General features: G+C 35.3%; 8 protein-coding genes, 1 long non-coding RNA gene and 1 pseudogene across 13 annotated transcripts; 7 read left to right on the top strand and 3 right to left on the bottom strand.

Annotated features, from left to right (window-relative positions):
- Positions 1 to 3,961: 3,961 nt before the first annotated feature.
- LOC124447323 (dolichyl-diphosphooligosaccharide--protein glycosyltransferase subunit 1-like) lies at positions 3,962 to 14,225 on the top strand. The gene is made up of 10 exons (XM_046998226.1): positions 3,962 to 4,304; positions 4,893 to 4,954; positions 7,795 to 8,146; positions 8,724 to 8,819; positions 9,199 to 9,454; positions 9,731 to 9,830; positions 9,954 to 10,092; positions 10,569 to 10,688; positions 13,284 to 13,529; positions 13,961 to 14,225. Exons 1-10 carry the CDS (start codon positions 4,056 to 4,058, stop codon positions 14,141 to 14,143), a joined length of 1,803 nt encoding a protein of 600 aa, XP_046854182.1. The 5' UTR covers positions 3,962 to 4,055; the 3' UTR covers positions 14,144 to 14,225.
- A 6,455-nt stretch (positions 14,226 to 20,680) lies between these two features.
- Positions 20,681 to 23,989, top strand: LOC124447327. The gene is made up of 2 exons (XM_046998233.1): positions 20,681 to 21,594; positions 23,769 to 23,989. The coding sequence occupies exons 1-2, from the start codon at positions 20,792 to 20,794 to the stop codon at positions 23,803 to 23,805; spliced, it is 840 nt and encodes a 279-aa protein (XP_046854189.1). The 5' UTR covers positions 20,681 to 20,791; the 3' UTR covers positions 23,806 to 23,989.
- A 5,330-nt stretch (positions 23,990 to 29,319) lies between these two features.
- Positions 29,320 to 30,320, bottom strand: LOC124447321. The gene is made up of 2 exons (XM_046998224.1): positions 30,286 to 30,320; positions 29,320 to 30,155 (listed from the first exon to the last, which is right to left on the bottom strand). The coding sequence occupies exon 2, from the start codon at positions 30,151 to 30,153 to the stop codon at positions 29,320 to 29,322; it is 834 nt and encodes a 277-aa protein (XP_046854180.1). The 5' UTR covers positions 30,154 to 30,155; positions 30,286 to 30,320.
- Positions 30,249 to 31,386, bottom strand: LOC124447320. The gene is made up of 3 exons (XM_046998223.1): positions 30,614 to 31,386; positions 30,419 to 30,490; positions 30,249 to 30,321 (listed from the first exon to the last, which is right to left on the bottom strand). The coding sequence occupies exons 1-3, from the start codon at positions 31,384 to 31,386 to the stop codon at positions 30,249 to 30,251; spliced, it is 918 nt and encodes a 305-aa protein (XP_046854179.1).
- A 13,636-nt stretch (positions 31,387 to 45,022) lies between these two features.
- On the top strand, positions 45,023 to 55,625 carry LOC124447326 (G-protein coupled receptor 1-like). Its single transcript, XM_046998232.1, has 14 exons — positions 45,023 to 45,170; positions 46,705 to 46,757; positions 47,172 to 47,226; positions 47,372 to 47,428; positions 47,628 to 47,688; positions 48,238 to 48,325; positions 49,278 to 49,367; positions 49,989 to 50,036; positions 50,276 to 50,354; positions 50,579 to 50,626; positions 52,347 to 52,429; positions 52,862 to 52,935; positions 53,602 to 53,672; positions 55,040 to 55,625. Exons 1-14 carry the CDS (start codon positions 45,123 to 45,125, stop codon positions 55,241 to 55,243), a joined length of 1,059 nt encoding a protein of 352 aa, XP_046854188.1. The 5' UTR covers positions 45,023 to 45,122; the 3' UTR covers positions 55,244 to 55,625.
- A 902-nt stretch (positions 55,626 to 56,527) lies between these two features.
- LOC124447324 (G-protein coupled receptor 1-like) lies at positions 56,528 to 71,424 on the top strand. Of its 5 annotated transcripts, none has more exons than XM_046998230.1 (15): positions 56,528 to 56,687; positions 58,860 to 58,912; positions 63,240 to 63,294; positions 63,566 to 63,622; positions 63,833 to 63,893; positions 64,517 to 64,604; positions 65,178 to 65,267; positions 65,957 to 66,004; positions 66,200 to 66,278; positions 66,494 to 66,541; positions 67,250 to 67,332; positions 69,487 to 69,560; positions 70,184 to 70,254; positions 70,608 to 70,663; positions 71,335 to 71,424. In XM_046998230.1, exons 1-15 carry the CDS (start codon positions 56,589 to 56,591, stop codon positions 71,357 to 71,359), a joined length of 987 nt encoding a protein of 328 aa, XP_046854186.1. In that variant the 5' UTR covers positions 56,528 to 56,588; the 3' UTR covers positions 71,360 to 71,424. The 5 variants fall into 5 exon arrangements, with proteins under 5 accessions (XP_046854186.1, XP_046854184.1, XP_046854183.1 ...); XM_046998231.1 differs by lacking the exons at positions 56,528 to 56,687; positions 70,608 to 70,663; positions 71,335 to 71,424 and adding exons at positions 56,845 to 56,988; positions 57,093 to 57,165; positions 70,703 to 71,166; XM_046998228.1 differs by lacking the exons at positions 70,608 to 70,663; positions 71,335 to 71,424 and adding an exon at positions 70,703 to 71,166 and having other exon boundaries at positions 65,957 to 65,995.
- Positions 71,425 to 77,303: 5,879 nt separating this feature from the next.
- Positions 77,304 to 94,181, top strand: LOC124447322. The gene is made up of 12 exons (XM_046998225.1): positions 77,304 to 77,379; positions 78,022 to 78,186; positions 78,292 to 81,076; positions 82,498 to 82,584; positions 84,485 to 84,549; positions 84,741 to 84,827; positions 88,469 to 88,561; positions 89,198 to 89,282; positions 89,689 to 89,798; positions 90,109 to 90,156; positions 92,574 to 92,690; positions 93,264 to 94,181. The coding sequence occupies exons 2-12, from the start codon at positions 78,080 to 78,082 to the stop codon at positions 93,364 to 93,366; spliced, it is 3,687 nt and encodes a 1,228-aa protein (XP_046854181.1). The 5' UTR covers positions 77,304 to 77,379; positions 78,022 to 78,079; the 3' UTR covers positions 93,367 to 94,181.
- Positions 94,182 to 95,754: 1,573 nt separating this feature from the next.
- On the bottom strand, positions 95,755 to 97,065 carry LOC124446329. The gene is made up of 2 exons (XR_006948400.1): positions 96,512 to 97,065; positions 95,755 to 96,437 (listed from the first exon to the last, which is right to left on the bottom strand). It is a non-coding gene; the product is annotated as an uncharacterized LOC124446329 (long non-coding RNA).
- Positions 97,066 to 98,863: 1,798 nt separating this feature from the next.
- On the top strand, positions 98,864 to 115,851 carry LOC124446143 (annotated as a pseudogene).
- A 10,272-nt stretch (positions 115,852 to 126,123) lies between these two features.
- Positions 126,124 to 127,168, top strand: LOC124447047. Its single transcript, XM_046997950.1, has 2 exons — positions 126,124 to 126,441; positions 126,783 to 127,168. Exons 1-2 carry the CDS (start codon positions 126,213 to 126,215, stop codon positions 127,070 to 127,072), a joined length of 519 nt encoding a protein of 172 aa, XP_046853906.1. The 5' UTR covers positions 126,124 to 126,212; the 3' UTR covers positions 127,073 to 127,168.
- The last annotated feature ends 17,011 nt before the right edge of the window (positions 127,169 to 144,179 follow it).

Here is a 144,179-nt window from a genome sequence, read left to right as displayed (position 1 = left end):
TCTTCTGATTTTTTTAAATTCACTCCTTGAATTTCATCTACTTCTTCGCAATTTTACCCCCCTCGTGCAACCGGGAATCTCCATTTTATTCTTATCCAATAACAATTACTGAAACCTTAAGTTTCACATCAATGAATGCTAAAGATATTATGGAGTTATTAAAAGTTGTAATTAATTTTCGGAAAAGACTATGAGTAAAATGATTAGGCGTAAGCCTACAGCACAGGAGAGCTATCAGCTGAGCGAAAAGTTGCTTGTAGCTCAAGTGATAGCTCACTGTGTGCTGAGGAGTTTTACTGAATTTTAAGGCTCGTGCTACCTTTTCTCGCATATCAAGCATGTTTCATTTATTTGGCCACGCGAGGCAAAAAACTCACTGTTTCCACAGCTACAAGGACTTTGGTGTTGTTCCGGCCTGACTTAGAATTAAGCCCCGTTAATAAACAAAATACGATGACGTATTAACAGGATAAATACGGCAAACCTGACATTTACTCCTCACTTTTCTCTAAAGATGACCACCGCTAAGGTTGTTGAAATGTCAGTCAACATCAACACCAACTGTCCTCCTCAGGACTTTACTTACCAGGACGATCTACATCTGCAAACATGTAACGATACTACCGGGTTCGAACTATTCACTTTAAAGCGAAATATAGTTGGTACACAGACAAAACTAAAAACAAAAAAATACATATCCGCAGAGCTTTGGTTAATCACATATTATGTTATATAACCTGGATGTGTCAATATTTCAGGTTTTATAGTTTCCCTATAAGTGACAGTAAATGACAGTAACTGACAGTAAATGACGGTAAATGACAGTAGATGACAGTAAGTAACAGTAGAGGACGGTAAGTAACAGGACAAACAGTAAAGGACAGTAATGACAGTAGATGACGGTAAATAAGTAGGAGTAACAGTAGATGACGTAAATGACAGTGATGATAAATGACAGTAAATGGAAGTAAAGATAACAATGACGAAATAAATGATAAAAGTAGATGACGATAATAAAATGACAGTAGATGACAATGACGGTAAATAGCAGTAGATGATGGTAAGTGACAGTACATGACGATAAATGACAGTAGATGACGGTAAATAGCAGTAGATGATGGTAAGTGACTGTAGATGACGATCAATGACAGTAATTGACGGTAAATTACAGTAAATGACGGCAAGTCACTGCAGATGATTGTAAGTGACAGTAGATTACGGCAAATGACTGTAGAGACGGTAAATGACTTTAGATAATGGTAATTGGCAGTAGATGATGGTAAGTGACAATAGATGACGGTAATTGACTAGAGATGATGGTAAGTGACAGTAGATAACGGTAAATATTATTAGAATACCTTTAGTAACAGCAGACTACGGTACTTAAAGGTACAAACAAAACAACCAACGAAAAACTACTTTGAAAATTTTATTTCAATTTAAAAGGAAAAGATATTAAAACGCAAAGGCAAACGTCGCTCAATTGTTCATTGCTCACGGTATCGATGGACATACTGGATGAAAGTCAATCTAGAGTTAAAGACAACAATCAAATGTTCAAAATAAAGTAATGAATCTAACGTAGAAGAGTTTAAACATTTTCTATTGTTATAAGTCAAAACATATATATCAACATATAACTGAAAATAAGCGTTTGAAAGGAAGGAAGATGTAGCGAGTTTTTATTATATTGGTTAGCTGTCGTTATTTTAATTACTCAACTAATGTTGTTAACAATTCTACTAATTTGGTTCCTCACTTGAGCGTAAAATTCATCTCCCTCTTTATTTATTCCCAACTAATCAGTAAATTAAAAAGTCACCACCAGAAAGCGTTTATTGGTTCGATATTTACTGTTGTAAAAATCAAAACAGTCATTTTATTTGTATTGAAATTTTAATTGAAAATGTTTTTATGCACTTTCTAAAAAGGTTATTTGTTCAATGGAAATATTTTGCCGAATGCGTTGCATGAATTAGTATGCTTTAGCAGTTTAGATGCTAACCTATTTAGCCAGCTCCCTTCTCAATTGCTTTAAATAATCCATCATAATCCCCAAATTAAAAGGTAGCAAATTTATGAATATCTCTTGCATTTTATTTATTCAACTTACTTTAGAGAAAAATATCAAACTTTGCTTGGATATTCCTTAAAGCGTTGTGCTATAGTTTGTATTAAGAAATGTATAAGCAGCAAAAAATTGCCATGATTAGCTAAATGCACCATTGTTGAAAAATTCTAAGACAACGTATGATCATGCAGAAGCTGTTTTTGCCCTTTAAAAAGATATGCTGCTCGAATAGCCTTCACAATTATCTTGGTTTATCGGATTGACATGATTGTTTTGACATCATGCCAAACAATGAATCAACACTTTCAATTTTATCAATAATACCTCCAAGGAAAATCTATGTTGTAACATCTGTTTTATATGTTTCTTGATTTGTTAAAAATATAAAACCAAAGAATCACATTGACAAAATACACTGTGCGTATAATTAGCATACACCTGCATGCAGGACAACTAATTAAATGAAGATATTTTTCGGATTATTCGAAATAAGGGGGTGTTAACATGAATCCGGAATGACTTTCGATCCTGATCGAAACGTAATGTTAATCCGTGTTTACATGGGAAACCAACACAAGGATTGACATTTCGCAGAATTTTGAAATTTGAAGATTGCGAACATAAACATTATAGCAACAATTTTTTTCTGTTGCTCCTGCGTTAATACAGCTTAACACTTGCATGAAACTAATTGTTGTTTTTCTTCGCACTCATTTTAGCCCGTTTAGCCGCCTTATTTGCTCACGAGCTTAAATTTCCCATAAGACACTATGCATGGCGCATGCGTGCTTCGTCATTAATCACAATCTCATTCCAGAATGAAATTCAATTCGCGTTTACATGAGATTAAAACTAAATTTCAATCCAGAATGAAATTTTGATCCGGAATGAAAATAGGAATGAACTCGATCCCGATCAAGTTGTGACTCATTCCCCGGATTCTTGTAAACATACAATAGAATTTCTTTTGAAATGGAACGAGTTCATTCAGGATCGAAAGTCATTCCGGATTCATGTAAACACTACCTAAGTTCCACATCGGAGAGGTGAACATTCATTGAAAAGAAATAAAGCGAACATCGCGCTTACGTGATCTATAGGATTGAAGAAATGCTATTGGCTAACTTAATCACGTGATAAAATGTGATTGGCTCACAAAATAAACTAGCAATGGCTGATCAATTTTGTTAAAATTTCGCTATCGAAGAGGAAGTACAAATTAATGTTTGAAAACTGGGTTTTTTCTTTTCTTTCTGTTCAAATACGTTAACTGCCTAAACTAGGTCTTTGTGAATATCTTTATTTTCCAATTCAGGGAGGTATTGCGATAAATTTTCAAATATATCCGCCATCAGTTTGTTTTCACAAACGTCTGTGACGTCAATTCTGTGCGTATGTCGTCTTATAGATCATAGCTCTCTACCAATAAATTGCTCAAATTCTTCTGGTTATTATAATATTGTATAATTGTTAAATAAAATTAACACACTTTTACAAAGTAGGATTTAGATGGTTTGTTTCAGATATGTCATCCGATATTAATTCTGTATTTTTATGAACAAAATATGTATATGGTTAATTTTTCTTTACCCCACACACATTTTTTGTTTTTAAGTTTTAACAACACCCCCCACCCCCCATTACATTAATGCTCATTTTTTAAATTACTCCATTCGCCTCATAGCCCTTTGTAATAAATAATGACCATGATTCATTCTGAACCATTAATATATAAACATTTTCATTTTTCAAATTCTCCGTGTAAAGTAGTCTGCTGTGTCGCCTGTGTGTGCAAGGTGAAATTCAACCATTCAGTTTCCACCAATCATATTTGACCAACGTGTCAATATGCAAGAATTGAATGTGCAGGCTCAGTTGTGTGTGGCTGCAAAGAAATTTCATTGTCCTCTTCGTTCTATGCTTCGAGCCCGCCAGAGTGTAGAATTTTCGGGTCCAATCCATTGAAAATCACGTACATCGCAGTATGGTCTGCGTTTCTTTGCAGCTTTTTCTTATCTTTGTGATTTCCAGTTCTTGTTGTTATGCATCTCAGGCTTCGATCAACGAAAACCTTGTGAATCGAGAAGTAACTCGATCGATTGATATTTCAAGTCAGGTGGCGAAGTGCAATGTTAAAGTAACGCTGGAAAATACTGGCGAAAAGTCGGCAAGCTCATTTCACACAGCTGTAGATGCCGTGCTTGCGGAAAAAATTGGCTACATCGGTGCCTGGGTAAGGATAGAAAAGTTCTAGTTATGGACTTACTATTTTGTACTTTAAATTATTGATGTAGCTTACATATAAATCGCAAGTGGAACATGAGGTTGTGACATCTGAAATCTCCACGTTCCAATTCTACCAATTTAAAGGATAGTAAGAGTTTGTGTTTATGAGTTTATGTTTGTTTATGTATTAAGTCTACGAAAGACATGTGGAGTTATAGAATGCCCTGCAACTAAGCCACATACTTGTCCTAATCCGAACCAAGCCTGATTATTGTTTGCAGGCTTTTTGTGAGGGTATTCTATAATTGTGTGTTGCCAGACATATTGCTTCACACATCATAATCATTGGACTCCAGCTTTGCAACAGATCAGATGATGGAACTTACAATTTGGTTTCCTCAAACTTTGAACTTCTGAAGACTATGTTCTATGTATTTGCAATTGTTGTGTTGTTTGTCAGTAATAATTATTTTGCTCTATCAAGTCTGAAAAAACTTACCATAACTTTGAATCCATGCATAATCTGTTGGAAATTGAACCTTAAGACACAAAAGTGAAAAGACTGGTCTTCATTACTGAACCATTTCTTTGTTAGGTTGGTACAGATGAAAAATCAAAGACTCTTGTCATTAGCGAAGTGAAACAGAATGGAGTGAAGTAAGAGGAGCTTACAATATCTTATGCAGTGTGCGAATTAACAGTGTGCAATGTGCAATTTGCGCATCATTTTAGCTGAAATGAAAACAATTGCACATCACTTTTTTAAACGATGTGCAAAAATCAGCAGTTTTAACGAAAAACACTGTCTTAAATCATATGAATTTGTTCACTTTAAAAATATTAATTTAGCAATTAGCGCTATATAATAATTAACGTAATATTGATTTGATTATGCCTTTAAAGAAACACTTTTGTCAAAAAAATTGCACATCGTTTTTTCTGAACTAATTCGCACACTGATCTTATGATTGCACATTTTATCCCCTTTGCATTTATGCACATAGTAACACATGGATTGGCTGGTATTTTCCCAAAAATTATAAGTGGAGAAATTGTGTTTAGTTGTTTAGCTAAATAGTAGCCCTTTTGGTCCATGCTTGGGTTTCAACAATAATACCTAGGCTGTTGCGATATATCAATATATTCGATAAATATTGAAAATTCAAATATATCAATATTCTATATTCCATTTTTTGTATACCAAGAATATTGAAATTATTGAAAATACTAAAAGGGTAAGTTTTATTGCATAGTTACTGGTAAATTATCAAAAACCAATAATTGTGAGAAAAATCGTGATAGAATTATCACGTGCATGACAACTTACACACACAAACCTGCAGCAGTTAAGTATTGAATTACTGTGCGATGACTCATAAAGATCGAATGTTCTAGTGATGAGCCGATTGAGGAAAAATCACATTTGTCGATCCGATAAATTGATTTAGAGGCATATTGGCCGAATTATCGGTAGGAACCTATGTATAATTGAAAAACAAGAAATTCTCAAATTGTTGACGTTTAAAGGTCTTAAAGGTTGAAGTTTTTAAAACCAGTTTTCAGAGCTCTAACTACATCTATCGCCGATTTACATTAGTAAGATTGGCCAATAACTGATCTGCATGAAAATGGCCGATTATCGGCTTTTACCAATCAATTTCTGATAATCGGCTCATCACTAGAATGTTCACTACTATGCAGTTTTTGTATTGACTATCACAGTTGTTGTTCATTGTAACTGTTTTATCCGCGAAGACATGTCATTTTAAAGAAGTCCTGTTTGGAATTATTTTAAAAAAAGGGAGGATTGCCAAAACAGTCCTTCATGCAATTCCTGTAAGAAAAAAATACAAAGACAGGAAACACATCCTATTTGATGTCCCATCTCAAAACTCACCACAGTTTGATCTACACAACATTGATTACAGCGAGGAAACGAACCTCATCAACAAACCCTTTGTCTACTAATCTTTCCAGATGCTAAGTGTACTTTTTCAAAATTCATAGTGAATAAAATACTTTTATATTCTATTTGTTTTGAGGATGTATTGACTATACTACATTTTTATAAGTTTGCTAATTTGCATAATTCGATATAGTCGATATTTTTGATATCTTTTTCAATATCGATATATTGCAATTTTCCTATATTGCAATTTTCCGATATAGCAACAGCCTATTTTAGTTTTACGTTATCATGCAAATTTTACCTTAAATATCGTATTAATTTGACGTAAACTTTTTTGTACCTGTGTATTTTTATTTGAATTCTCAAAAGTGATGATACGCACTGGGTTATGATCATATTGAACTGATTCCAATGTCTTTTTGTATCTGATTTGATGTAATTCTTCTGTGATGTAACTATGTGCTATTGGATTGTTTTGTGAAGTATTCTCTAAGATTATTTAGTTAGTTTAGAAAATCAAGAATCCTCTTGTGCATTTTTACTCAAATTTATCTGCTTTGGTTTTAAAAAAATGTCTAGAAGCTGTGTTTATTTTTTTGCTAAATAGTAGTCAAATTTTGGTCTAGGCTTTGCTTTCAATAATAAGGCAGCATTTATTTTATCAGAGTCAAAAACATGAAAATTTATCCATTTATAAAGAAGATAGCATGAGAAAATTAAAGCTAGAAATTCTTCATCATGAAATACCTTCATTGTTTGCATGTATACATATGCTTGTAATTCTTTAACTATGTACCTACCATGATGATAAAAAGAAATGAATAAAGTTTAGGTTTGTTTATTTGAACATATATACAAGTTGAAATATTTGTCATTTTTATTGTGGGAAACTCATAAGGTCATTTGGAAGCAACAGCACAGGTTAGGCACATTAACATAACTTTTGTTCCTACGATAAACAAACAACCAGTCACATTACAGATTGTTGAAATTCTTTATATGAATGTTGAACCAATAGAATTTATAATTTCTGTCTCACGCATATTTTTTGATTGCCACCAAAGAAAGTAAAACATTGCATATATGTAAATATTAAATGCAAATGATATTTTCATTTTATATCATCACATCTATATGTAGAGCAATTACACAAAAAAATTTTCGCACATTGTTTCAAAAACCCAATTTGCAAATTTTACAATTCAGACCAAAATGTTGTGCAAATCACACCCTTCAACTTAAACCTTGAAATAGGTACCATGCAAGGTACCTCCCTGCTTTGAAAAGTATCATAAGAAAAAGGTCTGTTAGAATGTCTAAATTAATACTCTTTAAAGCTTTTTGCTATTTAATTCCTTCATTCACCCTGACTGAGACAATTACGAATGAGGGAGGACAACCTTGGGCCCCATGTACAAGATCTTTTAATGTCATATGTATTTATTATCACAGTCTTTGTGTGTTTAAGGTGAAAATAATGTTAAGAGTGTAGTCAATGTAATGTCTTTGGATACAAAGTTTGTGATTTTAATTTCACTATTCAAAGGCATGCAAATATTTTTTTATTATTCTTGTTTTGTCTGTGTAGCTCAAAATTGTTTGAAGTTGGATTAGATGGACCACTTGCAGCTGGAAAGTCAGTGAAAGTGAACATTGAGATGGCGTTTGTTTATGCTTTGAGGCCATTTCCAGAAAAAATTGCACAAAGTGAAAAGCAACTTGTAGTGTTTAATGGAAATCATTATTTCTTTTCACCTTACAAGACTGTCAAGCAAACAACAACAGTGAAATTATCTTCCTCAACTGTCGAATCGTATAGTGAATTGAAACCATCTTCCTTGGAGGACAAAACAATCACTTATGGACCATATGAAAACACAGAGCCATATCAGAGCAGCCAAATGAAAATCCACTATGAAAATAATTCGCCATTTTTGACTGTAAGTTCTTGGGTTCAATGGCCATTTAGAAGTCAATTGAAGTAATATTCTTTTCACGCGCACTTAGTAGTTGAATGCCGTTTTCTACAAAAATTAGAGAACAAATTATGGTTTATTGTCAATTGTTTTCAAAAATTTTTCTTTGGTTTTTCTAATTTTTTTCATTAAAAACGTAGAAAGTTTCTAATGCTGATATCATTTTAGCCGTCTTTTCATGCAAATTTTATTTACCTTAAATTTCATATGTAACTGTCCTAAACTTTTTCATACCTGTGTATTTTTGTTTGAACTCTGAAAAGTGATGATACGCACTGGGTTATGATCGCATTGAGCTGATTCCAATGTCTTGTTGTATCTGATTTGATGAAATTTTACTGTGATGTAGCTACCATTGGATTGTTGTGTGAAGTATTCTATAAGATAATGTAGTTGCTCTGAAAAATCACGAACTTCTTGTGCTTGATTACTTTAATTCGACAGCCATGATTCTACATTTGTATTGTTTTGTTTTTTTTATTTACCGTTCGTTGATCTAAATACATACTATAATACGAGAGAAACACTTTTTATTTTCAAGGTTGTAAATATGGTTCGTTTGATTGAAGTGTCCCACTGGGGAAACATAGCTGTTGAGGAGACCTTTCATGTTAAACATACCGGGGCGGAACTTAAGGTAACTGCAGGATGTTGTCCTCATTGACCATTTACGTCATACAATGCAGCTGACGTAGACATACGTAAGAAGGTAGACATACGTGGTTTGGCCATATTTGTCAGACATATCTTCGCTTGTTCAGAGATTTTGAGAACTACTTTAAAGTATCATTTGAAATATTGCAACAAGCTTCTTTTGAATCATTGAAATGATTAGCTATGTTGATTTTCTTTAACGTGGCTGAGAAAATGTTGGCAGAAGCCGGAAAAAATTATTTGCTCCAAATTCTTGGAAAAATTTCAACATCGGAAGTAGTGTACGGCGCTGTGCTAAGTATCAACTTACTACTATTTTACATACTTTCTTACTGTTTTTGACATGCATTTTTTTTACGTAGGGTACCTTTTCCCGATACGACTATCAAAGAAGCCAGACATTTGCTGTCATCAAATCATTCAAAAGCGTTTTGCCAGCTTCCGCCGCCGACGTATATTACCGCGATGAGATTGGTAACATCTCTACGAGTAATCTTTTAGCTGTCGAGGACTCCGTTGAACTTGAGATAAGACCACGTTTCCCGTTGTTTGGTGGATGGCAAACACGTTATTACATTGGTTATAATGTTCCTAGCTACGAGTACCTCTTCAGTTCAGGTTTGTGTAAACCTTGTTAACTCTTATATGTCAGCACATATCCCACGCAACTGGAAGTGGTAATGAGGTATTTGCCGGTTGTAAGTCTCCCTAAAATTTACTCGATATTTGCATTGCAATAAGTTATCGCTAGGGGGTAAACATGATCTTAGAGATCTTGCTGTGACTGCAAATAAAGATAAATTTGCATTTTAATGCGCCATTTTTAATTTTATTTCAATTTTATTTGACTTATTTTAATATAAATTGGTTGAATGTAAACTTTCTATATTTTAGGAAATGATTACCAATTGCAAATGAGGTTTATCGACCATGTTTATGATGATTTCATTGTTGACCACTTTACACTTAGGATTATTTTACCCGAAGGATCAAAGTACGTGAGAATTTGTCTTTCAATTACTGCATCGTTATGCTTGGGTTGCCTATTCGCAGGTTACCCGGGGCTATACTATCTCATTTTATCTACGTATTAAATATTCCGTTTTATAAATTCTAGGGATTTGGACATGCAGCTTCCTTTCGACGCTATTCGTGGGGACAATGGTCTACATTTTACGTACCTTGATACATTTGGAAGGCCAGTGGTTGTGTACCATAAAAACAACTTGGTCGAGCAGCACATCCAAGAATTTGAGGTTTGTATAAACAACTTCCATGTTACGTCAATAAGTTGGTTTTCTTCGTTCATGTTTGTCGGTTTTTGACTGTAGATTGAGAAATACCCTGTACTAGATGTATAGATTCGCGATGGCTTTTTTTGGAAGTGGTGGGATGCTTTAGTTTGGATTAGATTTCCGTGGCTTCTTGCCGTATCATGTGAGGCTTTTTTGGTAGTGTGCTCAATTCTCCTTAAAACTTTAATCACACTTGTTTTTGCTCAATTGTTTGGTAAATTAGTATTTTGTGGAGAGATTGGCATCTATTCGCGCCTCCCCCCCTAATCCATCCCTTGGCTAGATTCAGGCTTGGTTTTTCCATACTCTGAACTGCGTGGTTAGTTGTGGAACAGTGCCATTTCTTTTTCGCTTGTTTTGTTTTATTGCGATGTTTTGTGTGATTTGGACATGTAGTTATGAGTTTAAAAAAGGAATATTTATATATCTTTGTTTAGCTCAACTATCAATTCAATAAGATTTTACTACTTCAAGAACCATTGTTACTCGTTGGTGCATTGTATCTTATGTTTTTGGCAGTCATTGTTTACGTTCGAATGGACTTCTCCATCACTAAGGTTGGCATAAATTGAAACGATGTTCATATTCTAATGTGATGTAGTCTTATCGTTAAAAAAGTGAAAATTTCTACTCGTCCAGTCCAGCTTGGCATGACAAGAAAAATTTCAAACAATTAACTTTTTTATCTAGCTTTAAATATTTTGGTATACTTTTGAACTCTTCTAATTCCCAGAATTTTTAAAGATGTATACAGGTTTGTTACCTTCGTACTTTGACTCTTAAATGCTTTGGCAAACCCAGTGGCGGATCTAGATTATGTAAAATACATTGTAGAATACACTGCGGCGACTCCTTTTATTTTTAAAATACTATATCAACAGAAATAGAAGTGACTTGGTTATAGAAAATTCTATAGAGCCAAAGCATTGCCAAGTATTGTAAAGTATTTTGAATTGAAATATGTTTTTTTGGAATTTATTCTTAGTAGGTCTAGATCTTCTTCTGTGATTTTAGTTTTGCATTTTATGACATAACGTGTTGCCTGCTCAGTTTAATGAATTAGTTTTTGTTGCTCATAACAATTGATGATGTCGCTTGCAAATGTTGTTTAAATTGTTTATGACATGAAATTTCAACGCAAATTTTTTTAATGCTCTTGATAGAGCATATAAATTGACTTGATAACATATTCAGTTGAATTGACTTACTGTACTTTCTTCAAGAGATATTCCACTTTATTTCTTTATGCAAAAGGATCGTTATGACATCACTGAGCGTAATTACATTCTAAAAATCATCAATTTTTCACATCATTAGAACCTTTTATAAATAAAGCTGCACAATAGTTTAATGAACACAATGTGAAGATGGATATTTGTAAAGATATTTAAATGCTAACTGTCGAGAAAATTAGTTTTCTCTAAAGCCAATTATGCAATGTGATGTCATAGAAGAAAAGTTACGAATCTTCAAAAAGAAATAAATAAGGGAATTTTTTTGAAGAAGTCATTTAGTCGTTTCAAATTGCCTTTAAAATTCAATCAAAAAAATTATGGTAAAATTTGGTGTCATAAACACTTTAACGCGATCTATTATATGGAAAGCGTCACTTCCGGCAAAATGGCACACTTTGATTTGCTCAGAAACATTTTTGCCACTCCATTATTTTCCCGTAATCGACCACGGTCCAAAACCAAATTGTACTGTCAAATGTAAACAAATTCGTAATGCAAACAGCAAAATAAACGAAACGAAAAACCATTTACGAATGTGATTCGAAAGAAAAACACTTGGAAAACAGTTCAACTATCCAGACAATACAATTTGAAACAATTTATTTTTTATGGACGAAAACTAGAAAAGTGTAAGCAAACCCGTAAAAAAACAGCAAGGACGAGAAACAAAGCAAGCTTCGTTTCAGGTCAAATAATAAGCCTTTAATAACTGAGCTCGAGGTCTTTACGGAGAAATATTGGACTTCTGTCTTGTATGAAGTGCCAAATGCGTCAATATTTCAAATCGCACGAAATATCATCAAGCAACTGAAAACTTTGTCATAAGAACAAAAGTCACCTTAATTAAGGGGATTATTTAAAACTTGAAATTTTTAACAAACTTAATGAAATTTTTGCAACAAGTTTGTCATGTCAGCAAAACGTTCTGTCTTTGCTCTTCCTTTCGCTTTTTATAAACAACATGGCTCCCAAAACTAGACAACTTCTTCTGCAAGGTTCACATATTTATTTGAAGATTTCAATCGATTTTTTTATACATAAGACGATTTTACACATTCAGTTTTTCATCGGAGAGTTACCAAGTACATTTTTCTGTTGTATACTGTATATACAGCATTATATGATCCGAACGCTTTGACTACTATCTATCATTCCAGCCCCAGACGATTTGAGACAAGATCTGATTCTTTTCATAGAGAACAAGATACGACTTATTTATCGAAATATATAAGAACCCGGCTCAAAAATAGAAAAAACATGGCAAGAACAAATGAGTCCCATTCCGATAGGGTGGAGTGGGAAGACAAAGGTTGAAAGTGAGAAAGGAACAAATCATTGAAATGAATATAACTGGAACGCTACCTGTCCCTGTGATATCGAAGCCGCTTCTCCCCAGTCTTTACACGCAAAGGAAAGCGTAATAAAGAGCAATAAGTTTATGGAAAGCGTAATAAACAGCAAAAGACAGAACGTTTTGCTTACATGACGAACTTGTTGCAAAAATTTCATCAAGTTTGTTGTTAAAAATTTCATCAAGTTTTCAAGTGAAAATTTCATCAAGTTGGCTGCAAAAAGTTTCATCAAGTTTTAAATAATCACCTTAATTATGGTGACTTTTGTTCTTATAACAAAGTTTTCAGTTGCTTGATGATATTTCGTGCGATTTGAAATATTTGACGCATTTGGAATCTGCTATTCTTGTACAAAAAGACCTCGGTCCGATATTTCCCTGTAAAGACCTTGCGCTCGGTTATTAAGGGCTTTTAAACAGAACGAATATATTTTTGCTTCTTTTCTCGCTGCATTATTATGCGATTGACAGTACAATTGATTGTCTTGAAATAATTCATCAAAACTAGCTCATTGAAAATCTGTACTGTTTTTAGTTTTCTACTTGTTGATGTCTGTCTATTTTAGGATGCGGCTCAGGAAGCTCGGCTTCGCGCTGCTGGTCTTATCGAGGAATTAGTGGGACTTCTCGAGCAGCGCAAACGTTTGTACGATTCATTCAACGATGCAAAGAATAAATACAAAGCCACAAAGGATTCGGCTTCATTTGTCGCTTCGCGAAAATCTCTCGATGGGGAGTATCGTACAGTTAGCCAGAAAATCAGTGAGCGGCAGGCTGCTTTGTCCAGCGATCAACCGGAGAGCGCAGAAAAGGTATAGTTACTTATGATAACTGTGTTAAGGTTGCGTTACTTTTTCAACAAGAACGAAATGCGTCTCTTGTGATGTCCAGTGAGCTACTCGTGAGCACAAGAACTATCTACAATTTGAATAAAGTAACTTAATTATTCAGTAATTTTAAAACAACAAACGTATAAAATACGGTTCAGTTTCTGAGGTAGCTTATTGGAAAACGTACCAATAGTTATAATAATCAATTCATTAGAAGAAAACTTTAGCAACATGGCTTGTATAAGTTTTACTGTCTAAGAATTAACGAAGTGTAACAGCGTGCATTAGCTTTATTTTATTTTTGAGACTTTGCTATTGCAATTTACAGATTTGTTGAATTAGCCATTGTGTACAACCACGTACGTGTTCAGTGGGTGCATTACTGTGATTAAAAAATTTTCTTATTTTCGTAGATGGTTGAACTCCAACGAAAGGAGGTTGAACTTAAACGCCTTATGGACGAGGCCATCATCTTGGCTCAAAAAGTCGTCGATGGAAAGATCAACAAGCAATTGTATATCGAGCAGGACGAGGCAAATGCTGCAAAGCGCGAGAAGCTGTTCATGGATATCGAGAGCATCCAAGAAACACTCTAAGAGAACACTACAAAAGAATTTGGTTGTTTTTTAAACTTGATTTTTAGTGTTGAGCTTTGCAAATTAAAAATGTATGAATGAATTTTGGCTTTTTGTATTTTTCACATTGCCAAAGCCATTCACTCGAGTTAATTTTATTGAATCCAATATGCTTCTGATTGGGGATTTGTGCTTAGTTTACAAGTCTGATGCAAAAATACCATGCTCAGTTTAAGAATTCGAAACGGGAGTTATTGGTGGTCGAATTGAATGGTAGTCGTCTGATGTAAGTGATCTTGCCTGTAGCAAAATACGTCAAATTATCAGTAAAATTCCTAAATTTTTGCAATACAACTGATAAAGATTTCTCCGATGTGCTTGTCTTAGCCAGTTGTGAAATTTTAAATAGCTTCTATAATTGAAAATAAAATAAACCACGAATTACTTCATCGAAATTTATTCCCTACAGAACTGTTTCGTATGGCAGTTATTTAACTTGCCACACTCGTCAGGAGAATAAATATAGCACTATAGCACAACGGAACTTATACACAAAGATGAATAATTAAGTGTTTAGGTGATATAGTATTACATTAATGACGTCATTAATGTCGTCATTAATGTAATACTATATCACCTAAACACTTAATTATTCATCTCTGTGTGCAACACAAAGTTTCTATCACAAAATCCCATTATATATATATAAACCGTACATCCTGTGTCCCAAGTGCAGGAGTCACCATTTTACTATGGTGATAGCCGGGAGGGCACATTGTTATACACTTTGTATATATATATATATATATGAGTAGTTTAGACCCCTAAGTACAACCTACGAGCACAGCCTACGACAAGGCAAACCTAGGAGGCATAGCCTACCGAGGTAGGTTGACAAGATTTCACAATCTGCATCATGCCCTGATTCAGGGACTAAAGCACATGCTTTCCTCTTACGAGTAGATTTTAATGTAGAGGATACTGACGTCTGCTGCATTAACCTGAGTGATTCACTCATTGCAGTCATTGGTTCACTCATTCTACAAAGGGCGGTTGCTACTTTAAATTCTTTGATTTTACTTTCACTTCTTCGATTTCTTCCATTATGTCATCTTGTTCATCGTGTTTAGTAAAACCCAGGAGTGCCTCTTCATCTCCGACATCATCTCTTGTCGTTTACTCTTCACTTGTAGAAGCCATAATTCAAAAAATTTGTAATATAGTGTGGAAAAGAACTTTTTGTAACTGATCGCTGTGAAATCTACGCTGGAACTGATCTTGATATCGCACGCTCTATCTCACATGAAATCCTAGTGACGTAGAACAGTAACGAAATAGAATTGAAGTTTCTAAGTTCCATGTCCTTGGTATAAATAAAGATGACGGATGACTGCAATGTTTCTGTGGAATGTCTCCTATTAGTCTGGGGGCCGTTCTTAAAAAAAACACGTTCGATGGACATTTATAGTAGAAGCAGGAACAAAGCTCAAAATTACCGTCTTGTGATCCTTTTTAAGAATATCGCTGTTTCCAACTCCAAGCATATACGTGTAAAGGAGGTTTTGACTCTGGCATTTGGTATCTTCAACGTTATAACAATGCTGAGTTGAAAAATGTTTTAAAATCCTAGAGAGAAAGCTTTTCAGGCTGTGTAAGTGCAATTATAGCTATTCAGAGTATGAAAGTATTTGTATCTGCTAAATAAAAGTTACAGGTTTTTCACTTTGCTTGACGGATTGATCACGTGATTATAAAAAACTTGCTTAATACTTGCTTTTCTTTGGCAAATTTTACGTTCTGAAAGCAATTCTTAATTTAACATAATCCTATATTACTAACAAAAAGTTCATATGTGCAAGAAAATATGTGTATTTAGACTTTTTTGTGATGGAACTAAGGCCCCGTCCACACGTATCCGTAGTTTTTTAAAAACGGAGGTTTTTTTCTCCGTTTTTGAAAAGATTTGCGTCCACACGTAGCGTATTTGAATCGTTTTCGCCTGTCCACAGGTATACGCAAATACGATTGCAATACGAAAAAAACGGTATGAAAGAGCATGCCTTCCTTGCCTTTTTATTACTCGTTTTAGAACAATTTCCCGTGACTTTGAAATAGAGATCATCCTCATAATATTAATTCGTTTTTTTAATTATTCAACGTGAACATTCAAGATGTTAATTTGTAACTCAATACATGCTATGATGCTTGAAAGAAGCCCGAGTAAAATAGCTATATAATTCTGCATCGCCATGTTGAACAAATGCTTTAAACTTTGAACCTTTGAACCATTCTTTGAACTGATGTTTTGAATTCGGCGCAAAAACGCATGCTCCATCCGGACTCGATAATACGTCATCCCGGTCATCGTATTAAAAAACCTCCGTTTTAACCGTCCACACGTAGTTGTGAAACCGGCGTTTTCAAAAAATTCCACTCTGGAAGCCGTATTAAAAAGCATCGTTTTTGGTAGGCGAAAACGCCGTTTACGTCTGGACGCAAGGACAAAACGTAGAAAAAAACCTCCGTTTTTAAAAAACTCCGGATACGGGTGGACAGGGCCTAAATTTCATGTGCAAGAAACAATGAATTTGAAGAGGTGCCTGTCTGAAGTCGTAAACTACACATATACTCTTATAGCTATTGTGTACTTGACAATACATTCATAAATTGTGGCCAGAGATTTGCAGGCGGAAAGCGAATTTTCAATATGAACATAATAGCCCAACATAAGACTTTTAAAAAAGCCACCACAATAGTAAAATAAAGAAAGATTTATTAATAACGTTTCGTCTTTAACTTAAGACATCTTCAGATTATTTGAGATAAATTATATACATGAGGTTTTAAAATACAAGCCTATATTACAGGGTGTTAAATTACATGTGAGGGGGTTAAGTGAGAATGGCGGTATATTAAAGAAGGTGAAGGGGGATTGAGTTGCCTTGGGTGTTAAGAGAGGGTTTAAGTTTGGATATAAGAAGGCTTTCATGAATCAGAAGGTCAAAATTGTCGGAGGAGGAAGAGAGAATTGAGAAGTCATTAAAATCGGCAGAGTGAGATGTATTTCTTATACGGGAAAGAACTGCAGATGGTGGTGGACATAAGGAAGGTTTCCCTGTTAAGGGAGAGATTCCCAAATGTTCCGATGTTCTGATGTGTAAATGTCGCGTGGTTTGACCCACATACGATGCAGAGCAGCATCGACACTTAAATGAGTATACAACACCAGATCTCGTAAATAACTTTATTTGTAAACGTAGATCGTGCAGGTTGACTGATGTTTCGTCATCAAGGCATGTTTAAGCTTTTAACAATGTATTATCGTGGTGTGAAAGGCTTCTTTCTAGTATTATTCGGTAATGGGCACCATATATTCGGTCGTATTTGGACTTTATACTCTTCCAGTCCTTGCACCCATTCGTACAAAACCTTAATACGCCCAAGAAAAACTCTACTTAGTTATCTGTCGAAAAATCTCTCATTTATTTACGAAATATTTCAATTAGCAATCATTGCTGTTATTACTTGCACGTACAAGTACTGGGGCGAATTAAGAATTTATACGAATCCGGCATCGTGTGAACAGAGTGCGACGACAGACAGCTGCCACTCCTGTAAATTAATTTTATTTTGCATAGAAAATTTAGTTCCATTTCAAATAAAGTTTAAATTCACATTTTTTCTTGTACATTTCAACTTATCGTGAGTAATATAGCGTTATTTTGGACTAAGACTTGCTTTCTGAACGTAAAAATTGGCAAAGTAAAGCAAGTATCAAGCAACTTTTTATAGTCATGTGATCAATCCTTCAAGTGAAAAACCTGTAACTTTCATTTGGAAGATATAAATACTTTCACACTCTGAATAGTTATGATTGCACTTACACCGCCTGAAAACCTTTATTTCCAGGGTTTTAAAATGTTTTTTTTTTAACTCAGCCTTGTTATCACGTTGAGGATACCAAATGCCAGAATGAAAACCTCCTTTACAAGTATAGAAGTTATATTTGGAGCTGAAAACAGTGATATTCTTAAAAAGGATCACAAGACGGTTATTTTAATTTAAGTTTTCTGCTTCTACTATAAATGTCCATGGAACGTACACAACATAGCTATTCTAGGATACTGCCACCTGACTATATAGAATGACGACGTTTTTAAATGACGACCTAAAAGATGACAGACACACAGATAATAAGACGCAGCCTATTTAACTATCAAAATAATAACCTTTTCCTCATCAACTGTATACTTGGTGAGCAAGAAATTTATTGACGACAACATGATTGCAATGTAAAAGCTAACAAAATAAAACAGATGGTTTAATGAAAGTTATTTTTTATGGTTGTCTACTACAGAGTTTGTGATAGTTATGTAAGTGTGCTTTCATGAGTATATGTTAAAATGAGATTATAGGTTATGTAATAGTATGGCCGTTGATATCGATGTATCGTGCTTTCTTTTTCATTCATGAATTTATACATTGTAGTGTACTTTAGTTAGTTCATTAATTTATTTCCAATCCACCTTCCAAGACATCATCTTTGATGCTGGCTCAAATCATAAAGTCAGTATTAAATGCCTTTCCAAAGTTTCCATTACTGTCAATAGCAACTACTCCTCTATGCCCATCCAGTTCATCTTGAAGTAAATTCACAGCCCTATTCGCTGCATCCTTCAAATACATATAAATTTCATGAACTTGGAATTTAATAACAATACTTCCCTACACATGATTGTCGTCAAAATTCACCTCTGACCATTGTCACCCCTATGTGAATGTTATGGCCGGTTGCTAGACCATGCTAGGTTAATACTGTATCTAATGGATGAGTCTCATCCATAGGACAAATCACCGATCCAGTAAACATTCAATTGAATCATAAGATAAAACGTCAAAACTATATATATAATCGACCAAAGCATACCTAAAAATTGTAGCTATCAGATAGTTACACGATATAGGACATGGTTCATAATTGTGTGAAACCCATAAGTTCAAATAATTTACAAATTCTGTAAAAAACTCTTTTTATTAACCTGCTCAACTAGCATTAGCTAATGATGGTTTTGTTTAATCACTGTACAGACTGTACGATACCTTCTTTGTTGAAACGAGATAAAAAATGTCCCACACCTTCTTAAATCTCACTCATGTAAAACCAACTATTCACCCTCTTGCTTCAAAGTCATCGACACTGCCGACATCTCATTCTCCCTTAAAATCAAAGAAGCACTCCACATGAACAAAACTAACCCTGACCTCAATGTTCAAGTTTTTAAATTCAATACAATATTTAGTTTATAATACGCTCGGACGCTCCCCATTAATTTATCTTATTTCCTTATTATTGTTGTAATTTATGTTATAAATCATATTACTTTTATATAAACCTTGTGTTATTTATTATTTCACTTATACTAAAGATGGCGTCATGAGATGTCGAAACAAGTCGATTTTAAAAAACTTGTCGCGTATATTAAATGCGCATTAGCAATATTTCTTTTACGAAATTATGTTTTTGATTATTGTTTTGTTTACACTTTTAGAAACACTTTGCCCATTTTATCTTTAGCTCGTGATTGACACGCAAGGTAGCAACGCACATTTGGAAGCAGTTAAAAGTTAAAGGCAGTAAACTGTAAAATACCTGGAACGCTATCTTTGAAGCCACTCATGGTCAGTAAACTCTTTCTCTCTCTCTCTCTCTCTCTCTCTCTCTCTCTCTCTCTCTCTATCTATATATATATATATATATATATATATATATATTTGAAAATTGGTAACCCAGGCATATTATGATAATGATAAGGATTCTCTGGATTTGTTTTAAATTTTTTTTTATTAAGCTTTCAACTCGGTGCTTCGAGCCTCTTCGTCAGAATGTGACAATATATTATTTACAAAGATTTTTGTAGGCGTTTGGAGCGTCTGATTGGTTGGTTGGTAGTTGAGTTGATATTATTGGATGGTATAAGATGCGTTGTCATGGTTTCGGGTGTATCGATTACGTTAATGAAATTCGAGTGTTTTATTTTAGTCGTTTTTACGTTAATGAAATTCGAGTGTTTTATTTTAGTCGCACAATCAAACGGCCGACGTATGCTCAACAAATAGCACAATCAAACGGCCGACGTATGCTGAACATCCTCATATCTGACGCTCACAACCGCTTACGAATCTACAGACGAAAATGTTCAATAAAAACGAATTATGCCCAACAAATAGCACAATCAAACGGCCGACGTATGCCGAACATCCTCATATCTGACGCTCACAACCGCTTACGAATCTACAGACGAAAATTAAACCAACATCGAGAAACTGTCACGAATCACATCACACAAACAGATGCCAAATCCATTAACGAAACTATCAAAGAAACAACAAACGCGTATCGAACAAAACGACACAACGAAACGACACAACGATTTTTGTAGGCGTTTGGAGCGTCTGATTGGTTGGTTGGTAGTTGAGTTGATATTATTGGATGGTATAAGATGCGTTGTCATGGTTTCGGGTGTATCGATTACGTTAATGAAATTCGAGTGTTTTATTTTAGTCGTTGTGTTATTAGTTTGTTGTTTTGGTTTTGTCTACAGTATCAACTACCAACCACCAATAAAAACGAATTATGCCCAACAAATAGCACAATCAAACGGCCGACGTATGCTGAACATCCTCATATCTGACGCTCACAACCGCTTACGAATCTACAGACGAAAATTAAACCAACATCGAGAAACTGTCACGAATCACATCACACAAACAGATGCCAAATCCATTAACGAAACTATCAAAGAAACAACAAACGCGTATCGAACAAAACGACACAACGAACTCCAACGAAAACTACAAAAATCGAGATCATTTAAGGAAATTAACACCGACACGCATTCATGGGTCAAGAACATATCAAGCAAACCACTCACCGTACAGCAGACTAAAATTTTAAGCAAAGGCTTAAATTACAACATCAAGGACGCCGACAAACTAGACTTCGTTGCCGATCTAGAATCATCACTAAAATTGACCAACTTAAATGATGAAATCAAAGAAGACATTCGCCACAAAGTAACAACAAACCTCTGCCTCAAAAGACCAGTCACGCTTAACAACGAAGAACAAAAAGCTATCAGAAACTTACGAAACGACGAAGACATAGTCATACTACCAGCCGACAAAGGACGCAAAACTGTAATCATGGACAAATCAGACTACATCAACAAAGCGACGACCCTCTTACAAGACACCAACACGTATGAACCTCTACAAACAGACCCCAACAAAACCACTACCAACCGCATCAACAAGAAATTAAAACAACTAAAAGACAAAAAGAAACTTAACGAAACCGTCTACAAAAGAATCCGACCCAACGACTCCTCCACCGCCAAATTCTATGGACTTCCAAAGATTCACAAAGAAAACAACCCGCTACGACCAATTGTATCTCTTCCTGGATCTCCCACGTATGAACTTTCAAAATATCTTTATAACATCCTATATCCATTAGTCAAAAATTCACCTCACACCATCCGAAATGCCACCACTTTCCTCGCCAGTATTGAAAACATTAAACTACGACCAGACGAAATCATGATATCCTACGACGTGACATCACTCTTCACATCCATACCACTGGACATTGCCAAACAAATTACAAACGAACTACTCACAAACGACAAAACTTGGCAAGCTACAACACAACTAGACAAAAAATGACATCCTAGACTTACTCAACCTTTGCCTCGCCACTGAATTCACCTTCCAAAACACATACTACAGACAAATTTCAGGCACACCAATGGGATCACCACTATCCACCTTCCTCGCAGAAGCTGTCATGCAACACCTCGAAACACAATCAGTCACAAACAACACAAACATCAAACTATGGAAAAGATATGTCGACGACATCTTTGCCATAGTCAAGAAAGACAAAACTGAACAAATCCTACACACCATAAACAATACCACAAAGAACATTACCTTTACTAAAGACGAAGAACACGACAAACAACTTACCTTCCTCGACATCCTACTAACGAGAACAGATGACGGTACACTAAACACACAAGTATACCGCAAAAACACACACACAGACCAAATACTCAACTTTAATAGCAATCACCCAACACAACACAAAATTAGTTGCATACGAACTCTCTTTAACAGGATTAAAACACACTGCAATACAGAAGAAGCCAAGAAGAATGAACGCAACTACTTATACTCTACATTCATAAACAACAATTACCCACGAAACTTTATCAACAAAGTATTAAACAAAATACACAACAAACCACAAACTGAAAAACCTAACGAAGATACAGACGAACCAGTAAAAATAGTGACATTACCATATATAAACGGAACATCAGAAATGACATCAAGACTACTCCGACCATTCAAAATAAACATCGCACATAAACCAACACACAAACTCAAATCATACTTCACTAAACATAAAGACCGAACAACGACATTCGACACAACCAACGCGGTCTACATGATACCATGTAAAGATTGCCCCAAACAGTACATAGGACAAACGTCCAAGAAAATTGAAACAAGACTCACTGAACACAAGAATGCCATCAAACGACGCGACCCAAAATCACTACCAGCAGAACATACCTACGATACCAACCACACATTTGACTGGACAAAACACAACTTCTTGGACGCGCACAGACAAAACACGCACGAGAATTCAAAGAGGCATGGTACAGCAAAGACAACAACACAATTAACAGACATATTGACATCCCCATCATCTATTCACAACTAAAGACAAAACCAAAACAACAAACTAATAACACAACGACTAAAATAAAACACTCGAATTTCATTAACGTAATCGATACACCCGAAACCATGACAACGCATCTTATACCATCCAATAATATCAACTCAACTACCAACCAACCAATCAGACGCTCCAAACGCCTACAAAAATCTTTGTAAATAATATATTGTCACATTCTGACGAAGGCTCGAAGCACCGAGTTGAAAGCTTAATAAAAAAATTTAAAACAAATCCAGAGAATCCTTATCATTATCATATATATATATATATATATATATATATATATATGGAATGATAACGACAACACATTTTATAGATATAAAATTGAAGCCTATGTCCTAGTCTCTAGCGCGGTTTGTACGTCAGTTCCAATCCTTCAAAGTCGAATATTCACGCGGTTTGTATGTCAGTTTCATTCCACTGAGTGGCAAACATACACGCCAAAATAAATTTGAATACAAATTGCAAAACCATAAACATATAAACAACATCTCGACAAACAACACACGAGGCCAACTCTTGGCAAAAGGTTATTTTTACAGCTAAAACTTTGCTACAGTGAGTTTGTTGTAAATTACAACTAGTAACGAGGAAAAGCCAACTGAAAATTACACTGTATGCTAAAAAGACAATACAATAGGAAAATATGACAGAAAGTATTCAAGCAAAAATTTTTCCTACATGGGAAGGTAAATTTTCAAACAGTGTCAGAAAGTGTTTGTCTTTTTTTGTCATTTCAGTGGATTTAAAGATCTGTTTTTCCGAAGAAAAAATCAATTTGAATATCCAGTTTCGTAAAAAATATTGAGTCCATCGCATTTTTTCTTTTTACAGAGCGATTGTCATTTTCATCGATTTTGATGGTGCTTGAAATGCTAAATGATTGTCATCTCGATATTAATAATTGAATATTCCTTAAAGACTTTGATATGTTTTAAAGGAAAACCACAGCTTAAGAGCAGATCGACTGTGTATGACAAAAATATATAGAACCTATATTAAAGATGTTTTCATTCTAAATGTAATTTTGTCGAATAAAAATTCATAGCAACAAATCCTTTTAGTTTATTTGAAAACGTAATAATACTTTTGCACTGAGGATGATGTAGAATTAAAATAAATATAATTCAAAAGATTTTCTTCATGAAGATAAAACTGACTAGTAAAATGAAATCAACTGAAGTCAAACTAAAGATCTAGGATCCGAAAAAATACAAATTGTTTATAAACACGCGAGAAACACAAGTGATGACGAATGATGACAACAAATATTTTTTTGGCTTCAATCATTGAGTTCTATAATAACTGGAGCGGCTATCTCAAGTGCGGCCATAGATATCTGATGACGTCAACAAAATGGCGGATTTCGTCCTTTGCCGCTGAGATTTACCGAAATTGACCGCTTTTCCAAAAATTTCACAATTTCCCACTCCCTCCCGAGGAAAGAGTGAGGAAAATGTATGTGTGTATTTGGGATTCGGCAAGCAATTTTTTGATGAAAATCAACGTAAACACCTTAAATTCATAACCGCGAGTCAACTGTGGTTGTCAGTTATCTGCTCCTACGAGGATGCATTTATAACTGTCGACGAAAGAGCTATATTTCGGCTACCATGGCCTACTCAAATTTACAGGGCCTGATATCTTGCCATAGCAAGGCCAAAAATGCAAGGCCATTAAGGCATTCACGATTTCTAAATGATTTCGACTTCTACCACTTATATGCGAAATCGGATTGGAGTATATACTAGAGATCAAGTGTCTCAGAGACAAGCAAGACATTTGCATGCTGAAATTGAAACAAAAACTCGAGTTGAAAGTAGATGCCTTTTAAAAAACGCAGTCTCGGTTAATATAAATAAATTTACATCAATTGCCTTTGGAACGCTTGCTTTGCTTTAGTGCAACAACTCGGTCTTTGACAACAGTCTCTTTTCGCCTTTTCCTCTGATTGTTGAGGAAGACGTTACAAATAATTCTTATTGCCCGGTTATTGGCGATATCTTCGTGCTGCTCGCAGACGAACCCTTCGTTACACAAAACGGTTTTCAAAAGATCCTCCGCAACAAATCGCGATGGCAAGCTAGAGTCTTGAATAATATTTGCTGCTGCATTCAGCAAATCCATGAGCAACAAAATTACACTTAGTAGTTGCTCACAGCAACAAATGCAAAGCTTAATCAGCTTTTTTGCAATGTACCCAGGAACGTTATCAGAAATTTCCTTAGAAGCATCCGTCAAACATGTCCTAGTAGACTCAGATATTATTGGCTGCACGGAGTCTCTAAATTCTGCTACTTTTTCCGGTGATTTTTCATCGGTGACTTTGACCCGATCATCAATATCCAGTCGTTCCTTCACAAGGCTTCTTATTTTTAGAATATTTTCCTTAGAATACCACATCTTTTAAGCCGACCAAAAAACGACCACCACTCATTTGGCGGTACTGACCATACCGTTTTTCCAAAGGATCACTCTGGAAGCGCGAAGTCAGGACATATGAATAACCCTTACTTAAAAGTTCTTCAATTAAAGCAGCATGGCAGCGAAGGGTGCATCGAAGCGCATGACTAGTTTGAGCAGTAAGATTGAATTTGTCGCAATTCGGCAATTTAAGGTTATCCCACTCGTCAATCCAATCTGCAATGGCTCTCAAGAATTTGGGTTTTTTGTCATTGAGAACTGCAGCATTCCCAAGGCGATTAGAGGTGTTAAATCGGGATTTTGAATTTGAAATTGTCCACCAAACATCAACAAGGTGCAGGAAACTTGCAGCGTCGTCGGCTTTGTCAGGAAAATATTCTTGTTCGTCCATCGCGAGCGATGATGACCTTGACCAGTTAACTCAAGTACTAGAAGATTGGGTACGGTGAGTTCTGAGGTGGCTAATGAGCCCAATCTTGGCACGGAATGTTCTTGAACACGAAGGGCAAACCAGAGATGCATCTGATGTTGAAGCACTGGCTGCTCTTGATTTCCGCAGCTCACGTTTCTGTTTGGCGTCCACAGTCCGCCTTTCTTCTGATGCTTGACAGCCCTTAAAGATGAGATCGCGCCAGGTTGATCGGTTCCCTGCAAGTTTGTCCCATGTTGCGGTGTTGATGTTAAAGGACTTCAGTGAGGTCTTTAATGTGTCCTTGAACCGCTTCTTCTGGCCTCCGACTGATCTTTTGCCGTTGGAGAGCTCACCATAAAGCAGTTGCTTAGGTATCCGCTCATCTGGCATGCGAGCAATGTGGCCTGCCCAATGTGGCCTGTTCATACAAGAATGATGAAATGCAAGTAGATATGTTATAGCAAGGCTAAAGCTACGGGTACATTCTGTTTACAATTTCCCGGGTGTAAAACCTTCTCACTAAGTTTAGGCGCTGCCCTTAAATTTGCCTCAAATTTCTGATCTTTCTCGTACACCTCATGAAGTAACCGCCACGAAATCTCTCCTCCGCTTACTGAAATAGGGTCATAAAACCCAGTAAAATTGAAAGTAGGAAAAAGAAACCTTCAGCAAATTATTTCTGATGTTCTTCGCCAGGTGAACAGAGTCGAAAAACAGATAGGACTTCTGACTATTCAGTGTGATATACAGATCATCAACACCGGCGCCACACGCAGAGGGCAATTCCTTGTATGAATTGACGTTCGAAGAATGATCATCCGATACAATTCCTCTGACACGGAATCCATTGTCTTGAAGTAGTTTCAAACAGGCTAAAAGCTCGTCTTTAAACGATTTCCCAGTTATTTGTTTCTCGGGAAGGGCTTTGACAACATATGGAATGTTACTATTTAATCCAACGATCATGAAACATACCACACTTTTATACAGCTCACCTTGTTCATCTGCGCCATATGATTCACCAGCAATGTACTCCTCGCACTTCTGAAGACACATTTCATCCACGATCAGAATCACATCATCAGAAATACTGCCGTTGTCTTTAAGAAGGTTCGCAGCTTTCAATGCATCGATCTTCCCAGCTGTTATTTGCCGGAGGAGGGAAACAGATGGCAATTTAAACTCTTCTTGCAGCAGTTTGTAAGTCTGTAGAGATGTATAACGTAACAAGAGTGCATACCCGAATCATATTTGCTGAATACACAGGGCTCTTCAGATATTTCAACTTCCTTAACTCTTCCAAAACACCGCTACAGGATAAGCTCTTTTGTTCAACATAGGCAGGGAAATCGTGGAGCATACTTTTACTCGTCAATTTACACTGACCTCTACGAAACCACTCGAGTAAAGAAAGCAGGGCACCTCGGTGGTAAAGGCATACGCGCAGATCAACATCCACTCGGATGCAAACTGTAACTTCAGGCACAGATTGTTCATTCTTTTCCATTTTGAAAAAAATGGCATGGTCGTCATGGCGAGAAAACGAAAACTGGTGACCAAGTTCGTGGAGCAGTGAGTCGGTAATGTCACCAAAATCTTTTGATTATGTCAAGGTGCTTGAACTTGTCAAACTCATCTTCCCGAAAAATGCGTTGAGTCGGAGAATTTCGAAGCTTTGGGATTGAAGTTTGCAGTGAGGGACGATCTTTCAGGCTCTCTGGATGGATGGTTGGAATCGGCTTCATTGACTTGATGAGGCGAGGATACTTGGTGTTTCGCTGAATATACTTGTCCACGAAGTGATGTTCGCATATAAACTCGGATTTCAGTTCAGCGGTGTCATGAGCTACTTTGTTCAAGAACAAGTGTAAATTTGAGTAGGCCATGCGGCTACACATGTATGAATGCAGATGTGTGTCGTTGTTTTACCAGCGTCAAACTTGTTTGATCGATTTACGGATTTTCTGTAATTGAGTTTCATATCAAATTTCAAAAAGACTCAAGTCTGCATAGGTTTTTTAAATGAAAACAAACAATATTGTATAGAAATTACTTCAAGTAAACTTTTTGTGATGTTCTGAAGTGCAACTGCATCAAATACTTGTAAAGTTGTAGCACAATTTGATTTTGTTGTATTGATATATGAATTGGGCAAAATGCAAATAATCATCAAAACACTTATGCTTCCAATAATGGAAGCATAATTCAATCAATTGTTTAATTCAATTGTGGTTTTAATACTTCTACCCTTCTTTTTCACTTTGTTTTGTTTTTCCTACATTTGCAAGTGCACAATTTGAATGATTAACACAGTTTTCACCTTAATAATAAATTTCATAAGCAGTTGATAGTGCATTTTGTTCTCTGAGTATCCACATCTGGTGTTTTGTTCATACATGAATGATGAAATGCAAGTAGATATGTTATAGCAAGGCAATAAAACCTAATGAATTAAATACCTTTAGTGTACTTTCATGCTAGAAGCTTAAAAGCTTTTTCGAAATTATCAAGTTATTGCATTATACTACCTCTATATAATCAATCTCATGAAAAGAAATAAGAAGCAAAAAATTGTAGTAAAGCTTTGAAATTCGAAAAATCACGCAAATCATCCAAGTTAGATTGTATGTCTCGCAGTGTTACAGCGACAGCTTGACTAGTAGTTTCCATAGTTCAATTCTTCCGCAAAATAATTAATATCATGAATCACGAAATGATTCGTTATACGTTGAAGTAAAGGTTGAATCAATGAGTTGTTCAACGAGACAGTTACATAAGTAGTGGAAAATTGTAAAATGTATTTGCTGTTGCCATAAAAAGTGACAAAACTGAGAGAATGTTGTAGATTTTAAATATGGCATAAAAACGCATTTCGTGTAAATCTGCAGCTCAACAGTCCGTAGCAAAGGGTCATTTAGAAAACCAGACAATGGGACTTGGATAGTGTCGTTCCATGTCTTTAATGAAGATTATTATACAGTTGAAATTGATTAGCAGAACATTTTATGACTCTTTATGATACTCAATGCATTTAGTTATCAAAAAGCGACCAAATTTGTGTTATTGCAGGAAAAAAATCCTGCCATGTAATAAAATGGACACCCAAATTGTGGAAAATTGTAACTTTGCTTGTTTGATTAGTTCAACTTAACTGTGCGGAATGTTTTGCTGGATTTAAAATGCTGGCATAAATCACATAATCAACTATATATTTAATCAAATATAGATATGAGCGTCAGGGGCGTAACTATACTTGAAGTAATGGGGGGGTGTGGAGAAAATTTGCCCTGCAAAAGGGCGTTGCCCACAAAAACCCCTTAAATCATTATGGCTAGCAAATTATAATCATTTCTATTATTGCATACGTTGTTTATTAGTAAACATTATCGAAGATTAGGTTTCTAACACATACATTATTACAAAACCTGTTTTTAATTTGAAATATAAACCTTAACCGTTTCGGACATAACAGTAAAACAATGTATATTTGTTCTCATATCAAGAGTCTTAAGTGAGAATCATCTCAACGCAGTCTTGAGATGTTGCTTTTTACTTGAATTTTAATCTGAGTTTACGGTTTTTTCTGGCTGCCCAAGATTTTAGTACTACATCCAGATGAATTGTATCTGTTAAATCCTTCTCGCTTGAGAGGACAATGAGTTCTTCCATCCTTTCACCTTTCATTGTTGAACGCAAATAATTCTTGACAATTTTCATTTTGCTGAATGATCTTTCAATATCAGCCACACTTACTGGTGCAGTAAACAGAAGTTTGTAACATTTATAAACGTTTGGGAAAATTTCTTTATTTTTGAAAGCAGTGTTTCCGGCGTCGTGGACTGTCTTACATTCTTTCTCTGTCTCATTTACAAAGTTAACAAAAATCTCAAGTTCTGCATACAGTGACATACAATCTACGCTAATTGATGGAGGAAAAAGTTTGGTGACCTTTTCAACTTGTTCAAAATTTGGTTTAGTCAGTCGAGGCTGAAGGATAACAGCTAAGGGTTTTATTTTTTGCAAACAACTTTTTATGTTATCTCCATATTCTCTGATGAGGGAATCGAGGACCTCAATCATGCATTTTCGATAATTAGTTTTTAGTGACATAATTGCCAAAGTCTCAGGGTTGTCATCCAAACGTCTACTTGATCTTTTATTACTCTTTCTAGCAAACTCTTCCTCGGGATTAGAGCCTAGAGTCTTCGCAAACTCAACACTCGCATCTATTTGGTCATTCAATTCCGATTCATTGTGCCGTATTCTTTCCAGTGATCTAACAGTTTCATCAATCAGTTGAAGACCATCAAGGATATTGAGCTCTGGCTTCTGCATCTGTACTGTCAGGATCTTGGTCTTTCTCATGATAAACCTCATAAACATAACTGCAAAAACAAACTCAAATTTGACCATTTTCTTACAGAGCGAGGTTGCTTTGGTTCTGGTTAATGAGTTGTTGTCAATTTTTGCTATTTCCGCTAAGGCATTTCGTATGGCTTCAAAAGATCTCCATACCGCTTCAATTGATTCACTTCTATACACCCTTCTCGTCTTTGAGAGATTGCGCAATTTAAGAGCATTTTCAATTTTTTCCATATGTTCTTGCAACATAGAATCTCGTTTACAACTTCTGCTGAAAAAAACATACAGCTCTTCGAGCAAGCTATACATCTCAACAAATTTAGAGGCCTTTGAGCAATGCTCATTGAAAGTGTTTGATCTAAAAACATATAATTGAAAAATTATTCAACGCAGAGACTAGTCTTAAAAATATTTAAAAAGATATAGTTAATGCCTAAGTAATTTATACGGCAATGTTTAATGCTGTGCATTTGACACATACCTATGGCCTTGACATGGGATGTATGGAATGTTGCGTCCAACCATTTCCTGCAAATGTTGTTGAACTCCATTAAAAGTCCCAGACATTGAAGCTGTGTAGTCGTAAGACTGATACACTAACCCATTGTGACAAATAGGTAATCGTGATTTAAGGGAATCAAGAATCTCTTTTGCTTGGCCTTCACCTGTTTTATTCCTTGTTTCTTTCATCTCCAGTATTCTCTCGTTGGGCACGTTGTTTTCGTCAACGTAGCGCACTGCCACTACGAGGCGGTCCGCATTTGAAGTGTCAGGAGACGTGTCGGCCATGACTGAGTATATTTCAGATGAAACGATATCTTTTACGATGCGATTCCTTACGTCTTCAGTCAAAAGGCTAATAAACTCATTTTGTGAAATAGGTGATAGGTATTTTACTGAATAAGGTTTCATGTTCTTGTCTGACAGCCATGACTGAAGTCTAGGGTTATGCCTGGCAACAAGATTTGATATTTGGATAAAGTTTCCCTCGTGCTTTTCATTATGCCCTCTGAAAGCTAGCTGTTGTCGTGCCAATGTTCTTGCGATGTCTAAAAGGATCTTTATAGCTTCTTGGTTTCGCAAATTGTTTTCTTCTTCTTGTATTCTTACTTCTCTTAACTTCTTTTCCAACATTACATCGACGTTTTTCATATTGCATGCAAAGTGTGCCAAATCACTCAAAGCAATTTTGTGGGATTCGGAAGAGAAATGCTGTTGCATCTTTCCTTTTTTATCTTTACCCACGCTTCTCATCTTATCCCATGATCGAATTATTTCCACTTAGTAATCAATTAGTTGTTTTCGATGGTATGTCAATTTTTCTACTTCCTGAACACTGCCCTGCCACTTGACGGCAATATGCCTTGCAAAAACACTGTTTTCAGCAATTGGGGGGTGTCACACCCCCCACACCCCCCAACAGTTACGCCCCTGATGAGCGTAAACTATGGAGAGAGCTTTTCTCATCCTATTTTTCTCATCATTTTTGATGAGAAAAATAGGATGAGAAAAACGTCATAAGCAAAGCGCCATAAGCAAAGTGTGTAAAAGGTGTGAAACTAAGACGAATGTAAATCAAATTGATAAAATCTATGACCAATGCTCCACATTACTAATCGAGCGATTAAATTTTTCATAACGTTGGAACAGAAACGTGTGAACTTCATTAATTTAGAAAGATTGTCTCAGCTACAGATCGTGTGGTTGATAAATCCATCGAAAGAGGTTGTGAAAAAAAAATATCAAGAATGAATTTGTTGCACTGTTTGACATGTATATGGAAGGGGACAAGGTAACATTCAAATTACCAATGAATAATTTTGCCCTTTAGTTTCATGTGCTGTCATCACACATAGTTGCACGCAGCACCTTTTCGTAAGCGACGATTATTCAAAAACTTTTAGAAACATAAATTAATTTCACATACATGACAATATCTTTCATTTATTAACGAAAGTTGTTAAATTGAGTTAATAATTCTCTTCAACAACAGATATTTGTTTTGATGTTTTTAAAGGATTTGTCACTTAAACTGTACGATGTCGTTGTCAGATATCTTGAATTAGGCACTTGGCAATTTCTTCGAGATTTTTGAAGAGACTTTCAACTGAAAAAGGTCATGGCACACTGTATGTTAGTTTTTGCAAGGAAAAAAGGAGAAGAAGAGAAAAGAAAGAAAGTCAAATTAATAAGTGACATGATAAATGATCGAAGCCCCTAAAGAGATCATAACATGTCCTCTTGCAGGCTATGGCAATTGAAATAAAGGAGAGAATTTTGATTAGGCTTTACAAGAAAAAGGAATTGGAACAGCTTAGTGTTGTATACGGCATCCAATACATGGATAAGTGGAACAAATACAGACTTGCCAAAGAAGTGTTTCAAAGCATAACCACATGTGGGGAAATGGTATGTATCATCAAAAAAATCCAAAGCGTAATTCAACTCACGAAGGCAGTCGTCAGTAATATGAGATATGTCCTGCTTTGTGGAAAAATCTCTACCATTTTACTTGTTTGGCGGAGTAAACTTATCGTGAAATCTAGCCTTGAAGGATCTTTGTTTTCTAGGGTTTAAAGGTTGTCTTTATATGCCTAGAAAAAAACCGTATTTTTGCCACAAACAACAAAATGGGTTCCATAAAAACAATTCTCCCATGTACATCTTTAATTATTTATACTGTCTTGATTTATATTCTAACCTGCACGAGAAATAACATTCGTTTGTCCCTAACATCATCTGCCAACGCTTCTGAATGAGGCAAGAACGGTTGCCTTTATCCAACAGTAAGCTTCATCCCAGTGAGACCAAAGAATTTGCTTTTCATTTATAACAAGACGTCTTTTTCCTTGTGGTGAGCAATTTTCAACGTTGTTCCTAACCTTCTTGGTGTCGTGCTATATTGAACAAAAAAAAATGAGCTTGATTTGATGTATTATTAAAAACACAATTCAATGTAAATATAGCTCTGCAAATTAAGTATATCTTGCAGTCCAGAAGAAATATCAAATTCATCACTCAATAAGATGAATTTTAGAAGGTGTGTTGCTAGCTCTACAAAAAAATGACCTAAAAGTTAATGTGATTTTATTTAAATCTTAAATTGTCTAAATTAACAGATGTAAACTTTATACATAAACTTTATAATTAAAAAACTTGCGTGTTTTTTTAACAGATTTCATATTTCCCGTTGAATTGTAAAAACTACCAAGAGAGGCTATTCCAGTCAAATGATGACAACCACCTTTGACAAATAAATTTTGAAATAACATTGCCAATCAGATAATGAGCAGTAGATTATACCCTAAATCCTTGAATCAGTTTTGACTTATGTGGTCGAAATAAAATTATTCCTTTCCTTGTTATGGTGGTGAGTTAGAAGTATTAGATTAATTATATTTCTAACCTAGATCTTCATGTTGTCTAAAACCAAGCCACCTCAATAATCTTGTTCCTGTAAATTTTGCCGTCCAGCTTCTTCTTTGCACTACGAAACAGATTCTCAATTCCAACATCGACTTAAGCAATCCAGCGCCTTTTGGCTTTTCAAAATATATCAACAGCAAATCTAACAGTCCTCCCAGTTGTGAAACAATTCAATAGGTAATAATTAGGATAAAAAGTAAAAGCGTTCACAAGACTTTACAACTTTAAAGCCGGTTACAAACCAGCAATTTTTTGTGACAAGTTTTATTTCACAAGTTTTTATTGAAAAATTCACGTCTGTACAGATACAATATTTTCATTGGCAAGCATTGTTATGACAATGATTTGTGGCTCATGTGAACGTGTCAACAAGTTTAAATTGTCAAGTATTTTCTTAGCCGGCGATAAGTTGGTATAGCGTAACGCGCGCAAAAAGGCACCTGTTTTGAAACATAAAAGAAACATAGCGTATGCCGGTTTGTCTAGAGAACAAAAGATGTTAGCTTGTGGAATTGGTATGACCCTGCCAATTCAGTATGAATTTCTGAAGCGGCATATCAATTGAAGGTGGTGGTCCAGACCCTGGGCAACTGAGCGTCATAGAGTATCGCAAGGGTTTGCCAGCAATCTAGTGTCAGAGCTTCGAAAAACGAATGATGGCAGCTTTCACAACTTTTTCCGGTTTGTCGTGATTATCATCGCATTATGTAGAGTGTGTTGTGAATATATTTGTTTTCGCACTTATAAGTGTTTCATTCCTATGCATTTCGCATGTCTGTCTCATAAATTTTAGAATTCGTTCCTCAAGTGTGTGAAGTCATTTATGAAGTTCAGGACACCGGCTACATGCGATTACAAACATCCACAACACAATGGCTGCAATCGGTTTTCGAATTCCAATCTAAATGGCGGTTCCCTCATGATGTAGGGGCAAACGATAGGAAACATATTAGTTTGAAAGCTCCACCTAACACTGGCAGTGAGTTCTTTAATTACAATAAAAATGAACATTGGTCAAAATGCATCTACTTAGGGACACACACATCTTTTGACCCACGTCCAGTACCTTCTGAATACTTTACTTTCCTACCTTTTTCTCTGTATGTTGTTATTAAACTCTGGATTTTGCCTAGACATTGCACAGGGACATTGCTACCGGAGGGTATAGGGGTGCAACACCCCCCAATCAAAAATTAAAACAAAAATCAGGTAAAAAGTCATGTAAAAGTCAGGTAAAAGTCATGTGGTAACGATGCTGATATAAATTATCACTAAAACAAACATTTAGATAATTCCAACTTGAAACTGCTGCGTCGGTTGCCAGTCATGTAATATGTAAGAGTGGGCATAATTTTGATGCCAGTTAAAATTTTAACATTCAAAATGTATTGTAATAATACATTTCAAAGCTATTTATCACTTATGTTCTTACATATTACAAAATCATAGCCAGGCACATGATTTCAGAAATATTAGTGAGCGTCGACCACTGTATGAACATCTAAAATGTTATTTATACTATTTACAATTTTATACCTTTCAAACTCGCAATATCAATGCCAGGAACGCCGTTTCTTAAGATCTCAAGAATCTCTTCATAGTCTATTTTCTTTTTTTTTCCCTATATTCCTCCGACTTAACACTCCACAGACTTTCTCTTTTACTCGAAGCAATTCTAAAAGAGTGGTCGTTGCTTGGTCTGTCCAGTGGTATCATCTGGTAGACTGTAACAACGGGAAACGTTTGCTCAAAATTGAACAAGCCTAAATCGTAACAAATTATGTATATTTTAATCAAAAAGGACTTCTTACATGCTAAATTTGCATTATCTTTTGTCTTGACACCTAACTTCAAATTACCATCAGAAGAAATATCTTATTTCAAGCTACAAATTTGAATGGAGTTGCTACAATTTCTCCTCGCTTGCTTTGAGAGGGAACTTTTTGCTCAAGACATAAAACATTTGTAGCCTTAATTTCATAATTGGTAAATAAATATTTGGCTCATCTCCTGTATGTAATGTGTTTGTAAATATTCAAATGCAACAGTTTCTCCTTTGTCAAACATGGACTTCGTGTCATCACAAATTGTAGCAGTTGCAACGGCTCCACTTGCAAAATGAACAAGATTTCATGTCTTTCGTCAAAAGGGTTGGTCATAGATTTTATCAATTTGATTTACATTCGTCTTAGTTTCACACCTTTCACACACTTTGCTTATGGCGCTTTGCTTATGACGTTTTTCTCATCCTATTTTTCTCTCTTGGTAGTTTTTACAATTCAACGGGAAATATGAAATCTGTTAAAAAAACACGCAAGTTTTTTAATTATAAAGTTTATGTATAAAGTTTACATCTGTTAATTTAGACAATTTAAGATTTAAATAAAATCACATTAACTTTTAGGTCATTTTTTTGTAGAGCTAGCAACACACCTTCTAAAATTCATCTTATTGAGTGATGAATTTGATATTTCTTCTGGACTGCAAGATATACTTAATTTGCAGAGCTATATTTACATTGAATTGTGTTTTTAATAATACATCAAATCAAGCTCATTTTTTTTTGTTCAATATAGCACGACACCAAGAAGGTTAGGAACAACGTTGAAAATTGCTCACCACAAGGAAAAGACGTCTTGTTATAAATGAAAAGCAAATTCTTTGGTCTCACTGGGATGAAGCTTACTGTTGGATAAAGGCAACCGTTCTTGCCTCATTCAGAAGCGTTGGCAGATGATGTTAGGGACAAACGAATGTTATTTCTCGTGCAGGTTAGAATATAAATCAAGACAGTATAAATAATTAAAGATGTACATGGGAGAATTGTTTTTATGGAACCCATTTTGTTGTTTGTGGCAAAAATACGGTTTTTTTCTAGGCATATAAAGACAACCTTTAAACCCTAGAAAACAAAGATCCTTCAAGGCTAGATTTCACGATAAGTTTACTCCGCCAAACAAGTAAAATGGTAGAGATTTTTCCACAAAGCAGGACATATCTCATATTACTGACGACTGCCTTCGTGAGTTGAATTACGCTTTGGATTTTTGATGATACATACCATTTCCCCACATGTGGTTATGCTTTGAAACACTTCTTTGGCAAGTCTGTATTTGTTCCACTTATCCATGTATTGGATGCCGTATACAACACTAAGCTGTTCCAATTCCTTTTTCTTGTAAAGCCTAATCAAAATTCTCTCCTTTATTTCAATTGCCATAGCAAGAGGACATGTTATGATCTCTTTAGGGGCTTCGATCATTTATCATGTCACTTATTAATTTGACTTTCTTTCTTTTCTCTTCTTCTCCTTTTTTCCTTGCAAAAACTAACATACAGTGTGCCATGACCTTTTTCAGTTGAAAGTCTCTTCAAAAATCTCGAAGAAATTGCCAAGTGCCTAATTCAAGATATCTGACAACGACATCGTACAGTTTAAGTGACAAATCCTTTAAAACATCAAAACAAATATCTGTTGTTGAAGAGAATTATTAACTCAATTTAACAACTTTCGTTAATAAATGAAAGATATTGTCATGTATGTGAAATTAATTTATGTTTCTAAAAGTTTTTGAATAATCGTCGCTTACGAAAAGGTGCTGCGTGCAACTATGTGTGATGACAGCACATGAAACTAAAGGGCAAAATTATTCATTGGTAATTTGAATGTTACCTTGTCCCCTTCCATATACATGTCAAACAGTGCAACAAATTCATTCTTGATATTTTTTTTCACAACCTCTTTCGATGGATTTATCAACCACACGATCTGTAGCTGAGACAATCTTTCTAAATTAATGAAGTTCACACGTTTCTGTTCCAACGTTATGAAAAATTTAATCGCTCGATTAGTAATGTGGAGCAGCCCCCTCTCTCTATACTGTCCAGACTCGGTAACATTGAGAATGTTTATCTCAGACATCGTTTTTCCAGAACATCACATGGAGCATGTGCGTACGAGCATCTTCTTATTTGGTAGGGAAACACCCTTCTTTGCCCGATTGTTGCGTGCTCATAGAAAATGAAATAAATAAAAAAATAGACTTGTTTGAGATTAAGTTGTAAAAAGAAATAATTATACACAACAGACTGGAAAGTTTGTATTACGCACCCGACATCTCGGATGCGCAAATATTGAGAAAATACGATATTTTAACAAAAATATTGCAATTTTTTGCTAAAAGTGCAGGTATGCGCGCAAAATTTTTTGGAAAAGTACGTTTTTCTTACGAAAATGTAGTGCAAAATTCGCTTTTCAGGCGCGTAAAAACTGGCAAAAAAGAAAGTCAGGCGCGTAAAAATCTCGGGTGAGCAGTTCCAATGTGCAGGACCAATATGCAATCTTCTTGGAATACCGGCTATTTTAGCATAAGTAACGTCTAGTAGCTAAACTTAAAATCAAACAAGGCGTGTATATAGCATTCAATCGTGTTTCTTGCTCGGATTGGTTGGTGTGGTCATTTATACTCATGTATGATGGAAAGTCAGAAAAATGATCTTCGGTTATCCGATTCTTAGAAATGTCAATGATTTTCACAAATAATTGTATGTTGTAATGACAATAACAAATATACAAATAAACCAGTAAACCCTGTAATATTTCGTCTTTATGCTGCATAATCATCAAAAAGCAAGATAAATATCAACTTTGGAAGTTTATTGATTCAATTTACTTCGGTTAGTCTTTTATTAATTGCGTGAACGACAGATGGTGTTGAACCCAAATGCCCGAACGGCTAAGCTTTGGGGGCTCTTCCCCTTGTGCACCCCTAGCCCGTACGCCCATGATATGTGATATGAAGTGACAACGCTGTTATCAACAAGACCAATTTTCCTAAGTTCATCGTTTAGCTTTTCTCGAACAGTTGTAGATTAAAAGTTCTTATTGTCTATAAAATATCTTCAAGAGCTGGAGAGAGACCTTTTCCTAGTCCATCTACTCTGATTTCTCGAAAGTGAAAGACAAAGTTGACGCATTGGGTATATTTCTGTGGCAAAATTTTTTCCACATCTGTGACAAATATAGTTGATATAAATGAAATACCAGTTGAGCGCCAAGTGTCTTCTGACCGTCGTCTATCTTACTCCATTCACTAAGCTTAAATGCCTTCAACAAATCGCTGCGATAATCGTCTGATTGGAATAAGTTGTGTATTTTTCTTGTCACGAAAATAAATTACTTATTGCTCATTCATGGTAGTTTCCTCTACATTTTCTGCAAAATGCCAGTAAAAAATAATTGCAATACGAGGAAAGATTATGTTCTCCAATATTTCAAATGCTTTCAAATCATCGATGGCATATTTTGTTGCAGAATTAAGTGATGTACAGTAATCTAAGTCATTTTAGTGGTTAGTCCCAAGAAGGTTTCTATGTTTAAGGTAAATGGGGAACGGTTAACTCTGTAATAGAGAACGGTAACAAACAAAGTAAAATATCTTCAGAGTTTCTCAGTAGCGTTATCGTTTTGTTCAAAGCAACAACGAACATTGACATCACGTTCTGCTTCTACAACTTTCTCACCTTGAAATTGATCAGTATTATCATTACAAGAAATGGAGATTATTGCATCGTCTTCAAAACAGCTACTTTCCAAAGAAAGATGTCAGCAACACGAGTTTGATTCAACGGGATCTACGCAGGAATTAAGGAAACTTGCTATAATTCAACCGTTCGTGATATCAAAAACTTACACAGTAACTTGCACATTTTTTTTCTGATTTCAACATCGAAATGGCTACACACGTCTGAACTGGTAAACATTCTTGGAAACAAATAACCACTACAAAATCCAAGGTTGAATTTTGTGACTTGTGTACAGTGATGACATACCATGAATCGGAAAGTGCGCACGGGAGCCTTGAACTTTTCCATCTGCGCCATATTTGCTTCATGTTTTTCGAGTTATGGCGATGGTTCCTACATTCATAGAGTTAGCTAAGAGTTGATGTTTATAATCACGATCTTTGCTGAATTACTTTCCAACAGTATCCCTTGTTTAGCTGGTCGTTTATGTTGTACACAAGCATTATTCTGAGTTTAAGAAAGCTGCTGAGACCACAGTAGTAGACATTCTTCCAAGGGGCACTCAAGTAACAGACAAGGAGACAGTTCAGCGACTCGCATTCTACAGTAAGAATGAACGGACTTTCAACTCCACCATAACTCTGGCAAGCGATAGCAGTTGAAGTTAACAATTTGACAATTTTCACCATTGGCTAATAATGGTTTTCTAATTGCTTTGGCAGTAGTCCTGTTCTGCCAAGAATGCAAATGTAGTGACGTTGTTTTGCTTAGCTCACATTAATTTGCTGTTCTTCAGCTAATTGTAATCAATGATCTCAAAATAAGACTGGATCAAGCATCTAGCACAAAAGTTGAAGACAAAAATAAGGAGCGCCGCCATTACTAAGGGACCAACTTTCGAAAATAAGGAGCAAATATATTGTGGATTTATACAAGAATAATCGAGAATTTTCAACATGTAACTACATGAACATAACTAAGAGATAATCAGTTTAAGAAAGAGCTAACAATACGATGAAATATGATGAAATATGATCAAAATGCAACGATTTTTGTCATCGTTAACTCTACTGTAGTATGGAAAAACAATGGAAAATAGCCCACAACTGCATGAAAATACCTAAAATTGTTGGAATCGTAGTTCAGAACAACAAACTGGTTAAATAATCTTAGTTACGATCATAAACTGATTAATTCTTTAAAATTACAGGCGTTTTTTACGAGTGATTCGTAGTGAAACTTGTATGCGTTTTGTTTTATACGGCCGATTATTCTTTCTGACTCGCTTTACTATGGCCACAAAGCTTGTTTTTCATCTTCTGCGTTATCTTAAAGTATAATTCGGCCATATTTTGCTATGTTTTCCATAGTTTTGTTGAAAAATATTTCGATGAGTTCGTCCCTTACTAACGGCGGCGGCGGCTTCAAAATTTGTTTACTATAAATACAGAGTTGCTTAACTCAGTCTTTTTTCGAGATCAGTGATTCTGACATTGTTCCATCATCAATCTGAGTACGACATTTTGTAAAAAATTCGTAGTCGCAACTACGATGTCTTTTTAAGGAAGGAAAGTAGGTATATTTTTTCATTTTTTAAGAAATTAGTTTGCAGTACTATTTTCGAGCATCCAGGCTTTACTTTAGAACCTTTTTTGAGCGCAAATGTACATTTAAAAGGAATTTCGAGATCGGAATTGAGCTCAGATTAGTGCACCGGATAAAGTCAGAAGTGTAATTTGATATGCATTTTTTCCAATTCTTTTTCTCAGCGTTAAAAAGAATTCTTCATTGAACAAACAACATCTTTTTTGCGTTGCTTCCGTCGAGCAATTCACTCCTCTTTTGGTTCACAGGTCTTCAACTCTTTTTATGTTAACTTTTCATTTATTTTAAAACTTAGAAATGCGAAAGCAGCACTGTATAGTCTGTAGTATTCTGGCAGTCTTGGAATTGATTATTCACATCTTAACTAACGCTAAGTAATTACTGCAAAATAATATCAGTCGATCTTTCCTTTTACCTCATTAGCAGCAATCACTCTTTCATTGCGTTTCAAGTTCTTACTCGTTACAAGATATTTTTATTGCTATGACTAAAAAATGCACCATCCTAAAAACAATTTCATTCCTCATTATGCATGCATGATACGTCATATATTACATTTTGTTTCAAATAAGCGGTCATGAATTACACATCTAGCACATAGCTTCTATGAGTTATATCTTGTACCTTTTTACGTTTACTATTCAATTGCTTTCATGGGCGTACGGGCCAACATTTTTAGGGCGGTGGGAACATTTTCAATTGGATACTGAGTTCATTTACGATTTAAAGTCCGAAATCGATTCCAAGCTTGAATCTGAGCTCGAATCTTTGGCTCGGTAAATAGTGTATCTCTTTTTGCAAGAGTTTTATCAGCAAATATTTTTTTGCATTTCGATCAAGGAACCTACGTAAAACCTTTTACGAGACAATGACTACATGATTTTTTCGGTGTGAACTTCACAGATTTGAATTTATAAAACAGTTTTTGAACAAATAGGTACAAAAAATTAAGTTGCAAAAATAAGAAACATAGACAAGTTAAATTCATTAAAACAAAAGATTATGATCAAAGACGGAAAAGGCACAGAATTCGTTTAGCCACAAAATCCGTTTAGCCGTAAATGAAAACTATAACTGACTTTAATTCTGTAAATCCTGGAGTTTTCCTTTTTTTTGTTAACAAGCACGTTTTTCTACTTTTTTGTTGATTAGCGCATGAAACCCTTGCTTTACTAATGTATTTGCCAAGTAGTTTCCCTGACGAAATGGAAAAGAATGTATTTTTTCTCTGTGGGTTGAAAATTTAAAAATATGGTAACCCTTCATAGAGCTCACAGAGTCTACAAAGTGGAGCAGAGTTTACTTTGATTATTTTGAGGAAGGTGTGATTAGAAAACGTCGCAGCCATATGTATCTGCTGGTAAACAGAGGCTGTTTATTTTATTAACCAATCAAATGTCATTTGTTATTTGCACCTCCCCCCCCCCCGCCTTTTTTATATCTAAGTTTTTCTTAGGTTTTTTCTTTCAAAACTATTTTTGTGCTACATGGATTAAAAATAGGTTAATACAATTAACTAACTTATTAATTTCTGAAATGCTTTTAATGAGATTCGTAGCGAGGTAGTAAACAAAAATACTTACTTACCTGGTTTAAATTAATTAAATGCCTTACTGCAGCATATCTTCTTAAACTTTATCTTTTTTGCGTAAAAAAACACAAGATGGCAGCTGGATTGTTCAGAAGAAGAAATTGACATGGAAATTGGTATCAAATATGAAAAATGCGTAAATAATTCAAATTGTTCACTTGTATCCAGAACAGGTCAGTAGTACTGACACAAGGTTTGAATTGCATAACAATGGTTAAAGAAGTGTTTTACGGATTATTTTTGAAATATTGCATATTATATTCACAAATTAAAATGTATTAATATTTAACTACTATTTGAAATAATATATACTCATTAGCTTTGTCATTAAACAGCAACATACCAACTATTTTTTATTTACAGAAAGTAACGAATCAAAGGATGTGTAGCTTCAAAGGTGCGCCATACTTGTACAAATTGCGTTTGGTAACAGGTTCTTTATAACCATTGTTTCTTTTGAATGTAGGATGATGCCATAATTATGGAAAACTAGGCCACAGGAGCACAAAATGCATAGAAAGAAATGAGAATGAAGGATATAACATTTCTTTCATGAACATAGAAAGAAGCTATGCTGAACTTTTTCATTCTATAAAGAGTTTAATCCAGCAAAAGAGTATGTTTGAATGATACTATTTTGTATAAAGCATGCACTTTCCTGTTTCAAAATATGCAACGGACCTGCAAATATAAAATTGTTATAGAAATAGATTCTTTTGTGTAATTTTGACCGGAAGACGTTGCTACATCTGTAAAAAAACATGGCCATGTTGCTTAACCCTTTCGGGACGGATCGTGCTTTTCCAACACGAATCACCAAACAAATTGTATACAACTTTTTTAAAAAGTCCGTCTGGAAAGGGTTAATATTGTATTTGGCTAGAAAAGCTGTCCCATATATAGATGTTTTTAATCAGTGCCAAAACTGCACAGTAAATTTTTAGGTAATTAATTTTTTAATATATTTGACTTTTTTCTTTATCGATGCAATAAATGGTTTTAAATTTGACTCATTGAGACATTGTAAGAGCAACTCTAGACATCGCAGCATAGAAAGAGAAGAAAAAATTGAAGAGAGCAAAAAGTTCATCAAACTCTGACTTTGTTCACAAACTTCTGGCAACACTGTTGAATCTATATTTTTTTAAATTTTGATTTTTGATATCTGGCTCTATTAAACCAGGCACCTAACTACGGGAGGAAGTGTCCAGGTGGGAGTATCATCGTGAAATAGAGGGATTTTGTTCTTTTATGGCCAAACCAAACACAATGCCTAAATAAAAGTTCAAAACACTGATTGATTTTTGCATATCATACACATATATTCCCTTTTGTTTAAATCACGAGTCACTATTTTTCAAGTTGCAAATTTGAACGGATGTTCTCTGTGAAAAGAATCAAAACGCTTAAACGTCGCCGGTAATCAGCGTGCAAGATTTGCAAAAACGTGTGGGGAATAGGTATTAGCTAGTATAATGTACGTATAGTTAATGAAATTTTAAAATAATTGGCATTTAAAAACCAAAAATTCAAAAAAACTACGATTTGAAGTGCTAAGCCTTCACGTACGCACTACAATGAATTCTTATAACTTTGCTAGCTTCAACAACATATGTGCCATATTTATACCCAACGTGTTGCAATTGCCTTTTAGCTGTATGTTTTACGTGTGCAAACTACTTAAAATGTTTATTATTTGGCAATTTTACTGTCAGATAATCCGTTGCAAGTCTATTTCAGCTTAAATTTGTTTCACTAATTTCAGCAAATTTTCTGCTCTGATGACTTTGGTGATCTTTTCCTAGCTGTTCATTTTTTCTACTGGGTGAATAAAAAAACTGAACAGATAGAAAAACGTCTTAGCTTGAAATAGCTTGCAAACGAAAATAACAAAGCTAAAAACCAATTGGGTTTACATACGGTTAAAATATGGCCACTGTTCTTCAAGCTTAAAAACTTCCGGGAAATTTGGCCAAGCCGTGCACGAATGTTAGGCATCCAAATTGCGGACTACTTTGCATTTTTTTCTTAAAACAGACATCAATTATTCATATCCAATCAGCTCAAATTTATGCATAATTGACGAGGATTATAACAAGATGCCATGTAAACACAAAAAGGTAAGCGTTCGCGTAGGCATCAGCCAAATTTTCTAAAACTTTTTTAGCTTGAGCAACATGTGCCATATTTTAACCCTATCTTCTAATTGCTGTTTAGTGTTTAGCTGCATTATTTTAGAGCGCAAGCTATTTCAAAAGTGCTAGTTATTAACACATTTTTACTCTATGTCATTTTTACTTAATGTCAGATGAGCTAATGGAAGTCTAAATACATATTTCCTCATAAGGTTTTCGCAGATCGTGCGCATTGACGACTTTAGCGGCGACTTCCTAGTAGTTCAGTTTTTTATGCACCCTGTATAGCGGTATATAGCACAAAATATAGTTATTCTACTTGAAATTTTGTTACGCTTGACTCTTGAAAAACTGAATGAGTGATAAATTGCTACCGTTTTCAGCTTAGTGTTCACACCTACCGAAATAATGTTGCTGCTCACCTTTACATCCTAGAAACGTGCCAGTACGAAATGACTAAATTAGCAACATACATTAAAATCAACATACATTAACATCAACATACATTAACATCAACATACATTAACATCAACATACATTAAACATCAACATACCTTAACATCAACATACATTAACATCAACATACATTAACATCAACATACATTAACATCAACATACATTACTTTATAGCTGGAATATATCCGACCGGTTGAAATATGGTTGAAATTTGAAAGTGTTTTCATTGTCATTCATTAGGGTTCATCATAATGACACGACGTAACTGCACTGTATTTCCAAATGATCCAGATTTGTGCGTGAGTATTTTGTATTTTTGTTGTTTTTAATGTAGCAATGATCTAATATTGATGACGTTTTAAATTGAGACTGTATAGCTATAGGCTATAGCAAGTCTAAATTTAGATACGCTCCTTTGATACCATCTTTTTTAATTTTCTTATATCATGAAACATTGTTGTTTAAGATCAGTAATGTTTTGTTAAATTTGATCACCAATAAACCTGAATCATAACGATGTTTTATTCTTTGGTCTAAGACTATTAGACTTATTACTTGCTTACTTGCTTAGTTGAGACTTCCGTCATGTGTATTATAGAATTTCCCAAACTATTCCAATACATCAGAAGAATATAAAATTCAAAATGTTACTGATCAATTTTAATTGTTTGTTTGTTATCATTGTAAAAAAGCATAAGGAAAAAAGTACTTGTAATTTTATTCCCCTCGACCTCATTTTGTCTTGGATTTTATATGACGTTATCATGGATTGGGTATTTTTACAGACTTGGTAAAGCAGACTTTCTGTTTTTTAAAAACTTTGTTGCATCAATCTTTGCCCGTTTGTGGTGGCAAGAAAGAGGCAGCTAAATTTATTGTGTTTTTGGCATTGATTGTCCACCTAGAATATTTGTGAATTTATGAAATCTAAGTAATGTGAAAATGAAATAGAAAATGTACATTAATTAGTGCTTGTATACACTTTCTGGCATTTGTGATGCACATTTCTTTTATGGTAACCAGCTTTATATGGAGCAAAATAATCATGCCTTACCTATGTCAGTTAATGAAATAGGTTGCTTGGGTATTTAACTTTCACCTTGTGTTTTTAAATTGTTTTCCTAATATTCACATGCAAGGAAGCGAGCTCATCATTCAGTAGTCACGGTGTCTACAGGCAATATATGATTTTGAGAACTTTGACATAATTTAGATAGCAAATATAAGAATTTCTAAGCAATGTTCATGCTAAATTTCTGGTGAAGCTACACTTTTTGTACAGCTTTTGCTCAAAACCATATAGTTTCATTAGAAAAATATGACATGAAAGCATGTCACTTAGCTTAATGAAAGTATAATTTTGCGAAATTGTTATTATGCAGGACCATAAACGAAGAGAAATTGTTAGACTGGGGCAAAATTTTTTCCAGATACCGTTAATGTATTTGTAATTGCATTTAGGCCAAACTGTATAAGGTGTTGCTACCTATTCCAAAATGCTCTCAATTGCAAAAGACTTTCAATGACTTTAATATTTTTGAAGGAGCATTGCCAAAAATTTTGGGTGCTGGCAAATTTAGGGTCCTTTTGGGTGGAGATGAGCAGTGAGGAAAGATGCACATTTGACTCCTCTTTGTGGCCATGCTCATATTAAAAAATTTTCCGAAGCATAAAAAGCACATGATAAATGAAAACACAAAATTTATGTGTCTGAGAAAACTTAAGTCATTACTTGAAAGAAATTTTAAAGTTTTAATTATTATTATCTTCTTAAGCGTTCTAATGTTTGTGTTTATATGTTTATGTTTATCCTGTTTATGTTTCAATTCATAGAATATTATTGTTGCAGTCAGGACTTCAGTTGGCATTGTGTCGCTTATAGGCTGGTTAGTGTCAATATTTTATGTTATATTTATTTTAGCAATGAAAGTCCAGGAAAATGCATTGTACACTATACGGTACATATTGATAGAAATTACTACATTTTGCCATGCACTGTGAATTTAGAATCAATTTAGTGTTATTTATACATTTTTTGGCTTGTGATGTTGCAAAACACCCAGATGCATAATGTGAAGTATGCAGGGAATGCTTTCACCAGTCTTTCAAGCAAGTATCCATTTGCCTGTGCTTGCACTTGTACTGCAGTCTACACATGCTCAGGAAAAACATAGAATTGAGTAGACTTTCAATTAATTTCTAAACCAGATTAAGTTTCAGTTTCATGTTCATGTGCCCTGTAAATGGTTTCATGTATTTGCTTACTGTTTTTAAGACAACAAAAATTTATTTTATTTCAGTTTTTTCATCATCGTTGTCATTTGGTTATTCAAAAAGTATCAAATATTCACACAGGTATATCACTTTCCATGAAAAAATATTTCTGAAAAATTGAAGTTTGCCCTCTGTAGTTGTGACATAGAATGTTAATGTTATGTAACTGTAATTGTGTACACTTTTTTAATTCAATTTAAAAGTGGGCATGTTTTTTTCTTTTCAGCGTCTGATTTTGTATCTCAGCATTGCAGCATTCTTAAACAGCATTGCTTATTTAATGGTACGTAAGTGCTCAACCAAATGACTAGCTGTGTAGCCAGCTTGCAAGCTTGAATGGTCATATGATGTAAATATTATGCTAAAACAATAGATTTCTAAGGGAGTAGATAATTCTATTGAATGTACGACGAATCTTGAAGGCTGGCTTTTCCACTTATGTGATTATTTCTTTTTAAATGACTTCATTTGTTTTATTTTAGCCTGGTTTCGTACCTGAAGGACCATTGTGTAATTTTCAAGCCTGGTGGACATCTTTCTTTGGTAATTACTCATTATGCATAAATGAAGATACCTGGAATCGACATTTCAAAAAATAGTCTTGCCAAAATCACTGCGCAAAGATTTCACCCAAAGCTAGCTGTGTTAATTAATTCCAGACGGTTTACCAGCCGATCCCTGGATGCGCATTAAAACGAGAATTTGCTATCATATATTTATGTCAAATTATTACTGCTCATGTTGCAACATGCGTTTATATGTATTGTACCAACGAACAAAAGACTTCATACTTCGAATACATACGTAACAACATGTCCTGTCCTTTGCTTGACGTGTTTGTGATGTTAATGAATTTAACGCTGGTTTTGATGTCATACATTTTACATTGCCTTTTATCAGAACATCATGTGCCCTAAAACAATTGAACGGGTTCTGCCCAAATTAAAGAGATACGTATTTTTAATGTTGTCAATCTTCCCTCAAATTAAGCGTCATGCTAATTATAATTTATAAATAACCTGCTCTTAATTACAAAAATAATCTGAACTTTTTATGTTTAAGTACACATCATGCATGTTATTTCCTTTGTAGCTTGGTCGGTGGTGCTTTGGGCTTGTTGCATTACCTTTAATCTCTATCAAAATGCCATACGGACCATGAGAACAGAAAAATATGAAATGTACGTATGTTTGAAACTATAAAGACAATTTTTGCTCGTTTGAAACTACGTAATTGTCTCTTAAAGTTCAAAAAATTTTGTATCAATCATTAATATCACTTGAAATGTGTTTTCGCGGCCGACCTTTTGTTAAAAAATATTGAAAATACGTCGCTTTATTTGTTTTGAACATTTTTTAAACATTATTTGCAACAACGTGGAACATTTTTTAAACAGAAGATTATTACTTTTTTTCTATCCGAATCGTTTGTTATAACCCTTTATTGCACCTATTTTTTGTGAATTTAGTTTCATTTTTGTTTTGTGAATGTTTTTGCGTCTCCACTACAGCGTGTAGTATGTTAATATTTCATAAATATAAGATTATAACAAGCATGTTACAAGGGGTCTACTTAACAATTAGATAACATATAACCGTTGTCTAAACAGTTATATATTATCTAATTGTTATGTTGAACACGTCTAAAAACTAAAAAAAAGTGGCCACGAGCCGTCGCTTCATCCTGTTATCGAAGGCGAAGTAGCTACAAATCGATGTTTGAAAATCGGGTTTTTTCTTTTGTTTTTGCTCAAATACGTCCACTGCTTTAACTGCTTCAAAACACAATTTTCTGTGACGTCAATTCCGTACGTCTGTCCTCTTATAGATCATAGCTCTCAACCAATGAAATTGCACAAGTTCTTCTGGTTATTATATAAAAATTAATGACATACGTATATGACATCTTATGAAAAACACAGCTATTTTAGAAATATCTTTACTTCAATGCGTATATTACACCATACTCTTGCAAATGTGAACATCGTGTTCGTACTTGTTTGTGGATGTTTGTTATATACATTAACACTAACCACGATTTTTTTTATTTAAAAACGTTTCTCGAATTTTTTTCCTTTATCACTTTGTCATCATTTGTTTTACTCGATCTCAGGAAGTTTTTATTTTATTTAGTATCTACCACGTTATATCTTGGGGAGTGGCACTAGTCGTTGCTTGTATTCCGTTTATTGGAAATCATTATGGACCTGCGGGAGTTTGGTGGTATGTATGAACAATGTGGATATATATTATTTTGCTAGAGAATTTCAAATTAAAAAGAACTGATGACCGAAACTGAATACCAAGAAGCAGTTTTCGAAACTCAATGTGACGCCTCGAAACCCCATGTTTCAATGTATGTTTGTTCGAGTCAGGCGAGTCAATATTTTTATCAGCTAGTGCAACTGATCTTAAAAAATATAAGGCAACTAAATGTGATGATTATCTTTTTTCATCAATAAGTTAGTTTTCACACAATAACACAATAAAACGCGTGTGCTGATTGGTCTATTGCTGTGTTTGCATTAGCCTGTGCTAAACGGATCTGAGCTCAACCATTTAAATTAATCAATCAATGAAAGAGAATTTGCTAATCAATCATGAAAAAATTTGTTTTAAATTTTTTTTTCGCGTTATTGTTATTTTACAAAAGAAATAAAAGATGTTTTCTAATGATCTGCTCTCGAATTCTCCCAAAGGTCTCCTCGGCTTGCATAGGCCTGTGAAACACAGTAACTTAAACATCTTTTATTTCTTGTATAAATTTACTGTTACCAATTCCATTACGTGTGTTTTGTCTCTTGATGAAAAAAGTTGGAATAAAAAATATTTGATTTTTTTTAGTTGGATCGATAAGGAAAGCTCTAACAGTCAAGTTTGGCGGTTCGCAACGTACGTCATGCGATATTACATTCTAACTACATATTTCCCATCATTTTCAACCCAATTTAATGTGCTAGGTGGCACTTTTTTCTTGCAAGATATGATACTTAGGTGAAAACTGCTTGCGTTAACTATTCGCAGTTGTGTTTGAGATTACATTTTTTGTTGTGTTGTTTTAAATGAAGACCAACGTGAAACTCATCCATAAAATTTCATGACAATCTTTAACTATTTTATTTCCGTTGCAGGTGGTTCATACCTTTGTGGTGTATGATAACCTATATGTTTTTAATCTACGTTGTTATCGTGTGGAAACTTCGACGAGTGGTCAGTATAAATACCCAGTTCCAGGAGCTGTTAACTAATATGTGCTTCTGAAGAGCAATTTGCTCTCTTCTTTTTCTCTCCTTTTGATCATGATTCCATCAACTTACTTGCTGCCATTATGATAATTACATACGTAGTAAGATATGCGTCTCATAAAAAAATGGAATACCTCTACTGTTCCTCAGTTCCCCATATTATGATTTTTCACGTTACATTTGTTTTAGGCCGATCGGTATGAAGGAACATATCGTGCAGACCACGAAAGACAAAGAGTAAGTTTTGAGGTTGCTATTCGAGGTTTATAAAAAAGAAGACCTTTAGAAATTAATCTTTTGTGAAATTTCATCACCTAAGCACTATGCTACGCCCACTGGTGCATTTTTGTGCATGTTTTGCTTTTAGAAGCAACAGAAATTATGTCATATCCCAAGAGTAAGAAAGCTTTAGGGCTTGTGGCAAATAACAATAATTTGTGGACGTAACTGACAATAAATACTTTTTGCAACCGTGGGATTGAGCGTAGCGATCGTCATTGAAATCATCACAACACGTCAATTGCTAAAGGTCGTCTTTTACCGATAGACCATGTATACGTCATTATACCACTTTTATGACACACGAGGGTTGCATGTTACGTCACGGCCGCCATGTTGGTGGTCAAATACAAAAGAATATTTTATTTTATGCTATCGTGGGCACCAGCAGTCGTGGGCGAGTCAGAATTTTTATGGATTACACTTGCAGGCTGTTTGCAATCCATGAGTAATATTATATACACTCAGTGTTGTATCAAAACAACAAGTATTATTTTCTGCTTAAAGTGCCTACATCACCCTCAGAGAAATACATTAATCTATAAAGATAGAGTTAACTATTTTAAGAACATTAGCAATATATTTTGTAACACGAAAATTTGATCTTCCTTCAATTTTTGGGCCTTAATATTAGATTTTTTATGTTTGATTGTGAGGTGCTGAGAATTTATCCCTGTATGGGAAAATAAAGAAACGCATTTGAGCAAAAAGAAAAAAACCCGGTTTTCAATCATTGATTTGTACTTCGTCTTCGATAAGAAAATTTCAAAGAAATTGATCAGCCATTCCTTGTTTATTTTGATAGCCAATCACATTTTATCACGTGATTAAGCTAGCCAATAGCATTTCTTCAATCTTATAGATCACGAAAGCATGATAATTGCAAAATCAAGACTTTTCAATGTTCCAAGTGTTGGGGGCCAAAGAAAACAAACTGTTTGACCGTTTAATTTGGGAGTTTTTTTGATTTTTTTATATAAAACAAAGAGATACGGCGGCTTGTAGTCACTTTTTAATTTTTATCACAAATGACGTAATTCCCGTGTACTTATAACTGTATAGACAACGGTTGAGTGTAATCTGTTTGGTAAAGTAACTACAGCAGCGTGTTCTCCAATGTACATTATGTCCGGTGAACTATACCCAGTCACAGCACCTCACAGGAAATCACGAAAAAAGCCAACTTTGAGCACAAAAAGTCAAAGAAGATCTAATTTTCATATTATAAAATATATTGCAAATGTTCTTAAAGTCGTCAACTCTATCTAAATACATTATTTCCTTGAAGATTATTTGGGCACTTTAATTAATTGGGCACCTTGGCGACAACCACGGTTGGTCAAAGGTGCTGTAAATGTTAAATTTTTAATGAAAAAAATTAAGATTCAGAAAACACTCGAAAGTTGCCGGAAAATGTTCGGCATGGCCACCCTTATGGCTTTTAGTATTTTTGCATCAAAATTTCACCGGACAAATCGCCTCGAAAAGACGTTGATTGTATTGAAAAGCTATCTAACTTTGTTGCTATATAACAAATCACTTAATGTGCTTTCTCGTAAAATAGTTTTCGCTGGAGTCTCATGCAATGTTTCCCTCGACGAACATCGATACATTGATATTGCTATTTGTTATGAATCTGCAAAAAATATTGAATTATTGTAATTTTATTTGTCCATAGGAAATGTTGAAAAAAGACATAAAGCTCTTGAGAGCTTATCCTGTAGTGTACATGGTTTTGTCTATCTTTCCCTCAATAAACAGGTTTAGTTTTGTCATATCATAGTTAATATTTTGACTTGCATGCATTTATTTAATTAATACAAGTTATTAGTATATTGAATTCTGTGAATACAATAAATAAACGGCCTCTTGAAAAACAGGTGCCAACGAGCCCTAAAGAGTTACCTTTTTTTATATTTTTAAATAATGATAATAATATTTTTTGGTATATTCGAATCCTTGCTTGATACACATTATTTGAGGGAGAAGCTAAAGAGAGGAAGCTTTTTTGCTTCTTTAATAAGGAGGGTTCATTTAAGTGACGGCCAAAGTGGAAAAAGGAGAAAAGTTATTGTGTTATTAAAGAATAAGCTATTGTGATTCATATAATTGTCAATGATTCTTGTAATACAAACGTAAAATGCCAGTGTGCTGTTGGTATCGCGCTTTAACGTGTTTTGTTACTGCATTTAGGATTCAAAATGCATTTGACGAGAAAAGAATATTCTGGCTTGTTTTATTGCAGACCTTTACAGTTCCTCTATTTGGTACGTTATCAATTTTTCTTATCACTGTTCTTTTGCGATTGTCAACCAAAATTAATTATCTGTTACATCTTATTATTGGTACTGCACTTTTTCTACATGAATGAAAACCAGTGTTTTCTCCTGTTTCGATTATTATGTATAACATTTTCGTTAATTTCTACGTGCATAAATTACTGCATATCATGTTACCAAATGGAAAGTCGTTTCAGTAAATTAATTGCATAAGCGAGTCGATGTGGCCGTCAGGTTTTCCGCCAAGTTGAATCCGATGCAATAAATAAAGAGTATACAATAAATAAAGGTTTCTTATTTGGAAGTTACGTCATCTTGTTTATTTGTTTCTGGCTTTCTGCGTGACGGATTGTCATCGAATACAAAGTATCTCGTGTAACTAATTACTTAAAATTTCTGAGATTTCTGTATTGAGCTCCGAACGAAAGAGATACGACTTTATACCATCGCTTCGACTTTTTGCTTTAGTCGCACGCAAACGATGATTCACAGAATCTGTGTACTAACACTTTTTGAAATGCTTATTAAAACTATGTGTGTGATTTTTTAATTTTTTTTCATGTTATCTTAATTGTGTCATATAGCTACCTATTCCCTCTTATATATGCCAGCGAGTAACAATATCCTGTTGACAATTTGATTTGTATATTTTAGGTGCTATCAGTGCCTTGGTATTCGCATTCGATAGAGAAACCTTGCAATTGTTAAAATGGAGTTCTGTCAAGGTAGAAATATAAACTTTCGTTCTTTTTAATGGGTGTATTTTTTTTCTGCTCCAAACTTATCAGTCGTCTAATCGTTTCGTGTGCAAATGAGCATGCAAAATTAAACGGCATGGTATGACAAAAAAATAGGTACAAAAATAAATTTAGGAGTACTTACAAGAAAATGTACTCGTGTTACTTGTATATTCATTAGTCTTGTTAGTGGTTTGAAAGTCTCTAGATTTCATGAGGAAGAAAGTATGGATGTACATATTGCATAAACCATGGTGTAGCCAGCCTGCTAATTTTTTTTCTGTGTTGTGTTAATATTTCGGTTTTCACTCGCTGAAATTTAAATTATTGAACCAAACGTGCGGTCTGACTCACCGTGAGTGCATGGATCCCACATGTATTTTTTCTGTTGTTTAAACGCAATCTCTTCACATCATTAATTGATCTGAATCTGCGTTTATGAGGAAAAAATAATTGATGGTCATAACTGTGTAAATGTTAGAAAATCCTCATTTTTGACGTTTTGTTGACGTATAAGTGCTTAACAAAATTTTTCGTATTTAACCAATGAACGTGATGTAAGTTTTTCATTTCTTCGAGCATGCGCATTACACTCCAAAACTTGAAAAAATTGTGTAAAACAACTTGGTGGCCCACGAGAGGCATTGGGCATTGTCAATTTCGTGTAATGCAATCAATTTTCTCGATTAATAAAGACGAATACTGTTTAAAGTTTATGACCGGCTATTTTGTTTAGCTTTCGTGTGATTTGAAATATTTTAACGATAAACTATATGAGCCGTCGATAACAGTCATCATTGAACAGCGGTTTTTTCAATCTCGTGGGAAGGTGCACTGTATCTTTAATTATCATGGTATCAATTTGGCTATGGTTTCCATTTTATCATAATAACAATCAAAACTATTTCACCTGTAAGGCTGTCAATCAGAGTAATTTTATGTTTTTCGTCATCATGCTTTGTGTTGAAAGTTGTTGTAACAAGTGGAAATTTTGTCATAAATTAGCAGCAGCGTAACTTCTTTGAGCTTTGAGTGGGCAGAGCCACGGGCACCCAAGCAATCAGCTTGCAGGTGTGCACCAGCCTGAACGGTGTTATTTATGAAAATAAAGATAAAAGTAGGTTTATATTTGGGAAAGTGAAAGCCCTAGATATTTCTAATTTTTCGAATGTTTATGTTGTCAGAGAGGGGGGGGCGCACCCCATTCCGGATGGAACACGGGCAGCTCAGTTCAAACTTACGCCACTGTGCATTAGGCACGATCTTTATGGCTGCCAGCTAGTGTTGCGTGATCACGTGTTAGAGTTCCCACTTAGGTCAACGACGTTTGTTTCTATTTTGAATTATTTTGATAGGATGCGGTGTATCAAAGAATGCACGCGAGGACACGACTTGTCTCAGAGTATACCATTACTCAAACAACTGGCAGTAGTAGTTCTTCATGTTCGACGGGTGATGGCGCTGTAAATTTGTCTGTGAATAAGAACGAGGACGAAGAAATGGCTGCGAGTGCAGATGGAGCACCTATAGTTAATGAAAATTCGAACAATGTTTTCTAACGAACCACTTCGGGTGATATTAGGGTGCTATGATGTGCCCCTTCTTTAGTGCATTTCTTATATGAAATTGCTAGTATTAGCTTTATGTTTTTGACCTTCGTAGGTCATTTTGATATTTTAGGGTAATGGTTTTAACAGTACCACGTAAAAAGCACGTACAGCGAAAACGGAACTTTACTTTTATCATAATAATTTGATAAATGTCTTTTTTTAGAAACGAATCAAAATTAGTGATTTTGAAAGTCGCTCACCAATTCACCTGCACGGCGGTCATTGCTCTGTGCTTTTATTCTTATGAAAACGTTTAATCTCAATATTATTTATTTGACAACTTGCGAAAATGCGCATTAGCAGTAGTTTTATAATACAAATTTGGAAAGTATTGATTGTTTCTTTCTTATGGGACCGAACAGGAAATTTTATGTGAAAAACCTTTGGCAAAACATGGAAACCTTAAGTATTGATAGAAGTGGCAGTGCGGATGTGATGCTTTATTTTGGGCAGAAGGTACAATAGTAAAAGGACCAAAGTGAGCATTGACAACTTTTTAGTGTTTTTTGCTCACTTGTTCCTATAACAATTTGCCGTACTATGGCATTATTGCTTTATCTAAAGCTAAGATAAAGATGTATTAATCCCTTTAGGATTAATATATTATATATATTCTCTGATGATAGCTCTGGAATAAAGTCGAAACACGGTGCCATCCAGTAAACTGCTATAGTGGCGAGAATATATCGTCCATACGCAGTTTAAAAGAGATTTGACTCGTCTCCAATCCCTGTGGGCTTGGTAGCTCAACAGGTAGAGCGGCGGACTAGTATCTCGAAGGTGCGAGTTCAAATCTCGTCCAAGTCACATGTTTTTCATGTGCATATTGACAACCGTGTTAGGATTAATATAAGAAAAAGATGTTGTGGTGTTAAAACTGTTTGAAACATGAAGTAGTATAATTTTTTTGCTCATTTTTGCTCTGATCTTATGAAAAGGACTGGTGAAAAGCTCAACAAAAGTGACCACTCGCCCCGGCGGCTCATGCCAAGTTTTTTGTTCTTATCACAAATTACGTTATCCATGTATCTATAAATATCCGGTAACGTTTAAATGTAATCTTTTTGTCGATTCACTCGATTTAGTTTTCTTGAATCATGCGTGCTGTTGTCGTCTACATATTTTCTTCACACGTGCATATTTTTTATTGCTTGTATATTCCTTTCAAACGTGAGAATAATTCAAAAAATTACTTTATTTGAACGAAAGATGACTTAATGCTAACTATTTTTAGCATCTAGCTCTATGAAATTAGCATACTTAGCTAAATAATTGGAATCATGGAATGTGACTAATGGGTTCAAAACTTGTGGCAAATTCTTTTAATCCATTTAGGTTCTTCATAATGACGCAACGAAATTGCACTGTATTTCCTAATGATCCAGATTTGTGCGTGAGTATTTTGTTATTTGTTTTGTAGCAATGATTTTCGAAATACTTCATAATGACATATTTAATAGAAATTGTATAGCTATAGCAACTGAAAGTTTTGAATTTTTGATACGCTTCCATTGGTATCGTCTTTTTGAATGTCGTATGTCGTAAATCATTGTAGGAAAGACCATTAATGTTTAGCTTGATTTCATCTCTATCGAACGTAAACCAAACCTACTGAAACATCTGCGATTAAATACACCGGATCTGGTAAACTCTACAAATTGACTCATGCCATTCGAGAAGATGAAATGAAAAGAGTATGAAATTTGCAATGTTACTGAACATTTATCGTTTTAATTTGTTGTTGGTCATCATTGCAAATAAATCATAATGAATATTTTACTTTCAATTTTAATCGAAGCGTGCTCCTGTTGCTAAGTATTGGATTTTGTGACTTTATCATGGATTCACTAATTTGCCAGACTTGATAGTTGGTACTGTAGATAGTATGATTTCTTTTTTCTAACACTTTGCTACTAAAACTAAGGCAATATGGCTAACTTGTTTGTTGTGGCAAGAAATAACTAGCTAAACGTATCTGCATGTGTTTTTATCGCGTTGATTCACTTGACTGTTCACGCAGAAAATTTTTGAAATTATCAGGAATTGAAAGTGCAAATGAAATAGATAATGACATGTACATTAGTGCTTGCATGCGCTTTCTGCTGATTTCGGTCAGTTATACCTATGTATATTTCCTTTGGAATAGGGTTATATATTGATCTGCATTATCCTAGGAGCCGATGTAAGGGCATCGGTTGTTGGATTCCCTCAATTCCAAATAGTTCCAATTATTATTTGGCTGGTGTCTTAATTGTAAAACAGTTCTTTGTAGAACTATTAAGTTATTTTGGCCCTCTACCATGGCAATTGCCATTTTTAAAACAATGCTTAGATTTGTCACAACGAAACAGTCTCTATTTTAGCGTATTGTTCCAAATTTAGACAAAATTGCTCCCTTGTCTACTAGATTCAACATGTCAACAGTCTTGTTTAACTTAGACGAAGCAGTGGGTTTCGAAAAATCCCTTTGCATGACGAATGGAATATTGTCCGAACAAAAGCACGGGTCAAATTAGTGACTGAAGCACATATATACAATGTTTTTCTGTGATATTTTGGAATACTTTCTGATTACAAATCGTGCTAGAAGCTGTCCAAGGCGTAGCTTGCTCGATAATTGAAGAAAGGGGAGTATTTGTGTATTGCCCTAGTCCACATATAGTTGCTCATATGTTAGTCAGGGGACTTATTTTAAAAAATAAAACGAATGCCGAATATTGTATAAAAATAACATGGGAATGTAAAATTGTTTTTCAAACATTTTTATTCAAATAACTTTAAAGCATTCTTGGGAATACTTTTACTTCAGCTGCTGCAAGACCTGCATGACTGCTAGACAATTAGGTATTTAATGGTTATTTAGACTGCAAATCTCAGAATTACAAAGCAACATGCAAATATCATTGAAAAGCTAAAGCCTTTGCACAAAATCATTTAGTTAAACTAGAAAAATATTACATAAAAAGGCATGTAATTTAGCTTGATGGCGAAATTCCTTAGCATTCAGGACTGCGAGGACAAAGAATAAAAAATAGTGCCACTCCATAAATTTTTCAGTTGTGCCACGCATACATAATGGCTACCAATCAAATGCTTTTTTGATCAATAGGAACAATCAAATGGCTGACCGCAGCCAGTAATCTAATTGTAAATATACAGCACCAAATTGCATAGCGAGGTACCCCCTTTTGCATATGCATTCCTTATTCTGGGGCCAAGAGAAATTTTGAGTGAAGGGCAAAACTCCATCCAGGGCCATTTTGACGCAGTGTGACGGCATGTGGAAAAAACATAGATTTTTTCACTGACTTCATTAATTTCGAAGGAGCATTGCTCAATTTGTAAGTGCTCTCAAGGGCCACTTTAGGTGCCTTTTGTCCTCTCTCTACGACCCGGCTCACATTAAAAAACCACACATAAAAGTTTTGAAGAATAGAAGAAGTTAAGCTTTTGTACTTAAAAGTAATTGTAGACTTTAATTGTGTTTACTTTCGTAAGTGCACTTCCGTTATGCCTTTTTTATTTTTGCATTTAGTCATTTTTACATTTTCACTTTCTTTCCCAGGACATTATTGTTGCAGTCAGGCAAGCAATGGGCTCTCTTTCGCTTATTGGCTGGTTTGTTTTAATTTATTTCGTGCTTTTAATAATTTTACCAATTAGGACAACAAAAGCTATGCAGTGTACATGTTGAAATAAGTCTTTTTGTGGTGCTGTGAATATATGATTTGATTAAAATTGCAGCCTTGATTAAATTTAAAACACGCTTGAGTGAACTCATTGCTCTTTTTGCATTTTTTTAGCTTGGGAAAATGTAAAACACTCAATGAGCTCAATGAGCTGTGCAGCAAATAAATTCCCCAATCTTTGAATTAAATATGAAACTTTAAGTGTTTACGTACCGAAAATTTTGCTTTTTATACAGTACTATACAGAGTTTTTATAGGTCATGTCTGGTGTTCATCATTATTTCCTCATCTTTTGAATTTTGATGAGTTGCAAACAATTATATTTCATCAAATGTGCAAACAGCTCTAATATGTACCTATACATATATATTTACCATTATATACAGTTGTTTTCTATTTGTACTTACAGCGTCTAATTGGATTAGCGGGTTGTTTAATGTGATCGGATGGTGTGGAATGCGTTGTCATGGGTATTGGTGTATTGTAAATATGTTTGGTGTTAATATTATTGGAGTGTAATATTGTAGTTTTGGTGGTGTTTGTTGTTTTTTTGTCCTTTTTCTTTAGTTGTGAGTGTATGATTGGTATGTCAATGTGTCTGTTTATTGTGTCGTTGTCTTTACTGAACCAAGCTTCTTTAAATTCGCGTGCGTGTTTAGTCTGTGCGCGTCCGAGTACTTTAGTTTCTGTCCAGTCGAATGTGTGGTTGTTTCCGTGGGTATGTTCTGCCGGTAGTGAGTTCGGATCTCGTCGTTTTATGGCGTTTTTGTGTTTTGCGAGTCTTGTTTCGATTTTATTTGATGTTTGTCCTATGTATTGTTTTGAGCAGTTTTTACATGGTATCATGTAGATTGCGTCAGTTGTATCATGAATTGTCGTTTTGTGTTTATGTTTGGTGAAACATGATTTTAGTTTTGTGTAGGTTTGTGGGCGACGTTAATATTTAATTGTCGATGAAGCATGGCAGTCATTTCTGAGGTTCCGTTTATGTATGGTAATGTGATGATTTGTACTGTATCGTCCGCTTTCTTGTTGCTTTTGTCGGTTTGTGTTTTGTTTTGTGTTTTGTTTATAGTTTTGTTTATGAAGTTTCTAGGGTAATTGTTTTTAATAAATGTGGAGTATAAGTAGTTGCGTTCTGTTTTCTTGGCTTCTTCGGTGTTACAATGAGTGTTGATCCTGTTAAAAAGTATTCGAATGCAGCTTAATTTTTGTTGTGTTGGGTGATTGCTGTTGAAATCGAATATTTGGTCTGTGTGGGTGGTTTTGCGGTATACTTGTGTGTTTAGTGTACCGTCATCTGTTCTGGTCAGTATGATGTCAAGGAAAGTAACTTGTTTGTCGTGCTCGTCGTCTTTAGTAATGGTTATGTTCTTTGTGGTATTGTTTTTGGTGTGTAGGATTTGTTCAGTTTTGTTTTTCTTGAATATGGCAAAGATGTCGTCGACATATCTTTTCCATAGTCTGATGTTTGTGTTGTTTGTGATTAATTGTGTTTCGAGGTGTTGCGTGACGGCTTGCGCGAGGGAGGTGGATAGTGCTGACCCCATTGGTGTGCCTGAAATTTGTCTATAGTATGAGTTTTGGAAGGAGAATTTAGTGGGGAGGCAAAGGTTGAGTAAGTCTAGGATGTCATTTTTGTCTAGTTGTGTTGTAGCTTGCCAAGTTTTGTCGTTTGTGAGTAGTTCGTTTGTAATTTGTTTGGCTATGTCTAGTGATATGGATGTGAAAAGTGATATAACGTCGTAGGATATCATGGTTTCGTCTGGTCGTAGTTTAATGTTGTCAATGTTGGCGAGGTTGGTGGGGGCGTTTTTGATGGTGTGAGGGGAATTCTTGACTAGTGGATAGTGAATTAGACGCTCGAAGCGTATACAAATAAAAAACAACTGTATATAACTTCGAAAGCTTAATAAAATAATTTTTACAACAATCCGGAGAAACTTTTATTTTTATATATTAAATGCCTGGATTACCAATTTTCAAACTTATATTTATATAACAACAAAACAAAATACAAACCGACAAAAGCAACAAGAAATCGGACGAAACAGTAAAAATCGTCACATTACCATACGTAAACGGAACATCAGAAATGATTGCCAGACTTCTTCGACCATTTAATATTAACGCCGCCCACAAACCTACACAAAAACTCAAATCATGTTTCACCAAACATAAAGACAAAACAAAAATTCATGATACAACTAACGCGATCTACATGATACTATGTAAAGACTGCTCAAAGCAATACATAGGACAAACATCAAAGAAAATCGAAACAAGACTCACAGAACACAAAAACGCCATAAAACGACGAGATCCGAACTCACTACCAGCAGAACATACTCACGGAAACAACCACACATTCGACTGGACAGAAACTAAAGTACTTGGACACGCACAGACTAAACACGCACGCGAGTTCAAAGAAGCTTGGTACAGTAAAGACAACGACACAATAAACAGACATATCGACATACCCATCATATACTCACAACTAAAGAAAACGGACAAAAAAGCTACAAACAACACCAAAATTACAACATTACACTCTAATAATATTAACACCAATCATATTCACAATACACCAAAACGCATGGCAACGCATTTCACCCCATCCAATCACATTAATCCACCCGCTAATCCAATTAAACGCTCTAAGCGTCTACAAGCCAAAAGAAAGTGTAAATAAAAACTTCCTTATTCTGTTGAAGGCTCGAAGCAACGAGTCGAAAGCTCAATAAAAATCATTTTATACAATCCGGAGATTCTTTTATTTTTATACATTATATATATACATTACAAAGTGTATAACACTGTGCCCTCCTGGCTATCACTATTGTGCAATGGTAACTTCTGCATTTGGGACACAGGATGTACGGTATGCATTGTTTGGATTGCTTGTAGTGTCAGTATAAATCAAAATATTCTGACAAGTTAAAACGAGTTAGAAGATGCCATGAGAAAAGAAACATCTCCATGCACGTACAATGAGACCTCGGTATCTTACAAAATGTTGGGAAAGAAAATACCGGTCAGTGAACAATGGGAAGAAGTGGTGTTTTCGGATTTACTTTTCAGGCAAATACCTGGAAGAAGTAAATTGTTTGAGAACCGCTAACAGCTAGAATGTCTCGTTACCAGTCAGGCATCTTTGGGAAAAAATACTTACAAATTTAGAAAGTAAACTTTGCAGGAACTTATTAGAACTAAAACTTCCATCGTTTAAAACTGGGATGGCTAGATGGCCATAAACATGTATAGCCTGGTCGCATCGATTACTTGTCGTTTTAATTGCTGCTAGGGATGGTAGTATCAATGAAACCTGTAAAATGTCTGAAAATGTTAAGAGCTCTAAAACACAGCGTTTCTACTTTATTATGATCTAAAACTTTTGCTGAATTACTCAATAAATAGTTATGTTGTGCAGGTTTTTTGAATTGACAGCAAACAGTTTCTAAATATCTCTTCTCGTTCCCAAAATATTGAAGTTTATAAAATGTCCAGTTTTTACATCCATGACGTCATTTTGCAATCGCCAAAATCTTCAAATCTTGTAACGTTTTGAGGAAATAAATCAGGCAGATTTACCCTATTAATACTGTTTATAACGAAGGGATCGCTGCTTGGTTGAAATAAAATGTTAATTTTTTATGTATTAATTATTCGTTATCTTGTTTGATTTATTACGATTAAAATCAACCCCATGTTGTTTTACCATTGAAGATTGACTGGGGTTATGTGATCTGCATAACTGTGATTATTTCTATTGATTTTCTAAACTTGTGGTATCACTCTTTCCTTTCTCCACATCTTTGTTGGGGTAGTTATTTTATTTTTTTTTATCATTTTAAATAGTTTTAACAATTTTTGTAAATATCTCTGGGTTATTTGTTATGTAATACAATGTCATTGGTTGTAGAAAACAAGGCATTACAAAACTTCAATATCTTTATGGTAAAAAGAGTTATTCTAGAACTGTTTTAGATCGAGAGTCTGAAGTCTTTTGAAAAGTTTGTTTTGATAAAACTGTAATTTGAAAAGCAAAATTTTCTCTTCATATCATGCTCTTTAAATATTGTGCACGATGCATCGATACACATTTGCCTATGTACATTGCTCGATTATATTGAGTGGATTTGCAATTAGTTTCTTAACCAGATAAGTTTTAGTTTCATTTTCTTTCAACTGAGCACTGTTTTTTTCCATGTATGTCTTGCTGTCTTCAAGACAACAAATTTATTTCGTTTCAGCTTGTTTATCATCGTTGTCATTTGGTTGTTCAAGAAAAATCAAATATTTACTTGGGTAAGGTGTAAGCGATTTGGTCGTAGTTATGCAACATGTTATACTAATATCTGTGTCAAAACCAAAGATTCTAATAAAACATATTTTGTTTTTGTAAAAACAATAAAGTTACATAACCTGTAAAATTCTTAAAATACTTCAATTGTTAGTTTCCCTAATGAAAATATTTCTGAGAAGTTCAAAATTGCATGCTAAATTAACACCCCGTCATCTAATACGAACACAGATTTTCAATTTTAATTGAAAAATACGGTTGTTTTTTTCTTTTCAGCGTCTGATTTTATATCTCAGCATTGCAGCATGCCTAAATAGCATTACTTTTTTAATGGTACGTAACGTGCTTAATCAAGTAACCAGTTGCGTAGTCTGCGAGCAAGTTAGCTTATCAATTTGAATAGTTTGATGTTCACTCACTTCAAAAATAATAGATTTCTAAAGGAATCTAAAACTAGCATAGTAAGACCAAACTTGAAGACTGGCTACGCCACTGCAAGCAAATGTATATTGCTTCATAAATGACTTCAATTTTTTTATCTAGCCTGGTTTCCTATCTGAAGGACCGTTGTGCAATTTTCAAGCCTGGTGGTTAACTTTCTTTAGTAATTAATCATTCATTTTTCATCAAACAACTATTATAAAAAAAAAGCAGCAAATAATGTTCAATGAATATTTAATTAATTAAGTTGACTTAAGGTTTGTTATGATGTGAAATAACTTAACACCGTATTTCATGGCAACAGTAGCTGCGAGGTGGAAAAAGAATATGATAGCGATTTAAGGGTATCAAATTAAAATAAAGCATTTGCAATTTAGATCGAATAGTTCTATGATTTTGATATACTATATATTTACATAAATAACCTGCAAAAATGCATATCTAATATACAGGAGCCGGCTGCTCGAAGCCTGGATAGCGTTATCCATTTGATAGCAAGTTCTTTTAAACTTTTATAAAACCTTTTAAAGAGAAAAAAGTATAAATTCGAACTGAACAATCACTGAAATAAAATATTGTTTCGAAGATTACGAGATTTCTTCGTCGTAAGAAAAATATAAACACCTTTTTTACAAGTTTGAAAATTTTTGCTATCCAATGGATAACGCTATCCAGGCTTCGTGCAACCGGCCCCAGATAAGCTACTCTCAACTATTCAGCTAATTTTAAATTCGCATATTTAACTTATCAGTTTCAACACATCAGTACTTGTTACTTTCTTTCCAGTTTGGGCGGTGGTACTTTGGGCATGTTGCATTACCTTCAATCTTTATCAAAATGCCATACGGACCATGAGAACAGAAAAATATGAAAGGTATGTTTTTTAATAGGAAAAAATTCTTGAATGTTTGAAGTCAAATATCTCTGAAAGTCTATAAAATTTGGTATAGATTCATGTAAATTCTTAGAAGTGTGTTTTCATTGCCGATCTTCTGTTAACAATGTTAATCACCCTCACAAAAACAATATGCAAGTTTTTTAAATATTCATGTTGTTTTTTTGTTTTTAGCCTTATGTGACCTTATTCGTTTACACCACTAAGTATTTTCAATAAATTACACAGAAGAACAGTTTCGAATGAATAACAAAGAAGACAGTTCTGGCAAAAATATGTATTGAGGATAGCTTATTTAAGTATCATTGAGATAGCTAAGTCATGCATTTGAAAGAATTTTCTTTAACATGAAACCCTATAATATCTTAAATTCGTAGGCTATCAAACGAAAACAATATATTATTTATCAATATGTGTTGTTTGTTGATTCCTGCAGTTTGAGCTAACAAAAACCCATTTGCTAGATTTAGAAGAAGTTAAACGTATTTTTTATGCCACCCTTGCGTCACAATTTGTCTAGCTTGATTACAGGAAGTGCTAATTTTATTTTAGGATCTACCACTTCATATCTTGGGGAGTGGCTCTAGTTGCCTCTTGTATTCCTTTCATTGGAAATCATTATGGACCTGCAGATATGTGGTGGTAGGTATGAACATTGTGTATATATATGTATATTATTTTGCGGGAGAATCTTCAACATGACAAGACTGGTATGAAAATTATACTTTCCATTGTCCGAACATATACTTTCCGAAATACTGCACAAAAGGCTCGTCTTAATTTTTACATATGTCTTTCAAAGTTAAATCGAGTGAGGTGTGTCAAGATTTTTATAAGCTAGTGCAATTTTTTTCCATTAAGAAGTAATTTGACGTCCATATCTGCAATGCTTTATATATTAGGAGTTAAATTTACGTCTATATCTGTGATGGTTTACAAAGGATAGGGGAGGGGAGAGGGATAAACTTTGGAAGAAAGGCAAGTTTTGTCTTTCGAAAACCCCACTGAACTAAATTCTTATAGCTTGTAAACAAGAACTCGTTTTGCAGTTATTATCATTTCTACTTAATGTTCATTCGAGCCATGAGAAACATTTGCTTAAAAATTTGATTGAGAAAGCATGAGTGTTGTCATTATACCTAACTTGCAACTTTCAAAAGCTCAATACGCGGACAGAATGAGCTCATTTGACATGTTTTGAAATTAAAATCAATAAAAGGTTAAGTTCGCTGCTCTTGTAAAATTGTCAAAAAGTGTATGTTATTAGGTAATTTCGTATTAACACTCTTTATTGTTAATTTTCTACTTATTGTACGTTTGAAATTTTTTAGCTGGATCCATGGAAAAAGCTCTCGCGCCCAAGTTATGCGGTTTGTAACGTATGTACACAATATTACACTTAAGATTTTAACGTTATTTTTGACGTTAAAATCTTAAGTGTAATATTGACGATAGGTTAAAGATATAAGTGTTCAAGCATTAACTATACACAGAAGTGTTTGTGACTACATTTCTTTGTCGTGTTGTTACATGGTGAAACTCATCAATAAAATTATATTTCAATTCCGTTGCAGGTTTTACATACCTTTGTGGTGCATGATTGCGTACATGCTTTTAACCTACTTTGTCATCGTGTGGAAGCTTCGACGTATGGTCTGTATAAATATCCAGTTCTATATTGTGTGTTTTAGAAGACCTACTTTTTTCTTTACTTTTTTCTCTCTCCTTGATCGTTTGACTGGATCAACTTACTTGCTCCATTATGCTAATCCACGCATAAGAAGATATGCGTCATAGCAAAAAAGTCAATAGATTCAATGCTTCCAATGATACCCCCATACTGTGGTTTCTTAAAGTGCATTTTTTAGGTTGATCGTTATGGAGGAACCTATAGCCCAGAGCTCGAACGACAAAGAGTACGTAATGAGGCAATAATATGTAAATTTATTATTATTTTCACTTTATTGAAACGTTAGACCTTCAACGTAAGTTCTTTTTTGTCGTGACGTTTTTCAAGGGGATAACCAATTTATCACTTTTGTGATTTAACATTTGATACTCTCAAAAAACAAACATTAGCTACTTTCTTTTCAATTCTGCTGAACGGAATCGCCCGTTTCCACTTGCGAAAATTTTCCGTGGAATGAAATATTTCAAGGATATATTTTTTCCAGCAATGATTTCTATTTTCCAGTTGGCTGTACCAGGGTGGAAATAAATACCCTCACTTTTATTTGGGAAATAAGACTTTTAGAGCACGATTATTTTTAAACAATTTCGTATTACTTTATGCTAATTGTTTCTCACAGTTGTGACCTGATTGGCTGACTGCTAATTTTCTAAAAGACTAAATACAAAAAGTTGAAAAATTTCTACTTGAATAACCATTTTGGTTTGGAAAATTTGATCGTATCTCTTAAGTACGCTGCGCAAGCTGGAAAATTGTACTTTCCGTGGAAAATTTTCTTTTGTTAAAGCGGGCCTTTAATTAGAGCCGCCCAATTTAGAATTCAAAATACCTAACAATGCTAGGTATTAGGCAATGCTTAGGTGTTATGAATCTGCAAAAAACATCAAATTTTTTTCGTTTACTAAGTTTCCACAATTATTTTTGTTTGTCATAGGAATTTTTGAGAAAAGATGTAAAGCTCTTGAGAGCTTATCCACTGGTGTACATGGTTTTGTCTATTTTTCCCTCAGTAAACAGGTTGAATTTTGTCATGTTATTCTATTATATACTATTATAGTTAGTGCTTATTGTTTTTCAGTCGTTGCCATATGAAAAAATATATGTAGTGCGCAAAATAATACGTATCCTTAAAAGCTCGCTCCGGCATTAATCATTATTTGAACATGCAGCGTTTTCAGCCAAAACAAGACATCGCAGATTTATAGCTGAGTAAAGATCGATGCAGTTGCATTTAATGATTGATTTGTCTGATTATGACGATTGCTTGTGCACGGAGCACGTTTTCTAATGATATTAAATTACGACATAGCATGTTTTATTTTATCTACCAACCATATAAGAGGATCCATGCAGAACTTGCTTTAGAAGCATTGTTGTTCGAAACGTGAAGAACTGTTAGCGTTTCTCTGAAAGGGATTTCCATTGAAAAGCAACAGAGAATTACGCGTAGGAAGGTCGATGATTTTTGAGATATCATGCATATTCATGTATACATATTATAGTCCGTTGAAAACTTCAAATGAACTTAATTCTGCGTATCATAAAAATATGAGTATGAGCCCTCCTGATCATCGATCTTCCTTCCCCTATGGGGGAGAGAATGAGTAAAATATTGTTGTCTCCTTTTCATCTGCCATGTTTGTTTTTTGGACGACTTCACCTGTAAGAGTTTTAAAGAATAGCTGTAAACCACAATACAACGCGCGATGAAATGATCTTTGCGACCATTTTCTTGTTTAAATAAATAGACAAACGTTCTATTAGCTGGTAATCCGTAAATATTCTATGCGTCTTTTGTAGATGTAAAAGAATTTGTGTCGTTTTTGAATCAAAAAAGCATTTTCAAAAGCTTGCAAGTGATATTTTTCATTAAAGTATCTGTTTGGGTGGGCAAATTACCAGGGGTCTATTGCCAAAATTCTTACCAGGGGGGCTGGAATGATCAAGCGTATAAAATCATCAAATCATAGGTTTATTGGAGGCGAATCATTTAAATATGTGCTTTACAAATTGAGATTATGGCCTGATTCGTACGTTGCATTTTACATGAGACGAATGCATTCAAAACAAAAGATAATGAGCAATTTTATCTCATTTTCTTTTGTCTCTAATGCATTCGACACATGTAAAATGCGACGTATAAAACAAGCCTATGAACCCCACCTTTACAAGCCAAGACTTATAAAGGTGGGGTTCAGCCGCTCAGCCCGCCTAATTTGACAAAAAATTCTAACAAGGGGGGGGGCAAGCCCTCCTGAGCCCCCCCTCCAATACACCCCTGAAAATAACTACTCAAAACTAGTAAGTTTAACGGTTGAAACTAGTAAGTTTAATGGCAAGTTTAACGGTTGAAACTTGGAACATCAAAACTTGGTTTTCAACTATATATTGGGTATTTAAAATCAGATACTTTTGACTATTGTCGAAGTTACTTAATAGTAGTTAGTTCAGAGAGTCTTAGAGAAAGATAATCCTGTACTGTGATGGAACAAATTATCATATTTAACCCTAATATAAACAAACAAGAGGGGCGCGTTGGATTGTGGTCGACAATGATTCTTTAAACTTCCATACTTCTATGCTTCAATATACACACGTCTATACTTCTATCCTTGATTAATACTTTTATGCTTCTTTATATTTCTAAACTTTTATACTTCTATCCTTCATTACTTCTATATACACACACATCTATATACTTTATACCTAATTTTTACTTTTATACTTCTATATACTTCTACTCTTTTATGCTTCTATGCTTCTATTCTTTTTTCTTTTATAGTTATATACTTTTATACTTCTACATACTTCTTGCATGTCCAAAGTCTTTAATACTTCAATACTTCTTACTTTTGAAAAGTGGTCTATGTACTATATACTTCAATACTTTTTGTATACACTACTTCTAAAGTCTAAACGTCTTCCAAGTTTGCAGTTGAAATTCACCGAAGACTTCAATTATTTAAAGAATCTTCCTAAAAAAATCGGTGAATTTTCAAGAAGGCTAATCAAACATTCTGATTGACTAAAGGAACAAATTATATCCCTATTGTTTTCCGTTATGCTTTTTTGCCTACTATATGATCAAAATCAAATAGTTCATGTCCAAAAAGAAATGCTGTTTTTATGCTGCTTATAACGTTCTTTAACGTCTTTTATTGTTGAACTTAGGATTCAAAATGCCTTTGATGACAAAAAAATATTTGGGCTTCTTTTAATGCAGACCATTTCATCTCCTCTCTTTGGTACGTGGTCACATTTCTTTATTATTGTTCTACGTCTACCATTTGTTACAAAAGTTTGAGTTGAGATGAATGAAAACCATCCTTTTTTTGCTATTGTAAGTCGTAACATTTGAATTAGTGCAGTAATATTAAGCGAGTGAATGTCACCATCAGGTATTCCATTACATTGGATGAATAAAAACTTTTTGTGAGGAATTACTATCTTGTTAACTTGTTTTTACGTGAAACCCTGTCATCGGATTCAAAAATGCTACAAATACTTAATACACAAATACTCATATACACTAAAATACGTAGCATAATTCATTTAATAAACATCTCTGTCAAATAAACGTTTTACATCTAATAAACACTCACTTCATTAAGCATGAGTTAGAATTTGACGCCTCCGTGTAATAACATGCACGTCCTTACCACATTACCATTGTGAGTACATAATTATAGCAGGTTGTCGATTGGCTCAGAAAACGTAAATTTAGTCTGCCTTATTTTATTACACAAACATTTACGGTAATTAAACTATGACTGTAATTTGATCTTCACGTTAATTCTGTGACTAATATTGCATCGTATGAAAGATCAAGTATTAAAATTCCACTGACAATTTGATGTGTCCATTTTAGGTGTTGTCAGTGCCTTAGTATTCACATTTGACAAAGAAACCAGGAAACTATTAACTTGGAGCTCTTTTAAGGTACAAATTTAAACTTCGGAGGTTTGAAATAAGTGCATGCATTCTTTTTTCTGCTGCGAACTGATCAGTTATCAAATCGTTGCCCATGCAATTAAAGCAGTACAGTAGCATGCGAGCAGCATGATATGAAAAAAATTCAGTTGTACACGACCAGAAAGAAACTCGTGAAACCCTGGACTAGCCACTCGATTTTCTGTTTCGAATTTGAGCAAATTATCATGGTTGCTAGTTTCTATAGTTCTCAAAGCAACAATCAAAATGTGAAATTGAAATTGTCAGTAACAATATATATTTTCGTCTTCCTGCCTTGCGTTGAAATTTTTGCAGAAAGTGAAAATTTTGTCATGCAATAGGCACGATCTATGTGGCTGCCAGTGTTGTTTGGTAACGTGATGGAATCCCCAATTAGGTAAGCGATGGTTGTTTCAATTTTGCATTGTTTTAATAGAATGCGATATATCAAAGAATGCATGCAAGACCAGGAATTGTTTCGGAGTACCCCATCATTCAAACAACTGGCAGTGTTTTGTCGAGGGTGACGAGTGATGGCATTACCAATTTTTCTACGAGTGCAGATGTAGCAATTACAGTCAATCAAAACTGTGACGACGTTTCTAAACAAACCACGCCAGGTGACACTGGTATTGTGTGAGCACAAGGGTATAGCTAACCGCTTATTGAATTATGCTATGTTAATTTTTCTGTGCTCATTTCATCTTAGGTCTTACAGTGAAAATTATAGAATTCTAAGGAAATGAATAATGAGAATGTTCTATAAAATTTACAAATTAATGCTAAAACCTGTAGATTCGACACGACACTGTGCAATAGCTCTTTAGTTTTAAAGTTTGCTGTGATGTACCTATTCACAGAACATTTTTATGTAAATAAATGCTCCTGTTCTCTCTCCTAGTTCATTTATATATCTGTTTATTTGACAAAGGCTAGCGCAATTCAGAGAAAAACTCTTTTCCCTACATATTTAGGGGTAAAGTTTTAACCGTGCCACGTTTAACCAAGTACAGTGAAAACAGAACATGCCGCAAATTTATAATAATAATTTGACAAATGGCTTTTTAGAATGAAAGATTATGAAAATTGCTGACCAATTCACCTGCACGGCGGTCATTGCTCTATGTTTTTATCCTTATAAAAATGTTGCAGTCTCAATAATATTCATTTGACAATTTGTGAGTATGCGCGTTATAGCAGTAGTTTACTATAAAAATTTGGAAGATATTGATTGTTTCTTTTACATCTCGTAGGATCGAAGAGAAAAAAAGCATTATGTAGCTAGTTTTCCACTCTGGCAATTCTAGGTCTTTTTCTTCTCAACTAACTGTTTTCTATAAAAAAGTAAACGTTCTCTAGTGGAGAAGCTTCTGGTTTTACTAAACTGTGGTCTAGTAACTTAAGTTTTTTAGAAGGCAATATGTTTTGCGAAATTCAATAATATCTCTGTGTGAAAGTCAATCATTAAAAGTTAGCAAGGATGAAAACGGAAACAGTTAATAAAAATTAGGAAGGTTACATCACTTCGAAATCTGCCTGTGATAAACTAAACCTTTGAACGCAATTATACATATCACACATTTCTGATTATGCACGTGACAAACGCATGAGCAATAAGTCACCCGGTGTATCGCATGCACAATCAAGAAGTTACCTGAAAAATTTAAAATTCAGCAAAATTATGCATGGTGATTCAAAAATGTCTCAACATCGTTCAAAAACAGCTGATCTACTATAGATGCAATTACAATATAAATAGATTATTACAAAACTTTACAATTAAATTGGGTCTTGTTCCATTTGATCTTTACCATAAAGAAGTTATTGTTTCATGAAGACCAACAATGTTTTGATGACGTTATAGAGGTCGGACTTTCACATTTGATTACATCCTCTTAAAGGGGAAATTGTTTATGGGTCGTTGGGTAGTCTTGTAACTGAAGCTCGACTATAAAATATAAAATATGTATTAGGAAAACTGGGAATACCATTTCAGAAACCAAAGTTTAAAAAATTTCCAGAGGGAAACGCCTACAGACCCACTAGGTGTGCCTGGGTGTTCGCAATCTCACGCACGCACAAATTTGAGCCTTAGGTATGTATGAGAAGAGCGCTCGCTATATACGGAACGTATAAAAATAAAGTTGATAAAGATTTTTAAGGGGGCATGCCTCCAAACCACTCATTGTAATCTTGCATCTTTGGCGCTTACATGAGTAGCATCGTCCGCCCTCCAGCCTGAACAACCTGATTCAATTGTGTACCTGATTTAATTTCTCAAATTCATGAAATATTGTTCAAATTACAGATGCACACTGTACATCTGAAAATTCAATTTTCTTCGAAACTCTTGATTGACGGCTGACGAGTTTTGCTCTCGACTGCTTGCTTTACTGCTAATTTTGTCTTGGCGACCTGCATTAAACCCCGCCCTTTGTCATGTTGCTATGACAACAAATGTAAACAAAATGTCGTGTTTCATAAGAGTTGGATTCCCGTTCTAATCATAAAAATGATTTTAGTATTGCGCAAATTGAGACGTAAGAAGATATTAATTATTCTTGTCATTCAAAAGAGCGACATTCTATGAATGGGTTCAAATTTTAATCGTTTTCTTGTGTAGATCCGAGTCAAAATAAACAGGCCTTTATCCTCTTATCATGGTCGTGTGCTTCGAATCTTTATAAACATGCGACAAGGTAAATACGTTGTCTCTTGGCGTGATAATTGGATTGTCCTTGTTGGTCTTTACTACATACGTGCTTGCAGACAAGAGCATTAGAAAGATGTTCGTTTAACTACGAGCTACTGAAACTAAGGCTTTTACGCAACGTACGTGTATAGTGGTCAACATAATCAAACATATCATTTTATAACATAACATGAAAAGATATTTTGGTTTGTTTTATTACATCCGAAAGACCTTATTAAAGAAGCAATCGAGCTTATCAGTAATCGCAGCTGTCTTTTCTTTCCAATAATTCAATGAACAAAGAATTCAGTTCTTATTGTTGCTATCATATTGTTTATTTATTTGGTTATATTTGCTCACAAATTTTGGTATTTTATTGTTTGATTACAAGATTATACTCTTACAATTATTGTATATTTCCGAATTATATACAGGATTTTACATTTTCAAATTACTGTTATAAATATTGCTTCACTGGCATGTGTTCAATGAAGAGTGAAATATGTTTGGTAATAGTTTGAAACTTTGCACTACCATTGTTGTGACAACAAATTTTTGAAAATAAATTAGATGGAAAGTGTTATGTCCTTTAAAGTCATTGAATGTCACGTATGTATCATTGTGTAGAAGGGAAATCTGAGATGATAATGGAAATCTTCAATAAAATTGACATTAAGAAGGTTAGTGGGATCATTTATGTTAAGTTTATTTTAATATATGTGAAGCTACTCATGTTATACTAACAACATCAGTAACATTTTGATGACTTGCAGTATGTTGAATCAGAATTTTAACTATGCCGAATTGTTTATTGCCTGAAAGGCAATAAACAATTCGGCATAGTTAAAACAAGCTGTGTCTCTGTAGGGGGCATGACAGAATTAGCATTACATAAACAGAATACAAAATTGTTGTAAGAGTGACTCAATTTTCAAGTGCCAAATTACAAGTATGTACTTTTCAAAATTCATGGGCATTTTGTGGTGTTGGCAGAGGGGGTGCTGCAAATTTTTATTTTGGTAAACCTCATTGAAAAAGAAATGACTTTTAAGTGTAGCATAAGCAGAAGAAAAAAAAATCAATTTGAAATGTGTTATGGAATCTTTGATAGAATTTTTTGATATGTAGTTAAGATTCAATGAGCTGACTATTGAATAAAACAAGTCTGCTTGGCCTATTCAAACAACCAATTGATTCTATTCAAGATGCTGTGACAGAAGAAATTTTCCTAAATAACATTTCTTCATAATAGGTTTGAATTCTTATCTCTAAATACCGACTTCATGTTTACCTGTGGTACTAAGTAACCTGAGGAGGTGAAGCCATAATGCTTACTTCTGCTCTGAATGTAATATTGACCTCAATGCATCTCGATAAATCTGAATAGCAAACTTTAGAAATAAAGTGAATTGTTTGAACCCAAGAGTATCCTCAAGTTGATTGCTGCTCAGTAGTGAGAGCAGTATATTTTATTGCAAGGGCAAAACACCCTCAAAGCTCACTGTTTTATATCACTGACATTTTCAAGCCATATATAAACATCTAAGTATGAGAAAGATTGGAGGGGATAGGGGAGGACATAGAAATATAGCAGAAATGTATATAGACGCACTAAAATTTGCATGTTGAGATTGACCATGTGTAACTGCACAGGTACCCAAGTGTCAGCTTGCCAGGGGTACCCTGAATGGTGTTACTTATTAAAGTAAAAATATAAAAGTACGTTTAGAATTGAGAAAGTTGAAGTACTGAATATTTCTCATTGGAGGTCATTTGGGATTTTGTCTTCCTGGTAGTAAATTAAAAGCTCAATTTGCTATTTTTCTGTGTATAATAGAATAAATTGAAAAAAGATTTAATATTATGTTCTATTAATGATAATTAAGAAAATGTTTATGTTGTCAGGGGGAGGGCATACCATGCTTGAAAGACCACGAGCGGCCTGTTTCAAACTTACAACATTAGAAGCATTGAATTTGTGGAAAATCCACCACACAGATTATTTATGCATAGGAAATATCAGTGCATAGTGACATGACTTGTGCAGCAGCATTATGAAAAAGCTGTGTCAGACGTCAGCATTAGCGAAAATACTACTAATTAACACCATTGCAAATGAGATAATTGAAGGTTTATGACGATATTTGAGGAGAGGTGAACAAGCAACCTAACGATAAGTTCTGCTCAAGTAGCTTTTTCTCAGTTCTGTTATTGGGACCGTTCATATGCTTCGGGAAGACATCTAAGAGTCCAACATTTCTTGCCAATTTGATAATTTTTTGCCAACCTTTCCTGTTCAGGATTTTCAAATCTTTTTACCCACCTAGTTTTCGCTATTTAGCAAATGAATTTTATGTAGCCGTTCAGTTGGAATATCAAATGCATACGAAAGTACGACGGTATGTCAGTACAGTACCAAGTTATTCAGTGACAGCGAACTTTCATGAACCAGCACTAGGGCCGGATAGTGTAGTTACTACCAGTCTATCCGCCAGTTGCGGTAGTTCCTCCTTTTCTTCATCAAACATCATTAGAAAACAAGATCATCATCACTGTTACAATTATCCTCCCTACTTTCAATTGAAAGATAAACAACAACTCACCGTTCTGTCTTCAGGCTCCTTTGTTTTCTCCATCTTGTAACTGGGATGAAACTTTCGCTACTTGCTTCGTTCGTTCTAAAGATTCTAGCAACTAGCGTTAGATCCAATCATAGTCTTCGAACTTGCAACTTCGATGACGTCAATCTTTATGCATTTGCCTATCATAATCTGACGTCGAAGCAATTAGATGCAACGGTAACGTCAGCTGTTTTTGCAGACTCTGCTAAGAGACCAGTTTCATGGGTTTTGTAGAATATTTTTGGATATGCAAGGTTTGCTTGCAGACTAACTGAAAGATTAGAGTTACACGTCAAATTCTATTTTTCAACTTCCACGAAACATTTTTCTGAAAACTGCTACGAACGCTGTGAATTTTTTATAGCACGTTTTGTCCACTCGATGAGATAGAAGCATTTGAAAGTATCTGATGAAAATGTCGTAAGTAGCTAATGTGCGTTTGAATTTATGATCAATTGAAATTATCTTTGTTCATTCTTGTGAAAGAAAAATAGTTTTCTCTTGCACATGTGGTATTGTTTGATGCCATCGCATGCATTTCATTCTTTTTCATGTCCCCAGCATGTTTTAGAAACACGTACTATGTTTCTAAAACATGTACTATGTACTATGAAATTTCTTTTCCCGCTACCTGCTCTTTTTTTCTTTCAAGTACCTTTATTTTTACAGCATAAAACATTGTGGTCCCCCCAAATAACCACGTTTAAAGAAAACTTTCAAGAACATATGAATGCCATAATTTGTTCGAATGCTTTACATGAGTATAAAAACAGGATTTAGAATGCAATTACGTAGCTCCGTACTAATTTTTGTGATATTGGGAGACACTCGAGAATGAACGTGGACATAGATTCCAAACGTACGAATATTAGAAAAACGTTTCTCGATCGTTACCATGTTTTTGGTTAATTCTTTGATAGAAAAATCTTATTTTATATAAAAATATTCCCATTTTGTTTCATAGTACTTTATACAGTTCTAACTAATTTGTAATCTGTGTGCTAGCAAATGGCGGAAAAATAACAAGCCTTTCTATAGACCATAGGTAAAATGTTTCTTACTCGCCTCGTCAGATATCATGAATGCCACTGAAAGTAAAAGCTCAAACTGTAGAGAGAATATCCAGTTGATTTGAATTATTCACTTCAAAATCGCGTCTGAAAAAAACTAAATTTTTAGTTTGTCAGTAATTGTATATCACGTCTTTTTACGTATTTCTAGAAGAATGACGATGAAGTAGTTGACGATGACGAAACTATCGAGATTTATCAACATTTTGAAAAATTGTTGATTTTGTCACTGCGCCTGTCTTGTATATAGCTGTTATCATGCGTTTCAACAGGCTTTTGCTCTGATATTCCTTGGAATACCAAGTATTGCGTTAAAAAACGCTGACGGCTATCACATACTTTTATTTTTCTCTCCTCCCAAGTGTATGGCTGATAAAACTTTGATTACTCTCCGGCTACCGTTAGCTGTTACTGAGCTGTTGTCTGTGCATTCAAATTTTTAACCATGAATCGAATAATAAAGCGTGACTCCCAAATCTAATCATCCGAATCGTTTCAGTCGTCTTTAGAACGCAAAAACTCTCTCCAGACGATCAAAAACTCAGTCGAGACGACTCAAACGAATTGGGGGACTAAAGAGAACTAGCCTTAAGAAAATACGTTTGAACAAAAATATTTATAATAGCGAATCTGGTTTTACACCTTTAGAAACAATATTTGAAGAAAAGAGAAAGTTGACAAGTCGCTCGGGTTCAGTTGAACGAATTTCGCAACATCGAAGCTTACCTAAGTATGTCTTCATTTTTTGGCTCATCGTCTATGGTAGCTTACAATTCTAAATACTTGTTTGTAGATGTGCATCGATCAGTGGTGTTGGTACTGACTGATGTTTTGACAAGTAAGGAGTTTTCTTGACTGAACTCTGAAGATGACTATACCGCTACAGCTCAGATTGTCAAAACGTCAGTGAACACCAACACCAACTGTCATTCTCAGGACTGCACTAAACTTGTGATGATAGTTCCGGGTTCAAACTATTCAAATCTAAAGACTTTATCCATGGCTTTGACGTAAAGTTTGTTTGTTTCATGATATTTGTCATTTTTTGCATAGAGAGATAGCTAACAGTAGCGAAGCCAGCCCGTTTTTTACTTTTATAATGCAAATATTTTTTTGTTCAATCACTCGAAAAACAATGAATGGAAATGATTTTCAAGAGAAAGCAATAATAATTTTGCCAAGAAATTTTCATTGTAAAAGTTAAAGATCGGGCTAACATCGCTACTAAGAGAGAATCAAACAGCCATCTTTTTCTTCACATTAAAATAATTTTTTGCTCTTCGTATTATGTGGCGAATAAATTATTTTCTGTTCGTTTTCTGCTAATTTCATTTTCATATGAAGACAAAATTTGTTTGCTCCGTTCTTTCAGACATCATTCAGGTCTCAAGTTACGTCCGATTTACCGTGAAGAAGTTGATGACTTGAAAATGTTCCCATCATTAGTTAAAACGCGCGATCTTTTTGTCAAAACTGAGCCAGCGCAAAGGAAGTTTGAAAATGTTCCTTTTTGCAATGTGGACTTGAAACGGCACGAGTGAGTTTTAGTCATTTCATTTTTCATTGTTATTGGGTTGCAAAGATTCGATTGCATGAAATAAACCCGATAAAATGCTGATTTTAAACACATTTTGTCTTCTAGGTATTCTCAGAAGCAAAAGAGTAAAAGTTGTAGTGAGCTACCCAGTATAACAAATCGATCTGAAAAACAATCTGACGCTTGTACATGCACTTCAGAGTCCAAAGCGTTTGAAAGCGAAATACGTAAGCGCGGTCGATCCCTTTCTTCTGTTACGCTCCCTTCAGTTGAAAATTTTCCGCAGATAATTTCTTCGCGACATCATGACGACACTTCACGGCATAGCATGCTGGAGACGCTAGAAAAATTTGAACGATTGATCATGGAAAATGACCTTCCATCATCTGATGCAAATGAAACATGTTGCTTGACACATAAGTCTGTTTATCGTTTGCCGAACGATAAAAAAGTGCAACTAGATGCAATTGCTACCCATCGTGTTTCCACTGTGAGTCTGGGTTTTTTCATTGATTTGAAAACGATGGAAACACCTTCATCGACGTGCATCAAATGCTACAAGAGACTGAAGCTGGAGGACATGATGCCATCAAACTCTACTGTATGCAAGTTGTGTCATAAAAAAATGATTGCTGGGAATACGTTTTGGGTTTCCCTTGAATCTGACGACGCTAAAATTGCCTCTGGCGTTGAACTTGGAAATATGGGACTTACTATGTCCAAAGACTGCAGAGCAGAAAGCCGTATCAAATTGTGCGTTGATGATAAAACCAAATTGAAAGATGCAGGAACGTTACAACAGTTGAACTCGAGTTTAGGCACAAATAAATCTTCAAACGATGCTCAAGTTTTTAGGTGTTTTTCTGAAACAGGTATAACAGCATCAACTATATTAAAACATGGCGATGAAAGAATTTCATCACAAAATCATTGTGCATCATTTGAGAACTTTAGGCTTGGAAACAACATTTCTGAAAGCGAAATATCCGAAAACGTCGATGGAAAGATTGAAGTGGCTGAAATGAATCACAGAACTTACGATAATGTTACGTCAAAACTTTGTGTGAATGAGTCGAAACTTGATACTTCAACGTGCAAAGTCAGTGAACCCATAAAACCTTTGGAGTTATCAATGTCGAACTCAAAGGACTTGCAAACAGCTCACAACAATAATGAAATTAACCAACTCAAATCGAAAGCAACAGGCGAAGTAATTTTTCCTACTAAACTAGCATCGCAGTTGAGGAAAGAATCTGATGATTTCCTATGTTCTCGTGCTGGTGTGAATTCCTTGGAGCCATCAAATGCCCCCTGTTTGCAAAATATCGCAGCAGATCTCAATGCGTCCACGTGGTCTGACGTGGAGCAACGTGGAGCAGCTTCATCCCAAGGTAAAAGGGATCGTTCTTTGGTTGGTGATTGTGCCATCGCTGTTCTTACGGACAAGCGAAGCTTGAATGTTCGTCACGAATGTGATTCGTCAAGGTTCCAGTATATAAATAGCGAAGTAATTCCTTCTGCAATACTCATCCGAAATCTCTTTCCATCCCCTACACCACCAATAACTCAGACGGTAAACATTAGATCAAATTGTGAATGTGATCGCCACGCCATATTTGCCAAGACATCAAAAAATAACAATAAAAAGAAAAGAGTATTAAAAGCCAGTCGAAAGACTGGACATTGTTCTGTCCAGAAGACTAAAATGATCTCGAGAAAAGGAAAGCGTGGACGAGGTAAACGAATCATTTCCGCCCCGAAGAAAGGGACAAAGAAAGTAAAACATGCAGATACTGTTGATGTACCAGAAGTTTCCGTTCGGCAAACAGAACTAAAACCAAAAACTGATAACGAGGATCGTGCAAGACGAATGATCGAGTTTGAGCAAATTGCTGCAAGTACTCCGTTCCAATTGAGAAAAGAAACAGTCTTTAAACAAAGCGTCATGGCACTTAGTCCGATCCCAGAAGCGTCAAGATCAAATCATTCCGGTTTTCAGTCTCGCTCCCAGTCTCTGTTTTCCTGTGCAAGTGAGCATGGCGATTATTATCTATCGAACATATTGAATTGTGTTTGCAATAGTCCTGTTGACGCGAACAATGACATTCAACAGAAGATGCTCTCACGCTCAAATGGGGATTTGCGAGAGGTTGCGTTGAATTCACACGACAAAAAATTGCAGATGGTCGAAATTGAATTTGAAAATGCTGTTCCAGAACACATGTATGAAAAGAATATGCTAGAAAACAGTAATTATGGTTCTTTGCTTTGCTATACGTCAAAAGACCAAAATTTACTTGGCGAATTAACGATTACTGATGGACTTAAAACGCTTGAGAAAAGTGTGAATTCTAAATCAAAATGCGTACTCGAAAAAAATTGGTTTCAATGTCATAATGACACGAGAATTGATTCTATTAATTGTCCGCCGGAAGGAAAAATGCTTGATGAAACTAATGCTTCCAACAGTTCAAACGAATCAGCAGCTCTTAGAGACTTATTTCGTGAAATGTCCCCAGATTCCAGTATCAGCCGCGAAACGTTGAACAGAATTTCCGCACTCGCTGACAAACTCTTTATTGATCAAAAGAAGATAACTTGTGATGAATCTGACGTGAAATTACGTGAAATTGCATCTCTTGGGGATTCCAGTTGGAACACGCTTTTTAATTCTAAAATTCCCGAGCCTTCGGCTTCGAGCTCAATCACGTTACCGACCCCTTTGGGTGACTTACAAAATGACGGATCTGTTTCACAAGAACTTGTTGTGAGTAGACTCAGTCCTCAAAAGTTGGTTGCCTCTGGCAATGTTTCGCAAATAACATCATATGGAGAGGACGAAATTGTGTGGAAAAAGGGAAACATGCTTGGAAGAGGAGCATTTGGAAAGGTACGACTCCCTCATTTGAACATGTACTCTTGTGTCCAATTAAATAACTCACTACGCAACAAGTTTCGTGACCATAAGAAATGTGCGAAATAAGTATGACGTAATGTTAAAGAAATCGTGACCATTTTATCCCCAATTAACACTATAAATACACGAAAGTCAAGTTTATCTTAAACATTATTGAAAAATCTTTAAACGAAGACTTCTTCAAAGTTACACAATGTGCACGTAAATTTTTACGAAAATCCGTATAAATTAATCATTCCCAAGTTGTGTTGAGCAAAACAATATAGATTACAGTCGTGACATACTCTCTTTTGATGTAAATTTATTTAGTTCTATTCAATAATATTAAATAGTGGTATTTTACATTATTATATATTTATATTTACTGATCATCTTTAAGCGCTTATGAAACGAAAATTTACCACGCAGTTTTTTGATTGTGCAACTCAAAACCTGTGAAATGACTTAACATAAAGCTTCATGAGTTAGGTTTGTGTTTTTTTACTTCTTTCTTGAGATCTTTAACTTTATTTATTACATTACATAATAACTCTTTAAAGACCATTAATACATTTATTATAATTTTCACATCGTGAAAACATTTAATTCGCATGTACGATCGACGGTTTGATTAATATATCATGTGAAAAGATGCCAAAAGTTGGCATCTTTTCACATAATCAAAAATGATTATGTGAAAAGATGCCAAAGTTTAATATTTCACAACTTATTGTCGACAAAAATTGACATTTTATAAATCCTAATTATGTCTTGTGATGTCACAGTGATGTTATTTGCATAATAAGAAAAGTTCAATATCTCTAGAAAGAGGTAAAATATATCTACTTAAGAGGTTATTAACTCATTTTAAATGGTCTTTGCAATACGAATATAAAATTGTGTGGTAAATCGGGTTTCATCAGCACTTTAAAAACTTTTTAAGTGTTTTCCTTGACGATGCAGAAATGTTTAACATAAGATTTGGATAAGACATAACAATTGAATGCAAAAAGCAAAATTGCTCTATTTTTTGATGATAGCCATATCAGAAAAAGTTAAATTAATCAAATAATAATATGCATAACTTAAATTCTCTGACGCGTCATTATTTTGACTCATCTTTTTAATTTTTTCGCTTTGCCATACAATTATTATTTGAAACAAACTGTTGGAATTGCATACATCATTCAAATCTTACAGTTCTCAGCCATGGAAATGATTTTTTTGAATCTGCACACCGGATTTTTTTGCGACTTTTGTTGCAAAGATAACACGAGGTTTTTAGAAGAACTTTTTTTATGAAAGGTTCTGAGAATTATTCGCAAGTTCTTATTGAAAGAAAAATACTCTTCCTATTGTTTTTATTCCTGTTTGTCACATTAAATATAGTTATTTTTCTTTTGCATATAATATAGGTATATTGTGGTTTAACAGACACGGGTCAAATGATTGCAGTGAAACAGGTTGAGCTTATCACTAGTGATATGAAAGAGGCTGAGAGGGTAAGTGAGTAGTAAAGTAATTTGTGCAAAGTTGAATTGAGAAGATGTAAAAAATGATCGGGGTAATTAAATTGTGGGTCTCTCGAGAGTTACAAAAATCATTGCTTGTAATTTTTGAAGGACTCTGCAAACCAGTTTATTTCCTGTGCTTCAAAGAAATAAAAATAAAGAATATCAAATCACTATAAAAAATCACTATAAAAATGAAATACGTGAACATATAAAGCATCCTCTTTGTTGCATGCTATTCTTGACTTAGCCATATTGGTGGTATGATACAAAAGAATGTTTTATCAATGTTATTGTTGCCACCAGCCGACGTGGGCGAGCATTGAGCAACATTTTTGGTAAATCACAAGAGAACAGTTGTAAGTCGAGAATATAAATTTCGATTTGGCATGTTTATGACAAACCTCTATATGCAGCTCAGTTTATGCTTGTTTTCACAACTTATGTTTAAATTCTAGAGAATATATAGTTATTTATGTATTCAATCAAGTAAATCTTCATAGCTGATTTTATTAGAATCATACATTGTTTTTCCCCATTGATGATTGTAAGGATATTTATTATTTATAATTTAGTGTTGATATGTCCCCATTACTCTTTATTACCTATCTTTACTGTCAACAAATTTATGGAACACGACAAAGTTTTCTTTACAGCTTGTACAGGGTGTATAAAACGAAGACTTTTAGTAATTAAATTATTGTGAAATCTCAATGCTGTTTACTACACTAATCCAACTGGTGCAATTTTTTGCATGCTATGATCACAGAATAGACATCTAACAGAAGGCCCACTCAGCAAAAATCGTGGCGTATGTTTTCACTGCGCATGCGTGACTTCCCAGCGAGATACTTTCACGAAATATGTATTTAATAAAATTGCAAGAGAATGTTTTTACTAATAATTCACGTTTAAAGCAAAGCTATGCCGCAATTTTTACCAAGAGTTATCATCTTGGGAAGGAGATAAGGTACGAAGCTTTTGTAATGCAAAACAATATATTTGTAAAAACATCTATGTTTTCTATTGCGGTCTTGCTGAAGTATCGTGCTGGAAGGCGTGTCTGCTTGGAATTTGCTTCAGAAAAGAGGGGGACGCGTACATCAAAGGTTCCGACACGAATAGACTTTCGGTTAAGATATCTATTCTGTGCTCTGATGTTAGATGTTAATTCTAATTCGCTAGAGCAGAAGAGCTTTTAGTGCCAGTAATAAAGATAAATATAATATATGCACGTATCTGACAATACTTTATTTAGCCGTGGGTTCTGCAAAGTAATAGGCATTTAACTTATCACCCTGCGTGATGAAAGGTCTTCCTTTTTGTTCACACCCTACAATAAACAATCCACAATGACTGACTTTAGGAACTTACAAAGGTCCTACAAAGCAATGGTTGATCTAGAGCACAGTAATGTGAATAAACAGTAGGGCCACTCCATTGAATTTTTTCGTGCCACACGTATACCTTATTACGCATCTAATTACAATAATAGAAGCCAGTCAATTGTTTTTTTGAGCTATAAGAATGATAAAAGGGCTAACCGCATTCAGTAATCTGATTGGACCTATTGTATATTCCCCATACTGTGTCTATGGTACGTCAAAGTAAACTACTTCAAAATATTTTTGAATATATATACATTTCTAAGTTCCTTAGAAGCAAGTCCATTGGTAAAATTATATTCTTTAGAAATTCAAAACAAACAGTGCTTGTCTGAAAGAACCTAAATTTAAAATTGAGCTGGTATAATTTATGTTGACAAATGTTGGATCCGCTACTGTGAACGAACCACCATTCAACTATGAACGATGAGAATTGAAGATATAAATATTAATCTGCGGTGGTTTCTGGTCAATTTACTAATGTTTTTCCTTTATCAATTTTATAGCAATACGAAAACTTGCAAGAAGAAGTGAGACTTTTGAAGTCTTTACGACACAGGAATGTGGTTAGGTATGTCTTGTCATGTTGAGTGTTGCTAGAAACCTCCAAAGATCCTAAAATCCATCTCCCGCATGAGCAATGGCTTGTGGTATCGATTATTACCATAAATATTTTGATTGCTGATGCAGCTGTTGCCGAATGTACATTGAAAATACACAGCTTGTCGTTTGTTTACTTGCGCTCATACATTCTTCATATAGTTTTCTTGGCACATGTCTTGATGCTGGAGTTGTGAATATTTTCATGGAGTTTGTTCCTGGGGGATCTATTGCTTCAATTTTATCAAGGTAGCTATTACTTTATAGATGACTCTCCCGCATTATGTTTTGCTGACAGGCAGATTTATCCCAAGGGAGGTTAACCACTGTTGCTAGTGTTATCCCAAGCACATCAGCTAATCTGCCTGCCATAAACAAGGCAAGTCATCTATTGGTGATTACCGTATCTTTTTTCTTCGTTTTACTCATTTGTGATGCAAAATGCTGTGCAATATAGTAATCTCCTAGCATTTTCATATAACCTAAAGCAGTTTACGACGGTTGAACGGCACTAGAAATGGATATATTCATAAGTTGAGTTATTTCAGTTTACACTGCTAGAAACTTTTGAGTGCTACAAATGTCAACAAGCATGCCAATATGCTAGCTGACTTTCTTTTAAATAACTATTACTATTTTCTACAACTGACTCCTGGTTAGCATGTTGACTTAGAAAACAAAGTGTAAACTGAATGTCCTCTTTCAGTGTATCCATATGCCTCTTCTTTAGTCTTTCTCAGCTCCTCTAGTTCTCTATCCTGGAAGGTCTAATATTAAGCATTCTTTTATCTTTATGCTATCGACTCTAAGTAACTATAATCCTCTATCTTATACATTTCTATTTCTAATTTAGACTTACTGTTCCATTTGGTTCTCTCACAATCATCCACATTATTTGTGTACTTTTTAAATTTTTTATTTCTCTATTTCTAAACCAATCTCTGGGATTTGATTTAAAGAACCGTGTGAAAAACTCGACACACACTTCTTTCAAACACTTTTGCACTTCCACTGGAACGATCATTTATCAAGACTGACTGCTCTATCGCTTTTCTTTCTCTTCAAGGTGCTCTTGACTTCATTTTTACCAGTTGTTGCAACCTCCTCGTATATGGCAGTCATCTTCTCCACTAAGCATTCGCTCATTTTCTAATTTATTAATCGCTTTTTATCCTTCTGCATGACACTTTTTTGTATGTTAATACATATCCATTCCTTGCCTTGATGGCCTTCACCTCCTGCAAATTTCTGTATTTGTTTGTCTTGCTAACTTTTGCAAATATTCACAGTTCAACCGATCATACTAGTCATCTGAAGCACAGCCTTGGGGTGACTTAACCCATCCTAAAAGCCAATCAACAAAGCTGAGCCTTTTTCACACTTCGCCATCTGTACTATCGTCCTCTTCATCTTTTTTACCACTATGATTATCTTTCTCAAAACTCTTTTGTGCTTTTTGTTTACACTCTCACTTGCTGCTAATTTGTGATCACTAATCTCCTTGAGATTGCATTGTCTCCATAAGATGTAATCAACTTGTGTTCTTCTACTTCCTCTCTTATATGTCATTTTATGATCCTGGCTATTCTGGAAAAATAAGCACCACAGTCATTTCCTTCTTTTTGCAGACTCAATCACTATCTGTTCTTATATGTTCCTACGAGCAACAAACCTTTCCATTATTTCCTTCACCTTTGTAGCCTACATCATCATGTCCATTGGAATAAGTATTTATTAATCACTACTCATACTCTGTATCACTTCAACTAGCTTTCTCCAAAATTTTCCTTCTTTATTTCAAATCTTATTTGCTTTTGCCTAACCACTTACTTTATAACAGATTACACATTCAGCAGCTAATTTCACTTTTTCTCTTCTCCTGCAGAGCTTTTGTATCATGCTTCTCCTTCGCTATATCTCTCACTACGTGTGTTGCTCTTCTTGCTATCACCGAAATAACATAATGTAAATTTTGTTGGTTTAGTTTAAGTTTTTTAGACTTTTTAATTTTCCACCTTGTTACTTGGTCTCTTGAACACGCAATATTCCCACTTTCTCTTTTGTATCATTTTCATCAACGCTCTTGCTTTTCTTTTTATATTCTCATTATCCAAAGTCCCTACTCTCATTTCTAAACACTTGCGTTTTGTCTTCACTTTCTGCTTGCAGACATGTGTTCCCTCTCTTATTTGACCTACAGTCGTCTAATTTACATCAGTGTCCCGCAGGCTAACAGTACTTGTGGCGGTGGTTGTTAAACCCGGGCTTTAACTCATCCGGTATGTAAGTGGTAAACTGATTTGCACAGTAATGCTATCAGTTAGCTTTCCTGACACAACTCTTTGCATTTCTTTGAGCTTGGGATCGACACAATGACAACCTTGGCTAGTGCCCCCTTGTGGCTGCATTCAATTCTGACTTGCTGAATATCACAACTTATTGCAAGTTTGAGCTTATGGCTCGTGTGATCATTAGAAAATTGTTCATGGCATTACGAGACCTGTTTTCGGTACATGTTTTGGTCTCATTTTCTCGAAATATTCTGAATGAAAACACATTTGCACATCGATAAATGCTTTGTCTGACTATTGCCCAATCTTAGCAGCAAGCTGCTGTAAACGGCACAAAGAGAATATTGCTGCAAAATAGAAACAAAGAGTATTCCTACTCTGTTGAAAATCTTTTGTGCACATGTCTTTTTATGTATGTTATTGAATAGTGGCTGCCATTCAACTGCATTTTCTTACAAATAGGAAACCTGAGACGGCTAATTGCAGTCAGTAGTCTAATTGAATACACGGCTCGAAAGTGAAACTACTATCTACATGTTTCCTATGCTGTGGTGTTTCTTTGGAAAAAATGGAAAAAAAAACATCTGTATGACATTTAAAACATTAAGGAAAGAGATAGAGAGCCAATTGTCAGAGATTTAAGTGATATCACTTGGTACACTTGTTTTTGTATACTGACGAAATTGTTGAGGTTTGGTGTAACACTTAATGAGCATGCGTCGATTGCAACAAAGCGAATTAAACGAAATGGTCAACTTAAGAGATTTACATAAGTGTTGAATAAATGGTGCAAATCCGATTAAAACCAAATGAATCGTTGGCAATTGCGATCTTTTATAGACAAATCTACTGCTGTACATACAGTTAAATCATTTAAATTAAATGGAGTAAAGATTAAGCGTGTTGCAAATCAAAAACTATTTAGATAAGAAACTCTCCTCAGAATTGAGTCAAAAAAATTTTTTGTTTGAAAGATACATTTGTACACACTGTTCAATCGACTCATGAAGGGATTTAAGAATAGTCTACGCGAAAACGAGCATCGACAGAAGGTTAAACAAGGACAGCAGATAATAGCATGAAAATGGATTGTTTTATAAGTAGAGATATGCTGTACGGAGAGTCTCCGAAATGCTGAACTCTTATAACGAGTAACCGACCAGTCTATAATGGCTGAATGTGTATACATTTTTTGCTCCACAGTGAATCAACAAAACTTACTGTTAGAAAAACGTCGCTAAATTGATTTGCGCATTGCGATAAGGTAATTGTCACTTTAAAATTGTCAATATTTGCAACAATTTTATGGTCACATCCACCATTGAACATCCAACTACTTAAGTATGAATTTAGCGACGTTGATACACCCTGCATGAATATAATTCGAGTAATGAGGTAGGAACCTGCTCGGACAAGTGTTCATCTACTGTAATTAAATAATAAAATTCACTCACTGTGGTATATTTTCCTTTTTTTTATTTCATGTGATTCTCGCAAATTTCACCAGAAATCTGTGAGATAAAATCTCGTTATACATACGACCTGCTGAATCCTTCGTAATTACTTTGAAACCTGTATACGTTTTATTTCTTTTATCAGATTTGGTCCGTTGAAAGAGCGAGTTATTCGATATTACACGAAGCAGATCTTAGATGGCGTGGAGTACTTGCATGCCAATAACGTCATTCACCGGTATGTTTGTGTGGCTAACTTTACAGAAATTATATTTTGGCTGTTTGAGATATTGTTATTGGGCCTATTGTTACCTGCTTGCAAAGATCGGTTGCTAAAATTAAAACTAAATCTTAATAATTGCAAGCAATCGAACTGTGGAAAACGGCAGACGTTGAATAAAGACAGGTCCAACTAAGGACAAACACTTTTGTCTCTATGATTTGAGATTGGCTTTGATATTCTGTATGTAACGTTGTGTCCTAGTGTTACCAATGTTAGTAATTCACTTTGCTAACTGATCCCCTGATTATGAACTTTCAGCCAATAACCTTCATTGCATCTACAAGCAAGAGCTTCTAAATTCTAATTTCACGTGTATATATACAAAGATATACTCTCATTAATCAACAACACTTTTTATGGATACATCATGTGCATTTCCAATTATCTACGTCACATCCTACAAAGTAACGTATATATAATCTAACATTAGCCCAACATATTTTCCCATGAGTAATGAGCAAGTGTAATTGACTGGAAAAGTACAAAACCAAATAAGCATGGCCTTGTTTTACACATAGGATTTGTGCTTCAGATGAAAATTTTTTATTCAAAATTTTGCACATCGATATCGCTGCATCTGTAATATTTTAGAGACATTAAAGGAGGCAACATCATGTTGATGCCCTCAGGTGTCGTGAAGCTGATTGACTTTGGTTGCGCAAAACGTCTTTATTTGGTATGTGAACTTTCACTTCTTATGTTCATTAATAAATCATTGTATGTGTTTAGAACGTTTTCACTCCTTTCACAGGAATCGATTTTACAATGGATGAAGTAGCCATGTTTGTGTTGCAAACAAAGGGACTTCATGAAAGTCCACTTAAATTCATTCACCAACATGGCCGCTATATGACGTGAATTTGCAGCGATTAAAATTTCAAAAAATTAAAGAAAATTTTGTTGTATACTTGATTCCACAGTCCCCTGCAGACTATAATTGCTATCGTTTCTAGCGAAAGGATTTAGCTTCAGAGCCTATTTCAAATCCTGCAACGGTGCACACGAACATTTCATTGAAATGTTTTTTTTCTACGGAAAAAGTTGTAGAGTTTCGATGTAGAGTTTCTTTGTGGAATTTTCAGGATTTGAGCCAGAGTGAGGGAGATTTGCTACGATCAATGAAAGGCACCCCTTACTGGATGGCGCCCGAAGTGATCAAAGAAACAGGATATGGAAGAAAGTCGGATATTTGGTAAAAATACTAGACTTCAGATTAGATATATGGAAACGTTCATATACCGTTGTTTATGCATTCATGCCCTTTACAAGCAGGCAATGTACCTTTTACAAGAATGAAGTTATCCGTTTTTGTACAGTCAAAAATTTCAACAGTGAATAAATTACTAATTATCAAATTGTCAAATTATGTTTGAATTTTGAAACATTGTACTGTTGACTGTTGTTTTAATGCACCATTTACTTATCGGCCAAATTAGAGCAAGAATTCGTGTTGGAGATGTGAAAAAAAACTTTTGTCATATTATGTTTGTCATGTATTCTAGGAGTGTTGGTTGTACTGTATTGGAAATGGCCACCGGAAAACCTCCATGGTAAGTTCTTAACGAGTCTCATGCGGTCATCGTTTGATTAGACAATGCACTCATTCATGTATGTTGATATTAGCAATGTGAGACGTCTTTTGTTTGAAGAGCATCGAGCTCTTCAAACGAAAAGCTTTGTTCAATTTCAAGCATTAATAATATACAGGAAAAAATTTCTCAACTCTCATTGGTTAAGAGCAGTGCAATTTTTTCCTAAATATCAATGCAAAAATGCGAAACACCGGTGCAAAAACGCGAAACACCGGTGCAAAAAAGCGAAACACCAGTGCAAAAAAGCGAAACACCATTGCAGATTTCTCTTCAAAACTGCTCTTCATTGGTTGCTCAAACAAGGAAGTAATATAAGAGCCAATCAAAATAAAACATTTCCAAGGCGGGAAAGTTACATTATTGTAAACAAGGAAATTACAATGACTGGCGTAAGTTTTAAGCAGATTATCTTGGGGGACCCTGTCAACAATTCATCGTTTGCAAGACGTTTCTGAACAAAAATACGAACACTGCTAAAAGGAGATACCTTGTTCTAGATGCAAGTGTGGAAACTATGGTGTTATAAAAAAACAATAACTGAAGGAATTGAAAAATACGAGCCGGTCGATATTAATAACTTGCCCGCTGAAATGTACGTAGGCTGAAGTTAAAAATCAACAGAATTGAGAAATTTTTTCATAGTTTCTGGTGAAAATTTGGAAAACAAGCACTCTTGATAGTCTTTGAAAAACTTACTCGTGTATGTTTTTCCCAAACTGCACTCAAAACCATGCTATTACATATACAAATTATCCTGTTCAAGTTTTCCTCAGCAATTTATAGAAAAATTACGCGATGGCTTTTATCCCGTGTCTAGTTTTCGAAACAAAACTGCATGCAAACTTGAAGTGTAGGGATAAATCGCAGAACGGAAATACGGAGTGCGGAACGGAATAATGAAACCTGATTTTGGAAGCAGATTCCGCAAACGAGGATAAAACGCGGACTCTGCAAATTGGAATAAAACGCAAAATTGTGTAAGAAATGATAAGGAGTCTCTAAAAGACCAAATGAGCAAGTTAATGTCTGTAGAGTAGCTGGGAAAATTCACGTTTTAAATTATTTCTGTGGGCTATAGCTTTATATTATCATAAATTTTATTTCTGAATATTTTCTAATTCAGATGTAGTTGATCTTTGTTGGTAGTTGAATGTCACACCTCTTTAGTAAAGCAGCTATGCTGAAAGAAATACTGTGTAAAAATAAAGTCAACCATCGTCATCATCACCATCACCATCATCTTCACCATCACCATCACCATCCCCATCATTATCCCCATCATTAACCACATTGCAAGTTTTTATCCAATTACAACTTGCTGGTTTCAATGAATAAATACATGATGTAGAGATTTGACAAGGAGTTAAAAATTTCTAAAGAGTATTTTAGTTGTAAATAATGACATATTACCTTTGTCGAAACGTTTAGATTAAACAATGTTTACTTTATACAGAGTGTCTGTTGTCTTGTGTTTTACTAAAAATTTCTGATCCTTGCTCGTTAAACTCATAGCACCTTTTTGATACTCGTTCTTGTTGGGAGCTATAGCATTCTTAATTTTTAAGAGGAGTCAACTATCTTACAATACATCTTATATACTCGTGTGACCTACCTGTATTGAATACAGAGAGATAAAATAATCGCATACAAAAGCCAATGTGTGCAAATGTCATGCAGTACTATATAATATGGACACGAAGGTCAAGTCGTTGCAGCAAAAAGCGTGATATTACCAAACAGAAGAAAAGAACAATCATCAATCCCATCACATGTGCTGACCCACAGTTTGACACAATATTTTGATTGGTATTATCATAACATTTGATGAAAAAATGCCATTGACTTACAGATGTCGTGTAAAGTTACAATCTTTGTCTTCCATATAACTTGCGTGTTTGCTCTGCACCGTAGATGTAGAATTAACACTGTAGGTGCAAAATTAAACGGCTAGAGTAACTTCTTTATTGCTTTTGTAGATATCTCAATTGATTCTAGCTTTACACTATGAATTTTGGAGGGTAAAAATTACCCTTAAAGTTAGGAGTTAAATCAGTGCCACAGAATGCCCCGGTTTTGAAGGGTAACGTTTTATGTGGGTAATATTTATTTAAGGGTAAAATTTACGGTTGTAATATTTAGTTAGGGGTAAATATTTAGTTAGGGGTAAATATTTAGTTAGGGGTAAATATTATAATAGAAACATTTTCGATGTCATTAGTTTCTTTATTTTTTTCATTATATGAAATTTATTGCAACATTTGCTAACCAAAATTCAAAAGTTTAGTTTTTCACTTCGTCTTTTCTCGACCATTCTGTTAATGCGATAACTTTGAGCGAAACCAATTGCCTCTTAAGAAGAAAACCATATTTTTAAGGTCACATCTACCTCCGATGTCTGCTATCTTAGCAATTGGTGAAGGATTAGAAATGCCAAAGCTGGAAAAGGAAATTTCTGACCAGGCGTGTGATTTTGTTGCATTATCTATGAAAAGGTGAATCAAAGATACTCAATTATTACCTTTTGTAGAACTGTCGTTTTTGTTAAAAACTAGTTTTGTAGTTATCCATGTTTGGGGGGTGTTCGTCATTTCATTTATTAACCTCAATGTTTCTTCAGTTTACCGAAATAATATTTTTTTCTTAAGAAACTAAAGATGTCTACTGTATTTTTCTAAGCTTATGTAAATTGAGGAAACCTTTGCGCGAATTCCTGACGAAATCAGTGAAAGCTGAAGACCGAAAGTCGAGGGTTGCTCCTGCGAGTTCTCACAAACAGGAGGGTTGCTCCTGCGAGGTTTGCATAAGCCAGTGCAATCAAGAAAAGAATTTTTTATTTCTTTTATTTAATAAAAGTAATGCGAAACAGATATATTTAAAACAAACGTTTGAATGTTTTCTCTAACATGTATCAATGATTTGCTTTCAAATTCTCTTTGATCCATTTAATTGACTGAGCTGAGTTTGGTTTGCACTGGCTAATGGAACCTCAGCTATGCAAAGACCAATCAGCGTAAGCGTTTAATTGTTGTTATTTTTTAAATGGTATTATTTTTTAAAAAATTTAGAAATCCTCACGAAAGATGGTCTGCTGAGGAACTTTTAAATCACCCGTTCATCCAAGAATTTAATCATCAATTTGTAAATGAATATTTTAACCCCATGCAATAATCACTATTAGAGACTTATAACAATGAAAAAAGTATTCTTTTTAAACGTATTCGTTTTGTAAAATGCGTCTTGATTGAAAACTGAACCTGCTTGTAAGTAGTACCTATTTTAGTGAAGCACAAAACGATTGAAACTCAGTAACAAAAAAGTGAAGATAACTTCCAAACGTTTCGACAACTACAAGTATATTTGCTACATGTCGTAACGAAACGTGTGGAATAAATAATGTTTACTTTTTAAGGAGTTTCAATCGTTTTGTGTTAATAAAAGCCGCACATAAATAGGGTAATGCTAATATGCTATATGTCATTAAAATAGTAAGCTCGAGTAACTTTCATTGATGCAGAAATTAAAGGAGAACGAAGAGTCCGTGTTGAAATGTGCTAAAAATTCCTGCTTGAAGATTAAGAGCACTAAAGACTCCTATTTCTATTTCATATCAGCATATCAGCATGAAGTGAAAAACGTGGAGGCTTTGATAGATATTCGTATTTCTCACTCTTACTTTTGCACTCATGACGCTAGGCTGTGATGAAATGCTGCAATTTTTCGCTCTTCTATTTGGCTCTTCTATTTCTATCATAATTCTTTATGCTGATGGAAAGGTAGCGATCTGCTACAAAATCCACTGTTTTTGCTTTATTATAATATACTATTGAAAGTAGCATCGGATAATTCTCCAAAGGTCTTCCACCTGCTTTTCATTGATTGAATAAGAGCCAGCGCATCAATTACAAGGGTATTGTCGTCAAATCGATCCAAGTCACATTTGTAATTATCATCTTAAAATAAACGAATAAAAGTAAACATTTCTATATTTGTCTCGTGGCAAAAATGAATTATGACTATTCTCAAATCCTAACGAGATTCACTTGTCAACGATAAGTAGTTGTACTTAGCAATGCTTTTCCTATCGACTAATAAAAACAGTGATTACTAAAAAATGCATAAGGAAGACTCCCATCACTGATGATCAACAAACAGACCTTCCAAAATTTGAAACAACTTGGAATTTGCTGTTTTGACTAAACTCCCTGTTGTTGTTGCCAGAGAATGAGGATACGTAGCAAGAAAAACTTCTTCTAGATTGACTTAACGGTTCTTTGCAATCAGCATAGGGATACGTGTAAACAAGTCTCTATTCAATTTGAGGTTGATATCTTTTGTTTTCTTGTCCTTTACAGTCATTCTTTTTCCAGAATAGAATGTCGAAACTTTGTTTCGCGTTAGCTTTACAAATGTATCAGGAGTCTGTTTGTAACAGTAACATCAAAAGCAAACCCACTTGCAAAACTAACTGCTCATATTCGACGGTTAATAGATTAATCATGCTTTCTACGGTACGCATCGTATCAACTACGGATTTTTCATGGCGAATGCATTTTGGCTTGTCAAGATCTTTTCGGCTTCTGGAAGGGGGTAGGAAGTTTAAAATAAAGGAAATTGCACTGCACCACGTATGGTCATTTCAAGTTTGTAACCAGTAGCTCTCGGAGTAAGGAAAGTTACAAAAAAAGCAATTGTGCAACCTTGGTTTCGCATTTGCACCAGCCATATCCTTGCATCTGCTAGTAATGGTAGCTCTCTCTGATTGGGCAAGCAACCATCTATGGACAGCTGCATGATTTAGTGAAAATCCGATGATACCCTTAGTTTTCGACTCCAATCACGGTTTATCGTCTGCTATATGGTCTTGCCGCAAAATACAGCAGAAAATTCCCGAGTAATTTGGCGTTGAACAGTGACAGTTGGTCACAGTGAAGAGGATCTTTTCAAAAAGAAGTATGCATTGTAGGGCAATGCTAACAAAATACACAAATACACAAATATTACATACCAGGGTGTGTACGACTAAGAGCAGACATCGCCAACCAGTACACACTTCCATATCTAGCGTAATTCACACGATCACAAATGAAAAACCATGGAAGCATACATTTCAATGATGACAAATGGAGATTCCAGTTAACATTTCTGGTCGCCCTGGTGAATATGAACAAAATACCTGTTAGAATAGATTCATTTTGAATAATAACAGATTAGACAATCTCACAAGCCATTTTTGTATAACTTTAAAATTAAATGGAAAAGAATAAACTGCAAAGTTAATGTCGTGAAAGGAAAATATTCATATGTTGTACCTGTCATTCGCAAATACATGTTCCAAAATGCTAAAGTTCTGGATTTCTGAGATGACTTTTTGATGAACTTGTCGTAGTTTTCGCGAATTGTTTCAAATTCTGGACTATTGATGTTGTTTATGAATGCCTCTTCAGGAAAGGATTGCATATGTAGAAAACAATGTTGTAAATGCCTTCTTCTTTTTGTTATCAAGCGATACCGGAAATGCTACAAATTTAAGACGCTCCTGGGCTTCATAGATCAATATAGGACAGGAAACTTATACATTGTATTGATTCATAGATAAAACATCCTTAATGGATCCTGCTGAAACGATCATTGACTCTATGAAGATGTCCTGTTTGATGAAGACATATACACTTTAACTTTTAAATCAAACAATACTATAGTCATCACATAATAATTTTGTATGATATTTGTATTTATGCGAGGCAATACTTTAAGTCCTCCATCCTCGAAAAGTTTAGATATAGCGGACTAAAAGCACATACAAGCATGAAATCCTCCAAGACGAACAAACCAGTTGTAGAAAACTTGTTCCTTCCATCTTATATGTTGTATTTTTAAATACAAGTCTTCATCAACTACTAAAACAGTCTGTTCCAGCTCTACAAAAGTTTTTCATGTAGAAAACACGTCCTTCCTGAATGATTTTTGTTTGTACAAACTGCTTGCAGAAGGATTCAAAGTATGTTCTATAAAGTGGAGTGGGCCTTTGGATGTGACTGCTTCTGGATCCTCCATCCCGTGGGTCAAAAATGAAATGTATTTTTTATTGCATCGTCTGTGATACTTCATTTCTACGGCTACACAATCTTTGCCTTTTATCTGCAGCAAAATACTTTATCTCATATTTTATCTCTGCTGCTTTGCGTATCTTGACTCCATCGATCTTTTGTGCATCGATCCAATTTTCACTTTCTACTTTTCTATTACCGTTAAACAATAAAAGAGTATACATGTTTGTCTTGAAAACACATAAGAAAAAAGAAAATCAACATACCGAATCACTGTAGTATAAATCCTTATTTTACATGTTATACAGAAAGGCGGTACAACGTGTTTGTTCCTTGGTCTAGCTTTACTAGTTGTAGTAAAAGCCGCTAAATTCGATCGGAAAAGTTTTTTTGGAATAAGATCACAGGACTCACAGCTCTCACTGCATGCATTGGCTTACGAATACTGACGAAGATGTCGTTTCTTTATCTGCTTTTTTACATCTAGCTTCCACAGCTGGTCACTAACACTCTTCGTTTTAAACATTTTATTTATTTTACAAACTACGAATACGATACATCACTGGAGTATTCTACGCTGTCTGTTAGAATTAATTATTTACATCAATTTATACTAACGGTAATTACTACAAAACATAAGTCAAGTTTCCTTTGACGTCATTAGCAGTGCTGACTCTTTCATCGCGTTTCAAGTCCTTTCGCGTTACAACAAAAAAGAAGAATTAACCAAACAAACAAAGAACTTACAAAACGTACTTAAAACAATGAAATGTTAACGGAAACCATCTTAGCTACGACAGTTTTATTGTTTTTCTTAAAAGAGTGCAAATATCCCACACCAAGTTTTTTGTGGGCCATGATGAATCTACTTCCTTTATTATTACATTAAGTTCTTTAACTTAAGCACATTTTCAAAATATTAAATGGTATTTATGAATTTATATACTCAGTTATTTTGACATATTCTCCTTATGTGTCCAAAGAAATTTGTTTTCTAAGCCTTTTTTCGTCGTTGGGAATATTGACTACAATGTTTTCGTTTTTTCACGAGGAAGGGTTTGCAATAAAGTAAAGTCTTTGTCTGATTGTTAATGTACTTACAATTGTTTCAAATTGTAAATACTTTACTTCGTTCTTATGCTAAATATGACTTAATGTAAGTTGAAATATGTTTATAATAAAAAATTTGTGATAGATATTTGACAAAACCCCCTGCGTTACAATTGTGTGACAAGCTTCTCATTGACGAGGTTCAATGAAAGCATTTTGATCATGTATCAAAGAATGCAAAATAATTGTTTACGTTGAATGATTTCTATAATACTGGTTAATACAGATGCAAACAAGCAGTAGCGCTGCTAGCGCATATGTTTCTGTTCTGGCTTGTTCGTCAAACGCACGCTTTAATATGTGCGTTTTAAAACAAAGTAACAAGAAAAACAATCGCACCACGTTTTGAATAAACAGAATGTCGTCACATAACTTTTGTCTATGTTTAATGTCTGTGGGAGTATTAAAAATCACTTCGAATTAAAAATTTTGGAAACCAGTTATTCTGTTTGAGCTTAAGATGACGAGCGGCTCTCCCACGTCGGCATGCACTTGAACACAACTGCGTACATGAAATAAATATATGTATATAATAGACCGCCACCAACGTGGCTGAATTGCAAAACAGGAGAAAACAGTAGTCGAAAATGACTTTCATAGCATTAGATTTATGACAAGCAAACAATAAAAAACTAGAGGTTATAAACGCATAACAGACAAAATTATTAGGGAAAAATGTCAAAAAGTCTCGGTAATCAGAAGTAACGTAGCGCACAACAAGTTTTGTTCAAAATCTTACAATTTATGGTTATTACCGCAGCACATTCTGGTCATATTAACAGCATACAACGATAAATGATATTCGTATATACAAAATACGAATTACATAATGTGCAATAAACATTCTTGATACTTTAATAGACAACTTGTATTATTACGTCAAATAGGAGAAGCGCGAGCTGCATTTTGGTCTTAGTAGTCACACACATGACAACATGGTAATACTGCCACAAGCGAAAGAGAGCTTACTGCTTTTCTTACTCATCTTTCTGAGTCAAGTAGAACGACTGTAGGCTCTAGTTCTTTCGAGAACTCTAGCCTGAGTCTACAGGAGACTTCTAGCTCAGAAACTTGCGATGAATCTACGCTAGACGATGTATCGTCAACAAAACGAAAAGGAATGATTTGGCTCTAGCTAAGAATGATTTGTATACAAACGCAATTCAACTGTAAAATTGCCTGTTGAAATTATTTTTGAAATAGCTGACTTTGAAAATATGAACTCATATTGAACCTCAACAATACATCGATAGTCAGCTTGGTATTTCAGTCAATATTATTGTGGATCCTTTGGCCGAACCCCCTTCTTATCTGACCTATAGAAAATATATCTCATACTTCACGTCGTTTGTGATTCCGTTATTCTTTGTTATATTACAGTAAATGTTGTATCAAACAAAACCCCCACTTTGCTGCTGACGCACTGAGAGTAGGCGTGTGTTGGGTTGACGTCACAAAAATAATGACTCTGCAACTAAGACATGAACATAAGTAAGATCAGACACCTTAGAAATAATTGAAAAGCACTTGTACGCAGTATCAAATTGAAAATGAATGAAACTGAACTTGGACTAGATAACAGTGTCGCGCAGCAATCTTATAACAACGATACCGCCATTCAGATAAACGGCTTAGAGAAGACAAGTGGAGCAAAAAATTCACCGTTCAATGGGGTGTATGAGAGCAGAGGTTTTAAAAATGAAGACGAGGAAGACACTTCCTTAGGATATTGTCTCTATATTGTAAATCATCATCGCTTGGCTTTTGGTAAGTTTTCTATCTTAAAATGACCTTGATTTGAAACATTGCTTTAGTCGATGAAAAGTTTGGTGAAAAGTAATTAAACTATTTACAATAAATGATTTGTACGATACTATACAGAACGGAATCGAAATATGATTGTTAACATGAAGAAGCACCGTAAGCAAATTGTGTTAGCAATCGCCATTTAAAAGGTGTTACTTGTGTACGCTAATTTTGTGAATTTATGCATTTTATTCACTTTGATATGTTTATCCAATGAAACGCTAATTGTAATTACATCCTGTTTTAAGTGAAACGGAAATTGTACTTCATAAATATTTAAATTATAATTTTAGCAGGTCATGACCAATGACAGTGCGGTGTTATAAACACAATAAAAATTGTTATACTAAGCATTTCTGATAAACTTTGATAACTATTGCACATAGCTTCTTAGGTAATGTGTATAGTACATTGTTTAGAATTATAAGAGCTTCTTTATACGGTTTAAAGTTTTGTATTCGCCAAAAACTGAATGTTTCCTAATGCTTGAGAGGAAATACTTTAAAAAAAACAGGTTATTATAAAATATTAACGCAACAATGTCGTTATGTCACTTTGTGAGCCTTGGCAAATTTATATATTCTCCGTCATGTTTGATAAAGATGGATTTTTCACCTTGCAAACATGTATTGCTAATATAATTCAGTCGACAAGAGTGCAATTATTGATTTATTAAACGTTATATCTATCTATCTATCTATGTGACAATAAGCAGTTAATAAAACAGTATTTTAACCCAACAACTGACAGCCTTTAATAAAGATTTTTTTAACGTTTCTCTTTTTTCAACATGAGAATTTAAGGGAAAACAAGGGGGATCCTTAGAGAAACCCCATCTATGCTAATTGCGCGTGCGTAGTACGGGTCTTTTAAGTGTGCGCATGCGTTCATGGCACATAAAATGGCAAGTTGTATTTATCGAAGCACGTAAATCGCAAACTTTAAGGGAAGATTTCTTTCAATTTCTCACCTGTTTATGTTAGGGAGCAACGGATTCAGGTTAAAGAGGTTATCATCTACCTACATAAAAAGTATGTAGCCTCGCGAGGGGTGCAACATGAAATGCTCATCCCACGGCCTACAGGGGGATTGTATGTTACGTCACGGCCGCCATGTTGGTGGTCATATAGAAAAGAATATCAGGCATTTCAAGTGAAAGACAAGTTTTTTTAAAGTAAACATGTTTCGGCATGCTTATGCCATTCTCAGTACAAGGAATGACTATGTTATCTATTTACAGTTTTATTTATATTATTAAAGTGAGAGTGTATCGAACTACTATAGATGATGGAATTATTTACAAGTTGAATATATTGTTGGCATAAGCACTCCGAAACATGTTTACTTTAAAAAAACTTGTCTTTCACTTGAAATGCCTGATATATATAGTGCTATTAAGAAATTATAGAAAAAGAATATTTTATTAAGGTAATTGTCGGCACCAGCCGTGGTGGACAAGCCACATTGTTCGATAATTCCCTGGAGTTTGGTTGTAATCCACGAATATAGTCAGTATAGTGATTTCGCAAACACGGCGTTTCGTCTAAGACGTCGTGAAAATGGCGTGCATGCGCCTTTTACTTCCGTTTCACTCTTCGCCGGCAGTCGTGTTGACGACTACGACGTGAAAACATACAATTTGACGTCGTATCGACGACGGCTGAAACAAATTCAATTTTTGGACAAAAATAAGGAATTGTCCGTGATATTTGCATCTCAAAAGATTATATTGGCCTAAACATATTCATTTAAGAAATACTTGTTTTGCAAACAAACAAACAAACAAATAAGCAACGCGGGGTCTGCTCTAATTTAGGAGGTCTCCTCGGAGTCAATACAATTTTAGTCAAACAGCCGTATGTCGATGATTTTGCTTTTACTCAGTATGGTAAAATATGAATTTATGAATATACTGCAGTATATATTTATATCAAAAAATTAGTTTAAAATGATTGGAAAAAACGTTCCAGCAGGAAAAATGCCTAAATGGATAAAACTTGTTTCATGCTATTCTTTGACGAAGTCCTACAAAAGGTCTACTAAATCACAAATACTTTACGACGTGTGCGTCTAGAGCCAGATCCCTTGCAAAAATTTAATGACGTCTCAAGCCTGGTTCTCATTAAGTCGCTCGATACATCCGAGTCGTTCCGAGTTGTTTCGTTGTTTTTCAAAACGACTGGGACGATCAAGCTATGGAATTCTCATATATTCATACTAGCGCTGCCGAGAGACTGTTTAATTAATTTTTTCGCAAAACATTAAGAAATGGCAGCTGCTGTTTATCAAAGACAAAGTCTTTTAGCTAGTTATTTGCTTCTTCAAATCGTTTTGACCCATAATGAGGTTGCTTGCATTTCTCAATGGTCATTTCGGTCGTCCGGATGGATCAAAGTTCTATCAAAGCGACCCTGGTCGTTTTAGTCGTGTGAGTCATTTGAGGTCATCCCGATCGCCTTTGAAATGTTTTCATACAGTTGCACGGGTCGTCTGTGAAATTTTGGCACGATTGAAACGACTCGGACGACTATATGAGAACCAGGCTTTAGACAAAACATCGTGTTTACTAAATCACTCTAATATAGTCAATAGTCCACTGTCCATACTCCAAAGTCTAGTCCTAGTTTTAGCAACTGCCCACCAAATCATCGGAAATTCCTCACAGGTAGTGATGTAAAAGGATGCGTGGGAAATGATGCAAATCGGACGTGATTAAATAATTCATCCCTTCTATACGCACTTTACGCAACTTTTGTCTTTGCCACAGTTCAGTATGCAGAATGTTTTTAGTCAGTGATACTGACTGAACGTGAAACGCATCTTTTCTCCCTTCTATGGAAAGGCAATATTGCAATATTGATATCACACGATATTCTTCGGGACTATCACTCTAAAGGACAATAAGCAATCAATTTAGAAACAAAATCGGACTTCAATATTTATCTTATGTCACATGCAACATAAGCATTTTTTTGGAGGGGTATTGATTTTACTTACGTCAGCCATGTTTGAGGCTGATACAAATAATTGTCAATGCTATTGTAGACTCCAGCAGGTTGGGGATTTTGTTGTTTGGTAAATCGCAAAAGATTTGTTACAATTCGAGAATTTACGTCAATTGAATTTTCCGTAGGATTAGTGTTGTTACAGTTGTCGTCAGCACGGAAATATAACCAATATTAGACAATACAAATTCATAGTTCCCATTTCAGCTATGTTCGTGTCCTAATACAAAAGAATATGAAACAATCATGCACAGCACCGACTGCTCAAACAAAGTGAACTCTGTGTTTGAAACACCCAGCACTTGATTGCAACCAAAGAATACATTATTTATTCTACTACACACTATTTATCTTTGCCATGGTTTTTACGGAAGCGGATCAAGCGTTCATCAAAATAAATTGTAGCTCCTCAATTTCAAATTCAAAGTACTTTCAGAAAAACCCTATTGGTTTTGAATTTCTAAAGAATTACCATCTGATTTGCCTCTAAGGGCTTAGAAAAGTAAATATATGCCAAATGTGCTGCAGTAATTTTTTTGATATACCTTTAGATCCGCCACCGGTTAAAAAATAAATACGCCTGTAGTGTGTTTTTAGTAGATGCCACAGAATAATAAAAGGAAAACGTCGCTGCCCCTATTTAGTTTTGTAATGTTTATCAAGCGATAGCTAATTGAGCAAAGTAATTTTTTTATGTATTGATTCGTCAACATTTTTCAGGTGCAGCTAGTGTCATTTAATTTAATATTGTGCTACGCAAAACAGAATAGTAAATTTCAAACACAAAAATAAAGAAATAACCAAACAAAGAGTTAATCATTCTTACCCATGAATGTTTTCACGGTTCAGGCTTCTCGTCCATAGAGTGCATCAATTGGAACGGGAAAGCACAATTTTTTGTAAGCTTCAAGCAAACGACAATAGCGATGACGCGTCACAGTATAGGGATTAAAAAATATGTTGTGTCACTTCGTTGTGCAACACAATGCTGTATGTATTATTAAAATGCTGGCTGCGGTTATAGCTTCTTCCCCGGTACTTTATGAGCATCAATGAAATAGTGACAGTTTTAAGCGCTTTCCTACACGCATGCAGGCCATTTTTTAAATAAAGTTTGAAGAATCAATAGTATCATAATAATGCTTTCGATGATTTCCGGCATGAATGAGTTTTTCTTTCAAGTGAGTTAAACAATGATGGGAGTAATATTTCTTAAAGAAAAGATTAAAATAAATTCTGTACATATTGTTAAACTATTATTTTTTCCGTTCATTAAGGCATAACCCTTGGCGCCCACCTGCTTATGATATTACTTACATGCATCTTGCTAGCTGCTGGTTATGATATTGTTCCGATCAACTTCGAAAAACTTCCACTTGATCTTGGGGACGATTCAACCAAACTTCGAACAGACGCTTGGCTTTATGTCAGAGATGACCCTTCAGTCGTAAACCTGGTTGGGAATCAGAATAAGAGAGTTATAGAATATCAGCCGTTAACCCTTTATTATGAAGATGAAGGGAATGTATTTACCAAAGAGAATTTGTTGAGTATAAAACAGCTTGAAGACGAATTATTTAACAATACTGATTACCAAAACAAACTTTGTCAATTAGAGTACAACAATTTGACAAGTTCTTGTAAGAAACCTTTATCCATTCTTCGGTTCTTTGATGGATTGTACCGGGAGATTGACCCAACTCTTTATGATCCAGATTTTGAAAACATATCTGCAGTCCTTAATACTGCACAACGAACAAGTCTAAGCAGGGCTATTTTGAATTTTCATCTCGGGAAAAACTCTTTGATTGAGCCAAGTAAAGCTCGTTCAAAATTTACTCGAACACTTGTGTATTTTGGTTGGCCCATCGAAGGCTTTAACAACACCGACGATCGCGACAAAGACCAAGAAGAAAAAATAGATAAGCGAATTGTGGACGTACTTGCGTCAAAGCTGGAGAGAAAATATGAAGACGGTGTTGGAAAACTGGATTTTGTCTATACAAATCGTGCTTTGAGAAATGATGCCATTGTAAAGCAAGTTGTGCTTGATATGATGTTAGCCGTGGCTAGTTTTGTGTTTATATTTATCTTCATGTGGCTGCAGACTGGATCACTGTGGATTACTGCGTTTGGGATATTCTGTGTAGTTTCTAGTTTTAATATTGCCAATCTAATTTACCGAATCCTTTTTGACTACAGATACTTCGGAATTTTTCACGTTTTATCGATTTTTATCGTCCTCGGGATCGGTGCGGATGATGTCTTCGTGTTCATTGACTCCTGGAAACAGTCTGAAAACACCTTGCACCCAACCCTTGCAAAGCGTTTAAGTAAAGTTTACAAAAGAGCAGCTAAAGCCACACTTATTACATCATTTACGACAATGATGGCCTTTTTGTCCAATGTTACATCGCCACTGTTAGCAATATCATCATTTTGACTCTTCTCAGCAATCCTTATAATTGTGAACTACCTCTCGGTTATTTTGTTTTTTCCAACTGTGATAATGATGCATCATCGAGATAGAAATGGCAAATGCTTCTGTTGGCCGATGTGCAGCTTTAAACCATGGAAAATCAACGAAAGTACGGAAAATGTTGAGGAAGATCAAGAAAGTAGAACGATATCGCAACGTATCGCTTATTTCTTCGAGGAAACGTTCGTCAAGTACGTTGTCACCCATAAAATCACCCGTTGGGTTGTTCTTTTTTCATTTACAGTAATATTGTCTGTGTCCATTGGTTTTGCATCTCAGCTAGAGCCCGATACTGAACAGGTATGGTATAGTTATTTATTTAGCGATTATTCTTTGCTTGTATTTTGCATCGATCTTAAAATCTTATATAAGTATATCGTCAGTGCAGTATAGAAGTTATCGGGAGCTTTAGCGAGTACGACTACTACTGCGAATTACGTCATTTTGGCGTGAAAACATTGTTGTGATTATGACAACAAAACTTAGGCTGCGTTTACACTATAAGGGATTCGCCGATCACGACATCTTCCTTTGGTTTCATGGGGAAACTGTTCAGAGTAAAAGCCTATTAAGCTGATAGATTTAGTCTATTTGCTTGTGTTTCTGACGTTGAACAATTTCACTGCTTTTTAATATAAAGAATATTCAACCTGCTACGATAGCAATCCGGTATAGTGCAAACGGGGCCTTAGCCATCATCAACCTGGGTACGACGTTTTTTGAAAACTCGTAGCCAATGTCTGTTAAAGCAATGAAAATAGTTACATTTTTTTGATTGCGTCAGAAATTAGCTAGATAAGAATACTTCTTTGGATGATATGGGCTATACTTCAACAACTTTTTTAAGCGCAGATGTACAATTAAAACAAAAGTCTGACCAGCAAAACTTCCACACATCTCGGATGCAAAGTGAATTGCATACAAACAGTAAAATACTGCAATTATATAGTCTATAAAATGCAAAAAAAAGTGAAAATTTTCTTCTGTAAAGAGTCCTTTATTGTCGCAAAATCATTATTACCGATACATTGACATTATTATTGACAAATAAAGGCGTAGCTGTTTCACAAAAGTTGGTGTCGTTTGTTTACAACTTAAACAACATTTTGAAGAAGCGACAGCAACAACAAACTTCCTTGTGCCATTCCCTTACACGGGGAAATTTCTTGCTTGTAGTCGTATTCGTACTATTGTGAAAGAAAACATTTATTGCTTTATGAATATGACACTAGTATCGATTGACATGTGACCTTCAATGGATAATTAATTCCAAAGATTAGAAATCTTGTTCGATCTTTATAGGAATTTCGTAGCTGTCAGACTATCCTTTCAGTTCGTTTACTCATCATATTTCAAGTGTAAACTCAACAGACAATTGAAAGATTTTCTCATTAACATTGTTTAAACTTTAGATCAATCCTTGGTCAGATAACACCAACTGGGGGCGAGCTCGGTCACTGTCCAAAGATGCCTTTCGTCCAAGTCAAGAAGACAATGTTATTATAGTTAACATTATTTGGGGCTTAAAGGAGCAAGATCGTAGTGACTGTCATCATACCGATTTTGAATGTGAAGGGAAACTGTATTTGACGAAAGCTTTGATCTTAATTCACCTCCCTGTCAAAATGCTGTTTTGGTATGTCAACTTACATTGTGCTTATTCGAAGTTAGACACAATTAATAGTATACGTTGCATATGTGTTTTGAGTTAGCTTGTTAAGCATTAACAAAAAATGATATTTTCTGTCGTGTTTTTATTCTTTTAAAAGTTCTAACAATTGTAGGTATGGAAATCTTTCTTCACAGGACCTGCCATGTTTTTCAAATCCAAAGTAGCTTGTTAGAGTTTCACTGCTTTTCATCAAATTGTGTTATTCATAATATTTACATTTAACCGTTGTCTGTTCAGTTATAGATACTCAGGTATGACGTCATGGGTAATAAGAACTAAAAACGTCGTCGCCGAGGCAAGTGATAACTTTTTGTTCTTATCACGAATGACGTACATCTTATCCGTGTACCTATAACTGCAAATACAACGGTTGAATTTAATGTATTTGTTTTATATGATAAATCTGAAAATTTCCCATTTTCTCCTGCAAACTAAGGTGTTTTGGAAAATTAAAATAGTGAAGATGTTACGCTATCACGCATTACAATCTTTAGGATTGAAGAAATCGTAATGGCTAGTTTAAGTCACGTGCTAGAATGTAATTTGCTGACAGAATAAACAAGCAATTAATGGCTGATCAATTTTAGTTGAAATTGTTTTATCAAAAGCGAAGTTCAAATCAACATTGGAAAACCGGGCGTTTTCTTTTCATTTTGCTAAATACATCAACTGCCTCAACTAGGTCTTCTTAATGTCTTTATTTTCCTATTTAGGAATAACTTCAGGTAACATGTCTGTAAATGATTATCGTCCAGGTTAATAAAGTCCTGAGAAGGACTGTTTTTGTTGTTGTTGACTGACGTTTCGACAACCTTAGCGGTAGTCATCTTCAGAGTGAAATGAGGAGTAAAGCGCGGGCCACACTATCGTCGAAATGCAACGAATTTCGTGACGAGTCGCTCGTCAACGAGAAAATATGACGATATGGACGAATTCGTCGCCGTTGAGCATGCACACCGAAATCGTCAACGAGTGACGAGTAATTGTTGCATATCTACTCTGATTGGACAAGAAAAATCACATGACTAATGTTTACTTTCACTGTGCTGTGGCAAAATGGCGGATTGGCAAGAAATATTAATTGAGCTAGTGAGAGAGAGGCGATGTTTGTGGGACAAATTTCATCCTGACTATAAAGATACACGCAATATAAAGGAAAATAATTAGAAGGATGTCGCTCGGGAACTGAAAGTTGCGACCAATAGAGCTTGACGAAGCTCTTGCAACAACGTGTCATACAAGCCCTTCTCTTTCTCGCCTTTTATTTATGGGATGTACCCAGAACCTTCTTTTGTATGTACGTCGTTTTGCAGAAATTAGAAGCAGTAGAATTTTTCTCTTCAATAATAGAAGTTTCTTTTTGCGCTGATAATCGTCCATGCTTGTACGGAAAATCGTTACAATGTGGCACAAGTACTCGTCACGACGGGTCGTTGACGAGCGACTCGTCACGAAATTCGTTGCATTTCGACGATAGTGTGGCCCGCGCTTAAACGTCAGGTTAGCCGTATTTGTTATCTGCTTCTTACGTCATTGTATTGTGTGTACAGGAAACGTGTATTGTCATTGTGGATTAGTGTGAAGTGAAATATTTTATTTTTAGTTGTGATGTGTGATTTAGGTGTGATGTTTTTAGTTGTAATGTGTGGGTTTGAATTGTCTATTGTCATTGTGAATTAGTGTGAAGTGTAATGTTTTTAGTTGATCGTTTGTGTGTATTGTAAATAAGTCGTTTGTAAGGTGCCGGTAAATGCTGTGATCTGTTTAGGGGGGTTTGTTTCAAGTTGGTATACCAACTTTCTAATGTAAGCCGTTGTATATAGTCAGTACTGTAAGTGATGCATTTTGCCGAGTCCCAGTCAATGTTGTGCTTTGTGATTCGGTGAAGTTCGGCAATGTGATTAGTTTTGTCTTGTTTCTTAGTAGCTCGTTTGTGCTCAGTAAGTATTATGTTTAAGTTCTTGCCAGTTTCCCCGATATAGGAGGCGTGGCAGTCGGAGCAGTTTATTTTGTAAACTGCACCTTGTCGTTTGTTGGGTTGTTCTTTGTCCTTTATGTTCGTTAGTTCTTGTCGTAACGTTGTGATTGGTTTATGTGCGACACGTATGTTGTATGGTAGTAAGATACGCGAGATAGTCTCAGACGTACCTTTGATGTAAGGTATCGTTGCTGTTGTCACTGGGTTGTTCGTTTCGTTGGGTTCGTTGGGTTTGTAAGTGTTGCGTTTGATAAAGTCATAGTTATAGTTGTTTTTGTCAAAAACACGTTTGAGATAGTTGATTTCGTTTTGTAGAGCGTCCGGTGAATCACATATGATTTGTGCACGTCTTGTCAATGTTTTGATTGTACTGAACATCTGGTACTGATGTATTTACTATCGACTCAGATGTTCAGTACCACGACCACCCAGACTATACGGACTACCAAAACTTCACAAACTACAAATACCATGCGACCAATTGTTTCATTCTGTGGTTCGCCTACTTACGAACTTTCAAAGTACTTGACTGACATACTGCAACCACTTACAAACAAATCAAAACACAAGCTACAATCCACTGAAACTTTCATTAAAAAAACTACGGACAACAGTTCATCGCAAGCCAACACATACTGACCGACTACTAGACCAATCATCTTACAACCCTACATCACACAAAGCCACCACAATCAGAACATTAACAAGACGTGCACAAATCATATGTGATTCACCGGACGCTCTACAAAACGAAAACAACTATCTCAAACGTGTTTTTGACCTCCTATATCGGGGAAACTGGCAAGAACTTAAACATAAGTCTTACTGAGCACAAACGAGCTACTAAGAAACAAGACAAAACTAATCACATTGCCGAACTTCACCGAATCACAAAGCACAACATTGACTGGGACTCGGCAAAATGCATCACTTACAGTACTGACTATAGACAACGGCTTACATTAGAAAGTTGGTATACCAACTTGAAACAAACCCCCTTGAACAGATCACAGCAATTACCGGCACCTTACAAACGACTTATTTACAATACAAACAAACGATCAACTAAAAACATTACACTTCACACTAATTCACAATGACAATACCCAATTCACACCCACACATTACAACTAAAACCATCACACCTAAATCACACATCACAACTAAAATTAAAATATTTCACTTCACACTAATCCACAATGATAATACACATTTCCTGTACACACAATACAATGACGTAAGAAGCAGATAACAAATACGGCTAACCTGACGTTTACTCCTCATTTGACTCTGAAGATGACTACCGCTAAGGTTGTCGAAACGTCAGTCAACAACAACAATAACAGTCCTTCTCAGGACTTTATTAACCTGGACGATCATCATTTACAAACATGTAACGGTACTCCCGGGTTCAAACCATTTACTTTAAGTTCAGGTAAATTATGAAGTAATTTCGCCGTTCATTTGTAATTTGAAAACAGTAAATTCTGTGACGTTAATACCGTGCGTATGTCTTCTTATACATCATTGCTTTGGAATTCTTATCGTTATTGTAAAAAATCCAATTGCACATTTTTGCAGTGCAATTACAGATAAAATGCACTAACATCATCAATTGCAAGCTGTTGAGAAAGATTTCCAGATATAGTATTACATTTGTAACAGGTATATGAGCATTAATTTCGATACAGCAACGATTTTTCTTAATAAGTATTTTTACAACTTGCGATGGAAAACAAGATAAAAAGATTGTAGGAATTCAACTATAAAACTTGCAAACTTGTTTTGAAAATTTGTTTCAGGAGAAATATCTTTGTTGACGTTTTAGGAACTTTGCAGAAAGTTTAAAAATTTGACTCGCCTTGAAGAAGAAAATTTGAAGTTACGAAGAAGTCAGGTCACAGGGGAAGTCGAAATTGAATGTATCTTTCAACGGATGAATGATTATTTAACGGTAAAAATAATATTCTACATAGCATATCGTTGTTAATGTGCCTCGGAAAGTATTTTGATTTTTTACATGAGCTAAATTTGTTTAAGTCTGTAGTGGTTATAATGTTAACCTACAATTGTTCATTGATATTTCTTCTGATAGATATTTGAGAGGAATCACATTTTACAGAAACTTTTCATAAGGTAACTAGCGCTGTGTTCTTAACACACTTTATTTTTTCTTCTACTCATTTCAGGTTGAAAGTAACAAATCGAAATATCCTGTAGATACGAGTTTCAGCTATCCGCTGAACGCAGAGAAGGTGGGAAACTTGATGAAATATAATCCTCACTTATATAACGTTTCGCTGCCTGATACCTACTACAGATTCTTTGAAGTTGGTATGGGCTATTTTCTGACTGATGGTGGCTCACCAAATTTCGCTTCGTCGTATGACTTCGAAAAGTATGAAAGGTTGATTGGTGGCCAGGTGCATCCATCTTCCTTACAAAGAAGTAGTCAAAATCTATTAGGTGATGCAATTGTTGTCAGTTAATTTTTGTGAAGATGAGTTGATAGATTGTTTATTTGCTTACTGAAAATACCGCACGTTGCTCATTAAAATTCATAAAATTGGTTTTTCTCTGGTAGGCAAGAGTGATGGGAAGTTTTTTTATTTTGGCTTGATTTACATTTGAAATGACATTTTTCATGCATACTCACACGTATTTCTTTAATTAAAACACAGGGAATAGATATGGCAATCGTCTCTTGTATGCTTCAATTGCTTTAAATACAACATTAAATCCTGCAGTTTTGGGTTACGAAAAAGGTCTAGTTGTTCATGATTATTGGGAAGAATTTGTCAAAAAAGAGGTGAGATTTTCAAGTTTTTAGAGCTGATTGACTTTTTAGTAAACATATTCATTTATCATTGCACATCAATGCAATAACAACGCTAAATCTGCTTAGATTTAAAATACCACTTAAATCTATACGCCAATTGCTAAAGGCTATTTATTACGTCCTTTTTCCCTATTTTTACTAGATATATAGAGCTTGCAAGAAAAGTCTACTGATTTGATATTTGACTGTTTTATTGCAATCAGAAAATACAATATACAAGAATATTCATACAAATAGTTAATGGCTTCCCAAACAAAACATGTGCTCCGAGAAAGTAACACTTCATAAAGTAATAATATTGTGTATCATTACATAATGCTTCATATGACTAACGCTCTTACTTAATGTACACCATATAACTACAAACGTTCTTCAACAAGTAAACTAAATTTTTTTGACACCTAAAATGTCTCGAAATTTTAGAAATATTAACTTAGGTAAAATTTTTGTCGAAACGTCGGCTAACATTTGATTTGTTCTACAGTACTGAATACAATGAATAGTGAGAGAATTTTCGTTGATCTTTTCTTGAACAAAGTAATATGCAATATCAGTATGCAATATCAGTATGCTTTATTTGATTGTAGAATCGTGGATTTGCAAAAAGAGTGATTGCTGATATTCTTCATTTAATGTAGATCGCTGATTTTACCTTATTCCGAGATCCGCTATTAATTGTTCAAGCCACATGATTTCTTGTGTTGCATAACTTACCACAACATACTCAGCCTCAGTCGAAGATATCGCAACACAAGATTGCCTTTTGCTGCTCCAGCTGATGTTCGATTTGTTGATCTGAAATATGTATCCATATATAGATCTTCTAGAGTTCACATCACTTGACCAATCATCACTTAAATATCCAGTCAGTTTGCATGTTGTGTCTTTGCTTTCAAAAACAAGACCATAATTGATTGCTCCTTTAAGGTATCTCAAGACTCTTGCTACCAGCTTGTACTCCTTCCCAGGCTTTGACATAAATTTTAGTAGAATACTATAGCAATTCCAAATGAGGACGAGTTACTGTTGTAACATATGTCAAACATCTCAGACGTTTTTGCTATTGATGGATATTTGTCGCGGTCTCTTCTTCGGGCAGACTCTGAAAATGTTTCCTAAACTCTATCGTCGTTGAAATAGGTTTGCAATGCTCCATGTTGAATCGTTTCAAGACTAGTTGTAAATTTTCTTCCTTTTCTGTCTCGTTCGATCAGCATACTAAGAACATGTTTCACTTCATTTCAATCTTCAGCTATGAATTTTAAAGCAATAAGTTTCTTCGCTTCTTTCAGCCTTCTAATGAAATTAGAAAATAGGAGAATATCGTCAACATGAATATGTAGTACAACAAAATTCCTTTTTCCATCTTATTGCTAGATAGATATCACCTATAGAGACATATATCTTAGCTCATTTGATTGTATCCATTTGATTTGTATCCATTTTATCTCATGCCTATTAGCAGTTTATCGTATCGCGTACTTGTATCTGTTGTTTAGGTTCAAAGGGTAAACAGATAAATGTGTACGCTTCTTTTGCATTCTCATTCTCATTCAGAAATTTGCATTCTCATTCATAAATTCGGCTGCCCTTCTGCATGCCCAAAAAGATATAGGCTTTCTAAATATACTTTCATGTGTTGAACAACAATGATTGCTTATTTGTACAGTTCAATGTTGCACACTTTAATCTATTCGAAGTATCCGACGTGGCCATGTTTAAATTCTATTGTAAATTTTTTTTCATTACAATGCTTTTATACTCAAATACTGACTTTCTACGTCCTGGGCCCATAACCGATTGATTTTTAATTGTTTTTAGGTAATGAGAAAATATAACATGCAAAGAATATTTATAAAAATAATACAAAAAATACTTCATGGCCTCCCAAATCGAACATGTGTTCCGTGCAAACAATACACTAATAATATATAAATAAATAAGAAAGTGAATAGTTTGAACCCGGGAGTATCGTTACATGGCTGTATATGTATACAACCAAACGAATTATTAAGCACATTACTTTAGACAATTCCACGGTTACAATACACAATTGACACCCACACACCCGTACACATTATACGATGACGTATGAACCAGACAACAAGTCGGCAAACCTGACGCTTACTCCTCACCTAACTCAAAAGATGACTACCGCTAAGGTTGCTGAAATGTCAAATGACACCAACACTAACAGTCCTTCTCGGGAGTCTACTAACCTGGACGATCTACATGTACAACCATTTATATATAGTGTATCAATACATATTGTTATAACACTTGATATAACAATATATTGCTAACTCTTCTTGTGTAAGGGCTTTCATAATGATTGTTTTTGCATTGTTGTAGATGAGAAACATGCCATCGTCATGTAACAGTGGATTTCAAGCAACCGTTTCCGCACAGAACGAATGGCAATGGTTAAAAGTACAAAAGGTGAGTTATCTGTATTCTCGTTCTTAAATCATTTAAGAAATCCTGCAGCTTTTGCTGTTGATGATAAAAACTATTAGAACCATCAATATCCTTTTCCACGACAATAAGTACAACAGACTACATTTTTTTCTGTTGATTTCCTACAATATTTCCTATAAATTGAGGAACTAGATAATCACAATAAATGTATTATAGTTTGCATTGATTTTCTAAATCAGAATTTTTAGATGCTTTTAGACGAAGCTATAAAAATGTGCAAATTCTTTTATGTTGAGATTGCTTGCCTCCAAAGAAGTAGTACTCGAAAAATCGCAGCAATTAATCTCCATGTTAAACAAAACTTTAATTATATTCAGCAAAAATATAAGCAGATTGAATTGACTAAAAATGATTTCGTATTACATTGGTCAGAGAATGCTCTCGTAATAACAACTGCAGCTCACAATAAAAATCTCAAGGCCTTTTATTTGTATGTTTATATCCTACAACAATATATGTGTTAATTTTTTCAACATCCAATACTTGTTGCAGGGTTTCAATTGCAATTTGAAAAAAGCATTCACCAGACCATGTTTTCCACACTGCGCGAGAAACCATGTTGTTATTTATTGTAATAAACATGAGAAATTTTATCCATTTTGTTGATTTTTAATTTCAGCGTACGTACATTTCTTCAGCAGGCAAATTATTAATAACAACCTGCTCTTATTTTTCAATGCCGTACTCATTAGCTATTTTTTCCACCTCGTAGTTTTCGCACAGTTTAGCCTGCAGTGCTCGTTGTTTCAGCAGGAAATGTCTTAAAACCGACGCAATTTGTAATTTAATTTTTTTTTTTAGAATAATTTATCTTTCTCACCTTAAAAATGTTTAATTTCGATTAGCTTTTATGATTCCTTTGGGTAACCTTCCAATTAGGAGTACTTTTAAATAGAAATATGCACTGGTATTTCCTTTTTTGTGCTGCTAGATAATTCCTATTTTTGCCCGTATTTACTGAAAAGTGCACTGCTCAAAATCAATCAGAAATGAGAAATTTTTTCGTGTAAATTATTAATTACGTAAATGTCAAGTCAATCCCGACATTTTAGCGCCAAGGCTTTTTTAAACTGCATGCCGATTTCGGATATTGTAGCATGCTGATATATAATTACACTTCATGTTTTTATGCTTATTTAGGTCTTGGTAAATAGTGCCATATCAGGCATTGCCATTGGTATAGGTCTTGCCTTAATTGTTCTTGTGCTGGCCACGACCAATGTAATCGTCGGCATTTTCGCAACTATAACAATTGCTATGGTCACGTGTGGTGTATTGGGTTTGATACCAATGCTTGGTTGGAAACTGGGGGTCTTCGAATCCCTCAATCTAACACTTGTCGTTGGTCTTGCTGTTGATTACGTAGTTCATTTAGCTGATGGATACATGGAGTTAAAGAATGAAGACAGAGTTACCAGAGTAAAATATACATTAGGTCATGTTGGTATTTCTGTATTCTCCGGAGCTTGCACAACTTTAGGCTCGTCCGTTTTCATGCTGGCAGCAAAGATTATCTTTTTTCAGCAATTTGGCATCTTCATCTTCTGTACGATAGGGCTTTCTATTCTCTATTCCCTCTTTTTGTTCACTACGGTCCTCGCCATGATTGGACCTGAAGGAAAAACTGGATCGTTGCTTCCTCTATGGAAAAGAATTAAAGATTTTGCTCGTGGAAAAAACGCGAAAAAGCACGAAGATTGCAAAACCTGCAATGGGAAAGGTTATCACAAGATTGGTGCGGACAATGAGAATACCAGATTGTAGCTGAAATTCAAAACTATTTTTTAAGAACATTAGTTTCCATTTAATCTGTATACAGTTTTGCAAAGTTCGTCACGAATTGCAAAAAAAGTAAAACAAAGATTTTTACTCAAACTAAAGTGTCGCTTAATACCCAGTAAGATTTTTGTAGATATCTACATAATTATTTGTAAAATTTACGTAGAAGCACAATTGAAATTATTAACTGAATGTATAAAACAAACTTTTTTTTATAGCAAACATGTTTCGGCAATCTTATGCCATCGCCAGTGAGAACAAATGGGCTAGGTATGTTACATGAATGTTCTGTACTATATATGAAATTCGATTAGTTATTTGCAGGTAATAGAGTTACAATTATTTACATTAAGTAACTATCATATGAAAAGCAGGTGATACGTGAAGTGACAACATTGAATGTATATAGCATATACTTACAAGTTGAGAAAGATGTTAACATGGTGAACCTGCTTATTAACTTCAGATTTGAACTTATTTACATTTAAGGCTTCTTCAATTTTAAGAGTGGAAGAGATTTTGTCCGCTTTAAGAATTGTAAAACAGGCTTCTTTATAATGTAATTTGCAGTTAGGTGAAGATACGAAGTGTTTGAAGATGTGTGAATTTTTGTCGGTAGAGGTATGCTCTCTATCTTTAAAAAGATTTGAATTTGGCGGTAATAATTAATAGCAGATTCTCTTATAAATTTATTTTTCCACTATAACTATTCCATTACCTTTACCTGGTTTGAATCGCATTTTTCATTGTTCTTCGATTAATATTACTTCAGATCTGATGGAGTTGGTCTGTATGATGATAACTTTGTGCCATGTGAGCAAATTCATTGCTTAGTAGAGTATGTTCTTCTTTATTGCATAGTTTTTCTTTGAGGCGCAATAGATGCGTTCGAAATAAGCAAATATATCGGATCGGTTGACTTAAGATTACTTGATAGAAAAGCCCAGACCATTCTTTAGTAATTCTCTTTGTGTTAGAGTTTGTATGATGATAGGGGTGTGACAGTTTCTTAGTGGGTATACGGTAAAGCTACGCTTATAGTCAATTTCTTAAGTTTCTTGCAGTGGGTCAGTAAACGGTTGATAACTGTTAAGTTTCTACAGTTTCTACATTTACATTCGGAGATTTATTTAATATCGTCCAGTCTAGAGAATTCACTATACTTTTTAATTCGTTAGTTTTCTTCATGAGCTCACTGTTTATCTTGCAAAATTCTCGTGAACGTGAGAGGATGGACAATCTTAGAAGCCCTTTCCGTATGGCCTGTCTTATCTCCCTGGTGTCTTGTCAACCTAACCGATAGTCAGTTGATCCGATATACTTGAAAAGTCAACCGATCTGATATACTTGCCACTTGCTATACAATAGAGATTTGCTCTAACATAGCTGCGTTTGCAAACTTTGTTAAAACAACACCGTGAAATGGTTGCAATTAAACCAAACTCATTTGATCGAGAAAAAAGGAAAATAGCAACGTACGTATTTTCGGCAGCAAAATGATACAATTTGTGTATATTTTATACTGTAAAGAGCACCAAGACACATTATTATAAAGAGGACATAAATGGTGAGCTGAAACCATCTTCGGCAGCTTTGAATGAATTCAAACAATTTGTAGGCGCCATAAAATATATGTCTAAATGTTGAGGGGTGTATACGTAAACGGAAACAACTCGCATTTCAAGTGCTAGTCAGATTAATGTAAACGACACATTTTCCCTACTAATACTGTTTTGTCAAACCTAAACTTCAAGTTATATTAATTTTGTATAAGAAATAAACCTTATAAAAGTAAATTTAAACGTAAAATTGGTATCTTCACTAAATTTATCCACTCTTGGGCAACTTTTACCAAATCTATATGGAAATGAATTATCAAATATTTCTTTAAAATTACACATTACTCATGCTGTAGCTTCCTCGTGAGCTTTTTTCTTTACACACTTCTACATAACATAGCATAGAGTTAGAAAAATTGTTAATTTACATTGTGAGTATTGATGCATTTAAAAAGTTGTCATTCACTATTGAACTCAATATAACTGCATGGAATGCAGTTATATGATATATCCGTAGCTAACACACGAAATGAAGCCAAATTTTGCATGATCTTTAATAATGTATAACCATAAAAACTTTGCTTGGAATGAGCTGGACAAATTTACATCTTTCTGAAACTATTTTTTGGGATTTATCTCCCTTTTCTTCACGGTTTCTTCAGAAACACTGGAATATTTTGTTTTGACCGTGTTTATCACAAGCGTGGAAAGACTGGAAACAATTCTTCGGCTTCAAATTTCCACGTGAAGATAGCCTTCCAGTTATATTTAGTTCAATGTCATTTACTCACTTGTTTATACGTGCAATTTTGCTCATTGACCTCATAAAATTATTGTTAAGACTCAGTTGCACAGTAACTTTCAGGGGGCAAAAATCATCCTAAATTGTGGTAATTTTTAACCCCAGTAAAATTTTACCCCTGTCAATAAATGGGGTGATTTTTACCCCCACTAAAATTTTTACCCCATAATGGATTTACTCCAAAAAATGGGTCCTTCTGTGGAACTTTGTTTATCCCTTAAAATGGGGTAATTTTTGCCCCCTGAAATTTACTGTGTGTGTACAAGACATTTGCATTTTCACGCATTCCCTAATTTTCCCATTAGATGTTTGTATGAAAACCTCAATAAGATAATATATATGTTTATAAAGTTTGTTCAGTTTTAATATTGATTAAACAACGTAAAAATATTTGGTGTGGTAAAAACAATTATCGCATGAAATTAATTCTACTAATAGCTTGCAGTTGATGATGAAAATGCTTTTCACATGTTCTCGTTAATTGTTAATCCTTTCTTTTCCCAAAACCCCTTAGACGGTATTTAAGCTACCATATCACTTTGAAATTAAGAAACTACATGCTTGAAAGGAGGCGAGACTTGAATAAAGTATAGAAAATTTAGCGAGTAATTAATCTCACATCCCCTTTGAAATGAAGCTCCTTACATGCTTAACAAAGTTATGCCGATTGTGTTATTCTTACAACCCCACTTCTTGTATGTTGTATTTTACTCTGAAATTACATTATATTTTTCAGATAATTTTTGTTGTTCACCTCCCCCCGATCAATTCAAGTGGTCAGAATAGAATTATAACAACTTATATACCATGTGAAACAGTTGTGCATTCTCAGATAAAGTAAATGCATTTCTCAAGCTTTTTGCTTTGTGGAATTTGAAAGTTGTGACAACTGACCAAATCCAAAAGTAGCAGTGCTCTAAAGTGTTTCGACTTTAAAATAAAGACCATGACTTAACAATATTTTGAAGAATCTGCTAGTATTGAGAGTATTACTTTGAAAGTTTAACTCGTATGTTCATATACGTTTACAAAACCTAAAGTTATCCAAGGAGAACAAAGGAACGCGGAAATCAATAATTGGGGTTAAAACATGAACAAAGCCACTCGGCCAATCAACATTCGGTATTTTGATGTTCTATATCTCATAGTGCCTACAATTCATGAATTGATATGGGCTTTAAGGCTCTAAGAAAATGCACAGATGGAGGGAAAACAATGAAATACAATAGAGACTACTAATTTGGAAATTGTCTTTTATTTTTTATTTCCTTATTAGTATTCTCTAAATAGAAACACAAATGAGCTTAAAGAATACTAATGACTGTAGTAACACTACCGTACATATCCAAATAACAAACAAATAGATAAAATCTAAGGCGTTTATAACATATTATCATAAAGTAAACAGATTCATGTTGCACACAAATTTGAAAAGAAAATAACTCTTACAAACAAATCAGAAAAACTTAATATTGCACTCAAAATCAATAACGAACACGTGTCTGTCACTTAAAATTAAACGACATACGTGTTTCCCCATGTTCGAAAACCATGAAAATCTTTGTCTCTTGTGTATTTGCAATGCTATCACATGTTTCTTTCTCCTCGTCTACCTCGCTTTCCTTTCCTCGTCTACCGACTTGAAACGTCGACTGCAGAAGGTGGTTGACGTGCATTTGAAACTGAGTTAACAAGAGTTAGAACTTGCTCTTTTGTAACATCTAACTGATGTGCTTCAATGACCAGTACGAGACATGATGGTCTGTTCATAGAAATGCCTACTTTCATACAGCGTTGTTGCGCACGTCACCTTACCAGAATGATTTGAAAATCTTCGTCTTTTCATGTCAAAATTCTGCCCATGATTTTAAAATACTCAATGCCCATTCTCAGTGCTGTAGAAGTGAGGGAGGCGCTAGGAGGAGGAGCCCCTTCTTCAAGTTCTGGGGGGCTGAGCCCCCCTTCTATTATTGAAATGTAATTTTAAAAGGGCACTATTGACAACAACTTGACTATATTTTCACGAAGTACAATCAAAATTATTGAAATTACGTTCTCGATAAGTCGATAATTTTTCTTGTCTTATTGTTTCACATGATCATGCCACTATCATCCATTTGCGCTGAGTAGGTTTCAAACAGAATAACTTAGATTAAAACTTACACGAAGGACTGATTATGGCTGCTTAAGATTTTGAGATGCGTGGGCGTAGGTAACCAACAAATATTTACTGCAAAAAGTAATGACTGCTTAAATCAACACTGTGCATTCAATGAATTTCCAAACTCTAGTGAACATTTATCTCCATCTATTCATTCCATCGCCTCTCTATGTTGGTCTGTTAAGCAACAAGATTACTTTACTTTTGCATAGCCATAGATTATATTTTCAAATGGAAAACTTGGTTGTAGAAATGTTAACAATATAGGACTGCATGCTAAACAACGAAGCCACATGAATAAAGAATGGATAGAATGTACTCTTTTTCCATGCAAAACGAAGAGTCTCGGAACGACAGCAGCGCAAAAATACCTAAGAAAAAAATTTCCAAGCCTGCAAAAGCACTGCACATGTAACTGCAACCAAAATTCTCACTGAACAGGAAAAGAGAAAAATCCAGAGCTCAACCAGCTTATCTGTTGCACAATTTCAATCAACAACTGAAAAATGCCTCAGAACTGCCAACTATGTTGCTAAAGGAAACAAACCTTACTCAGACTATGAGAATCTGATAAAGCTTCAGCAGAAAAATGGAATAAATCTTGGGGTTACCCTACACTCAAGGTAGTCTAGCACAGAAATGATTGATACAATTGCCTCAATAATGCGTAAGAATCTTATTCAAGAAATTACCAAAAATAACAAAAAGATCTCCATTATAATTGACGAAGCTACCTCAAATGCAAAAGAATCCTGCATGGTCGTGTATGTGAGGTCCATAATAAACGGTTTTGCTGTTAACATTTTCAATTTTCATAACTCAAATTCAATTTGAGAATCACTTTTAGATTCACTGAAAATTAACGGAATTAATGACAAATACTTGGCAAAAAATTTTATTGCATTTACCACTGATGGCGTATCAGTGATGATTATGGCAACCAAAGGAGTCGCAACATTACTTAAGTCATGGTATCCACAAATTGTTTTGTGGCATTGTCTCAACCACAGATTAGATTTAGCAGTATCAGACACAATAACTGCTGTTGATGGTACCCAACCTATTGAATATTTCTTTGGTAAGATTTATGCAATTTATTCTCAGTCTGCTAAATTGCAGAGAGAACTGAAAATTATTGCTGCAGAACTGGATATCCAACTGCGCAATTTTGACAACTAGAAGGGTTGCATCCTCGTCTTTTGAAGTGGAGTGTTTTTGGAGAAATTATCCAGCTGTATTAAGCATTTCTACACACTTTCACAGTCTCAAGACAAGCACAAAGCAACCTATGCTGGATTAGCAAAACGATTGGGAACGATAGAGTTTGTTGAAGACGTAGCCATTATGAAAGACTGCCTTGGGCAGCTTTCATTTTTGTCTAAATCACTACAGACTGCACCATTCTTCTTAAAGCAACTGACTATTTGCAATGGATGATAAACGCGCCGGAAAAGATAAAAGTTTCTTTGGAAACAAAGTATGAATTTAGTAACATTTACGATTCTTCAGTGGAGTTTAAAGGCGTGGAGTTAAGGTCATTTCAGTCTCGAACTGGATACAAATCATTTAATCGAAAGCAATTTTTGCAGGGTTTGATTGATAACCTCCAAAAAAGGATGATTGATTCATCTGAGAAGATATTATTGAACAAAATTAAATCTCTCTATCCGGAAAAATGGCCAAGGGGGAAGATGGTTCCATGGCTAAAAGGGGAGCAACATATCATGTCACTTTGTGAAATATTTAAATTCGATACGACAGGCATGATTGCATCGTATCGAGAATTTTTCAGTGATCCTCGAATCAGCCCATCGATTTTCGAGGAACGGCTACTAAAGGGATTGCTTCTAATTTACGCCAATAAGCAGTGCCGAGGCAGAGCGCACTATTTTTCAAATGAACATAATATGTTTGAAGTCACGCTTTAGCATGTCTGTTTCTCATTTATCCTCCTTGATTTTCATAAGCATCAATGGTCTGGCAGCACAATTCTGAGAGGCAAGCTCAGCTGTGCAGCAATGGCTGGAACACTACAAGTCTGCTGAAAATAATCAAACTAGAAAAAAAGAAGCTGATAAAAGAAGCAGAACTCACACCTTTACAACAGTTTTTTGTCAAGTAAAACCGTGCTGATGTTACTCAAGACTAACACAAACGTCGAGGAGTCAAATCATAGACTGGCATTGTAATTTATTCATGAACAATAATGTATATTGATATAGACTATGGCTTGAGTTGAGAAAAACATTTTCGTTTTTTTTACAAATATTTCAAGTTTTTTAACGAAATTTCTTTTTTAGTATAAATATTGGGCAGCATGTGCGTTTTCTGAATCTGTATTCTATTTTACCTTTTTGAGTTTAAGACGAATTTTCGACATAACTCTACTCAACTCAGGGAGGATAAGAAATGATTAAATTGGTTCAGATTATAAGCCGACGTTTTATCAGATGATAATGAAAAAAAAGTTTTTGTAGAATGCAAATGAATAGTAGTAGTAGAGTAATAGTATTTACTATACAATTATACATACTGTTTTATTGTTATCGTTACTGTTTGGGAAATGATAATCATTTCTAAATCATAAGTTATGTTATGTAGCAGACTCATTTTCTCGCAGAGTTTTAACTTTTTATCTAACGAGCTCTGTCAAGCATAGTCTAGTATGACTGAGTGTAAGTCTATTTCAAACATTTATCAAAGTAGTGGTCGTTACTTGTAAGACTTATGAGTTATGATCTGCCATCTATGATTCATTTCAGTTAAACGTTAAGAACATCCATGATAATGTTATACGACGACGTCACGCATTTTCATAATTTCATGGCTTCAGCTTAGTCAAGAGAGCCCCCCCTCTGATGAATTTAGTTCTACAGCACTGCCCATTCCGTATTATCTCTTGTTTTTTTTTTAACTCTTTGTTTCTCTCTCTTTTCAATTTTTTCTAATTGTATGGCATCTCAAAATCTGTGGACACGTTCTTCCTTCTCTTCAATCTGACTTAAGAATAAATTTATGCCACAATTTTCTTCATCCTTCAACAAATCTTGGGTTCGATCTGCCATTATAACAATTCCAACTCACTAAATTCACTAGTCTCGTTATGTGCACAGATTAAAATGAACGACGTTAAAACTACTGCGTAGGATATTACATTTTTTCATTTTGGAATTTTAATTACTTTTCTTACACTAAAGCAATCATTACTAACTGATAATCACTTAAATGAAAATAGGTCATCTTAAATTCAATACCATAAATAATCTCTCGTGGTCATGTTCTAAGACGGTTGCGCCCTCGTGAATTTCTATCTAATGCTCGGGACTCTTAATCCCATAGAACACACGTGATCATACTCAAACCTTACGAAGAGGATCTATATTCATACGTGCATGCTCTACTTCATTAATTTCTATTGAATTCAGTTTTGACTACAGATTAGATCATATGAATTTGTATGAATATCAACATCTCTATTAACAATATTCTGCGGTCCATAAATACTTGCTTTTTCAGCATATCAAAATGTTGATAGCACGTATTGAACAGGATTTCTCCAAATAAAAAAATGCGTACTTTGTATTTGCGTATAACGTAGTTCTCTCTCATTAAACAAACAGTCATAAATTCGCCGTGCACATTGCATCTATTTTCTTGGCAAATCTACAGGATTATTTGACTAACTAATCGTGGAAGCGGATTAAAAAAGTCATTTAAAAGACCTATATTTGATCGGTTGCTACAGTGTCCCTATTCTTGACTTGCAACCATTCTCTTGAGATTTACCAAACAATGTTGCTGATAAAATATTCACACTGATAAAATATTCGTTTGTATCATGCCACCAACATGACTGAATTGCAAGTCAAGAATAATATGTTTTTTATTTGTCTGGATCCTAAATATTTGCCCGACTTATGCCTTTTTAAAGTATCCCTGTATATTAGGTGTCAAATAAAATGTATATATAAGGAGCATTGACTTTATGGTAGTTAAGGATGCTTACAAATGCAACTTTTGAGGACATAAGTCTGTAGTCTAAACGCTCACTTACACTCACAGTCATTAAGTGCAACACATAAATCACGCTTCCACCAATCTGTGGAAACTCCTTTCTCCATCCATGGCAATATTTTTACTAAAATTTTTCGAACATGATGCAATTAGTATCGTAAAACCACCGTCTTTGAATAGTCATTTTATAAAGCCAAACTGCCACTCGGTGAGTTTGTGGGTGAATGAGGTTTTAGAACACAGGAGGCGACCGCTTTTAAACCACAAACTGCTCCCAAAATAATGCTCCAAAAAGAACAACAATGGCATTATGAGATTTGTTTTTGACAATGTTTTGAAGGCACTGTGAATAAAATTGTTTTGCTTATTGCAATTTTTCTAACATTATGATCTTCTAAATCTATAAATGAATTTCTCAAACGAATAGAGTGTCTTTATTTGTTGCCAAGTTGGGAGAAAATCCATATAGGTAAAAAAATTCATGTTAATTTCATGCTTTGTTAAGCATCAGCACTTTGATATATTCCCCAACATGGCTCCTTGACGTCACAGGCAAACAATCTAAGTTGGGTAAAATTACTGCTTTCATACAATGTTGTATTCTGTTCTAGACAAGCTTATGACTGATTATGTGAATATAGAAACTGCTAGATACTTCGAATACTGAAAAGGAGTTTGGAAATGGGAAAGAAAGTGCTATATACTAATGAAATGAGGGTTGATAAAATGATCATGTCTAAATCTAATTCAATTGTTCAATAAACTCAGCCGTAATATTTATTTTGTTCGTACTTATTTGATGATGCATGCGCAAGGTGTATAATGCATTTTTTAAAACACTTTTCAAATAGGGTGTTTGCGCGTGTTGTCAAAGCGGCCATGTTGGAGGACTACATCAAAGTGCCGATGCTCAACAAAGGTGATCGGTATGTTGATTCTAAATTAAATTTTCGTGCGTCATTTCATTAGTCAAATTGTCTGTTTTCATCAAACGCTAATCCCCACACAGCAAATAACGCGGTGAGTATAGTTTTATATGTCCCCCTTATTGACGTAGGCAAAATTTGTTCAATTTTAAGTATGAAATTTTGACCAATCATTTAGCAATGATCATGGCGTGCTTTGTTGAACGTGATAAGTCAATTTTACATTTTTTGTCGTGGGAAGATGCTTTTAGACTCGTTTGAGCAGTTGTACCTAATCCTACTCATTCGATAGGAATGTGCGTTACCACAAATGTATGCATTTCAAATTATATGTTGGTGTAGGTGAAACATTAAATTGATCATCCAATTTGTTAAACTCTAAAAAACAATAGTTAGTGCTTTATTAAAAGACAATTCAAATTAAGCCTTTGAATTTAAGCAGTAGTTTTTGTAACTTTTTTAAGGCAAATATGCTGTAAACTATGCAATCTTCAATAGAATAGCGATTGATAATGACTAAAAACGGACGTTGTATTTGCGATAGCGAAGTTAAACTAGCTACTTTGAAATTAAAAATAGTGCTGATTTGCCCTATTTGCGCGCGTATTTGAGATTCTTTTTAGTTTTTATAAAACACTTCTTGTTAATTTTTAGAGAGAAAGGAGTGCTGCACTGTCTATAATATTTGCATAACCCGGATTGGGTATATAGTTTTGCATGAGTATTTATTCCATGTGGAAAAATGCAGAAGGTTCATCATGTAGCGAGAATTACACCCCCAATAGGATTCGTCTACCACATAAGACTTTTCATACCTCATATCACGGACATGGTTCACAAGAATATACAATTTTAGAGAATATAACGTTTTACAAAAATCAAACCAGATTTGACCAAATTCAAAAAGTTTTTCTCAAAGAGGCTTAAAATCATAGACAGATTTGAGATTGCTAAAAAAATATTTGGTGGAAGGTGCACTTTAATTTTAATTGTTGTTAAAAAATTCAATGCAATTAGTTTCTTAAAAACAATTTCGTTTTTTAACTAGTTATCAACAAAATCACATAAAATTTTTTGGCAATCTTTGGGTTTTTCCAAGCAAATTAAAAAAATCCTAAAACACTACTTTCAGATTGTTTAAACTGTTAATTGAGTGAGATGAAAAATTCCATTAAAAGAGATTTATTAAGCAAACACATTGCAGCGGCTGACGTCAACTTTTTAATGCATTGTGTTTTGTTTACAAAGGATGTGCTGTATAAAAGAAGGAGAAGCAAAAGCCTTAATCATTAACATCCCAGCGGAGAAAGAATCCTACATCGCTACAAAGAGAACGTTGTTTTCTTGACATAAATCATCATGAACAAGTGGATTTTCATTCTAATCGCCTACACTTTAACCGTCTATACACAAGACGCTCTTGGAATTTGCTGCAATGAGATAAAGACATTAGCAACGAAGAAAAAGAATGCCTTGAAAACAATTTGCGCATTTGGAAACAATCTTCCCAGTGGTTGCTGTGGCGATATCAAGAAAGAAGTTTCGGCGTTCGAGGAGGCATACAAAGTTTTGTGTCTCAACATATCAGGTATGAAACATCGCAATGTTTGCATAACAGAACTTCACTAACAGTTCAAATATTATAATTATAATTACAGCATGTGCATGGGGAGAAAAAATACGCATGCAGGCCAACTGCATGCAAGCACGCGGGCAAAATATATTTCAATTTCCTTTTTTTCCCAATAATCCAGCTTATAGATATAAGATACATAATGCATGACTCGCAAATTAGGAGATTCTTTCATTTCTGCTGAAACATTTAGCTGCAATAACAAGAAACAAAATTGAAAGTTAAGTCCAGCTTAAAGTCTTTAAAATTTACCAGAACATGTTAAAAAATGGTTTTTGTGTTATTTACATTTAAAGAAATCTTCAAAGATTCCAGCATTCTACAATATAAACACGACTGGGTTATACAACTTGAAAAGTGGCTTCCTTCGAACTTGAAAAAGAAAAAGACCGTTCGCTGTTACCAAGCAACAACAAATGGATGGGGGGCAAGCACATTCCACAGTCGCTGTGACTCAAAGGGACCAACATTGGTCTTGATAAAAAGTAAATCTTATGTATTTGGAGGATTTGCATCAAAATCTTGGGGAGGTAAGCTTGAAAGAATTATGCTGACATTAGCTGTATATTTAGCCAATAAAATGTGAAAACTTAATAAAAGAAACTACTATGAGCAGAAGGTCCATTTATAGGAAAAGTTCAATATTATCGTGAATATGTTTGATAATAACTATCAACGCATCTTGATAAGGCATATTAAGCAGGTGGAATAGTTTTGAAGTTCCTTTAAAACATATGTATGCGTACAAATGACATGCTTCAAATTAGCTATGGAGCACCAAATGTATTTTTGTCATTCAGAAATTTTATTGCAATTTTTATCATTTATTCCATTACCTTTTATAACTTGTTCCATAAATAAATAACCAAATTTCGTAATTGCATCAAAACAAACAACCGTTTTCGTCTCTCTTCTTAAAATTTGTTTGCATATTATAACAAATTATATTTTACAAGAGGCTAATAAAATAATCCGTTGTAAAATTTGACCACTCTATGATAGGGCAAAGTACGTTCCAAGAGATTTGTGTAGTCTCTTGTTTTATCTTAAAATAGACCATAGTGACTTTCTCAAGACGCCTAAGCAATATGCAAATGCATATGTTAACAGTCTAGTTTTCTATCTAGTGTCCCAAAAATTTAGCGCGCACAAAATTATGTATGCATTAAAATGAAATCTGCGCATGATATGTACTCTGCAATAGCTATTTGTCCAACTCGTTACAGCTAGTCATGCGCTTGTCCATGTTCGTTGCACCTTATGGAAAACATTTGCGTTTTCAGGTATTATAACTCAGTTATTGTCCTTTGCCTTTACTAAGCTTTTGTGGCAAAATTTAAAATGAAAATCAGTGTATGACACATACAGTCAAGTTTCAACTGTTTTGCTTGAACAATATATTGAATAATATTGTACAAACCTTAATAAACCCAGAGGCCTAAAACTGTCAAGTTTATTGAACAGTTTTAAATGCGAGTTACATTATTGTAAATAACTTGAGCGAATACATGATTGATTTATGTGGGATCCATTTTTGCGTATTGTGTCCAAAAAAATCACCAATGAAGCTCATTAACAAAATTACCTACTTATAGGCTTTGTGGTAGACCACTATCTAATAACGGGGGATGTATGCTAAGACAAAGTTGTAGGCTTTATGATATTTATCACTCTAATAATTTCAGCCTCCTGATGACATTTGCGTTCCTCCTCTCCTTTGATTTTAACTATCCCGGCTTGAGTTTGCAACTGGTGACGTACACAATTCGGAAAAATTTTTAAAGATGAAACTCGGAAAACTCACTACTTCGCCAGCTTATGAGTTTTAAAGTAGTACATCGTACGGTTTTCAACATCATAATAGGTCTAAATTAAGCACATTAAGCTGGAATAGCAAAAACTAGTTATTTCTAGATGCCACGGGCATTTCGAAAGCCTGAGCCTGTAGACTTTAGCCTTCTTACAGTCATTCAAATTAAATTAATCATGCATAAGTATAAATATCTTTATTTCTCTTTAAAGCTAAGGTCATTCTTTCATTATTTATAAATTCTCATCTTGTTCTAGGAGTACAAAAGAGCACCAAATTGTTTCATTTTCTCATTTAAAACAAAGATGGTCTTGCACCATTCAAAACATCCCCTCAGTGCGACCACAATACGCAATGTATTCAAGCAGTAGCTATGGACCCGTTTTGGAGGAGGTTTTGATATTTACATTGCCAACAATGCCAAGTCTAGTTCCAGTTCATACTCCAACTTTGGTTATTCGTACAGGGCCCCATCTGGGTATTCTTACGGAAATACAAAATAAAGAATTTACTAGCCGGTTCATACAAGTTCACTCCAGATGAAGTAGAAGTCTTTTATTTTTCCTCGTAAACAGTTTAAATATGTTAGTGTGAAACATATATATATCTAAAGTTAGTAGCAGAAAAACTTTCTATAGCTTGTCTTTTATAAAACGTTTTGGTAGAAAAAATAAACAATAAAGAAGGATGGAAAAAAAAAACATTGGTGTAGTAAATGCTTATTGTGATTTGCTTACACGTACGAAATCAATTTACAATGTTATTCCATACAACGTAACTCCTATCGGAGTTTGTAACGTGACAGTTTTTGGAGCATGTTATTTTTGAATTTAGCTTATCCAGGCCAATTTTATAAACTGTGCTCCATTATCCCCGTTCTTTTTTCAGTATTGAGCCCCGTAACCACTTTTGATACCGTAGCAACGGGGGGGGAAATCTGCAAAACTTCATTTTAATGTTGACGAGCTCATCCACATTATAAGTAGCACCTTCTCGCAGGCCAATTTTACTTGACCAAGGATTGAACTCTCAACCTGGTGGTTGAATGCATTGAATGATTGAAATCGACCTTTGGGTCCATTGAGTTATTTATGACTGGAAGGAACGTGTTATCTAAATTAAAAAACCTTTATTAACTGAGAGCGAGTTCTTGGGGAGGCTTGTACAAAAAGACCAAGGTCCGATATTACTCAGTAAAGACTGAGCAAGCAAGGTTAATAAAAGGTTTATTGTATAGCATTTTTTGACCAGAAACGAATATTTCTTTTCTTTCTTGTCTTGTTTTCTACGGGTTGGCTTTCACTTCTCTAATTTTCCTCAATAAAAAATAAATTGTTTGAAATTGTGTTGTCATGATAATCAAACTCACTTTCTGAGTGTTTTTTCTCCTAGTAACATTCACATGGTTTTGTTTCGTTTTTTGCGTTTTGCTGTTTGCTTTATGACACATGCAAAATAATATTATTTATCTTTTTTAAATATTCAGTATTTTGTGTTACATGGCATATATTTTGCTATGTTTTTTTCTTTACATTTTCGCTTTCCACACGCTGCAAAGAAGCTATTTCTCTTAGAGGCGTGAGTATCTTGTATTAAGAAAAACTCCTTTATATATTATGCATTGAGTTAAATCTCATAAAATGGAGACGGACTTTTCTTATTTTTCAAAATGTATGAAGTAAAATTAAAAGAGAGTTGCTGGAATACTGTTATTATACATTGCTATGAAGACTTGTTTTAGTTATCAGGCTAGATGTGTTGTGTTGTAGTAAACAAGTTGATAGATCAAAACAAAGAAAAATGAATAACTACTCAGCCAACATTTGCTTCTACCTTGAAAACTTTTTCCAAGAAAAGCTTATGATTGTATACATGAAATGGTTAATTTAACGTTGGTGTATCTGACAAAAATCCACGCTTGGTATAGTTTTTAGATAATCCAAAATTGACGCGAAATAGATCAGTTCGAAAAAAGTTGAATGCAAAAAAGAATGGAAGTCTGATGAAGATGAATATTAAATAGATAAAATGAAGAACTAAAATAAATTTGAAATCATAAACAGATTGAATTTACAAAGAGTCAAGTAGAACCTCGGTCATCATTCAATATCATAATGTGCATTCAGTTTACAAAACACTTAAAGCAAAATACATGCACAACACAGTTTGGATTAAGCTAAAACTTTATGTATAGTTTGGATGTACCAGCCAAATCAACAGAAATTGTGTCATGTGACTAAACGAGGAATTTGCCATATGCATCTTTGAAGTGTCAAATCATTATACAGTAAATAAAAAAGAACGGAAAAATATTCAGTTATTGATATAAGAATTTGGACAATTGAATCAGTTGTAAGTTTAAACCTACCTTATGATAACTGAAAATTTGTGCTTTTGAATGTCGTAGGCTCGAAATTTATAGCTCGACTATATGTAGCTAATTGCCTTTTATCCTGCCTTTGTCCAAATTATTTATCAAGGAATTTGATGTGTCTACCGATGACTAGTCTGCAACAACTGTTTTAAGACTGCATCTTGAGAGTTTTTATAGCTATCGCAAAAATTTTCATACATACGAGCAGCGTATGAGGTACCAAGAAAACTTAAGAATCTTTCTAAGTAACGCTTGTATTGTTACGTCTGAGCACCAAAAGTAAACTTTTTATGCTATAGATGCAACGGATGTAGTTTTTCTAACAAAAAAGTTTTTTCTTTCTGTGTTTCTTTCAAATGTATGAAAAACATCCGTTAGTAGTATACACAGCGTTGCCGCTAGCACACCTCACACCTTGATACCTTTTATACGCAAATTTAAGCGCCCCAACCCTAGTTCGCGTACGTACTTCTTGTAATTATGCTAGCATAATTACAGCGAAGGCCAAACCTTGGACAACAGCAGAAGCCAAAGACGGCCGGCCCACCCTCCGCCCCGCGCGGCCGGCCGTCGGGGGTCTATTAGTTAGTTAGTACTTGTCGAGAGGGTTCCCCTCGAGGACCCAGTCCAAAATGCGGAGGTGGGCGTCTACTCGCTCCCTCGCAAGCACAACTTGCCGTTGCAGTTCCTCGGGAGCAGCCCGGAGGAAGCGGTGAGGCCACCCCCTAGATCTCATCAGTTCCTCAACTAGCTTTTTTTGGTGCCCAGGCGACTCGACATGCTTATATAGTCATTCCAAATCCCCGCCGCTGTCGTCAAACAAGTGGCAAACGAATTTCATAGCTTTGCCAGCCAACCACGCACGATTATGCCATCGACCATTGAAATGCTCGGCTAGATTCATGACGCTCATAGCGCCAGTTTGACATGCCAAACCCTCTATACTACTGACGCTATTTCATACACACCGTTTTATTCAACTACTGGTTTTCCCTCGCAAACAAAAGCGATGTTCACTGCAGTGATTTATTATGATCACAGCTTCGGTCGATTTGTAGCCCCTGGCGTGGGTGGGGTGATGAAAACTGTCACACCAAGATGATGCAACACTGTCAATGGCGCACAAACTTTATGTCTAGCGTGAATCGCCATACGCCACTTGACGATGGATTTTTTTTAGAGCATCCATGCGCCCGAGCTGAATGCCCTCCTCACGCGCGCTTGCAGGTGCAGCGTCCAGCTGTGCTTCTAGCTCTCGCGTCTGTTAGCGGAGAGCTCTCTTTGTCTGGCTCTAATGTCGTTTTTCAACGAGGCGAAGCACTCTGCTTTGCCCAAAACGAGCTGGTACTCACTTTCGCTGCAGTTGCCGTCTCGAAGCGCTCGGCTCGTGATCAGCGAGATTGTTCGGAGCACGGTCTCGGCGGACGTCCATATGCGATCGTGTTTTTCAGCTTTCTTGTCCAATCTGCGGCTCACTACCCGACCAGCGAAAGTGGCCGTGCCGCAAACAGCTGCTAGGCCTTCGAGCGCGATCCCGACGAGAGTTAAGACGACGGTACTGAGTACGGCCGCGCCGCTAACAGCGCTACCCACAGTGATAGCAGACGGGGCATTGCCCGCGCCGTCTAACCCGTTCACAGCTCTTTTGTACTTTTTGTAGAGCATTTGCCGGGCTTTTATTTCCGTGTGCGAGCGAGCTTCGACCTCTGAAATCTTCTGTAATCGGTACGTATTTCCAGCATCGCTCGCAGTAGACAGCGTAGGATAGAGAGGCGCCGTCGATACCGGAGGTGAAGAAAGGACGCGGAGGGCTCACACAAGGTCATACTGCTCCAATAGCAATGTCACTATACAACCAACGGTAGCGTCTGTTGAAGAAAACATAAATAACAGCCCCCGCGTCAACCTCTAATGCAGAGTCGAAAACTGTGAAGGCTGAAACCTGCCCGCGTGCCTTGCGCACTTCGAAAGTTGTCGTCTCGACATCGTTCACCTTCAGCCGGACAGTCGCAATATCGTTTACAGCAGCCGCGATCCCCATGCGAAGAACTCGAATCGAGCTGAGAACCAGGCCAAGCGGAGACCATCCGCCGGGCCCCTCTCCGCTTCCAGAGTAATACGCGTAGGAGGGCGTCTCACCCTCCTCACAGCGCCATCGGAATGATGATACTCAAACCGCTTGGCGGCCTGAGCTTGGGTGAGAACGGTCTCCAATAGCGTACGGGGGGATGGTCAAAAGCGTATTCCCATACCGAGATCGAGCTCGGTGGATCTTGCTCGGCATCGTATTGGCAGCGAAAGCGCGTAAAATTCGTCACAGGAGGTTTCCTTGATTGGAGCCAAATATCGACTGCTTGGGTCATACACTAATCTAACGCCATGCTGATGATATGTATCAGGGGAACTCAAGATAACACACCCTATAGGTACGTCTCCACTTGTATCCGTACGTGCCCCGGTGGTCCGAGACTAACCGTGGAACCGCGGCATAGCGAGTGAGAAGAGAGGTGCCATCACCCCGCCTGAAGAGATGGAAGTTCCAACCCCAAGCCTCTCGCAGTTTACCGCTGCTCATATGATACCATTCGTTTTCAGCCCGCTCAATCCAGAGACTCTGAATCTGTATCTTGCCATTCTTCAGATTCGCACCCTCCCCAAACCGCGTCACCAAAACGTCCTGTCGTACGAGATCAGGCAGCGTTCCTGTAGCAATTCCCGGTAAACCACCTAAACAGTCATCAACGCCATGGAGGTCGAGCTTGTTTACCTTCAGCTGCGCGACAGTATGAGAGAGTGCCCTCGGTATCCTCGGTATCCTTTTGTTTTGCACCACATCATCCTGCAAACGATCAAGCTGCTTCTCCTGATCTCTTATCACCGAAGCAGCCGCCGCCTTATCCCAAATGGTCGTCCAAAATTCCATGTCCATGAAAGATTCAAACAAGGCCTCGAGCGTTCATCATAGCGATACACTTGCTAGTGATGCGGCTCCTGTTAATAAGGAGCGCATTAATAAAGGCAGCATCGCTAGTCATCTTGCCTCTAACGCCTCCAGGCATAAAATGATGATCATAATTTATAAGTTTGCTCTCGGGTGTTTTGGAGTAAGTGTCAAGCAAGGCTGCCAAATCACCGAACTTCTGCCCTGACCCCGGGAGCGCAAGATCATGCTGTTTGATATCCTGCAACTTCCACCTCGCCAGGCGAAACTGGGGATGGCCGAAGTCGACTACGGCGTTAGCGACCTCCTCAAAGGGATACCTGCTGAGAAACTGTCGGTTTACTTTATTAGCAAGCACGCGATAGTCAGCCAAGATGGCAAGACGCATATCCTGATCCGCCCGAGGCTCCCTGAGATTTGCTTCAAACCCTTGAGGGTTTTTCGTAAACAATTGTACCAGCTGCGCACGCGGAGTGAAATAGCTGCTTTTGAGAAAGGCCTCAGGAATCTACTGGCCCGCCAGAAAGTGGCCAAAGACGAGCAGCCGCAAGCGATCAAACTCCCCTCTTTCCGAGTGTGGAGAGAAGGCGCGGTTGTAGTGACCGCCGGGAGTTGGTTTTTCAAACGGACATCAGCGACGCTGTCGCGAACTTGGCCAGTGTCTTCAGAATGTTCAGCAACCTGGATTTGACCACGCTCAGGACCGACTCTTCATTGAGAAGCTCAGGGTGGCCCTCGAACAAGGCATAGAGCTCTTTTATGCTTGGCTGTTTTATTCATGTGGACGGCGGCGAGGTCTCCCGCATCTCCAAAGATGAGATGCCGATTGAATGTCGACTTGGCAATAAGTTTGCGGAGTCTCTCGGTCTCGCTTGGCCGGAGCAACTTCACATCGACACGCTTTCGGAGGCTCTCCATCGTCTTGCCGAAGACACTGTTGTTCAGCAGCTTGCAGAGGTTGACTTCAAAGTCACTCTTTGCCTTCTTCCGGAGTTCGGTGTTTTTCCGAATGTAGGGCTCCATCCATGGGCTTTGATCGAAGCGGAGTGCCCTGTGGATCTTTTCAGGCGCATGCCAAGATGCAGATAGAGCTGCAGATCCCAATAGTGCAGGACGTATCGGGTCTTGTCGCGCAGATTGGGGACCAGCTTTACGACATCGTGAGACGCACCCCATACACCTCTTTGAGGAGATTTTGCTGGTAATCCGACATCCACGCGTTGTCGACCTTCCGGCTCTCCGGCGCTAACGGATATGCATTGTGCTCGTCGTGCAGCTCTTCTGGGTACTCCATATCAACTTCGCGAATGTAGCCCTTCTCTGTATCTCCAGGCTGGTTCAGGGCCGCCTTTGCATCCTTTTGGGCGACCCACTCGAACGCCCCTGTCGGCAGCGGCATCGCCCAGCCGTACAGGTTGTTGGCGTCGTAGTACTGGATCCAGCTTTGGGGCTTCCCCGGATCGTAGTCTGGCACCTTGGGGTTGTTGGTCTTGGCAAAGCGCCTGCTGGCCATACTGATGCCGCCGCGCAGGCCCTTCTCGATGAATAGAAGCATGTCGATGTCGGTGAGCAGCTCAAGCTCTACCCCTGTGTGCTTAAGGAGAGCGTCCCAGCTTAGGCCCGGGCTCGTGCAATAGTGGGCCGGGTCTAACCGGTATCGCTCGAGGCACAGCTTTCGGAAGTTCTCGAAGACGTCGGCGAGGAGGAGGACGTCAGTTTGGAGGTAGAGGTAGTGGTAGTCGCCGAAGCTTCTGCAGCCAAAGGCGTCCCAGACCCTTTTTCCGCCGGCATAGTCGCCGTCGGTGATGCCTTCGCCGGAGAGCTTGCTGTAGAAAGCATCCTTCGGCGAGATATCGTCCTCGTCGAATCGGGGCCAGCCGTCCATGTACTCGTAGGGTTGACCTACTTCCGGAGCAAGAGGGTACGCCTCTGGAGGTTCTGCTCGTAGTCTGCTGTGATGCGCATGTCTCGCGGGTCGTTGGCTTTCACCAGGCCATCCAGGCTTGAGGGCATGAACTGGGCGCTGTCGATAAATCGAAACTGGCCGATACTGAACGAGATGTACTTCTCGGCGTTGTTGGGGATGCAGGTGACCTTCCCTTCAGTCTCTGCGATAATCTGTATGATGAGATGGCTGTCGTAGCCCCGCAGGCCGTGAAAGACAACCGGTATGGTTGTCATCTTCGGGATGAGCCGCATCTTGAGGTTGCACTCATTGTGGGCCGCACCTCGGTACTTCGGGGGTTGGCGTTCTGAGGGCAATCGCGGCCTGGTTGATGTCTCGACATTCAGGCTTATGCTCTTCCAGCAAATCCTGCCTGGTGAAGCTGTGAAGCTAACGCTCACAGAAGTGCAGCTGATGGTGGCCAAACTGGTTGAGAAGGCGGTTGAAGTCCTTGATCCAAGTGTAGTGGCGTTTCTCAGGATTTTCGAATCCGAGACGAGGAAGAGATTCACAGTCTTGCGAGCTCTCTCTACTTTGCTCAGACGGCAAGGAACGACGCCGCCTTCCCAACCATACACGTTGATAGCATGGTCGTTCTGACGCTCTACTCGTTCGAGTTTGGAGAGCGGTGTGGGTGCGCTCACCCCCGCAAAGTCAAGGCCGTCATCAGTGGGATACTTGCCCGGCCGTTGCGGATTTCTAGCTGCGGGAAACAGCGCAGATCTTAGAGACCAGCGAAGGCAGTCGTCGTCTTTGTTTTTCACGTTGACAATTGCCTTCTTATTTTTGACCGCTGTGGGAGAGGAAGGTATGAGCCTCCGCGTAAAGGCTGGTAGTGAGCGATGTCAAGCCAGACTGTTTTGACACGATCCACTATCCACCCAGACCCTTCCCTTGTGAACTTTTCCAATCTCTCCAAGATTGTCGGGAAAGCTTCATGTAGGGCTTGCAGAATCTCATGCGCCTGTAGCACCGTGATCAGCTTTGTCCAGAACACCGGTGCTTGAAGCACTTCAGTACCATTTGCTTCATCCTTCAGAAGCTCAACCTCACCAGCCAACTGGAACTTAACTCCTCGTAGAGCTAATAGCTCCTCGACGAGTTTGCGTTTGATGTGGGGCAGGTCGCTTTGAGGAAAGCCATCAAGTCGCGTTCGGAGAGTTAACCTTTCGGCACCTGCATTTTCCAGGCTCTCAGATGATAGCTGAAGGCCTTCGTTTCATCCCACTTAAGTTCCGTGGGTGGTGGGTGAGGAACCCTTGTGGGGCGTTGTGGTTTTATTCCAGCCAGAAGCTCGTCAATGTATGCGTCCATCTCATCATTGGTATGCTCGGCAGGGCTGCCTTGCGCGGTTTGGGGATAGGCCTGCGATTGTGCGGTTTGGGATAGGCCTGCGCTTTCGCGGTTTGGGGATAGGCGGAGTGACATTTCTTGGCATGGGTGTTGAGGCAAAATACAAGATATATTTCACAGGTAAAATATAATTAGGTTATTGCTCTATTACTACTTCAAGGTTTTCAAGCAGAGGTTAAAGCGCAGAATAGAAAGTAAAATGCTGAATAGGAGGCAAAATATAGTCATAAGTATTTATAGCCACTTTCAACAAATAAATTGCACAGTTTTAGTTTTTGAACCTATATTTATGGCACTTAGTTATAATCACCAAAAATAAAAACTCACTATTTAAAGAGCCTTTGCACTCCAAGTTGAAATATTGACAATTTTTAGTGTTTGACCGCCAGTATAGATATATAAAAAAGCTGGTACTAATGTCGTTTTTAACGTCACATTAGGAATTCTTCTGTTGTACTTTGTTTATAAGTGGATGTTTTTGAACATCCAGTGTTTTCTTCAAGTGTCTTCCCAATATGACGTCCCAACCATATCAATGACATGTGCCTTTTGCAGTGGCGGATTAATAATCACGGGGCCTGTAGGCTAAGATAAAAATGTTTATTCCTCTGACTAAGTTCAGTATCTTCCAAACGCTGGCGCTCATCTCAGTTCCTTTGCTTTTGCTTTTCTTGGCTTGGGTTTGTAAATAATAACGTGAACAATAGGGAATAAATTTATAATTTAAACTGGGGAAACCCACTACTTTATAAGTTTTGAATATCACGCATTTAAACCATAAATTGTACGGTTTTAAGAGCTTATAAATGGTCTGAAAAGGCACATTTAGCGAGTCTGGAATAGCAAATAGTAAAACTAATTATGTCTAAATACAACGGGGCTAAATACAACCCTGACCTGTAGGCTTCAGTCTACATAGCCTACTTGGTAATTCGTTACTGACTGTTTGGATAATTTTAGCAAAACTTTATGTTGTATTTGCTTTGCGCAAAGATGTGTTCCTTGACTTATACTTCTTCATTTATACTTTAAAAAATCATATCATGATACATCAAACCAAGTGTTAAAATTAGAAATAATACTGAGTGAACATTCTTGAAATGTAATCTAACTTTTTACAACACACTTGTAGATTGTAGAAGTAAAATTCAACTGTCAGAAGAAGTTGTTGAACAGTTGTGCGTCGTTTGATGATGTATTTGTATATATGTTTGCTTGATGAAAATAATAAAAGACACCTCATTCATATATACCTTTTATCGCACCGTAAAATTTCTTTACGATCTTAGAAATGTAAATTACATAAGATAATTCCATTTCTCTACCTAAGCAAACATACAAGGCATTGTAAACGCTGGTGTATTTTACACACAATTGTACAGATCTACATAAAGAACTAAACTCGAAAGGGAACTTAAGCTATTATTACAAACACAAGATTATAAAAGTAATTTCATATATATTGATATATAGATTTTTTTACTGATCATTTATACAAATTTAGACTTTGTTGAAAGGGCAATGGATCTATCTCATGATCAATGCACTAAATACCATTAATTTGACAACTTCACCTACTACCTATAACTCGACAGCAAAACAACAACCTAAGATATTTGGCGGTCGTCAGGTTATATGTATATTGACTAGTTTTTTGTGCACTAGACGATTAGGTACAACTAGCCAAATATACAAAACCAAAACGATATCAACATTGTTTAAATGCAATCATGGATTATACTTCACCTACTACCTATAACTCGACAGCAAAACAACAACCTAAGATATTTGGCGGTCGTCAAATTATATGTATATTGACTAGTTTTTTTGTGCACTAGCCGATTATGTACAACTAGCCTTATATACAAAACCAAAACTATATCAACAATGTTTAAATGCAACATCGTCACTGACATCATAATTTAGTTCTCAGAGATAATGACACAATGACATGCAGTTGGAAAAGCATTCATTATCTTTACACAAATTGGCTGCAATCAAATACCAAAATAATCAACTGAAAAATTCCTTCATTCCTTAGAGGAAGACTTGCTATTAGTTGTGAATGGGCTGAGTTTATTAATCATTCGAACTGATATCACGCAGTGATAGCCATATAAAACAGAATATCAAATTATAGTCATTTGCAGTCATTCAGTTATAGTAAGCTGACAAATTTTGGTTGGCGGATGTAAATTTTAGAAGCGTAGTTTTATGTCCATTTATAAATTATCAGAGAATAGACTATTGATAACAATGATAAGTACACAATATCTGTTATTAAATCTTTCTACGTTAAATGGCCTATTGAAGGTATACCTAAATATATATGTAACGACGCTGCACCCGTTGACAAAGGGTATGAATTCAGAAAACTTTTTCTATCTGATATTAAAGTTTGAATTGTATTCAGATTTTGCCATCAACAAGCAACCTTAGTAAAACAGCAATATAAGAACTTCATGAAGCAAACGATCACTGTTGAGATGCGCGTCATTTAGCAATGGTATAGCTATACTAACGCCGAAAACGATAAACGTCACAGAAAACTTTGGTTGACTATTATTAAATTGCATTATATTCATATTTTACCAATCATGTACAAAAATTTTAGCATTTGTTTGCAATGGGTCTATCTTAAAGTTCTAGGTGCATTCTTTCTACAAGAGCAACTCGTTTATCCTGCATGAATGCATGATACTCGCCTTGTGTTAACAGCCTAATACCTTTCGCGAAACAAAACATAAGATCCGTAACAGGAGATAGTTATATTTTAATTGATTATCAGTCAATGCACGTTTTGATAACTAACCAGTCAAACAAATACAAAACAAAACTATGTCGAAAAATGTAGAAATGCGTCATATATTTTAGACTTTGATTGTCCCCGACATCATGATCTTCACACAACATAACACCACACGCAGCAAAAGAAATGCATTGATTGTTTTTACATACAATGGCTGTCATTAAAGATCATAATAGCTATCATTAAAAAATTCTTTTATTACTTAGAGTGTAAAACTTGCTATTTTGTGAGTGGGCAGAGTTAATTTCTCATTCAAACTAATAGCTATCATGTGGTGAAAGCTAGACAGAATAGTGAATTATAATTATAATATCAAAAGGAAGTTGAAAAATATGTTGAAAATATTTTTCACGGATTTATGAGCTTGGTATACGTAACCTGAGTTTTTCTGCCACTTCAAATCCCCTTTAAAGATTTTATTTCATGTAAATTCACAGCAGCGTAGAAAGTAGCTAATTATTTTTTGCTGTGTGAAGTAAATTTGAAGAGTGGTTGCATGTACACGTTCATGGTTTTAAATTATCTGAGAATGAACACCTTCTAAATACACAACTTCTGATATTTTCCCAGGTTACCTGACATCCATCTACGGTAGCTATATATACCGGCGCCAACAAACATTAACTTCTAATTAATCTAACTAAAATCTGCTTCCATTATCCAGATATATTATTACAAATTATGAGCAAAATTTCAGCAGTGATTGAAACTGCAGGCAAACTAACACGTCTTGCTGATAAAAGTCGAAAGCGACGGTTTTTGACAAAAAACAGCTTTATCAGAAGAACAGTATGCGAAGATGTGCCCATAATCACTATATTTTACTTGGATGTTCAATGCACCTGCTGTTAAGTTACAAACAGGCAAACAAATACAAAAGAAAAACTATTTGAAGAATGTCAAAATGCGTTTATTTAATTCAGACGCATAGTTCCTACGTGATATGTCATTATTTAGTTCTCACACCAAATAACACATGCAATATGAAAATACATTCATTTTTGTATGCAATAGTTGTCATCAAGTAAATGGTTTGAACCCGGGAGTTTCGTTACAATCAGTTGTCATCAAATTAGAATTATAACAGTCAATGGGAAAAAGTCATTGTTTTATCTAACTGAGAATTTCTATATCTTTCAAAGTGCATCGATTTGCTTTCTCAAAACTGATGTTTAGCTTAAAGTGAAAGTAATTCAAATTATCTGGAAATAGATATTTATGTTTGGACAAAGAAGTTGAAAATTGGTTAGCAAATCAAAATGATTTACTGCAGCTTTGTTTGCAACAGTTAAAATCAGCCATTTTGTACTCTCCCCGACTTTTACTGCAAATTATGCATTCAATAGTCGAATCTACTTAAGAGACGAAAACTCGTTTCAGAAAGGAAACTCGTATTAAAAAGTTCGTCCTATTCTGAAGGTATATGTGGGTAATTGGCTGAGAGTAATGCAAGCTGAGGTCTGATAATGTGCGTGCTTCGTTTTCCTTCGTGCGCTATTTTTGAATGACCATCTAAATTCATCCTTTGATCGTATTATTTTCGTTAACTGGTCTTCTTTATCCGTCTTGATGCGAATTTAAGACACGTTTCCCGTTTTGACTAGATTCTGCTCAAAACTTTAACGTGTATTAGATTATCGTGGATAGAAATTCATATTTACACTGTCAGAAATATGTTCCACTTGAAAATCATTGGAAGCAAAAAATAGTCTTTCAGGCATGTTTAAAATTATCATGATAGCAATTTCAATTTCCGCGTGTTTGGATTGGATGGCCTGATCCAACTACGGGCATCGATCAATCAAAGTGCACGTTTTTTGTTGTTTTATAATGAATTTTACGAATTATGTACAAAATTTTTCAGTTGCTGAAAGTGTAACTAATATCTAAATGTCATTGCTCATGGTAGGGTCTACGCTTCTTGCCAACAACACCCCACTAATGGCTTAGTCGACGGAATCTTGGCTACAACAAACAACTTTGCTGAAACAGTAGCTAATACACGAAACATTGCAGGTGATCCTCAATTTAGTTGGTTTTAAATGCACATGCTGATATGTTCAAATTAGCTTACAATAATTGTAAATTAAAAACTATGTTAAGAATTTTTAAAGGCGTCTTTAGTCTTTGATATTGTCACCGAAATCATTCTTCGGCGATGAAAAAAAGTTACACATGCCGCTACAGTAATAATTTCAGTTATTTTTATGCAGAACTGTCATTAAAGAAATCAAAAGAATCATTTTGAAAACCCTTCACAGGGCCTGTAGGCTAAGATAAAGATGTTTATTCCTCTGACTAAGTTCAGTCTCTTTCTAACGCTGGCGTTCATCTCAGTTCCTTTGTTTTTGCTTTTCTTGGCTTGGGTTTGTAAATAATAACGTGAACAATAGGGAATAAATTTATAATTTAAACAGGGGGAAACCCACTACTTTATACGTTCTGAACATCACGCATTTAAACCATAAATTGTACGGTTTTTAACAGCTTATAAATGGTGTAAAATAGGCACATATAGCAAGTCTGGAATAGCAAATAGTAAAAACTAATTATGTCTAAATACAACGGGGCTCTCAAATCTCCATAACCCTGACCTGTAGGCTTCAGTCTACATAGCCTACTAGTAATTCGTTACTGACTGTTTGCATGATTTTTAACAGAACTTCATGTTGTATTTCCTTGCGCAAAGATGTGTTCCTTGACTTATACATCTTCATTTATACCTTAAAAAATCATATCATGATACATCAAACCAAGTGTTAAAATTAGAAATAATACTGAGTGAACATTTTTGAAATGTAATCTAAGTTTTTACAACACACTTGTAGATTGTAGAAGTAAAATTCAACTGGCAGAAGAAGTTGTTGAACAGTTGTGCGTCGTTTGATGATGTATTTGTATATATGTTTGCTTGATAAAAATAATAAAAGACATCTCATTCATATATACCTTTTATCGCACCGTAAAATTTTTTTACGATCTTAGAAATGTAAATTCCATAAGATAATTCCATTTCTCTACCTAAGCAAACATACAAGACAGTGTAAACGCTGGTGTATTTTACACAATTGTACAGCTCTAAATAAAGAACTAAAGTCGAAAAGGAACTTAAGCTATTATTACAAACACAAGCTTGAAATTGATTTTGCAAACAAAATTCATTCATATCATTGATGTATTTGAAATTGCCTACGAAATAGGTGCTGTTTTGGCTTTTTAATAATCCAAATACTTTATTGATGAAAACAACGCACTCCGTCGCCGGAAGTGTTGCATTATATAAATTGCGTTAGGCAATTTGTGATATATACATAAAAGGCAATGTAAATAACATCTTCATAAACGTATTGTAATTTGATTTTGAAGTCAAGAAATCGGAAATTTTCTATGTATCTTATTATTAAAGTTAAAATGCTGTCATCAAAGATCATAATAAGTATCATTTAAAAATTCCTTTATTATTTAGAGTGTAAAACTTGCTATTTTGTGAGTGGGCAGAGTTAATTTCTCATTTAAACTAATAGCTATCATGTGATGAATTTTAGCATTTGTTTGCAATGGGTCTATCTTAAAGTTCTAGGTTCATTATTTCTACAAGAGCAACTCGTTTATCCTGCATGCATGCATGATACTCGCCTTGTGTTAACAGCCTAATACCTTTCATGAAACAAAACATAAGATCCGTAACAGGAGATAGTTATATTTTAATTGATTATCAGTCAATGCACGTTTTGATAACTAACCAGTCAAACAAATACAAAACAAAACTATGTCGAAAAATGTAGAAATGCGTCATATATTTTAGACTTTGATTGTCCCCGACATCATGATCTTCACACAACATAACACCACACGCAGCAAAAAATGCATTGATTGTTTTACATACAATGGCTGTCATTAAAGATCATAATAGCTATCATTAAAAAATTCTTTTATTACTTAGAGTGTAAAACTTGCTATTTTGTGAGTGGGCAGAGTTAATTTCTCATTCAAACTAATAGCTATCATGTGGTGAAAGCTAGACAGAATAGTGAATTATAATTATAATATCAAAAGGAAGTTGAAAAATATGTTGAAAATATTTTTCACGGATTTATGAGCTTGGTATACGTAACCTGAGTTTTCTGCCACTTCAAATTCCCTTTAAAGATTTTATTTCATGTAAATTCACAGCAGCGTAGAAAGTAGCTAATTATTTATTGCTGTGTGAAATAAATTTGAAGAGTGGTTGCATGTACACGTTCATTGTTTTAAATCATCAGAGAATGAACACCTTCTAAGTATACAACGTCTGATATTTTCCCAGGTTACCTGACATCCATCTACGGTAGCTATATATACCGGCGCCAACAAACATTAACTTCTAATTAATCTAACTAAAATCTGCTTCCATTATCCAGATATATTATTACAAATTATGAGCAAAATTTCAGCAGTGATTGAAACTGCAGGCAAACTAAC

The sequence above is a fragment of the Xenia sp. Carnegie-2017 genome, unplaced genomic scaffold, assembly GCF_021976095.1.
Source record: "Xenia sp. Carnegie-2017 unplaced genomic scaffold, XeniaSp_v1 HiC_scaffold_22, whole genome shotgun sequence".
NCBI classification, from domain to species: Eukaryota; Metazoa; Cnidaria; class Anthozoa; order Malacalcyonacea; family Xeniidae; genus Xenia; species Xenia sp. Carnegie-2017.
This window is presented reverse-complemented; position numbering and strand designations above follow the sequence as displayed.

Bases quoted from the DNA above. Each gene is read 5' to 3' on its own strand.
- LOC124447323 (XM_046998226.1), top strand. From the start codon at position 4,056: ATGGTCTGCGTTTCTTTGCAGCTTTTTCTTATCTTTGTGATTTCCAGT. The intron at 8,147-8,723 runs GTAAGTTCTTGG...TTTATTTTCAAG, and splicing joins ATAATTCGCCATTTTTGACT to GTTGTAAATATGGTTCGTTT. The intron at 8,820-9,198 runs GTAACTGCAGGA...TTTTTTACGTAG, and splicing joins ATACCGGGGCGGAACTTAAG to GGTACCTTTTCCCGATACGA.
- LOC124447327 (XM_046998233.1), top strand. From the start codon at position 20,792: ATGCTGAACATCCTCATATCTGACGCTCACAACCGCTTACGAATCTAC. The intron at 21,595-23,768 runs GTATGAACTTTC...TTCTTTTTACAG, and splicing joins TCTCTTCCTGGATCTCCCAC to AGCGATTGTCATTTTCATCG.
- LOC124447321 (XM_046998224.1), bottom strand. From the start codon at position 30,153: ATGTTTATGAGGTTTATCATGAGAAAGACCAAGATCCTGACAGTACAG.
- LOC124447320 (XM_046998223.1), bottom strand. From the start codon at position 31,386: ATGAGAAGCGTGGGTAAAGATAAAAAAGGAAAGATGCAACAGCATTTC. The intron at 30,491-30,613 runs GTATGTGTCAAA...ATATGTTTTTAG, and splicing joins ATCCCATGTCAAGGCCATAG to ATCAAACACTTTCAATGAGC. The intron at 30,322-30,418 runs GTATGTTTTTTT...AATCTCTCAAAG, and splicing joins TATAGCTTGCTCGAAGAGCT to ACGAGAAGGGTGTATAGAAG.
- LOC124447326 (XM_046998232.1), top strand. From the start codon at position 45,123: ATGACACGACGTAACTGCACTGTATTTCCAAATGATCCAGATTTGTGC. The intron at 47,689-48,237 runs GTAATTACTCAT...TTTCCTTTGTAG, and splicing joins CTGGTGGACATCTTTCTTTG to CTTGGTCGGTGGTGCTTTGG. The intron at 50,037-50,275 runs GTACGTCATGCG...TTTCCGTTGCAG, and splicing joins CAAGTTTGGCGGTTCGCAAC to GTGGTTCATACCTTTGTGGT.
- LOC124447324 (XM_046998227.1), top strand. From the start codon at position 56,589: ATGGGTTCAAAACTTGTGGCAAATTCTTTTAATCCATTTAGGTTCTTC. The intron at 67,333-69,486 runs GTTGAATTTTGT...TGTTGAACTTAG, and splicing joins ATTTTTCCCTCAGTAAACAG to GATTCAAAATGCCTTTGATG. The intron at 69,561-70,183 runs GTACGTGGTCAC...TGTCCATTTTAG, and splicing joins CATTTCATCTCCTCTCTTTG to GTGTTGTCAGTGCCTTAGTA.
- LOC124447322 (XM_046998225.1), top strand. From the start codon at position 78,080: ATGTTCCCATCATTAGTTAAAACGCGCGATCTTTTTGTCAAAACTGAG. The intron at 84,550-84,740 runs GTATGTCTTGTC...TTCTTCATATAG, and splicing joins CGACACAGGAATGTGGTTAG to TTTTCTTGGCACATGTCTTG. The intron at 89,283-89,688 runs GTATGTGAACTT...TGGAATTTTCAG, and splicing joins GCGCAAAACGTCTTTATTTG to GATTTGAGCCAGAGTGAGGG.
- LOC124447047 (XM_046997950.1), top strand. From the start codon at position 126,213: ATGAACAAGTGGATTTTCATTCTAATCGCCTACACTTTAACCGTCTAT. The intron at 126,442-126,782 runs GTATGAAACATC...TTACATTTAAAG, and splicing joins TTTGTGTCTCAACATATCAG to AAATCTTCAAAGATTCCAGC.